At 40.0% G+C, this 143,182-nt stretch overlaps 9 protein-coding genes across 9 annotated transcripts in view; 5 read left to right on the top strand and 4 right to left on the bottom strand.

Moving 5' to 3' along the window:
- The window catches only part of atp10a (ATPase phospholipid transporting 10A), a 33,505-nt gene extending 2,456 nt beyond the window's left edge, over window positions 1-31,049 (top strand). The window contains exons 2-21 of the mRNA XM_062424968.1: window positions 1,516-1,720; window positions 2,898-2,983; window positions 5,583-5,689; window positions 5,771-5,902; window positions 6,106-6,236; window positions 8,001-8,253; window positions 8,371-8,588; window positions 8,672-8,866; window positions 10,992-11,547; window positions 16,707-16,810; window positions 17,251-17,377; window positions 17,551-17,735; window positions 18,860-19,214; window positions 22,213-22,289; window positions 23,203-23,328; window positions 23,471-23,671; window positions 24,919-24,999; window positions 25,113-25,217; window positions 27,241-27,428; window positions 27,614-31,049. Coding sequence (XP_062280952.1) covers window positions 1,516-1,720; window positions 2,898-2,983; window positions 5,583-5,689; window positions 5,771-5,902; window positions 6,106-6,236; window positions 8,001-8,253; window positions 8,371-8,588; window positions 8,672-8,866; window positions 10,992-11,547; window positions 16,707-16,810; window positions 17,251-17,377; window positions 17,551-17,735; window positions 18,860-19,214; window positions 22,213-22,289; window positions 23,203-23,328; window positions 23,471-23,671; window positions 24,919-24,999; window positions 25,113-25,217; window positions 27,241-27,428; window positions 27,614-28,256 — 4,075 coding nt within the window. The 3' untranslated portion in view covers window positions 28,257-31,049. The remainder of the gene's footprint in view (window positions 1-1,515; window positions 1,721-2,897; window positions 2,984-5,582; window positions 5,690-5,770; window positions 5,903-6,105; window positions 6,237-8,000; window positions 8,254-8,370; window positions 8,589-8,671; window positions 8,867-10,991; window positions 11,548-16,706; window positions 16,811-17,250; window positions 17,378-17,550; window positions 17,736-18,859; window positions 19,215-22,212; window positions 22,290-23,202; window positions 23,329-23,470; window positions 23,672-24,918; window positions 25,000-25,112; window positions 25,218-27,240; window positions 27,429-27,613) is intronic.
- Window positions 31,050-37,954: 6,905 nt separating this feature from the next.
- ube3a (ubiquitin protein ligase E3A) lies at window positions 37,955-45,221 on the top strand. The gene is made up of 11 exons (XM_062423839.1): window positions 37,955-38,178; window positions 39,473-39,520; window positions 39,828-40,120; window positions 40,212-41,422; window positions 41,526-41,670; window positions 42,307-42,512; window positions 42,727-42,891; window positions 43,310-43,465; window positions 43,554-43,627; window positions 43,760-43,903; window positions 44,128-45,221. Coding segments are annotated over exons 2-11 (2,517 nt in total). The 5' UTR covers window positions 37,955-38,178; window positions 39,473-39,518; the 3' UTR covers window positions 44,249-45,221.
- A 1,426-nt stretch (window positions 45,222-46,647) lies between these two features.
- cnga3a (cyclic nucleotide gated channel subunit alpha 3a) lies at window positions 46,648-50,431 on the bottom strand. Its single transcript, XM_062424346.1, has 8 exons — window positions 50,331-50,431; window positions 49,854-49,943; window positions 49,578-49,751; window positions 49,246-49,296; window positions 48,599-48,787; window positions 48,353-48,454; window positions 48,165-48,271; window positions 46,648-48,044 (listed from the first exon to the last, which is right to left on the bottom strand). Exons 1-8 carry the CDS (start codon window positions 50,429-50,431, stop codon window positions 46,648-46,650), a joined length of 2,211 nt encoding a protein of 736 aa, XP_062280330.1.
- Window positions 50,432-67,697: 17,266 nt separating this feature from the next.
- tmem131 (transmembrane protein 131) lies at window positions 67,698-92,800 on the top strand. The gene is made up of 41 exons (XM_062423789.1): window positions 67,698-67,990; window positions 70,519-70,580; window positions 70,787-70,827; window positions 73,891-73,959; window positions 75,417-75,537; window positions 77,071-77,187; window positions 77,313-77,435; window positions 77,530-77,610; window positions 77,725-77,875; window positions 77,992-78,048; window positions 78,150-78,211; window positions 78,301-78,409; window positions 78,997-79,105; window positions 79,239-79,392; window positions 79,514-79,684; window positions 79,877-79,987; window positions 80,350-80,484; window positions 82,399-82,503; window positions 82,604-82,690; window positions 82,927-83,079; window positions 83,167-83,242; window positions 83,326-83,440; window positions 83,559-83,697; window positions 83,833-83,942; window positions 84,044-84,116; window positions 84,276-84,427; window positions 84,512-84,654; window positions 85,143-85,329; window positions 87,526-87,711; window positions 87,829-87,984; window positions 88,917-89,344; window positions 89,441-89,625; window positions 89,787-89,917; window positions 90,022-90,140; window positions 90,234-90,386; window positions 90,511-90,661; window positions 90,965-91,077; window positions 91,172-91,253; window positions 91,353-91,456; window positions 91,571-91,716; window positions 91,806-92,800. The coding sequence occupies exons 1-41, from the start codon at window positions 67,819-67,821 to the stop codon at window positions 92,070-92,072; spliced, it is 5,406 nt and encodes a 1,801-aa protein (XP_062279773.1). The 5' UTR covers window positions 67,698-67,818; the 3' UTR covers window positions 92,073-92,800.
- A 2,431-nt stretch (window positions 92,801-95,231) lies between these two features.
- si:ch211-201h21.5 (uncharacterized protein LOC555526 homolog) lies at window positions 95,232-99,008 on the bottom strand. Its single transcript, XM_062423964.1, has 6 exons — window positions 98,913-99,008; window positions 97,692-97,880; window positions 96,461-96,643; window positions 96,279-96,390; window positions 96,071-96,207; window positions 95,232-95,988 (listed from the first exon to the last, which is right to left on the bottom strand). Exons 2-6 carry the CDS (start codon window positions 97,872-97,874, stop codon window positions 95,617-95,619), a joined length of 987 nt encoding a protein of 328 aa, XP_062279948.1. The 5' UTR covers window positions 97,875-97,880; window positions 98,913-99,008; the 3' UTR covers window positions 95,232-95,616.
- A 228-nt stretch (window positions 99,009-99,236) lies between these two features.
- On the top strand, window positions 99,237-103,597 carry LOC133984555 (basic immunoglobulin-like variable motif-containing protein). The gene is made up of 10 exons (XM_062423960.1): window positions 99,237-99,368; window positions 100,711-101,200; window positions 101,360-101,489; window positions 101,634-101,729; window positions 102,233-102,337; window positions 102,421-102,515; window positions 102,612-102,744; window positions 102,832-102,915; window positions 102,989-103,085; window positions 103,189-103,597. The coding sequence occupies exons 2-10, from the start codon at window positions 100,759-100,761 to the stop codon at window positions 103,489-103,491; spliced, it is 1,485 nt and encodes a 494-aa protein (XP_062279944.1). The 5' UTR covers window positions 99,237-99,368; window positions 100,711-100,758; the 3' UTR covers window positions 103,492-103,597.
- A 175-nt stretch (window positions 103,598-103,772) lies between these two features.
- On the bottom strand, window positions 103,773-109,241 carry zgc:172121 (uncharacterized protein LOC337599 homolog). Its single transcript, XM_062423502.1, has 9 exons — window positions 109,205-109,241; window positions 108,596-108,732; window positions 108,057-108,124; window positions 107,794-107,966; window positions 107,559-107,662; window positions 107,219-107,380; window positions 106,917-107,122; window positions 105,813-105,892; window positions 103,773-105,728 (listed from the first exon to the last, which is right to left on the bottom strand). Exons 1-9 carry the CDS (start codon window positions 109,239-109,241, stop codon window positions 105,640-105,642), a joined length of 1,056 nt encoding a protein of 351 aa, XP_062279486.1. The 3' UTR covers window positions 103,773-105,639.
- Window positions 109,242-109,256: 15 nt separating this feature from the next.
- nme7 (NME/NM23 family member 7) lies at window positions 109,257-129,144 on the top strand. Its single transcript, XM_062424050.1, has 12 exons — window positions 109,257-109,353; window positions 111,242-111,343; window positions 111,586-111,752; window positions 112,153-112,263; window positions 113,825-113,875; window positions 114,074-114,281; window positions 114,388-114,493; window positions 119,734-119,798; window positions 120,434-120,502; window positions 120,876-120,977; window positions 127,765-127,872; window positions 128,505-129,144. Exons 1-12 carry the CDS (start codon window positions 109,342-109,344, stop codon window positions 128,535-128,537), a joined length of 1,134 nt encoding a protein of 377 aa, XP_062280034.1. The 5' UTR covers window positions 109,257-109,341; the 3' UTR covers window positions 128,538-129,144.
- atp1b1a (ATPase Na+/K+ transporting subunit beta 1a) lies at window positions 128,582-137,234 on the bottom strand. The gene is made up of 6 exons (XM_062424052.1): window positions 136,982-137,234; window positions 133,056-133,184; window positions 131,365-131,520; window positions 130,959-131,143; window positions 130,076-130,153; window positions 128,582-129,947 (listed from the first exon to the last, which is right to left on the bottom strand). The coding sequence occupies exons 1-6, from the start codon at window positions 137,073-137,075 to the stop codon at window positions 129,690-129,692; spliced, it is 900 nt and encodes a 299-aa protein (XP_062280036.1). The 5' UTR covers window positions 137,076-137,234; the 3' UTR covers window positions 128,582-129,689.
- Between the last annotated feature and the right edge of the window lie 5,948 nt (window positions 137,235-143,182).

Below are 143,182 nucleotides of genomic sequence, written 5' to 3'. Positions count from 1 at the left end.
TCTGAGTTTAAGACGTGTACATACAGGCAGGATTATTGACATCACAACTACTTGGGTGCCAGTTATGGTCAAACATGCAATTTAGGGGTGATGCATACATTTAATGGACTTCACAGTGAAGTAGAAGACGTCTTGTGTCCAGCAGTTAAACTTTAGAAATGAATGTTTGTGTATTCGTCAATTCTGGGTGTTTCAATAAGAGAGAAGGTTTTTTGAGGGATTTTAATGATGTAAATGGAGTTTATTTTGTGGGGGGAAAAAACATATCAGACATATATTATTCCAAGCAAATGTCCAGAGGGGTCTTTAAGCTGATTTTTAAAAATAGAGCCTCTATTAAACTGCTTGCAAAGCAGCAGTTCTAGACTCACAATGAGACCATTTTAACACAAACTATATACTTCAGAGGCTTTCATGGCCAGTCCCACCCTGCAGACGAAATTCTTGTCATTGTATTGTTTTTGGCCTCGGCAGTGGTAAGCTTGTATAGACCCTTCACAGTTTGCATTGAAGCGACTTCTTATGTAACAGCAAACTTCAAGCACTTACTTGGCAGGTTTGTTCTTTGTCCTCCAGGATATTGATTCATTTTCAGGCTATGGAAAAATAGGAAATGTTACCAAGATGTTTTTATTTCAGTCCAGCGGTGTTATCTGTTGCCCCCGTCGATGTTTTAATGTTTGTTCCGCTCACCATCGGAATATAACGTGCATGGAAAAATTCAAATTTTCATGCTGACACCACGTGCATTTTTACTGACAAAATTCAAGGAAAGAAATGTTTTTATGTACTCCGATGCCAGTCATTAACGTCACTAAGGGGGTTGTTATGAATAAATAACTGAGTGTTTTTCCTTACACTTCAGGACTGTTGTTTATAGCGTGCGAGATATGCATTATTTAGCATATTTGCTACCAGGAATATCAAATTGGTCCGAAATGAACCACTGTTACCATTAGCAAAGTCTCCAAATTATTATCCATCCGTGAGTGTTTTTGCACCTTAATGGCTGAGAGTGCTGCACACAATAGTGACATCATGTACGGTATCCTACCCTCACACCATTGACTCATTTTGTGGTGAGAAGAGTTACTCTGTTGACTAAAAATAGAAAATCCTGGTGAGACTTTCGTCAGCGTCAGACTTGTAACTTAGATAATGTTGTGTCATATGAGTGGAATTCTTCATCAGGTGCTTAATCCTCCGAAACAGACTTTAGCTGGGCAGGTTGTGCTCGATATGTTGCTCTATGCCTGGAGATTGTTGGATTTTGACGGGCATACAGTATTGAGTAGGGTGTCAAGAGGAATATGTTCAGCCAGGCAGAATTCAGGAGTTGGTTTAGCTTCAGCATCAACAAACAGGCTGTGCTCTCTTATGCATGACATATTTGCTGTCCCGTACAGATTTATGGAAGCGGAGCTGACGTGTCTGTTTATAGAACTACTAATTATTGAAAACAATAGCTCTGTGTCTCTTATCCCACCGCTGTTCGCTCTCTCATTGTTCTGACAGGGCCGAGAGACGCTATGTGGAGAAGTACTGGAAGGAGGTGCGGGTGGGAGACTTCATCAGGCTGCGATGTAACGAGATCCTCCCGGCCGATGTTCTGCTGCTGAGCTCCAGTGACCCGGACCGCCTGTGCCATATTGAGACCGCCACACTGGACGGAGAGACCAACCTCAAGCAGAGGCAGGTCGTCCGCAGCTTCTTCGACCTGGTGAGATGACCGCTCCACAACTACAAAGTTTGATAGCAAAAAAAAACCAGAAATGAAACACCTTTCTCCCAAAAGTGTGAGTGGCAACTGTGCTCGCTGTGGTTACAGCCTGTTACCATGGTTACACAAGTTACCTAGAAACTCTCTAACCAGTGTATGAACCATGTCCCCAGCCTTCCACCAATCAGAAACAAGTATATACCTAAATAAGGATTATTACTGATATTGTAACAGTTATGGTGAAGGCAAATTGTTTGATTAATTGATTGTTGAAATTTGGATAATTTGCTAATCATTTGATCATTTATCAAGTGAAAAGCTGAAACATTTGCTGGTTATTGTGTAAAAAGTTGATGATCTGGTTGCTTTTATCAGTTCATTTAACGGTAGATTGAAGATATCCTCCCATCAAAATACCCTGGGTGTGGTTTAAAGTAGTACAATACCAGTACCCTTAAAGTGATATAGATAACAACAGAATACTTCTGTCCATTTCCTTCCTTACTTCCTTCCTTACTTTTCTACCTCATTCAATACCATGTGAATGTAAGCATTCAGTTGGATAAAATGCCACCACTCCTCCTTATCCACATACAATACATTTGTATTGTACAAGTGTTCAAATAATTAAAATAGTTATTTAGTAACTGGACTGTACAGTGAAGTATTATCACCATAGACTGTATGGGTTGTAGCAGCTGCAATAGTGGGCCAATCATACGTCACATTAAAACGAACAAAGAATTAAACAAATTCTAGATCTGGGTACAAAAATGATTAAATGCAGGTGATTGGAGAAGTTCTGATACCTCTTGGTAGCTCTAGTACTCAATACAATTTTGATGCTATAGAGTAGTTTACGATTGGTTTTGTTTGTCTTGTGCACGCGTAAAATGACTTGCATGTCAATGTATGCCCGGGAGGCTACACACATTCATACTAATGGTTTCACACAATTCTACTGACCTACAGGTGGCAGTAATGTGCCAATATACACATCAACACACCAGCAAAAGTAGAGTAGAAGAAGAGTGCAAACTTGTAGACATGGATTTAAACAATGCAGGGATTTAAAATATTCAAAAATCAGTGTTGCAAATGATTTATGAGTAATGAAATGAATACCATGAGGACCTTTCACTGTCTGAATGATGTGCTGTTTGTTGTCTGTTTGCAGGACTGTGATTTTGACCCCTTGAAGTACAACAGCATAATTGAATGTGAAAAGCCCAACAATGACCTGAACAGATTCAGAGGCTACATGTGAGTATTATCTTGTTTGGTCACTTCTGTATGGTACATGGTGGTGATCAGATGGTCGGCTTTCTCATTTGTTAATTCATGATAATTATCTCGCATTGCTTTTTTTAAGTCTCTGAAGGTTTATTAACTGCAGTGATATTCTGAGTAATGTTTAACTCCAAAATGGAAATGATGCGATTATGCGGTTTGTTTATAAGCCAGGATTTTCCAACTTATAATTATGACTTGAACAGTTTTTCCTAGTCAGGATTACAATTTGCGGTCATACTGAAGCTGTAGTTCCTTGGCCTGCACCACAACTTGGGTATTTACCATCAACAGACTGACTCTCTTCTGTTACACCTTACTTCCCTTTTTGTAAGTGTTCACAGTAGAAAAGCTGCAGGTTGCAAAATACCTTTTCTCAAGATAGACAGACACGATTGGTGGGTCCAGTGATTCCTTCATTGACCTAATGGCTGTTTGGTTTGTGGATATTGTTGTTCTTACTGGTGACTAACCAGTATGTCACCAGTGACGTGTTCATCCACATGTAGTACTTTATACTGGTCTAACAGCATTAAACATACATGGATAATAACCGTAATGATGTCATCAGACATATTTCACCATGGATTTAGGATACAGATGTTTCTCTAAGGGGATATATCTTGTTTTTTTATGATTTATTGTTATTTTGATACTATTATAATGTTGGATGTCTATGTTAAACTTAAAACTTAAGGTCCTGAAAGTCCAATGTGAGGTCTACTCTAAATGCTTGGTTTGCAATGTGACCTATACTTCCTCCTCATGATGACATCAGATTGTTCACTAATGCCCATAAGGGTTGTTCACATTGTCCAATCGCATGTTTCGGATTAGATTCAGGCGCAAATATGTATGGATGCATTTGAGAAGTTTATATTTGATGTAAAGAACGGAAAAAAGAAGTGAGGTCCTACTACTACTGTTTGTTTACATAGCCTCTGCAACCAATCAGAACAGAGTGGGCTTGTCAGGAGGGGAGCCTTAAAGAGACAGGAGCTAAAACTGCCTGTTTCAGACAGAGGCTGAACTGAGGGGCTGCATAAAGAACCAGTGTAAGATAAGTGTAAATCATGCAAAGATATTCTAGAAAAATATCAGAAAATAAATTTAGACCTGAATATTTACCTCAACAGAAAGCCTTACAAATTGGGAGATGAGGTGTGAAGGATGGGGAAGGTGTTTATTAGGAGTGCAAGATCTGACAAATAAAACTATACAGTTACATTATGGGAAATGCAGGATTCAAGGTTTGACCCACTTCCCACTTTAGGGACTAAATCACTGGTGTACTCCTTTAACATATTTATGCTCACGACTCACGTTGATAAGTGATATGCACCGTGTTTACATTACCCACCTTTCAGCTGCTGCCAGTTTTACAGTAAACTGGATTTGTTCCAAGTGTGTCTGCACAGCCTTTTCATTGAGTCTCCACAGGGAAACATGTTGGATAAGTTTGTGTGAGGTAAAAGAGGAGAAACGCCCTCTGAGCTTTCGGTAAAGCGGGCTGACTGACCTGCACTCACATGATTATGACATTTATTCTTTGCTCAGAAGGAGACCAGATGCTGCAGGTATTCAGTTGCCAGGCTACGGCGGAGCACTGGGCACAGTGGCGGAGGTGAGGGTGGAGGGTAGAAGGGGGGGGGGGGACTTGTCTCAGTAGTGTTTTATTACATTATGGCCAATGGCACTGAGTCTAATCTCTCTACCTTCCAGAGAGAGAAAGCACTCTGCGTCTCAGAGTGTTATCAATTTCTCGAACAGCGTGAGCTATGAACTAGGACGAGCTGTGTGTGAACTACGGCCGCCCGGAGCTCAGGGACACTGTTATTAATCTATAATGGTGGTGACGTGTCAGCCTGCCTGCTGTCAGAGGCCAAAGGATGAACATTCCTGTTGGTAAACATGCTGACAGTTGCGTGACTTTGAAAGAAGCTACAACAGAAATGATTAAGCGCCGCTCCCAGCTAAAGGTTGCGAGCTGTTTAACTAATACACTTGTAATCCTTGATTTAGTAATGGGATTATGGCTGATGTTTAAAGCTCTTCTCTCCCCCACAACAGGCGCTTTTGCCCGTCATTTAATACAGCTCAACATACATCTCACTTTAGTTAAAAGGCTTTTCTTCTGAAAGGGGTTTGAACTTCCTCAGAAGGCTGGCTAAGCGCTGAATGCAGTCTTTGTATGACATCTACACCTCTAGATGAGCCTGACAAGCTTTAAACGTAAGAGTCTGAAGTCTGAGGGTCCGCGATGAAGCAGTGAATTGCCTGATTGACTCTAAACCCGAGGGGTTTGTGTGGAGCGGTAGCACGGTCAGTACTTCTATATCAGAGGGAAATTTGTGCTGAGATAAGGGCTCCTGGTGAGGGAAGACCATGATGCTTTAGAGCGTGATCGATTGAGGTGCTCAGCAGAATAAACTGATGTTGTCTTCAGTGGGACACTGCTATCAGGGGATACTATATTTCTTTCAGTGCTATCAGTATTTTATTTATGTTTTATTTTGCCTCGGACCAACGCTTCCAGTAATGTTTCAAGCATTTTGTAACCTGCTTTTGACAGAATCCATCGAAGTGGCAGAAGAGATGCACTTTACAAAGAAAACCTGCTGCTGAGAGGCTGCACCATCCGCAACACAGAGGAGGCTGTGGGAATAGTCATTTACGCAGGTTGGTCTCTAAAATAAGCATGTTTTCAGCTGCCAAATTTGACCCCTTAACAGCTGCTGCTAATACTGTGTGTCTTTGCAGGTCATGAGACCAAAGCCATGCTGAACAACAACGGCCCGCGCTACAAGCGCAGTAAACTGGAGAGACAGATGAATGTAGATGTGTTCTGGTGTGTCATCATCCTGCTGGTCATGTGCCTGTTTACTGCTGTTGGTGCGTAGCATTTTCAGACTTAAACAGTTAATGTGAGAAATTCTTGTGGTCCAGTGGAGAAATTTCAATTTTCTCTCAATTTCTTTAGATTTTTTTTGAGGAAAAAGAAAAAGAAATCTCCTTTTGGTTTGAGTTTGCTGTTGTATTTCTATCTTCTCCTTCTAGTGTTTATATGAGTTGACCTTGTGGTGTTGCTGTTCCAGGTCATGGGCTGTGGATGTTACAGTACGGAGATAAGAGGCCTGTGTTTGACGTTCTCAGTCCAGAGGGGACAGACTTATCGCCCATCATGTCAGCTATTTATCTCTTCCTCACTATGATCATCGTCTTTCAGGTAAGAAACAGAGGGAAGCTGAAAGATGCAAAGACAGTGACTTAAAGATATGAACAAGACATATAGCTTAGTTTAAAATGCTTCATGCCACTGTATACAAGCATTGCTATGAATCAAATTGACTATAGTAATTGCTGCCTTCAAGGTGTGACCTCTAGATTTTTATCATCACATTATATGTGGAACAGCAATGAGGAAGGAAATGGTTCATGCTGCAAAATCATCTTTTTCATTTTAATCAAAATCAGAAAAAGTTACTGAGAACTGACATTGATTGTTTCTTCTTCTTCTTTTTTTTGCTTGCATGCAAAAATGTCAAAGATAATGTCGCCCTGTCCTGTGTCAGATGTTGCAACTAGTTCCCCCGATATCAGGTCATATTTGAAATAAATGGAAAGTTAGTCAAGATAGCAGTTTAGTTTCACTGTACAAATAGTAACTGTTTGTGGTTGGAGACCATCCAGGATTGCCAGACATTGCCTGATACACTTTCAAATAAACACATGACTCTATTGGCTCCCAGGCACAGAGAGTGTGCGGGCTGAATTGTCCTCCCAAAAGCTATGACTCATTTCTCCAGTACCACTTTCCAGAAATGTTGCTTGTAAATGTCCCACTGGAGGATACACCAACATTTTTTAAACAATCAAACATATACCCAGTACACTTATATATTATTACTTTTACTGTGAAGATTTTGACCTTGAAAAAGTGAATGAAAAGCTTTAAAACCTGAAAACAGTGGTTCCCGACCTTTTTTATTAGATGTACCGCCATACCCCTGTCAGAAGGAAGTTGGAAATAAATGGTGGTATAGATGAAGAGGTACTTGAGCCTTCAACACTACCATTTATTTCAACTGTTTATCCATTACTTTTAGACAAGTATTCCATCTGTTTCTCCATTCATTTGAGCTATTTTAACCATTTATCTATTATGTTTAGCTATTGTAATGTAACCATTTATCATTACATTTATCTAACTAGTTTAACAATTTATCCATTACTTTGAACTATTTTAACAATTTATCCATTACTTTTATCTAACTAGTTTAAACCATTTATCCATTACTTTTAGCTAACTAGTTTAAACCATTTATCCATTACTTTTAGCTAACTATTTTAACCATTTATCCATTATTTAGCTAACTAGTTTAACCATTTATTCATTACTTTTAGCTAACTGTCTTAACCATGTATCCATTACTTTTAGCTAACTAGTTTAACCATTTATTCATTACTTTAAGCTAACTGTCTTAACCATGTATCCATTACTTTTAGCTAACTATTTATCCATTAGGCTACTTTTAGATATCTGTTTAAATGGTTTGTATATACATGTTAGCTATCGTTAGTTGCAGGTTAGCTATCAATTTTAACTGTTTCTCCACTTTAGTTAACAATTTAAACTGTCTACCCATCACTTGTTTAGCTAACGGTTTCCACATCTCTGTTTGCTAGCTAGTTGTCACACACTGGCAACACATGATGTTCAGGTTTTACAGCTGACTCAATATGTGAGTTTATTTATTTATTTAGTTAGTCAATTAAAATCATAATTTCTGTTTTTCAAGATTAGGGGAGTTTCTCAACCATCCTTTCATGCACCCCCAAGCAACAGCAGAAGTACCCCAAAAGGGAACGAGGGGGTACAAGGGGAATTGCTGCTGTAAAATGTATTTACTGCAAACAACTCACATAGCAGGCCTAGAAAACCCATAACTGGCTGTACCTCTTTTCTAATAAAGACCCTGTCCTCCCCTAGGTCCTGATACCCATCTCCCTCTTTGTGTCGATTGAGATTGTAAAGATCTGCCAAGTGTACTTCATCCATCAGGACATGGATCTGTACGACGAGGAGACAGACTCTCACCTGCAGTGCAGAGCTCTTAATATCACTGAGGATCTCGGCCAGATGCAATACATCTTTTCTGACAAGACAGGCACGCTGACGGAGAATAAGATGGTGTTTCGGCGCTGTACTGTGGCGGGAGTGGAGTACTCCCATGATGCCAATGGTGAGACAAGCCAGCATCACTGTACAGCATAAACACCTTTCATCCCAACACAAAAACAGTTAGCAGTCATTGCCTTTTTAAGTCACTCTCAATGATGTGTTCCTGTGTGTTTTCCAGCTCGAAGACTTGCTATGTACCAAGAGATGGATTCTGAGGAAGAAGAGTGTACCTCCCACGGTGGCACCCTTCCCAGAAGGGACAGTGTGGCTAGCCACCAAAGCGCCCGGGTGGTGCTGCGCTCCCAGAGCACTAAGTCCCACCGCAGGACGGGGAGTAGGGCGGAGGCAAAGCGAGCCAGCATCCTGTCTAAACACACAGCCTTTAGCAGCCCTATGGTCAGTGCTCTTCACTATCCCGATGTCCTTGTGATCGTTCTGCTTGTCTGCTCTCTTCTGATAAACCCTCCTCTGTCCTGCAGGAGAAAGATATCACCCCCGACCCTCAGCTCCTAGACAAAGTCAATGAATGCAGCAGTCAGATGGACTTCATGCGCTTCCACAGCCAGCCCATGTCCCAGCTGCCCTCTGAACTCTCTGACATCATTGATTTCTTCATCGCTCTAACCATCTGCAACACGGTGGTGGTGTCCTCCCCCAACCAGCCCAGGCAGAAGGTGAGAGTCACCTCTACAACATCTCACACTTCCTTCAAGTCAATATGGGACGACTTTGTCCCAATTTAGAAGTTAATGAGATAGTTGATTTGGTCAGAGAGGTGTTTTTTGTTATTTTACACTGAATGTAACGGTAATAGTTGGCAGGGAAATGTTCAGGTTTTTGTATGTTTTTTCACTGGTTCTGGTTTGACTCTTACCCATGTGTGTCTGTGTGTGTGTGTCAAAGTAGACTGTCATGTCTAACTAGCAGGTGAAGCAGGCCTTGTGTTTAATCACTATAATAGTCATGTCTCTTGGGTCAGTGAAGCGGCTAAAATTATATTATTCTGCCGACAACATATCAGTGTATCGGGGCTCTTTTGCTTAAATAAACTGAGCTCACGGAGTCTATTTACATCATTACATCATTTTATCAGAGACTATATCCACTAGGTTCAAATACAACTCCATAGGGACTCCATGCTGGAAAATAATGAATTCAGAATAAATGAAAATGATACTTAGAAATGTTGTCAGAATTTTGACAATCTTGTCTGAAAATATGCTTTAAAAAAATTAGATATGAACCTGGATGACCTCGACTTAGACCACAAGCTCAAGTTCATTCGTTTCACAATGAAATTTTTCTTTTTAATTCAAGTGTTGGAGGCGACCTCTTCCAACTATGTGCAATGAAGTTGTGCCAGAAATCCCTGCTCTGCTTTATTAGAGAGTAGTGATGTGACAGAAACCAAGGAAACAGAAAGACGGGGAGGATGACATGCAACAAAGGTCCACTGCCGTAATGGAACATTGCAATTTTATCTGTTTGCAAAGAGCCCCTAACTGGCTCTGTCGCTTTTTCTGATGAGAGTAGTTGATTGTAGTTGTTGATGACCTTCGCCAGCTTGCTACTGAATATACTGCTCAGGTTGCCGTACTGTGCAGAGATATTGTATGACAGGATGTTTTCATTGGTTCATTTTAATGAGTCACAAGCAAAAACAAAAGTTTGGAACAGCTGCCCCCAAGCATCCAGGACACCCTTTACTTCTCATTTATGATTGAATTATGTGAGAAAAATAAAGTGTCATATCTTTTAAGGATTCCTACATCACAGTTATAAGTTTAGTGAATGTTTTAAGCCTATAATTTACTTGTTATTGTTTTTTTACTGTTCATTTGCAGTCTTTGAACCACCTTCTTCGTGTCAGCATGCTCCTGACATTGGCTGGTAAACAAGATGTCTAGAAAGCTGGGAGGTATGATAGGGAGCATCAGTGGGAGATCCAACAGGGGCTAATTCTACTGATATCCCTCCAAAAGACACTAATGCCTCTCTAATCTTGCACGTATTTTTGTTTTTCTTTTATTGAACCACACAGATGTAGTTTTCATCTTTTGCCAAAAAAACAATTAAGCGTGTCGCAGCTTTTTTTTTTACTAGTTCTCCAAGAAAAACACTATCTCAATAGCTCAAAAACCTTTCAAAATTCTCACACAGTCTCCCTCTGCACGTAGTGTTCGCTGTTTTGTTGCCTGCATCTTTGATGTGTGTATCCGTGTTTTGTTTTTTGTGTGAGCCTGGGTGTGGTTGTCCTGTTCAGATGTGATATCCTCTCTTCGCCACACTGTGCACTGGCTCGCTTCTCCTGCCAGTCAGATGCACAAATCAGTGCAGATCACGCTTTATGCTGTGACACATTATTTATGTTCTTTGTGTTTCTGTTTGGAGGTTATCTGATAAGACAAAATCTGCACAGAACTGTTTTTTCCCTTTTTTTTTAATGATTTTGCCTTTTTTGTTCTTTGTGCCAGTGTAATTGTTCACGTTTTTATTATGATGCCCTTGTGGCTAACCTAGCACCTGAATGATTTATACATATATATACATGTGAGAATTGTGGCTCCTGCTGCCAGGAGACCTCACAGTGAGTCACTCTCTCTGCTATTGTGCTGCACCACCTTGGGATAAAGGATTTGGCTAGGGTTGAAGCCAGGAGGTGCATTTTCATCAGAACGGAAGTCTTCCGTGCCACAGGAACTGACTTGTATAATGTTCACAATTTGCAGAATGTAATAATGAATTAGTATGATTGACTCAATTGCCATCTGTTCATTAGCGTCTCTTCCTGTCCTCCAGGTTCGGATGAGGTTTGAGCTGAAGTCCCCAGTCAAGACCATCGAAGACTTCATCAAACGCTTCACCCCCAGCCGTCTGACCTCAGGCTCCAACAACAGCAGTTCCTCCAGCCTCATCACCAACCGCTCCTCAAACAAGGGATGCTCAAGCATGCTGTCCTCTCCCTCGGCGGAGAGCACGCTTACCAAGCTGAACGAGGAGTGTACCAGAGGCCTGGAACACACCTTTAGTCCTGTGCCGCCTTGCTACGACGGGAAGGCCTGGACCCTGGAGGAGGGCGAGCTGCGCTACGAGGCAGAGTCGCCGGACGAGGCGGCGCTGGTGTACGCCGCCCGGGCCTACAAGTGCTCTCTCGTCGGACGCCTCCCCGACCAGGTGACGGTGGAGCTGCCCCACCTGGGGAAGTTGAGCTTTGAGCTGCTGCACACGCTGGGCTTTGACTCCACCAGGAAACGCATGTCTGTGGTGGTGAGACACCCTCTGACCGACCAGATCACCGTATACACCAAAGGAGCAGACTCTGTCATCATGGACCTCATCAAACCTCCTGACGCAGGTAGGAAAAGCCTCATTTATACTTTGGCCGTAGTTTGTCAGGTTGCGGTTTCCAGTTAGGAATTCATCACAGTGTTACGGTGGAATTTAGAGGTGGTGCACTCTTCATAAATGATTACACAGCTGTTGGTTTGAAGTGCTGTGTGGCTGGCGCTGTATCACGTCCGTAGACGTCACCGCCAGAATTGATGAATCGTGGCTTTGAACCGGAGATTGGCCACAAATCATTTGATGTAATCTTCACTTGGCACATGGGCTTACTGGACATGTCAACAAATTAAGAATATTTTCACTAGACGCTGGTAAATCCCAGATGATTGATTGCCCTGTGTTGTAGCTGCTTCGGGTTTTGTGAAAAACTGTGATTACACGATGAAAACACATTTTTTTGAGACGGCTCTTTTCCTGAGTGCTTCCAGTGTCTGTGGACTAACATGCCTGCTCAGGGTGTTAGTCTTTGTCCTTTATAGAACTACCTACTTCACACCCCAAACCTTCATGCTTTCCACTGATGTAAAGTTGTAAACTAGCGTGTTATGTAAGTAGTAGTATTTTTAGAGGAAGTCACTGCTGCAGAACTCAATGCCTACCTTAACTGGCCCTTTTTAAAGAAGAAAAAAAGACTTCCGGACTTCTGTGTGTATTTGTTCCTCTGTGATCTTCCGAGTTCTTTAATGTCTTAATGGGAAAGGTGTACCAGCTTGTTAGTATTCCAGGCACACTAAGAGCTACACAGGCACTTTTCACTAATGCTCTGTACACAATCTGTCCAGTGGTGCTTAGAAATAACTGTTTCAGCACACCCACTGAACACTTAACACAACACACAGTTGTGTAGGGCTGCAAGTAATGACTATTTTCATTGTTTGTTGTTTTGGTGGGTTTTTTTAATCACATGATTAGTGGGTTTAGTCTATAAAACAGTGAAACATGCCATAAAAATTTTCCACAATCTATTATGACATCAAATTGCTCATTTTGTCCGACCAACAACAAGATCCACATATATTCAGTTTACAATGGTATAAAACAGAGAGAAGCAGCAGATAGTCACATTTCAGAATCAATTGATAAACTATTATTTACTTCTTTTTTCTTTTCTTTTTTTTGGAAAAGCTGCAAAAGAGTTTGGACTAACTTACTGAACCATGACTGCACATTAAAAGGAGTAAAATCCATCAATTATCCTAGCACTCAGCCTGTGAGACTGTTTTGTTGTCTGTGGTGGTGACGGATCTGTTTAAAGTCTGAAAAATAACCCTGATGATGTCATCAAGGCTTGAGACTTCAAATTTTTAACAGAAAGTCTTTGTTATGAAGTGGGCACGTGGAGTTTAAAGGTGCCGGTTGGGTTTTCAATGAACTCTAGTGCAGTCGCTGGCTGGTTTGTTTTATGCTGGTGTGAAAACTGACAATCTTTCTTTGTAAATATTTCTATGTAATATTTCTGTCTTTTAATAAATATGTAGTTTTAGAATTTAGTAATCGTGAGTTCAAAAGATAAACTACTGTTAAATCTGTCTTAATGATTAGTCAAGAATGAAATCTACTCAATTTTCCAAGTGACATATAGCTGTACTTTGTGGTAACCATGGTAACATGTATGTGCATCAGCGTGCGAGTGCAGAGATGTTCTGTTTCGTCAGAATGTGAAAGGCAGTGAAAACCAAGGCGTTGACCTTGTTTCCTGCTCTTTATTTTTTTATCATTTCCCTAACAGGAAGTAAGTCTCTGCTAATAATACTCTTTATCACTGAGGCCTTATTCTTCATGAGCTTTTATTTATCACCAGAGAAGATAAGAGTTTGAACAGTCTGATTTCCCTTTGTGGGTCCTTTATAGTGCTGATGGTGTGGGGTGATTGTCATTAGAGCCTGACCCATATTGACCTATCACAGATATATAGGTATCGGTGTATATGTAGTCTGATATGTGCCGATTTTTTATAAATATTTTTTTATATAGGCTACATTTAATGTATATTTGATCCTTTTTCTTAATGTTAATGTTTTTGTAATATGTTATATTGGTATTTAGTTAGTTATAGTTATTTATAATAATTAATTATTTCATAATTATTTTGTTCTGTGTGTGTTTTTTTATTTATAGCTAATTATAATTAGTGTATAAAATTATATCAGTGCAATGAAACAGTAATCACCAGTGGGCCTTTTAATAATTGTTAAACTGTGCCTCCATTACATATCTTTGTCACAAGTGTTTGATAACCACATTTAAGGGATCATTGCAAAAAAAAAAGTTTGATTATGTATACATTCTGTACATAACATTATTGGCCAATATATCGATATCAGAATTGTTTTACCCCATAATATCACTATCGGCATCAGCCCCAAAAATCCAGTATCGTTCGGGCCCTAATTGTTGTCACCACACTGTCCTATCAGTGAGTTACCTGTCACTTAGTATGACTTCATGCTTACAGACATTGGTTCATTCATAATAAGCCAGTGTACATTTATGAAAGTGTAATACTAAATCAACCAGAGAGCTCCTTTAAGATAACTGAACGTGTTTTTTCTTCGCACGCCACCCATGATTCAGTAAGATCTGGACTTATTTTCAGAATGTGATGAAGTACCGGGTGTAAAAGCTCCATAAATAGTCTATATATATATTCCACATATTTATATTCTGATGGGCCGGAAACAACCTGCGCAGCGACTCGTCTCAACTTCCTTGCAGTAAAAGCATGCCGTCATGTGGTGTGGGTAATTCATTTATTTCAGATGCCTGGTTAGTGGCTCCCCCCTGCTCATTAGAGGCAGGCATTTCATCTCAACAAGGCATCTCGTCTACGCGGAAAAAAGGTTTCCAACTAAATTACCTCCTTACGCTGAATCAAGACTGCAACACATCAATGGAGGAAAAGCACTCCCATCTTGTTTTGGCATGTTTTCCAGCTGACGCACAGTGCTATTCTTTGGAAAAATTCTGAATTACAATATGATTTATTGTATCGATTTTCCATTGTGAGGATTACGTGGATCCTTTTTGCATTGGGGTACCGCGGGAGTGCTGATTGTTCATCATTTTTATAGCCCTCTATAGAGCGATGCATGAGCTGGCACACTATGCCATTTTCAGAAGTTTTTCACTTACTTAAAATTCACAGAGCGGCGCTGATCACAAGAGGAGAGGCTTCATCGGGACAGTTCTCACCCCACCCCTCCTCCTCCACATCCTCCTCCTCTTCCTCCTCCTCCTCCATGTGTCTCAGCTCAGCAGCTGTAATGGCTTACAGGGTGTGTCCTCGCAGAGACAGCTCACCGCTTTGTTTTACCATTGGGTAAAACCAGCCAATTAGAGCTCAGAATGAGTTGGGCCTCCTCATAACACAGACCCTCCATAATGGCTCCATTCAAGGCGACCAGGGAGTTGTCCAGTGTCACTCTAATAACAGTGCACATGGAGGTGTTGGAGGTGGACTGTAGACCCTTGAGGGCTTAGAAGTTAGCAGTACTGTGGGCCATGACGTAACTGCAGTCTCGCTCCTGCTGAGGACTTTTAAAGCAAATTCCACCTTAAAACAGAATTTTAATCTTCTTTAACCTAGTTTTCCATTTTCAGATATTAGATTTCAAAGCAGACCTTTAGATTTAAATCTTGGATCTGTGTGCTTATCATTCTTGCATTTACAACTTTACAATTTCATACTTTTAAAGCTGCCATAATCAATATTTTCACAATAAGAGCAGATCTAATGACACTCACTCATAGTGACAAACTCAAGTAAAAATGATCAGACTCTGAAGTTGTCCTAAGTTCTTAAGAGCTTTTTAGCGTCTTCCAGCTCATGTTTTGCTCTCCAGCCCAATCTCATGCTGTCATTTTTAACTACAACAGGCAGCTGTTAACAGAAGAAAAACCCATTGTGCACTACTGGCCTATAACAAACAACAAGCAAGCAAAGTTAAGAGCAAGTAGGTGAACACAGTGGAGCATTTAGAAGCTGCTGAGGCACATATTTCCCTCAGGAGTTGGTGGAAAGCAAAGCAGAACTAAAAAGAGTGTAAATATTGGGTTTGCATTCATCAGCTGGCCAGAAACACAACTCCAAATGAATGCTATTGTTCCTCCAGGTCTGCTGGATGTTCAAATAAGCAACCATGTTACTTAAAAGTTGATAATATGTTAGTGTTTTCTTCACAGCTTGTTTATGCTGCCCCGAAGCGCCCCAAAGCAATTGGTGAATACAGCTTTTTACATCCAGGACATAAATGCTATTTTAGGTGGATTTTCCCTTTTTCATGGGTAGGGAAAAATAAACATTGTGTGTAGTTCCACCTGTGTCTGTGAGGCTGTCTGGTCCTAGCAGCTATTTGTCAAAAAGGGGGAACACTCCTGCTTTCCTTGGAAATGTTTTTTTTCCCTCCCCTGTGAGCCAAAGAAAAAATAGAGTTTCTGTCACAAACAACAAAAATCACACTTGAACAAGTTGTCAGATGGAATCATTAGTGAGCAAAATTGAACGTTTTACTTTCATACAAGACACCTGCCTCAGATGTGTATAAAAATATATTTGACTGTCTTTCATCACGGTGAAGACAACATCCTTTTTCCCTTGCTTGAAATTCTTCAGGATTACTGACAGTTTTGTGTTAATTTGCTTCCTTTCAGTAGAAATGATTTTGCGTGGCGGTGCATGTGTAGAGCTGTCTGCCAAGCTGTTGTGTTATTAGTGAGATTACAAGGCTGGCAATCCGAGTGTTGGCTGGTGCATCTGTGTCAGGAGACTGATAAGGCCAATCTGTTTGTGTACTGTCCCGCTGCCAGAAAGATGCCAAAGATACGACACCAGAGACGCACTTAAGTAAGACGCATGATACTTCAACAAACAGTAAAATACATCACTTTATGTTTAAATATATTTCCTCCATGAGCTTTAAAGTCTGATTATCACATTTTTGCTCTGTGTTGTCCAGTCTCAGCTCGATGAGTAATATGAAGACGTGCTGATATATACTGAGGCGCAGCATACATGGTTAATTTAGGCGTGAAGACAGATGGCTTTCATGTGCCTCTTGGAAGAAGCCCTTGGCAATCTGGAACCAAAACGCTAAACCACTTATGCCAGTTCCATGAAAAACAAGGATATTTAATCTTTATTCTTTTGTCCTCTTCTATTTTTTTCCCCAGGTAACTCCAAAGGGAAACGCCAGAAAAAGATTGTCTACAGGACCCAGAACTACCTAAACTTGTACGCCGCCGATGGCCTTCGCACACTGTGCATTGCAAAAAAGGTAACAGGGATCTGTGCTGAACAAATGCCCTCTCTCATTAAAGTGCTTAAGAAGAGTGGAGCTGACGTGTCTCAGTGGCTATTTGGCAGCTTGTGTTTGTAGTCCGCCGCAGATGATCACATGGACCGGCCTTTCCAAAGTGACATTCTTCGTGACTCAGCTGCAATCTGTGCCACTTTCCCAGGCTGTTAATTTATGCTCTCACAAGCCAGGCTCATTATATCCCTGCTTGTGCAAAAAGCCCGTCACCAAAGCGATGTGATAAAACACCTTCTCAAGGTCTCACATTCTCTCATGGATCCTCTGTCATGTAGGCAGAGAAGGAGAAGGCTGCTCCGCTGTTACTGTTACATTTCCCCTCATGTTTTAACAAATGATGCTGTGTATGGATGTGTGTGTGTGTTGGTGTGTTAGTATAAACTTTTATGTGTTTGTTGCAGATTCTGAGCAAGGAGGAATATGCCTGTTGGCTGCAGCGTCACCTGGAGGCTGAGACGTCCATCCAGGGAAGAGAAGAGCTGCTTTATGAGTCGGCCCTGCGTCTGGAGACAAACCTCCAGCTTTTAGGTAATATTTAAATACGTATTTATTTTTAGGCCTCACAAAAAGATGTAATATCAATGCCACATTTGAAGCTGGGATTAAACACTAATATCCATTCTAATTTGTGTAGAATATTAATGTTGGCCCATGTTGCGGATGTTGGTGGGTTTGTCACAGTCGTGCATCTTCACCCACAGGAGCGACGGGCATTGAGGACCGGCTGCAGGACGGCGTTCCCGAAACCATAGCCTCTCTGCGGAAGGCCGGCCTGCAGGTATGGGTGCTGACGGGCGACAAACAGGAAACTGCTGTCAATATCGCGTACGCCTGCAAACTGCTGGACCCCGAGGAGGAGATCCTGACACTGAATGCTGACTCTCAGGTGAGTGGCGGCTGCTAGCATTATGAAGACAGACTTGCTTTACTGAGGAGATGAATAGAGAATAATAGCTTCACAAAAGAAACATAAAACAAACACAAAAAAAAATCTTTTGTTGTTTTAATGTTTTTATTCTTAAAATAATAGTTTGACATTTTGGGGAATAGCCTATGTGTACTCCATTTTTTTTGCTAAGTCATGTCCATTGACCAAGAAGCTACAGAGATATATCCTTATATCTTGTTTTATTAAATCCATACAAAAAAGTGTAGTCTTGGAAATGACGACAACACTCCAGGAATGTTTTGTGTCACTTAAGCAGAAGACATATGACATGTTTTAATAGTGAGCTTTAGAGGTGTAGAAGCTTTTTCAACTAGCTTACAGTTATAATGCTAAAGCTAAGCTAAGCTAAGAGGCTTCTGGCGCTAGCTTCATATTAGGATAACTCTTCTCATGCTGTATAGCACTCAGCAAGAAGGCAAAACAACAAAAAACACATTTCCCAAAAGTATTCCTTTAACATTATTTAGTTTGTGCTCATTGAAAACCACATTTATTAAAAAAATTAGGTTAGTTTATTTTTCGAACATGTAAAAAATTTTTTTTTAAAAACAAGAACAAACAATAAAATGCAATCAACAATAAATCTATACAACAGTCTCCATAAACAAATTCTCATAAACAACACAAATTAAATATTACAAGTTTAAAATAAAAGCAGGAAGAAGTATACTTATTTATTCCTCCCTCTTTCTCAACTGCTCATCCATGATCTCATATAAACAAGTTATAAACAACTATCTCAATTTTATATACAACCCAAAAAAAATCCACCTGTTATCAATAAAACACAACTAAAAGACAGTTAACACAACCCTTCCTCATTCACATACATACTAAAAATGATTCTTTTGTGTATCGTCTTGAACTGATTTACGTTTGTACTTTGTTTTAGCTCCTCACCCAGACCATTCCACAAATTCTAATCATTTTAGGACTGACAATGTTTAATTCTGTGCTGTTGTCACATCTGGTTGCCAGATGTGTAAGCAGGCCAGGCAGTTTAATATTAAGCAAGTTAGTGTCCTGAACTCCAACCCACTCTGTGCCTGTCTCTGAACCAGGAGGCGTGTGCGTTGTTGCTGGAGGAGAGTTTACACTACATCCAGGCCAAATTCCTCTGCAGCTCTGCCGACCAGGCTGCCAAGGCCTTCCACACTAACTTTGCACCGTGCGAGATCTATCCCTCTTCATCTCCGTCCTCATCCTCCCACACCTCCCCCTTCATGGTGCACCGGTTGGGCCTGGTGATTGACGGGCGCACCTTGGCGTACGCCCTGGATAAGAGCTTGGAGGATAAGTTTCTGGCTGTTGCGCGGAGCTGCCGCTCAGTACTCTGCTGCCGCTCCACGCCGCTGCAGAAGAGCATGGTGGTCAAACTGGTGCGGAACAAGCTGAAGGTCATGACGCTGGCAATAGGTAAGTCACAGGTCAACATAATCCACTTTGACACATGTAACACCCCTTTTTCTTTGAGCTCTAAGTGAGATTTCAGCTAGACTTATGCAATTAATACTCACATTTTAGTATATTTGTCAAAAAAAGGAAGTCAAAATGTCCCTTTAGTGAACAAATAACCAGACCTAGAAGTGTAAATAAATTCCAGTCTTGTTCTTGGAGGCTATTCAGAGCTGAATTGGGGATTCCTTATCATCTTATTGATTAAACTATAAGCTGTACTCTTGCACCTTTAGGCACCTATCAGCACGTGGTAATGCGAGACACACACACACACACACACACACAGACACAGATATCCAGTAACGTACAGACAGATCAAAACACGCCTGAGCAAACAGCTGCTGACAGGTGAAAAGATAAGTGTGAAGAAAAGCTCACAACTCGATTCAAATTTAGATAATAAGAGATTATTAACTTAAGTAGACTCATTTAGTTGCAAAAATAGTTTGTCATGAAATTGAATTATTTTCCTCTTATATTAGTAACAGGTTTTAGTATGGATTTGTACACTGGTGTTCAAATGTGAAAAGTTCATATTATTCTATACACCCTTGGATATATTTAAGTAGCAGTTGATCTGTTTAATGTATTAGAAGTCAGTAGTGTGTCTACAAAACTCACATTTAGTGTTTGGGGATTGTGGAAAAACTGATGACCTGACAGGTTTTGAGTCTCCATCACCACTTCTTCAGCTAGTGTACTGCCTTACCACTACGAGTATTAAGCGTTCTGCTCTTGGGTTCCTGCAGATTGGGCCTGAGACTCTATATTAGGATTTGCCCCACAAATTTCAGGCTGCTAAGTGAGTGTGGAGCTACTGTAAGACCTACAGTAAGACTACATGTCATCTACCAACCTTGACTAAAGCCTGCACTGGCACGTATCATTCCTACACGTATGTCCTGAAGGCGTTTCACTTTTTGCACTTCATTTTTTCCTCAAACACATTTATATCTTCTCCACGGAGCCTGAAACTAAGTGACCAATAAAAAAAACAATAGAGCGCAGTGTGTTCTTCCTGCTGTGGGTCAATATAAGTTGACTTTGAAATGTAGGTTAAAAGAGGAATGAGCTCTCAAACCTTCTGCATCCTTGCTGTGACCACTGAGACAAAACAATGTCATTTTAAAGCACCTTTAGTACTAACACATTTGGCTTAATGAAGCTGCAGCATAATAGAGGTGATAAGAGAATGTGACTTATGACTCTCTTTTTTTTTTCTTTTTTTTTTACTGTTTGTCATTTATTTGTTCCTGCTGCACTCAGGAGGATCCTGTTTTTGCCAGGCAAGCGCTTTCCTGTCATTGCTATGTTAGCAGTAATGTGGAGGAAACACTCAGGCTCCCCACACACTCTTTGATTTTACATCTGTGTGAGGACAGCAGGTGATGGTGAAGCTACATCAACCATCAGAACATCATGTTAGTGTTACAACAGCAGCTTATTAGACCTCATCTGTCCTCCCACAGTCTATATGTTGATTATATTTGACTTTATGTAAGACACTTCACAGTGTGTAATTTCTTTCTATTACAGCAATTGAAATAGTTTGCAATTAGCAAGTGGTAGTAATTATTTAATAGCAGGCAATTATGTTGATGCAGGTCAGAAGTGCTGAGATACTTAGTTGATTTGTCAGTGGGCAGAAAATTAATTACATAAATTTTCAACTTTATGTAATGCCATTTATTAAGTAAAAATACCAACTTCTGTTGTCTCCAGCTTCTCAGATGTGAGGATTTTCTGATTTGAAATTGAATATTTTTACTAGCTGATTATCCCTTACATACTGTTCAAATTCTGACTCATAATTAGTGTCTATATCAATTGACATTCATAAATTTCCCATCAGTCATTAATAAATGTCAAATGCCGAATATGACCTTGTTCCAGCTTCTTGATAATAAAGACTTTCTGCTTTTTCTTTGTCAGATATGACTAAACGGTCTTGGGAGGTTGGTCAGACAAAACAAGCAATATGATGATATCACCTCTGGAAGTTAGGATTGGTGTTTTTCACAGTTTTACACATTTTGTTAACAAAATAATTAATTAATTTGAGAAAATAATCCTCAGATTAATTGATAATGAAAAGAATAGTTTGCTCCAGTCTTATTGGTAAGACAAAACAGGCATTGATTCGCTCCTTGCATCAGCACCATGACGTCGCTCGTTTAACCCTGCATAAAACCACAGTGTGACATTTTTACATTTTGCTTTTTTCACAGTCATCGTGCTAAACTAAGCTAACTGGCTAGCTAGTTTTACATTTATCACATGAATATGAAAGTGGTATAATTCTTCTCAGCTAAGCAAGACAACAAATATAATCACATTACCCTTAATATCAATCTATTCTTTCATTTAATTAATTATCAGTACCCAGTTACTTTCCGTTCTGTAGATATTTTGTAATAGATGGTCTGAGTCTGAGTCTGAGTCCATATTGTAAATCTATTGTGAAGCTGTTTACCTGCCAGTTTAACACTGCTGCATTTGGATAGATTTTGGTGCACTGCAACAATTCAACACCTACGTCTCATATTCAACCTGTGCTGCCACTCCAGTGTTGTTTACTATCACATCAACAAAAACCCTCTCCTCCACCCACCAACACTTCACCTCCTACTTTCACCACCCGTGGTGACGAAAAAAATATCCGCAGCCCGCAAAGTGTAGCAGAAAAAAACAAAAAAATCCAGCAGGTCTGGCAGCTTTGCACAGGGACAGTGGAGCTGGTGAAGGGCAACTGGGGAACAGCGGAGGATAATAAACTCACACAGCCAATATACAGTAACAGCTGATGGATCTGACAGTTATATGAATTCTTGACGTTCCTCCCACATATAAAGCAATGCAGCACATGTCTCGCCATCGCTACGCTTAATAACGTTCCCCCCTTTTTTTTCTTTTTTGTCATTTGTATTCTCTCTCCGTCTTACTACATTAATCTCAGGTGATGGGGCGAATGATGTCAGTATGATCCAGGTCGCTGATGTGGGCGTGGGGATTTCTGGACAGGAAGGCATGCAGGTAAGGAGAAGTCTGGGCGGGACTGACCGGGAACATGAGTGACAGATGAAAAGGGGATTGAATGAGGCTTTGAGGGAGCATCCTTAATTAAAAAAAAAAAAAAAAAAAAAAAAGAAGGGTGAAAGGAGCTAAGGGATTAAAGATAAAGGGATAAGGGCATTCTTTTGCATAGTTAATGGCTTTTAATTACTGTTAAGTGTGTGTTTTAGTCAAGCAAACACATCTTCTAAATAGGATCGACTGTGTGTTGCTGAGTCAGGCAACTTGCTCTGTGTCCTGCAGAGAAGCAGCACACTTTATCCAATCCATCCACCCCTGCCTCTCTCTCCCTGCTCTGAGGTCATGGCCAATGCAACAGCCAAGGTAGATTCTTTGGAAATGACAGTGGAAGGGGGAAAAAAAAGCACTCCAACAACCCTCCCCCCCTCGTTCATTTCACTCGAGCACCCCTGTTCGCACATTTCCGCACTAAGGCCAGCACACTCTGCATTATGATTAACAGACCTTTCTTCTATGAGGAGAGCGCTCCCCATGTAGTCATTTAGAGGCCCGTTATTAGAGCGCAGCAGAACCTAAGCAGCCGCGCAACGAGGCGCCCGCTGTTATTTTTCTTGTTGACGGGTAATGTTGACGGTTGAGACGTGTTGTAAAAGGTTAGCACGCCGTTTTTAAAAAGGAAGTTATAAACCCCAGACTTCACTTCAGGGAGGGTTTTGTTTTTGATGTTGATGGATGAGACTGATATATTCTCGCTGCTGTAACGATGAAATCCCCAAAAGCCGAACAACCCAATTAGAGGTTATTGCTTTAGAAAGATTATTTTATTATTTCCTGCTAAAGATTCTTTAAAAAAGTGCAGAAGGAGGTGGAGGATGGAGGAGATTGAATGTTGGATCTTTCATGTGTTTCGCAGGCGGTGATGGCTAGCGACTTTGCTCTCCCACGTTTCCGGTATCTCCAGAAGCTCCTGCTGGTCCACGGACACTGGTGCTACTCCCGCCTGGCTAACATGATTCTGTATTTCTTCTACAAGAACGCTGTAAGCTGCTTTTTATATACTGTAATCCAACTCTGCATTTAGACCAAAGTTGACCGATTAGGAAACAATTTCCCAGTAATGATTTGTTTTCTATTTTCTGCCCGCTCCTCCTCCTCCATCCTGTTATCTTTTGCTCCCACAGATGTTTGTAGCGCTCATCTTCTGGTATCAGTTCTACTGTGGATTCTCAGGTTCAGCCATGATTGACCAGTGGTATCTTATATTCTTCAACCTGATGTTCTCCGCCTTCCCACAACTCATCACTGCCACGCTGGACAAAGACGTGTCAGAAGAGACTCTCCAACAACTACCTCAGCTCTATGTGAACGGCCAGAACTCTGAGGTCCGCTTTATGTGGTGTACTTGTCCCTTTTTCTTTGTCCCTCTGTTTTTAGTGATTAAATATGTTTTAATGAAGCGAGAGGTGTAAAAAAAATATGTATTTTCTCCTCAATTGATGCAGCATGTCCTGTATCTTTAAAACTAAATGCTAACATCCACATTGTACACCTGCTGACTTGACATTTACGTTCATCTCAACAAGTTTGAAAATGTTACGATACAATTTAACATTGAAGTTTAACATGTAGTGGACTGTTTGCATTTTAACTTGAGACGTATTGACTAAACTATACACTGTATACAAACCAAAATTTGCAAAACCTTTTCTCTTATTAGATTTTGAGAAGGTTTTTTTATTGTTTGTTTGTCCAAAAAAAAGTCTGAATTCAAGGTCCTTTTTAATAAATTACTTCCGGACCTTTCAGCCACTACATGTGAATATCATCAGCAGATGGATTTTGAAGCAACACATCTTTCTGCCAATGAAGGCCATGAGATGTGGCTGATAGCTCCAGAGGAAATCTAATATGCAGATCTTGAGTTAAGAACTTGTTTTGTTGAAACTACTTTTTCCAACCCTCAAGCTCAGCATTTCTTTCTTTTTTTTTTTTCTTTTTTTTTTTTGTACGTTTTATAAGATTTGTGGATCTTTTGAGCAAATGAGGTATGCTTAAAGGAAAGGTGTCTTTGGTTCAGACTGAAATATCTCCTCAATAACTACTGAATAGATTACCATGAAATGTTCTACAGACCTTCTTGATTCCCAGAGGATGTTTTATAATGACATTGGTGACCCTCTGACTTTTCTAGCACCACCAGGAGGTTCACATTTGGGATTTGCAGTGAAATATAGTACCAGTTAAAAGTTAGGACACACTATCTCATTCAAACTTTTGACTGGTACTATATCTAAACAGCTATTGTATGGATTGCCATTACATGATCCCCTCGACTGTTCTTTGTGTTCAACGCTAATTAGAAAATGTTAACATGCTAACACGCTTCACAAAGATGGGAACATGGTGAATGTTATGGCCGTGAATGAATTGGGAAAACCTTGAATGTTGCGGAATCATTCTATCTCAGATATGTTATTAATCATTAATAATTACTATACAGAGCTCCAAAAGCTTTAACTATGGTTTTACAACACATGTTCTATATCGTACTGTGACTGATGTGATTTCAACTCCTGTTCAGTCATATTGATGAGTTGCATGACTGTGAATCTCTGCTTTTGTCTTGCAGGAATATAAGCCATACATGTTTTGGATGAACATGATTGATGCCTTCTACCAAAGTCTGATCTGCTTCTTCATTCCTTACTTTGTGAGTCTGGTTTTAATTTCCATCAGCTTGTCTTTGCTCAGTAATTCCAAGTCACTTACTCATCATTTCCCGTCTTTCCGTGCTGTCTCCTCCCGTTCTTCTTCTTCCTCCAGGCTTACGCTGACTCTGACGTGGATCTGTTTACATGGGGAACTCCCATCACCACCCTTGCCTTATTTACCATTCTGCTGCACTTGGGCATTGAGACCAAAACATGGGTAAGAGCCTTAATTATAGGTTTGTTGATGACAATGCATACGATTTCTTCACTTCAGCCCAATACAAAGAAACGCCTCCTCTCTCTCAGTGCTGCTCTTTCTCACTCAAATCAGCGTCTTGGCTTTGCGAGGGCACTGGTGTGAAGGCTGAGGGGCACATGGATGTTTAACTCAGGCTGATTAGATTGAACTAGAAAGCATTGCAGAATCAGGGCCTATATATCAGCTTGACAGTGTGTCTGCCTCCGTCCAGGCCCTCTGCAAACTGTCTGCACTACATTACAGCACACACATACAAATACCCGTTTATCCCACCGCCCCCCTAACCCCTTTACCCCTACCCCCGTCACCACCTTGGTTTTATTTTCAGGTAATCTACGTATGGTTCTCGTAAACGGCGCAGCAGTCTTGGTCATGAGCCATTTTAAATTTATGACCCTGCATTGAATCAGAGTCTTTTCCATTATGCCGAGGCTGTAAATTTAGCCTGACAAGTTTTGTACATGAAAAATGTCCTTTTCACTAACTACCTTCCTGGACATGATGGGCCCTCGTGCAGAGAAGTATTCACACTGAGTAACATCGACGGAAGGTAAACATTTCCAAATGTTCAGCTGGCAGGTGCTTCATTCTCTAGCTGCTCGGGAGCATAATGCATGCAGGATTGGTAAACGGCTGTGAAAGTCAGTTAAAGGTATTTGAAATGACAGCAAGCAGCGCTCCTTTTCTTACCCCATACAGAAGCTGTGAGGCTGTAATTAATTATGTGCTTCTGTATGTGTGTCTGTGTGTCAGGAGGGGATAAATATTTAATATTAATCATTCATTAAATGACTGCAAGTAATGGGAAAGATGTCAGTCGTTGTGGCAAATACACTGAGGAATATCACCTGACTTAGCAGTTTCTCTCAGCTTGGAGTATTTTAGTGTCTTTCAGCTCATTGTTTTGGTTTTATAGCTGCAACTTCAATTTTGGGTATCTAGCTGCAACAGACAACCCATTGTACACTACTAGTGCTTAATGAGTTAGCAACTAGCTGGCAGATATTCCCTTCAGGAGTTTGTGGAGACCAAAACAGAGCTAACAGTAGAGGAAATACTAGACATGCATGTATCAAGAGACTATGCCTGTCACAATTAATAATTTATCGACTTATTATACAACAACGTAATTATCAACATCATCATGTCTATATATGGACTTATCGTGACCTTGATCATTTTTTTACCTCAATATTGCCACACTTCACATTAGCAGTTAAGAGGCTATTCATGTCACATTGGCTAAGTAAGTAGTGTCCTCCATTCCTGTGCACACCCTGAGTGGAGACTGCAGAAGGGAGCAGCACTGCTTATATGGAATTAAAGGTAAATAACTCTGTCCCAGCCCATAATGGCAGTCTGTGTTTATACAGAAGTGCAGTGCCCACTCTCCAATCCTACCCTCTGCCCCCCTTGCATTATTATGCTATTATATTATCATTATATCAGTGGTATAAAATGATCTTCAAATGACAGTAATATCTTTTATCGCGATTATTTTTCGTAAGATAATATATCGTCCAACTAAAGTAGTTATTGTGACAGTGTCTGATGTCACTCTGTGTCTGCTGGATGTTTAAATAGGCACCTGTTTGATTACATGTTTACCATGGCAGCTTTATGATGTAATCCTGTTTTAACTTTAAAATTATATTATCTGTAGTTTGTACTTTAAACACATGCTGTTAAGCAACAGTGCTAACCGCAGCACCACTGTGCTGCCAATACAGATGTTGTACATAATGTACAAGAGTTTGTGTCTATTGTGAACACAGATGGTTCTCAATCATGTCAGCCTTCACCCATTGGAATCTTAAATATGAGAACTATGTTTTCTTCCTCACAAATCTTTTTTTCTTCTTTTTTATGATTTAGATCTTTACAGAATGATTTGAACGTTCATCTTGTTCTGTTCTACTTATTTTAGAAAACTGAAGGAAATAAAACAATCCTAACTTCTATTTTTCTTCTTTCCCTGTAGACCTGGATGAACTGGCTGTCTATCACCTTCAGTATAGCTTTATTCTTCATGGTGGCACTTTGCTACAACGCCTCCTGCCCCACCTGCTACTCCCCATCTAACCCCTACTGGACTATGCAGCGGCTGCTTCAGGACCCCCTGTTCTACCTGCTCTGTGTCATCACACCTGTTGCAGCGCTGCTGCCCAGGTACACTGCTTGATTTGTGGTTGACTGAATACACAAGCCCCTTTCACAAATTTTTATGATCCGTGTCATGAATTATATGTGTTATTGAGACCAGATGTCTTTCATGTTTATCCCAAGAGCCTGGCATTCATTTCTGGAATAGTGCTGAAGTGTGTCCTGATGTCTGGCTTTGCTTTCCTTTCCAGATATTTCTACAGGGCGTGTCAAGGCACGCTGTTTCCCAGTCCAGTCCAAGTTGGAAGGCAGTTAGATAAACTCCCCGCTGAAACCCGCAGGAACATCCTCAGTCTGAGCAGGGTCAAGTTGGGGTCACCGCTCAGCCCCAAGCCTCCCTTCCTGTCCCTCACAAAGTCCTCCCCCAAAGGTTGCAATAAAAAAGACCAGAGGAGCTTCCCCAGCTCCAAGACATCACAGGGGCCCGTCTTACAAACAGATGAAATGAGAGGCCAGAGAAGCCCCCTGGGGCCAATAGACAGTGAGAAGAGTCTCTCAGATCTCTGCACATTAGTTCGTACAGAAATGGACACTCTCCCTTACACAAAAGACACTCCTCCACTCACAGGGGAGCAACAGCCTCCTCCCACCAAAGACTCCGGGTGTCTCGATAAGACTTTAGAGCGGTCAGATCTGAGTCTGTCCAGCTGGATCACCTCCACGCCTCTGCTCACACAGACAGACAGCATTGAGCTGAACCTGCCCCCTGACGGAGGCTCGCAGTGTGTTAAATACACAAGAAACTCAGAGGAAGTACTCAAGTCTGACCAAAGCGCTCATCCAGCACACAGGATGGAGCAGGTGGCAGAACAGCCGCTGCATGCCAGCCTGTGACGAGTTCCAGTCTTAAAGTATGTTACTTAAACTCCAATTTGCACGATAGTTTTTTAAAAATCTAATTTTATTCTATTTTTCAAGGAGATTCTTTTATAAAAGATACAAATAGGTACTTTATATTATGGATGTATAAAGCTAAAGTTATTTTTGAGGTTTGGGACATGGAAGAACTGGAAAGTCTCCTGTTTGTTTGTTTTGTAATCCTGGGAAACATATTTTCACAAAGATGCATCTCAGTACTTGATCAGGTTTTTAATGTAAGAGCAGAGTAGAGACATTCCACTGCTGGGTTATATGGGAGTATGTTTTCTCTCTGATATGGTACCCTGCCCGTTCTGTCAGCATCGCCTGTAAGTGACCTGTATCAGATGCCGCTGTGGCCTTGTATCAGTGTTGGTTATTCCTAAGAAGAGATGTTTTATATATGTTTTAAGTCCCGACGGATATAATGTTTTATTTTGTGTATGCGGATTTCCCAAAGTTTTGTATTTACATGAATCAGCAAATAGTGGCATTGGTTCATTGCATATTTCAGTCTCTGTGCTGGATTTGCAGACACTTCTTTCTTTCTTGAGGCTGTTTATAGCCGCTCTGTAAAAGATTACATTCCACTGAGTAATGTTGAGAGCTATTGACTTTATGTATAATCACGTATTAGGAGCACACACCAAGAAGTTTCAATTCTGTCATCTTTTTTTTAGCAAGAATTTACCAGAAATTATGCTGTCTGTGTGTGTCCGTGTGTGTTGTGTGTGTTGTGTGTTGTGTGTGTGTGTTGTGTGTGTGTGTCTCCACTGACTCATTGGATCAGTTTTTAAAAGAACAGTTACAGATTTTGGGAAATAAGCATGTTTTTTGCCCTGGCGAGAGTTAAATAAGAAGATTGATACCACTTTCATGTTTTTTTCCATTCAATATTAAACTGCAGTTAGCAGATAGCTAGCTTAGCTTAGTGTAATGACTGAAAACATGATAAAAGACCTGCGTGGCTCTGTCCAAAACTTTAAATTCTGCCTGTCAGCCTCTAAAGTTCACTGACAAAAATGTTATATCTCAATTTTTCATATAAAGTCTCGAGTGTCAAAAGGCAAGTTGTAGTGTTACGGGGAGTTACTTATTTGTATGACTTTCAGACAGAGCCAAGCTAACAGCCTCCCTGTTTTTTGTCGTTATGCTAACCTAAGCTAACTGTCTCCTGGCTGTAGCTTCTTATTTATTCTTCTTTACTCATTTCTTATTTCGTGGAGACTGCTGGTTGCCTGGCAACCTCACATTACCCCATGTTATTTTTATCACTTTCGGACAGAGCCAAGCTAACAGCCTCGCCCATTTCCCATCTTTATGCTAAGCTAAGCTAACTGTCCCCTGGCTGTAGCTTCTTATTTACATGGGAGTGGTATCAATCTGAACCATTCAACTCTGTAAGAAGGCAAATTATTTCCCAAAATATCAAAGCATTCCTTGAAGCACTGTACAGTAGGTTGACAACAAGCTACCATCATGTGTTTCTCAGTTTTACTTGAAGGTCTTTTTTTTTTTTTCTTTCTTTTTCTTTTTTTTTTTTTTACAGATCATGTATTTCATTTGTTGAGCTTATTTTGCCGCAGTCCAGTTATTTGTTTTATTTTTTCTCTGCTGATGTTCAGCTGTAAACCAAAAGCTCAGTGCTGAAAGAAGGTCTTTCCCAAAGTAAAAGAGGATTCTTTTAGATTTAACTTTGCACTTTGAAAGTTGAGAACTGCAGATGAGTGCTGTTGGTGCTGATGACATCTTAATTGTTCAGTATAAAGAAGATTGGAAAGTGTTGCATAATAATGAATAATGTTCTTTTTCATCATGCACAAACTCACTACAATAGTATAGAAAATTGGACAGATGCTACAGTTTGATTTATTGTTCAGCATTTAAAGCAGCAGCACCTTGAATATGTTGATTGTTCTTCTTGTTCATCTTATGTCTCACTGCAGTGCATTTTTTTTGTAAAGTGTATCATTTACCAAAGATCATTTATATTTCTGAATTTTCTAAGCAATAGTATGTGCCTTAACACTGGATGAGAAATTACAAATCTAAGAGCAGTCGCTCTCGATGCTGTTATTTGTTTAAAGATGACGGTGCGTCTTTGTTCAGTGAGGAGCATTATATGTTCATGTCGATGATATTTATGAGGCTACATGCTATATGCTATGTGGTTTCTTTTCCTCTTGTCTGTTTTTGCACACAGTGCTTTTTTTCTCTGACATGTTGTTCAGATTCTGACTGAACAGTCTGTCCACTTTGTTTTATAGGTTTTGTCTGTTCTGTGCTTTTTGGCGTCGCACTTTGTGTGCCAGAACGAAGCTCGAGCGTATTCACTCATTGCATTCCAACATAGCCACTTTCAAAAATTCCTTACAGGAACATTCGCTATGTCTGCACGTGGCCTTGAGCATATCCTGAGCTCTGTTTGTGGGCTTTTTCATTTGTATTTTGGTCACAGGGTAGATAGTAGATAGTTTCGTATGTTGTAACACTCAAAAGAGGGATTTTTTGAGTTCAGTTATCATTTGAGGTATTCATCTATATCTAATAGATCCAAAAATCACACAGTTCTAGTTCAGTCCAGCCTCTCAGAGGAGATGGTTGTAGCAAACTGGATACACTGCAAAGCTCCTGCCCACATCATCGAACGCCATCAGCAATTTGGGAAAAAACATGTTCAGATTTACAATTTGAGATTATTTCTTTGTGATTTGAGTGAAAGGAAAACTCAGATATCCATGGCTTCTTGTGAACAAAATAAAAATGTTAATTAAGTAAATTGTCTCTTTTTAATATTGTATTTGAGTTGCATTCCTTTCACAATGATTTTAAAAGCAGTTGTGTATCCCAAATAAAAAGGAAAGCTAACTTATTTGAGTGAAAATAAAGAACAAGGGAAAGATGTCAAATGTCAAGTCCTCTTTAAATCACTGCCATCTTAAAAGTATTTGACCTCTGAACTTCAACATAAATCTCTAGTAAGTGCTTTAATGGTGGAAGTAGCACCATACATGAGTAACATGGAAAAACACCTTCAAATTAGTTTGAAAGTTAATATCACAGTTCTGTGTAGCCCAGTGGATCAGGAGATCAGCACCAGGGTTAAGGGCTTTATTCCCACAGGATCCACCACGCATGCTAAAATGTAATTACTCATCATGCTGACAGGTGCTAAAAAAAAAATAAAAAAAAGCAACGAGGCAGGTGGAGGATGAGATGGTTTGAAACTGAAAAACAGAAATGCAGCAGATAATATTGATAATACAGCATATCACAGTGTTAAATCAGCAGCAGATATGCATTAAAATATGCAGGATCATGACATTTAACACAGATGAAGTGTATTAAACATGTATTTAATTTGAAGTCCATCTGTATGCTCACACAGCTTGACCCTTCACCTCACTTCACCTCAGTTAGTGGTGCTTCGTCTCAGTAATATGCGGTTTATCTGCATGAATTCAGTCTCCGTCCTCATCTGCGCACACATCTGCACAAAGGTGTGAGATGAGAGGCCTCGGGAAGATGGATGATCTTTAGCCTGGTGTTGCAGCAGTTTGTGTTTGCCTGGTGTGTGCAGCATCTGTGGCTGGGGCGTTATTAACGTTTCTCTTAAGGTACGATGAGGGAAAAGGGACAAACGAGCTTCTGCTGATGCTGCCTTTACTCTGCAGCAGGACGGCCAAATTACTGACCGCAGCTGCACTTTGCAGGAGCAGGTTCCTTGTCTGAACATGGAGATAATGATGACTCCTCTACCTTTGCCATCCTGCTCTCTCCATCTCTTTCAAAGCCAGAGTGAACACCAACCGGATTGATCAGCTGTTTTTTTTTTTTTACTGTGTGTAAGTGTGGAACTTTTGTGCCATTGTGCAAATCTCCAAGCACTCTTTTTTTTCTTTTTTTCTTTTTTTAAAGCTGCACATACAATAAAATGATTTTTTTTTTTGTCACAAGTGTGAGAATTCATGTAAAAGATTGATAATATAATTAAACAGGCTCCACTCTGGAAATGAAGGATCCCTCACAGCCTTCTTTCATTTTCTCTAATTACTTTTCTGATAACCTGCAGCCCGCAGACAGTCAGGAGACTAATTCTGCAGAAGCTAATGGAGTTTAATTTGCATTTTATCATAGAGGAGCTCCATTGATTCTGGTCATTAAAGTCGCCTTGACCCGCCTCATGACCCATTGTTTTAACAAGCTTAAATCAGGACATTTTCAATTTCCTAAGCTGCCTCATAAATAATCTGGTCCAATGAAGCCGTCAGAAAGCTGGATTATGGGAGTAGTTATGCTTTAAAAGCCTTGCAGCCTCTCCTCTCCACTCTCCCAAGTGTTCCTGAGAGGACTCTAAGACTCGTTCATTTACACCAGTGGAGATTTGCCCTGCGTCGCTTTTGATTCCAAAAACAAATGAAGGCTTCTTGCGAGCCAGGGCCATCTGTCTTCCAGTTGGTGGAGTCATTGTGAGACTCCATCCTGCACTATCACGTAGGAGTGGCTTTAGACGAAGCATTATTGCTCTTTTCAAGCCTAACTTCCCACTGACACACAAATCCATCCAACAGAGACACAGACAGGGACACACTGAACAAATAGCACAAAGATACATCTTCACACCTACGATTAATTTAGTCTTCGGCTCACCTGACCTCTGTGTCTTTGGGCTTCGGGAGGAAACTAGAGAGTAAATATACAACGCCTACATAGAAAAGGAGCAGGAACATACCACCAAAGTATTCAGTTTGCTACACATATTTGGGGCACAATTGAATCCTTTTTCGACCACTTGAAAATTTATAATAATAGTCAAAAAAAATCCCTCCAAGACACCGAGACCTTGAGGAACACCATAAGAAAATTCATGCTGTGATTTGGTATTCAAAATGTTGAGAATCAGCTTTGTTGTGGAAATTGCTCAGAAACGTCCTTATTGTCACTATACCTATGAATACATACATCCTCTGAATGTCCTCTGTCTCAGTAGTTTGTAGTTGTAGAGTTTCACAGGACTGTGATTATCCCAGAGGTCACAATAGGTAATTTACACATTCAGGTCAAGTTTCCAAAAATGGTCTCACTACAATAAAATGGCTACTATGAAGACTAACATCATCACACATGAATACATTCGGGTTCATTGAATTCGCAAGAGTCTTCTAGTCATACCCATTGTTCAATTAACTAAACTGAATCCATTACAGCTTCTAAAAGATAGTATTGTCAGCCGAAAAGGTCTCTGCAGGTCTCGCTTCACAGGTTTTATCCAACTAATAATGACTAAACACACTAAATAAACATTAATGTAAATTCTACCTTCAGTGGGGAGCTCAAAGAAATACAGGTACATTTATTTTGGTCTTTGCTCACATACAAAACAAATGTGGAGTCAATTGTCATGATTTTTTGCTGATCAGAGATGTGGCCTTCATGTCTGTAGTTCACATAACAAAACATCCACAGTTCACATCACAACCGAGTCTACAGTAGCCTACAGTAGCACAGGGAATTAGCAGGTCCTCCCAAAAGTAATACAAGCTTGTACACAAAACAGAGAGCAAAAAATGAATTTAAAAACTACATGTTTAAAACTGCCAAGGACATTAAGATAGCAGATATTACATTACTAGGTCTCTCATATTTAAATTTTAGTATAGGATACTATACTGTATCAAATACATTGATTAGATAAATAAAAGTTGAAGTGGCTTTTAAAAAAAGTAGCTGGCTGACTTGATTCAAATGGTGTAATGAACCTTGGAACATGGAGGCATTGTTTATTGTCGTGGCAGTTATCAGACAATAAAAACTGCATTTGGATGGAAGTCAGGCTGGTTTTCTGACAAACTGAATGCTTCTGTAATTCACTGCTTGCAAGATTACATTATATTTCTTATTGTGGGTATTTTTAATAAGATGCAGTCAGTGTGACTTACAGTAAGAGTCCGTGTGGGATTTGATGTTATTTATTCAGAAACTAGAATGTTTTGGTTGATTTCACAATTAAATATAATGTGTTTTTGGTACATAACAGGGGTTTTACTGCCACCTTGGCAACCTTCCCAATTGAAGTATAACACACATACAACACATAAACCAATAATAAGCCTTATTCGCATGGTTTTTGCCTCATAAACATTAAGGTCAACAGTTTTACTGCTTGTTGTGATAACATCAGCGTTCCCAATCTGAAGTACTGAAAATCCCCTGTGCATCTGATGAGCTTGAATTATGAACCAGAATTGATATGGCTGATCAGAGACGTGTCCTTCATGTCTCTAGTTCACATGTCCTGATCACAGAAGACACCAGTACTGTCCTCATTACCTCAGTGAACCCAGTCTCTGTTCGCTGTATGAAACACTTCCAAGAATCAATTAACAGTCACGATAAAATAATCCCACACTCCACACTACAGTCGTGCAACCTTGAGTGTCCTCTCCTGAACTCTGTACCACCCAGCAGGCGCATTCCTAAACTGCCAGCACTACAATTGAGGTTAATTGATATGTTCCAGGAAAAGAGACGTGCCGTGATGATGTCAATTTTAGGCACTCTTAATCCGTACCAAATGGCTGGGAAGGGAATGATATAACCACAGTTTATCACACATAAAGAGCAACAGCCACAAGTATCAGCTAATGTTCACTGTTAGCTCTTTGCATGAGTCAGTGGCTGCTTAACCCATATTCCCTCCATGTGAAACATTAAACATAACAACCTGAGCAGAAAGGTTACATGGAAATGATGAAACTAGTTCCTATATGCACCAGAGTGTAAAGTTCTGGCTATACAGCAGATTAATAGAGATGCCTCCATTTCTTTTTCTGTGCTACATGGAGCTGTGGTGCAATACATGCATCAGAGTATAGACAGAAATTATTGTTTTGTTTGTTTTTCTGAAAATACACACCTTAAAACGGAGACAATCAAAACATTTATTCATTTGTTAGAAAAGGGAATTCTTTGCAAATAATTAGACAATTAGAATCATATATTTTAAATTAAAAATGTGTCACTTTACATTCAAAAAGGTCTTATTGGCAACAAAAATCCTGTAATATAGACCAGTGGTTCCCAATCTGGGGGTCAGGACCCCACCAAGGGGTCACAAGGTAAATTTAAAGGGTGGTGAAATGATTAGAAAAACAGAAAGAAAAAAATCTATCTATCAAAATTTTGGTTTATTTTTTAAGAGTTTTTAAAGAATCTTTGTTTTTTGGACTCAAGTAAATAAACCAAATAAAACAACAACAAAGAAAGCAGCTCATGAGCAGAAACGCCTGATGCTTTGTGTGCTCACAGAGACCTCCGGTGTTCATACTAAGAACTGCAGCAGTCTGCTAATGTAAAATCTTTATGCTCAGAGAGAAACAAAAGAATGGTGACTAATGCTGTGCATGCTATACTTTTATTCAACTTATCTCAGTCTCCTTTTCTCATACAATCTTAGAACTTCAGCATGAATGTATTAACATTATGAAAAGTAGCATAAGTGCTTTCAGGTACATGCTCTTGATAATCTATGAATGCATTTGGTTATTGTAAAAAATATTCACTTATTTACATTTTGGGATCTCCTTCTGAATTAATTTCCATTAGTATTTGCATGCATCACCTTTATATTTACTTTATTTTGACCTCCATGCACCACAGGGTTTAAGATGAAGCGTCTTCAGTGTGCCGCGTGACACGGAGGACTGACAGGTACAGAAACCAAATGTCACACCAAGTGTAAAAGTCTACAGTACATCGAGCTGGAACACTGGCAGAATAATAAACATCTCTTCTGCTTAGATAATGCATCATTTACAGGGGCCTATTGCAGAATGAGATGGCAGCTCTATAGGCCAGCTTTGATTTATGGTTTATGAATATGATTTAGAGGTTATGAATAAGATTGCCCCGTTTCTTGGCCTCCATCAACACATTTTGCACGTGACATTTGCACACTTCATACTGAAGGTGTGCTCAGTCCTGTTCAGCATGCAGCAGGGACTAATCCATGGAGCAATAGCTTTAGGATTTATACTTTAGTCAACAGGCCTTGGACAAAATAATCTCACTTTCATATATTTCCATACATGCACTTTGATATAAAAATAGCAAAGTGTATTATAGTGTATGTACTGCTACACATGCACTTTTTCAATGGAGGTATGTAACTACTATCTGCTATTCGTAGTTTACTTGAGTCTTTCAATTGTATTCTACTTTCATTTCATTCTACTTCATAACATTTAGAGGGAAATATTGTAGAGTTAAGGATTAAGAATTTATACATATAAAAGATGATTATATATAAAATATGATGCATTGTTCTGGATTACACCACTCAACAGTATATAAATACATAAGATTAACTCAGTTTGAACTAAATGCAACATTCAAATTCTGCTTACACATTTATGCATCAGTATTAACATCCAATGATTTATACAGTGTACAATAACACTCACAAGGAACATTAGTGAGAACTTTTACCTTCAATACTAATTCACATTACACATAGGTCTTTGCAAGCTAGTGACAGTCAATTAGTGTAGCAAGTGTCTGTTTTTATCTTACATCAGGCATACATTTAAATTTGTGTGTACGTATACATACATTTAGTTTCTTATTATCCTTTAAAGCACTGAATCAGAAAACATATAGTACATGTGATGATGTATTTAAGTTTTTATATCAGGATTACCTCTAAATATGTGTGTATACTGGTAATATTTCTGTGTCTTTACCTTCTGCTGCTGCTTTACTGATGTAAATGGTCTGAATACCATTGCACACACCAAGCTAGTGACAGTCAATTAGCGGAGCAAGTGTCTAAATTAACAGCCTATTCACTTTTTACACTTAATGTTTTTATCTTACATCAGGCATACATTTAAATTTGTGTAGCCTATGTATGCATATATTTAGTTCTTTTTATAAAAAAAAGTGTGAATATGTATACATACATTTGATTGTCTACTATCTTTTGTCATCCTGATAATTTCTGCTATTTTATTTCATCCTTTAATAAAAAAGGTTGACTCTTTTTCAAGCTAGAGTTCACACATACAAATAGATAAATAGACAATAAATAAGACATACATTTACACATTAAGAGAAACATGTGCGAGCAAGAAGCCTTATTAACCAAGTTATTATACATCTGCAGATGTACCTGACATTATAGGTGTTGTGTGTTTGAATGTAATTAATGCACAAAGGTAAGTGGACAGTTTTCCAATAAGGCTTTATAGATAAAACCATACAATGTTATCTGAAGCTTTGAGAAATTAGTGTCTTTTTTAAGTTAAAGAGTATTTATAGCACTTTAAAAATGTCTTAAAGTATAAAATGTGGAAAATAACCCTTTCTTTAATGCAACTCTACATTCAAATGAAATGAAAATTAAATCACAGAAAGCATGATGATGAACATGTAGAGGAGAGAATAAACCCTGCAGTATAATCTCTGCTTTATGGGAATTTTATTTATGGCTGCTGTGTGTGTGTGTGCTGTGGTTGTTGGAGGGCAGGGTGGGAGAGGAGGAGGAGGAGGAGGAGGAGGGGGAGGAGGAGGAAGAGGAGGGGGAGGGGTGGTTGGGGGGGGTCGTGATGTTTGACAGCCTCGCGCTGCATGCCGGGATATATCGCTCTTGTTTACAAGATGGTAGAGGAGGAGATTTTACGCTGACCTGCAAACTAAAAGTATCAGGACTTCCTAACGCCGTCGCACTTCAGCTTTATTTAGGTGCTTTGCAATAAAGTGAAGTGATTTGACCCGGAGCGACGGAAAGTTGTCCGGACTGCACGTCGCTGCTGCAGCTCTCTGACTGACTGAGTGACTGACTGAGGAGTTTTTGCAGTGTCACTGACAGACTGACAGACACAGCACTGTTCAATCACAGGTTGGTACATGAAGCTGCCGCACACATGGCATGACGCTGGAATAAAACGCCTCTATAACTAATAAAAAACTGTTGTTTGACAGCTCGACGCCCGGTTGTAATCCTATCATTTAACAAGGCTTTAATATAATGGAAAGTAATGCTGATTTGTTTTGTCGTTGTTTGTTGTCAGCTGTGGCTAAATGTATCAACATAACAACATGATCTGAATGTCCAGGCCTTTAATGACATCAGAACTAACACTAACCCAACACTAAACTAAGTGCACCTTCTCTGGTTTGATGTGTCTGTTGTTGTTTCCATATTTGATCTTAAACCAATGCATTAGTACATTAAACATCTGTCTAGTTGTTTCTTCAGTATTATTGTCCCTCCGCAGATGAACACAGACAAGAAGGATGATTTCTTTCAAATCTAGGGCTCATTAATCACCAAATAAACCACACTGGGAAGATATTGACTAGTGCTGCAACAATTAGTCAATTAGTTGATCCACAGAAAAGTTATAGGCAACTATTTTGATACTAGTCATAGTTCCAATCATTTTTCCAAAGCAAAAGTGCTTAAAATGTGTTGTTTTCAACTTCTCAAAGGTGACAATTGAATATTTGATTGCTTTATTTCTTTTCCATTACTCGACTGTAAACTAAATGTCTAATTTAGTGTTCTTTTTCATTTGAAGATGGCACCTTTGACTCTGGGACTCAGACCAAATGATTCATTGATTTATCAAGAAAGTAATCATCAGATTTATCGATGATAAAAATAATTGTTAGTTGCTAAGAAAATTCTATACTGAAATCAGGGCTCAAAGCTCTCAGGCACTATACCTGATTTCAGGCATAGAGTATTAAATTCATATAAAACTTAACTCAACACATTGTACACTTTTCCCTCTGGGCAAATTTTCAAGCTCACAAATCTTTTCCCACTTTAATCCCTGCAAAATGCTAAATATACAGTGTGTTATGTGTAAGTCATTTAGAAACAGTGACATCATCAGAGAGCTCTGACAAGTTAAATTTTTAACTGTGAAAAGTTGTATCTTGGTATCAGTCCTTTAAAAAACAAATGTTCTCCTAATAAAAAAAATGTTTTGTTGTGTTAATGTAAAAAAAGAAAGAAGGAAAGAAAGAAAACTGGCCTATGTATCTACTGGGGTATACCTGATACATATATTATGACTGACATGTGACAACCATTTTCCCAACATGATTATTAGTTCTGGACGAATGGCTAACAATAATATGCCACACATTTACAGTTGGGCTCTATTACTATATTTTTCTTTCAGAGGACTGTCCACTGGGCCTGCAGGAAAGGACTTTTAATCCAGCCGAATGTAAGTCACTTAATGTGGACTTGCACTCAACTAGTTAAACTAGCGACACTAATATAAAAGCATTTAGTTAAACTAATGTCTTTTCTTAGAGTTGCACCCGTGTTTTTTATCTATTTGTCATTATGTTGTAGCCTTTGAAAACAAGAATAGTATAATAATGCTTGTTTGATGTTTAGTCCTGTACAGTAGTGAGGTTCATTGCATATATTTTAGTATTTGCATCGCAAGTATGTGTTTATGCTTTCTGTTCTAACCAGAGATGATGCTGAATCATCAGTCTGACATCCTGTTTGAATATTTTGCACAGGAACAGAACGACTGCAAAGCATCTAATTGAGCGCTACTTTCGGCAGTTAACTGAGGGCTGTGGAAATGGCAACTGCACGAATGAGTTTTGCGCATCATGCTGTGATTTTCAACCTTTGGATAAAAATACGGCAGCCGTCAAAGCACTTGAGCTGTTTAAGATTAATGCCAAACTATGTGATCCTCACCCCTACAAGAGAGAATTGGATCCAGACTCCGGCACCAACAGAAGTGCTCTGCTGGACAGTAAGATGAGCGATATGGATCTCTCTCCCACCAAAGACAACTTCTCAGGTATTGTAGAACTGACTCTGACTCTTATGGGCACTGATTTTGAAGTGTTTCACACGGTTAATTCAGTTTTTATTTTGCTGTTTTGGTCTAGATGTTCATTACCTCACAGAGAACACTGTTTGTACGATCCTGAGTTCCTGCGAGGAGAAAGGGGACTACTCTGCTCTCATCCACGTCATTGGCAGGGTTTTCTCAAGTGCAGACGCCCTGGTAAAGAGTTTTAGAAAGGATGAACCCAACACTACAGAAAAACCTGACTCATTAAAACCAACAGACGTCAAGAAGCATGAAAAGAAGAGTGAGCGAACTTCAGAGAAGATGGGAGCTTCCTCTGCGGCCGCTTTACCAGATGAGCCTCCAAATAATGTGTCCGACCCTTGTGAGGTCACAGTCGACGTTGACGCCGTGAGGAGAGTCTATGACAAACTTTTAAGCATCGACCAGGTTGACACAGCTCTCGTGAATGCGTTAGTTTACCTTACTCCGAATACGGAACTTGACCTGGAATACCTCGATGTGTACGAGACAAACCCAGACTACTTGAATATCTTCATCATTGTGATGGAGAACAATAACCTTCACAGCCCTGAGTACCTTGAATTTGCTTTGCCGCAGTTCTGCAAGGCAATGAGCAAGCTGCCAGTGCCTGCACTCGCCAGGCTTTCAAAGCTGTGGTCCCAGTACGATCTACCACATATCCGTCGTATGATGGAGACGTTCCAGCAGCTCATCACTTTCACAGTTGTCTGCAATGAATATGACGGTGATAATCTGGTAAATGATGACGAGACTGTAGTGGCTGCTACCAAGTGTTTAAAAGTTGTCTTCTACGCAAGCATCCTGGGTGGCGACGTGGATATCGAACACAACGAGGACGATGATGAAGACTCGGATTCAGATGAGCTTACATTACATGAGCTGCTAGGGGAGGAGCGGCTCTATAAAAAGGGTCCTCGGGTCGATCCGCTGGAGAAAGAACTGGGCATCAGACCCGTAGACAGCAGGAAGCCCCTCATCCCCTATGAAGATTTTATCAACGAGTCACTGAACGACGTGGTGGAGATGGACAAGGATTTCACCTTCTTCAAGGTTGATGCAGAAACCAAGTTTTCTTTCCAGAGCTGCCCCTTCATCTTGAACATCATCACCAAAAATCAAGGGCTGTACTACGACAACAGGATCAGGATGTACAGCGAGAGACGCCTCACGGCACTCTACAGCATGGTGCAGGGCCAGCAGCCGAACCCCTATCTCAAACTCAAAGTACGAAGAGATCACATCATCGACGACGCCCTCGTCAGAGTGAGTCACAGTTTGATATGTTACATTTTGTTATGTTACTGCTGAGGTTACTGAGGCTCAGTGCTGCTGTTTTGCAACTAACTTGAGTCATTCTGTGTTGCAGCTGGAGATGATCTCCATGGAGAACCCGTCTGACCTGAAGAAACAGCTGTTTGTTGAATTTGAGGGGGAACAAGGTGTAGACGAGGGAGGGGTTTCAAAGGAGTTCTTTCAGTTGGTCCTGGAGGAAATTTTCAACATCGACATAGGTGAGAGAGGAAATCACAATTTTACTATGTATACATTTGCATCTATTGCATCCCTGTTATTATATTTAAGTATTTTGGAGAATTTGCTTCTTGTCCTTCTTTCTGGGAGTTACTTCCTGATACCTTAACTTTATGCTAGTTTATCTTAGCATAACGACTGGTAGCATGGGGTTACCAGGGTTATGTCCAGCGGTAAAAACAAAACAACACATATCTCTAAGACTCACAAATAATACATCTTATCTTGTTTGTTAAAATTTTTTTCAACTACAAGGGTATAAAAGACGTGTTGCAGGGGGTTATTACAGGAAGTCACTGCTTAGTTCAAGAGTTCAAATAACCTCTCGTAAAATCACAACTTGTCAGTTTTACAATTTTTGCAAAGATTAAACAAACAAGATATCATTTGCTAATTACTCAGCCTTTACAGGTGCTATTTTTTCCTCAGAACAGAGCCAGGCTACATGTTTCCTATTTCAACTCTTTATTTTAAGCTAAGCTAGTCGGCTACTGGCTTTATATTTAGCACATAGCCACTAAAATGGTGCCAATTTTCTTATCTCCCTTTAACTATTCCTTTAAGTATTAACATTTTTTCTTCTGTTTGTATTTCTCTCTCTTTAACCTTCTGAACAGGAATGTTCACCTATGATGACGACACAAAACTGTTCTGGTTTAATTCGTCCTCACTGGAGAATGAAGCGCAGTACTCTCTCATTGGAATCGTCTTGGGGCTTGCCATTTACAACAACTGCATCCTAGATGTGCATTTCCCAATGGTCGTCTACAGGAAACTCATGGGCAAGAAAGGAACCTATCTGGATCTGTCAGATTCACATCCGGTACGGTGACTTTCTCTGAAGTTAATGAACAGTGAAAGACAATGCATCAGTTTGACAGACATCTGTGATGTGCATGGTGTTATAATACTGTATTTTACAGGTAAAATCAGAAAAAAATCACAAAACAGTTTCTTTGCTGGAAAGAAACCACAAACATAAAGCTAACTGTTTTATTGCTATAGCAGATTAAAATCTGTTGTTTCTCCTTTTGCAGGATCTCTACCACAGTCTGAAGCAGCTACTTGAATATACTGGCAATGTGGAGAAAGACATGGCACTCACTTTCCAGATATCACACACAGACCTTTTTGGAAACCCAGTCTTACATGATTTGAAGGAGGAAGGAGACCAAATCCCTGTTACTACGGAGAATAGACAGGTGAAATGTCTAAAGAAAACATTGTTTTCAAAAGCACAATAGTCAAAGATGATTAGAATTACATTCATTTGAAGTCGGTGCACCAGACAGGTCGCTTCACCACATTTCATTAAAAAGTTATTACACTGTGCTTACTCTGACTTACATAACTATCAGAATCAATAACAGACATGTTTGTCTTGATCCTCTTCTCATTGAAACAAGCACGGTAACAGGAACTCTACACTATGTACTCGAAAGCAACTGATAAATGCAATACAACTGCCTCTTCCTTTACAATATATACTGTTGGCTGTCTTTCCTAATGGGAGAAAGTGTACAAAATAATCACTGTAAATGCACAGAATGAAATGAAATATTGAATAATTGTTTTGCTATATATTTTATGTTTTTTGTCATTTCCATCTGTAATTCACAGGAGTTTGTGGATATGTATGCTGAGTACATACTGAACAAGAGCGTGGACAGACAGTTCAGGGCCTTCAAAAAGGGTTTCTTGATGGTTACAAATGAGTCCCCAATGAAATATTTGTTCAGACCTGAGGAAGTAGAGCTGCTTATCTGTGGAAGCAGGGTGAGGAAACAAGCCAGAGGTCAGATTTGTGTTGCTTTATTGCAGTCAGTGTTTGACTTAGAGTTTCACCCTTTTATGATTTTCGCAGAAACTCGACTTTGAGGCTCTTGAAAAGACAACAGAATATGATGGTGGTTATAGCAAAGACAGCCAAATTATCAAGTAAGTATTTTTTTTTAACCATCCAGAGCACACTAGTTTAATTATAATGTGAAAATGTGTTATAACCAGCTGGACCAGCTTATCATTCAGGTCATTCTTACTTAAAAGTTTTCTTTTGTTTTCTGTGCACAGAGATTTCTGGGAAACAATTAACTCATTTGGAGAGGAGCAGAAAAGGTTGTTTCTTCAGTTTACCACAGGCACAGACAGAGCACCAGTTGGCGGGCTTGGCAAGTTAAAAATGATCATCACCAAAAATGGCTCTGACTCAGACAGGTACAATGCAGCTAACTTTTCACTTCCGTTTTATTTAGATATATCCAGCCACACAATCCCCTTTGCCACTGTTTTATCATCCCAAAATACCAGAAAATGTGCCACAACTGACAATTATGTGAGCTTAAAGATTTAGTACATTCACCTGATGCTTAAACACACCGGATAAACTATTCTCAGTTCAGATCTGTTTCACTATTCTTACTTTCTATCCTTTCTTGTAGGCTACCAACCTCTCACACCTGCTTCAATGCGCTGTTGCTTCCTGAGTACTCCTCCAAGGAAAAGCTGAGAGAAAGACTCCTGAAGGCCATCACTTACTCCAAAGGATTTGGGATGCTGTGACAGAGCCATAAAGAACGTTTTCTGACTGCATTTGATTTTTTTTTTAACCTCAACAAAAAAGGGAGTGTCACAAAAATACTGAGGGAAATGCCATGATAACAAAATGCTGCAATAACCCTGTGCCTAACCAACCTCTACCAGTCAAACTCCACAGTCGGCCTTTCACTCTGAGGCAGTGTTTCCTTTGAGAGTCGGTTTCATATACATTAAGTTTCCCAAAGAGTTTAACAAGGCACTTAATTTTTTTTTTTCACGTGTGTTTTGTTTTTGAGTAAACATGAACAGTATTTGTTTTGTGAAACTGTGAAAGTGCACTTACACACAGCATTTATGTGAATGTCGGCACATATATTTATTGACTTTGTTTGACTTTTGTCTTTTATTTAAGTTTTTCATAATGTGGCAGTATATTCAGTCCTCAGACTCTCTTCTCACATGTCACTGTACTGGGCCTAATGGTGCTTCTAGGGTACAATTGTCATTGTATATTGAGGTGAATCCCTGTATATTACTGCTAATCCAAATCTCCTCATGACAAGTTTATTTATTACTACACAACTATTTTTCCTGTCAGTGTGACAAACTCACCACTAACAAGAAGGATATTTTAAAGTGTTTCTGTGTTGTGCCTCTTGTATTACATTTAAAATGAATACTGTACTTTGTGTTGTGAAACAGTAAATCTGACCAGATAGTGTGGTTTCAATAGCTCGTAGGGTTTCAGAGAACTGACTGGTCAGTCCAGAATTTCACATCCTGAAAAAAAGCTTTTCTTTTCTCCAGGTTTGTTTGCTATGACGTGTCACTGATTGTAAGTGCGTCGCCAAAATGTGCAATGCCTATGTACGGGGAAAAAAAGTCACATCTACTGTTTTATTTGGCCAAATATCTCAGGTACATTAAGAATATGCAGATAATGTGAAACTCTAATGTAAAGCAACTATTATGCAAAGTAAATAAAGGTGAAATGATCTATAAACTTGGTCATAAATATGCACTGAAGGAATTCCCACTAACCACATATGACATAGATATTATGACTACTAACTGTGGGCCACGTTTTTCATCACCTGACTGCAGTTTCCTATAGCTCAACAGAGATTTATAACATCTTTATGCTCATTGTTTATATTTTCCAGCCTGCAACTTTATTGTAGTTTTAGTCACATTGCATCATAGTGATATTTTGGTTTCAGCAGACAGCTGTTTTCAGTGAAAACCTCTAAAAACCTAGTGTACACTACCTGTCGAGCACCAAATAGCAGACAAAGTTAGCAGCTAGCTAGTGAACATAGTGCAGCAGTTAGCAGCTTAAGCACTAGATACTTCCTTCAGGAGTTGGTTGAGACCGAAAGCAGAGCAGAGACATGATGCCAAATAAATGCTAATGTTGCTCTGGGCAAGCCCAATGTACAGTGTATTTGCACATTTTTGCCATACAAATGTAAAAGGTAATATGTACGTGTTCAGCATGTTTCTGCTGCCACCATCTGGCAAAAAAATTTTTTGGTTCCTTACAATGACACATGGGGTCATACATGAACACAAACTTTTCTGCCAGTGTTAGAACAGTAGGCTACAGGTTGGCTTCAGAGATATCTGTATTTCTGTTTTTCTCAGTGGTTTGAGGTGGATGGGGCTTGGTTTGAAAAAGGTGATGCCACATACTTCAGGCCCCACTCAGGATTTAGACACATCTGAATCAAAAGCTGTCGGTGGATATTTTGATAAACCCCCACCCACTCACACACACACCTGATAAAAAGTTATAGTTGCATTTGAAGCTAGGTCACAAAGACTCAGACCTCAGAAAAAAACTGTAATGTTCACACCTCTGCAGAAAAGATCGTAAAACATTTTCTTTTAGCCATAAAATGACAATTTAGACAAATGCAGTGTATGTTATATGAACATTTAATGTTTATTCACATATAATTTCGCAGATTTACAAGTCATAGTGTATGCTGATAATACCTTATAAACAGAACTGTTGTACATTCATATTTACAGTATCAAATGGATATTCAGTTGTATTATTGTGTGTGAGTTGTAGTATATACTCTACAGATGGATTGAGATATTTTCTGTGAAAAAATCTCAATACTGCTCTGAAAAAAAATCCTTTTTCATTACTCTAAGGCTATGAAAAGCCTCTTTTTGCATACACAAGAACTTCTGATCAACATCCTCAGGTAGTTTCATGACAACATGAAAGTGAATGTCAATCATATATATATACACAAAAATATATGTTTCCTGCATGCACTGTACACAATTTGACACATGATGATAAAGTGTATAAATAGATATAAACATGGGCCTTTAAAAATTGTCACTCTACTATTCTAAATGAAAAATCCCTTCATTTCCTGTAAAGTCCTCGGGTATCATATCTCATATTACTGCACTTTTTTGTCCTTGTCAGCCACCACTTCAGATAGGTCCTCTGGCTTCATGGATTTCACTTTGGCCTCCATATCAGTGACCCTCTGCTTCATCCTTGTCTGGTTGGAGGTGAACTCTGCCATCAGCTGGGCAAACTTGTTCCGCATGACATCCAGATTGGTTTGCAGTTTGGTAATTTTCTCCTCTAGGTCTTTGGGGTCGGCGCCAGCGTTAGCAACCGCTTCATCAATCAGGTTGTCTTTCATTAGGATGGCTTTCCCTTTCTCCTCCAGAGCCTTCTTAGCATCTGGATACTCAGTGAGCGCTTCCATCAAGTCGTCTTTGGACAGGGCAAAGAGATCAGAGTAACCTACACTTCTAATATTGGCGGTTCTCCTGTTGCCTGCTTTACTGCCCTTTATGCCCAATATACTGATTTCCCCAAAGTATGCGCCATCACTGAGCACTACAAACTGAGTGACTCCATCATCGGCCACCACAGCTAACTTCCCCTCCTTGATGATGTACATCTCCCTGCCAATATCCCCCTTCTTACAGATGTAATCTCCAGGACTGAACACTTGTGGCTGCAGCTTGAGCACCAATTCAATCAGCAGACCAGCTTCACAATCCTGGAAAATACGCACTTTTTTTAGTGTGTCCAGATGCACGTTGATGGCAATCTCAGCCTTGAGCTTATCTGGAAGGTTCTTTAAAACTTCCTTCTCATCACAGGTCTTCTTCTCCGTCCACAGGTAGTCGAACCACTTGATGACCCTGGCCTCCAGATCTTTAGTGACCTTTCGAAACTGCATATACTGCTTTATGGAGTCGATCTTTGCCTGGAACTCAGCACGAGAGGCGTTCATGTTGGAGATCATGGCACCGACATTACCAACGATACTAGCAAAGATCAGGACACCGGTGAGGAAATCAGCAATCACAAAGAGGTATTCAACATCCCTAACTGGTGGAGGTGTCTCTCCGATAGTGGTAAGGGTCAGCGTGGACCAGTACAAGGAGTATATGTACTTTCTGGCCAATCTGCCATGCTCTGGGTGGCTTATATTGGGATACACCCAAGTGTCTGTTCCGAAACCAATGGTTTTTGAAATGGCAAAGAACATGCAAGCATTCCAATGGATAATAACAAGGATATAAAGTACGAGATTGCTGATTCGAAACATGTTCGGGAAGCTGGTTCTAGTTTCTGTCCGCTCGAAGAACTCAAAAAGCCTAGATATTTTACAAAGACGGTTAAATCTGAACTCCGGATTGTCGAATCCATATCTCAGAAACAGTAGATCAGTGGGTATCATTGAAATCATATCGTACTTGAACTGAGATGTTGTTCTGTATTTATCTCTCAGTTTCTTGCTATCTTTTACCAGCAGCCCTTGTTCCAGATAACCTGAGGAATAAAGACAAAATTAGTAGCCAAAACTACAACGGAAACAAGATAAGATAAATAATTCTACATACAAATTGTGCCTTTATCATATCTTCAAATAAACATTTTCAAGAATCACACCTGTCCTTGCTCTCACAAATGTGTCTCCGTAGTAGATGACATCTGAGGTGTAATCCAAGACTAACCAGAGTTTTGAATAATTTTCCTGGAGGTCGTTAAAACAGGATCTAGAACACAAGAAGAAGATATTTTAAATTTTGCATCACTGAGTGAAGAATAAGTTGTGAAGCCTGTGATGTGGACAATACCTTGTTACAATCATCATCAGATTGTAAAATACTGGACCAGCAATGACGGTCAGCCACCTGTAGTACTGGTCTGTAGCTGGATCCATAATCCAGATTTCTTTCCTAAAAACAAGTCAGTGAATTTTATTATTATTTAAGATTTTATTAATTTTCTTAAACATAAGTGTGAAACAGACAGACATGTTTGTTTTCTGTAATTAACTTTCCAGGTCCCAGTAGACTCATTGTATCTAATGGAGTACTTACGGGGGCTCCTCTTTCTTTTTATCGTCTTTCTTATCATCTTTCTTCTCATCCTTTTTCTCATCCTTCTTCTCGTCTTTCTTCTCATCCTTTTTCTCCTCCTCCTTCTTGTCCCCGTCTTTCTTCTCGTCTTTTTTCTCCTCCTCCTTTTTCTCGTCTTTTTTAATCTCGTCTTTTTTGTCCTCTTTTTTGCTATAGATCACAAGTTCAGTTTTTATGTTGGTAAAAAAAAGGGACTGAGGCAGTCTATGAGGGACTGTCGGGAGTCTACCAAACTACATGATGAGGAGGTCTAGTGGAGGCCTCATGGTTTTGGATTTTTGTTGGAAGATCTGGTGCAGGTCTTACATTTTTCCAGCAGATGGAACCAAAACACGTATGATTTTCATGTCTTGAGAACTTGAAAACTTGCAGCAAAACATTCCCACAAGCAACCAAAAGGACTGAATAGGCATTAAGGATATATTAAAAAGGAACTGAAAATGGGAAACATGTTTCTGTGCTATTATCTATGCTATTACTTGCAGAATATACCACAGTTGTTACAACAAAGTGAGCTACTAATGTCCAGCATGATCCACGACTCATTTAAAAAAAAAAAAACTACTTCTATTTACTTAATCTACTTCTATGGATTTTTACACACTTACTCATCTGTGTTGTTGCAGTTATTCATGTTGTAAGCAGCCAGTGGCCATATACTGGCAAGAGTTTGGAAAGAAATGAAGGACAACATTTTTGCACAGCGAACCTTCACAGTGTCTCACATTGGCTTTTTTAACATCCTTTTGTAGTTCCTTCAGTCTGGTTTGGCTCATCAAAGCTTTGAAGAACCATATGACATGTAGCTTTATCGCTTGGTTTGCCGAGCATATTTGAAATATTGCAAACAAAATCGACCTGAAAGATTGTCATTGGGAGTGACAATTAAACCTTTACACACTGACCATGATTAGTGCTGCTACATGTGTACAGTACTTACTTTCTTTTGCGGAGTGCGTCATTGTTACCAACAGACTGGGCATTGCTCTCTCGACTGGAGAAGTCTTTGAGCTCAGGGCCTCTAAAGCGCTCCAGAAAGGAGTCATGCCTCTCTGTTTCGGGGTTCATTCTGTGAGACGCCCAGTTGCGCAGCATGAAGAAGAAGTAAGAGAGCCTAGAGGGTCAGCAAGAGGGAAAAGAAATACAGAGTGACACCCATCTAAGCTAGGAGGGGACTGATTCAGAACACATGGATATTCACTAGGATCTGCTTTACCTGGCCATTGCCCCGGCACCGGTAAATGAATCTCTATGGGACTCTGTAGACAGCATTCTCTCACAGTTGTCTTCACAAAGAGAGTGAGCTCTGGGAGACAGCAGGTGGGAAAAAATGTGAAATTGACATGATCATGTTGGGGAAGTGTTCAGAGTTCATAGCTGGAATCTAAACCTGCAAAGCCGCACATGATTAAAGATGCACTATGTGAAATTTGACAAGAACTTTAGTTTAAAACATTCAAAAATTAACTAAAACTATCAACAGAATGTGAAGAAATAACAGTTTTGACATTATGTTTAAGATGTCTAGGTATTGTGTTGCAGAAATATCTACTAAAGTTAACCAGCTAGCCCTGTGCTTTCTGCTGAGATGTTGCCACCTATTTGTTTGGTGCAGGTGGCCAAACCTTACGTATTGTATCGTTAATGTTTTTAATATTACTTGAATTTTAAGAATTGCGTGGTGATATCAGACCTGCTGTCCCCATTTTCGATGACGGCTAGCTCATCATCAGGTATGTGGCTGGACAACCGCTGTCTGGCTGAAAAGGAGTTTTCGCAGCCGACTTTCGCCATGTTGTCGTGTCCGGCTCTGCTGGCCTGGAACACCAAAGAACAGAGAAACATATGTCGTAAGAGACAGCCATGTTGTGGCACAAACATAAGATTTCACAAGCCAGAAATCTCACAAGGACACAGCTGAGTGTCCATTTCAACATGTGTATGTGCTTGTTGTGCTTTTTAGAAACCGGTGATGTACTTGGAAAAAGACTGCAAAACACGAAACTATGCTACATTTAATCAAAGCTTATCATTGCCATCAACTGTCCCACATTTGTCTCCTGAGAGACATGTTGTTGATTTGTTTACTGACCACCACTCTTCACTCTCTGTCAAAGAGTAGCAACTAAAAATACATCCTTATTATGTCCTTAACACTAAACAGGATCAGTGCCCTCTCTCTGTGAACGGTCAGTGATCTCTGGTAATAGCACACTGTGATCAGCTGGTTTTTAAAATAACTAAGCTATGGCTTATAGAGTAGAGTGAAGTTGCTATGTTCAGCCATGTATACATCAGGTAAGTCCATTAGGGCACCACTTAAAGACTAGGTACAAATATACGTGACTGAGGGCAGTAACTTGCTTCACTTCTAGGTATAGTGTGTAGAAATGGTCAGTTCCACCTTATCGTATGATGCTGTGAAGGAACTGCATTTAGAAAAATCCTTTTTTATGTTTTATTCAGTTCATAGTGTGGGAATATTCTTACTTATTAAGATTTAAGTTTGTTTAAGTTTTCAAAGGCTTAATGGATTGTTTTGCTGCAAACAATATATTACTTTGTTCAGCAATTTGCTGGTAAATAATGACTCACTGATCTCTGGGGAGCACTGATGGTTGTAACACGTGCAGACATGTAGATTAGTGCTAATACCAAGGAGTTAACCAACCCCCACTAAATTAAATCACACTGAAGCTGAGTGTTTGAAGGGTGACTAAAGGTACACCCAACGCTGCTCTGTACATTAAATATAAATTACATCATCATCATCTCTGAACTACACTGCAGTTTTGTTCATCCAGAGAATCAATATAAACACTGAACAGCTTGGAGACCAAGAAATGATTAGAAATCAACATTATGGTGAGGAACCACAACTGCACTTAATCACATACTGAGAGTCATAGCACAGTTGTTCTGAGAATCTTGAAATGCCAATGCCCAATGCCAGCTGTCTGGCATTAGGGTGGCACTATCTGCCATTTGAGAGGTTCAATTATACCACAAATTCATAAAAACAATGTCTTTATAATATGTTCTTTTGTTCAGTGACTATTTACAGGAACTGAATTTAATGATGCACAAAACCTGAGCCTGACTAATATCTGATATTGGAATTTGATCTCAACATTTCTGAGCAAAATAACAGTTTATGAATGATCTGGTAATGATTCAAATTTATTGTGTGTAATGTGTAAAGGTGTTTGATAAACAGCTCTTTAACATGAGAACAAATGTTTAAATCACTGCTTTTTTGTTCTTGGAGATTAGTCGTCATGCTGCTCTCTAGTGTCAAGACCTACTAAGAGGCTTGAGACTTGAGGCAAGGTTGTGCATTAATTAGCTTTCTCTGGTTTTCTAGAAGAAATAGCTCAATATTCTTTTTAAAGCCAATTACACATGTAAAATGATGTGGTGATTTGATGCTGATCTTCAATAGACAGACAGTTTCTCCATCATCTCCTACATATGAACAAATAAAATAATAATAATAATAATAAAAGCTTATCTAGCATCACTAATAATCCCCCTGTTGCTGTGATAAACTGCAGAATATCTAAAACTCACAAACAAAACTTTGCAAATGCTGGTTTAAATCTCTATAAGAATATTTAAGGGAGGTTCTAGTGATGCATATTTTTCTAGGATCTAAAATTCAAACTATTTCAAAGTCTTTAATGGTAGAATAAACCCACCTGGATGAAGCCTTCTTACAATGAGTTTTGTAAGCTGATAAAACAAATGGTTCCCCTCTGGTTGTTTCTGTATAAATCCATATTCCAAACACAAATGTGATAGATTACTCCAGCGAAATATTCCCGATCCCTTTTGTCCACGCACAGCGTCACCAGAAAGTAGGGTTATCGGCTGTCCATGATTGGCAGCAGTGGCTGTGCTGGATGAGCAGAGGCGAGGCTGAGCTGACAGGTCCCACAGCAGACAAGGGGAGGAGTCCTGTCATCACTGTCCTCAACTCACAGCACACACAAACATGACTAGTATATCTCATAATACATATCAGGGTGATATCTACCCATCAAAAGGCTTAAAATGTAGAGATGATAAATAGTAATAATGGCAAATACGCTCTCAACTGACAAAATTGCAGGTCTATGCATGTATATGGTGATATTACATGAATAAAGCAAATAAGCAAATGATCTGTTCAGCGTGTGCAGTTAATGGCTAAATATTAGTGAATCAGTATAATATAGACAAATCATAAATCTGACTCAAAATATGTCTTATGTAGAAAAATATAATGCCATGAAATCATGAAGCATTAATGAAGTACAGCATATTAATTCAGTTGAGTTAAATCTAAAGTTTGTCATAAAGAAAATATCTTTTTTCTCCCTATATTGTAAGTCCATCTTTACTTTATTAAAATATGCTTCTAACAGCTGGTCAAAGTTAAGGCCAGTTGTTTTTCTCCTTTGCATAATACAAGTTCTCATACGAAAGGAACTTTCTTGTTAATGACCTAATCAGCTGCTGTATTGATGTACCAAGATTACTGTTTATTGTATGTCAGCATGAGATGTGACAGATGATGTATCCACACATCATATAGCTTTTGAATGGCAGTATCAACTGGACGCCAATCAGTTGATGAGCAGTAATGTGAGTTAGGTGTAGTCAGAGAAAAGCATCCTATACAGGACATTGCTTCTCCAGTCACCATCAGCTCAGTGTCAGTGCCCCCCCCCCAGCCCACCCTACCCCCATAAAGGCATAAGGTTAAAAGAGAAATCCCTTGGCAATACACAGAGCTGCACCGCTAATCCCAGATTAGACTTGAGTACCTATTTCAGCCATCTAATGCCCCCTCATGGCTAGGGTCACTTGAAGCAAAGTGCCGTTTTTTGCAGAACATTTTCCCTTTTGTGTCAATATTAACACAAATACTTGACCAGTCAGACACTGAGATATACCTGCTCTGAGATATATCTATGATCATCACTTTGGAATATGTTTTTTAACTTTCCTATATTCACTGAGATATTTGTAAGAATCTGGTTTAAAAATCAACTTTGTAATTCATATATGGACAAATCCACTGAAGATTGATGATATTGCTTTTTTTTGGTTTATCTGTAGTCATCTCAAACTGGAGGGAATTAGCACTGTAATAGACTTTAGGATTGTCCTCACTGAGAGTGGGTTTAGGCAATCCATTAATAGAAACAGTGTACTGGATATACAGAAAAGGTGCTTATCTACTATACAGAGTCTCTGTGAACACTAATAGTCACATTTCCTTTAAGATTGTCCACACACTGTTTCTGAATTAAATATAGTCCTAAATTTAACTTTGAATGAACAAAAATCTGAATACATGACTTGGATCTTTTTCTTTTTGGGTAAAGTTCTGAAAATTATATAAAAACATTACAAACCTAATCTAATTGATCTATTTATACATTCAACTACCTCAAATCCATTTTTAGCCATGAAGCAGCATAAAGTTAATACCATTAATGTTCTTTGAATGCCTTATTTTAACTGAATGCTGCAGTGGTGAAAGAAAATCAAGAAGCAGCCAACCAATCACTCTCCCCTTCTCCCAACCTCATTAGGTTTAGGACTGTTTCCAGGTGCACAGAGATATATTGAAAGCCTCTTTACATGTGTGGCAGAAGGCACATGGTAATTACCGCATCCTAAACCCTTGCTTTCCCAGAGTGCACCATTACACAGTGCAACAATTGTCTCCTGCATCATGGCTTCCTCATGCATTATTTCCAAGTCAATCAGACTCTGCATCCCCCTTCATTTGCACCCCTCAGCCATTCAACAATGAGCCGTGTCCAAACTGATGTGATGAGTCTCTAATCAGGAACGTTTACCAGCTGGCAGCACACTCACTGTGAGCTCAACTTTAAATGCACAGTGTATAATGTATAGTAAATGTAGTAAATTCATAAAGCACCCTATCTTATGCCTGGATTCACCTGGTCTGTCTGCTTTTGTATACTTACTGTAAATTAAGTATGGACTTGATATTGTTATTGATCATGCAGAAGATGCAGAGGACCACAGGACAACAAGGCAAAGCTATCCCGAGGCATGAGGCCAGGATGTAGTCTTAATCAGAGAGCAGGTGAACAACAACAGTGGACAGCAGGAGAGGAGCAAGGCTGTGTTTGTGTGAAGTAGCTGGATTACCTAAACACACAACAGAATGAGCCTGATAATCACAGTGAATTGCTTATTATTAGAATTACTATTCAAGTATCTGAATGCTGAAGATTTAGGCAGCAATTCAGAGGTCCATTACAGAATGATAATGTTTGTTTTTCATGTTGTTAGCCAAATAAGTCAGGTGAAACTGTATCCACCTTTCTGGCATGTATGACTACGAGCTCACAGGCTCAGTCAAATCCCTTCAGATATGTATTTTCTATGCAAAATTCTGAGTTGTAATGGATGTAATGGCTGGAGACTGACCACTGATGGATGGGACAAGATTTTTCCAATTTGCAGGTGTTGGTCTATTGATGATTTGAATTATTTAAACCTGCTGTCACATCCTGTCTGAGCTTTCTGTGTGTGTTTGAGTTCCTGTTTTATTTTGAAATGTGTTTCCCTTATATTTCTGTTATTTTTACATCCTGTGTTTTCCCGCCTTTGTTGATTTGACTTGTTTTACTCACCTGTGTCCTGTTTGCAATCACCCCCTTGTGTATTTAAGTCTTGGTTTTCTGTTCTGTCGCTGTTGGATCATCTGTTTGATTTCGGTCTGTTCTGTTGAGTTGGTCCCAGTCTTGTCCTGCATTTGCTTTGTTCGGCTCTAGAATAAAGTAATTTTTTTCAGTCTTAATCATCCTTCAGTCTCTTGCTCTGCTACACATGACACTTGCAATCATTTATTTTTTTGTAAATGTATTTGTTTCTGTCACTTGGTGCCAAAGGAAAGAAGCTCTAAGCACAACATTGCCATATTTGATATAGCTAACGTGTTAGCTTACAGTTTCCTCCTACATTTACACATCCAGCAGACACAAAGCAACAAACAGTACAGTTAATTTTGATTTTTGGCAAGCTGTTCAATGTGAGTCCAATATTCAATCTCTTTTTAGCTTTTCATTCGGCCTCCACCGACTCCTGAGGCAACTTTAGCTGCTTAATGCTCCACTCTGTTCACTAGCTAGTTACTAACTTAGCCGTTTTGTGCTGGGCAGGAATATGGAGTTTTTCTACTGAAAACAGCGGCCTAATTTTGTGTGGGGTCATCACCATAAACTACACCTTTCATGTCTAAGTTTTAATGTGATCTATTGGTAATATATATAATATGATATATTGGTAATAGCTGCTTCAAATGATACATTTGGTGATAATCTGTGGCACTCAACCCCAAGCAGATTGGTTCCTACTGAAGAGGTGAACAGATGGAAAACTGGTCATGAATATACTTGATGATAAAAGTTCAAATTTAAAAATCTAAATAGTTGCCTGAAACAACTGGGAGTAAAATGCATTTTAACTAATTTTACGCTTTGGTACACAAGCACATATTTACAGCAGCAGGACAGTGTGTATGGGACTGTGGGGAAGCCTGATGAGAATGGCTAGGAAGGTGGTAGAAGGCAGACTCAGAGACGTGTTGAATTACTAAAAAACGTCTGTCAGTCTATAGGTACAGGCAGAACCATAGGGGTGTTTCAGTCTCAGGACTTAAATCACTGAAAAATAAGTGAATTTAAATGTGTGTACTCTTGATTAAACCAGAAATACAGCTGTGATGGTATATGAAAGCAATGCTATATAAACTGGCTAAACAGACAAATGACAAATATGAATAAACAAATGACAGGTGTACCGGAGACAAATGGTGGGGTCTCACACACTTTGTCACTGGGACTGTTTTTAATAGTTTTTGAACAACAATGATCCATAGATCATTGCAGCCAAGATGAATCAGGCTTTGAAAACACAGGATATATGTTTATAGGATGAGTTTATTGCTGTTTTTAGTCTTTTCATGGGGTTTGTTGACACTAAAACACATAAAGAATTTCAAGTATCCTTTTACTATGTTGAATAGTCACTCATTGGACACCCAAGTGGAAATGCTATACCTTTGTATGTGACTCTGGCCAGTGGATGTTGAAGGATGTGGAGAGCAAACACATCACTGTGCGCTGTTGCTGGGCAGACTGTTACGTCCTTGAAATCTGCCAGGAGATCCAGAGTGTGTAAAAGTGTTGGTTTCTTGGTGATTCAGTGATTTTAAAGCAGTGTCAGAGCACCAAAAAACAAACAAAAAGAGGCTCCAGAAATGTATAAAATCTATGTATCCTAAATGAAAGTGGAACCCAAAAAAAATATAAAGAATAATTTTATATTTTTAATGAAATAAATTGAGTGAATTATGCAATGCATGCATGCAATGTGATACTGAGACACAGGCTACATGATAAGTAGGCAGTCAGGTGTGTCTTGGCTGCCAGAATCATTTTAAGTGGCTGTGGCAGTGCTTTAAGTCCTCTTGTGCTGATGAGTTGTGCTCTGTTCATCAGATGCTAGAGATGATTACTTGTACCTTGTCATTCTTTTATTCCAAACAGAGATGATTTATCCCCTGCCAAACACTTACACAGGGTTGCTATAACAACCTCAAGGACAAAAGTGGTCATTTGTGAGCCTTTACTAGACGCCATGCCAAACATGAGGAACATCTGAAACTCTCCTCTCACTGCATGTATGAAGCTGTACAGAAATAATATAACATTTAAAAAAGTGTTGCAAAAGAAGCACCTCTCTTCATTATTGTTTTGTTTGTATAATCCTGTAATAGTTCAGTAATCTGTACATGTGCTGTAATCAGCTACGCTCGTGCTGTTTGTTCCTGTTCCTTTGTGCAATCATCAGTAGTATTCATGTGTGTCCATGTGTGATTACCTTTACATTCAACCTTCTTCACAATTACATATACTTGACATGATTTCATGAGTATGTCATTGGCTGGCTGGCCCTTCTGTTGAGTGTCCGTTTGCTTGAAATTCAGAGTGAAATTTCCACAGCACCACATAAGACTGCTGATAAACTCTGAAGAATGAACAGAGGGTCTGGTCAGAGTGAAATGTGAATGGGTGAGCTCGCATCAATCGAGGTCAGGCAATACAAGCACATTCACAAATATGTGATGTTTGCAGTATCAGCATGTTGCATTACAGATGTAAAGAAAGAGCTGCATGGAGAATTGGACAGAAAAAACTGTTTTCATCTTGTAAACTATTATCATTATAATACATTGCGCTGATGAAATTTAAGTTTCCCACAGTCAAGATGTGACTGTTTGCCTGAGAATGATTTGGTGTAATTAGTCTGTGTTTTAGTTGAAATTAACCCTTTTCACAGAGGACATTTTGATATGTCACAGTAGGAAAATCACAGGTGTAAATGATTCAATTAACAATGGCTGAATACCAATTAGTTACTTCTAATTCTGTCTTGATGTTGTGCATGCTGGCTCACACTATCAGGGCTTACTGAGACACTGGAACAGAGCCATCATAATTGTTGTAAGTAGCACCTGTGCTATTTATGCAATGACAAGTCTGCTGTTTAAAAAGGCCATATGTGTTTGTTAGTCCTATCACATTTACACATAATTTATTGTGTGTAAATGGATACATGGGAGGCGGAAGTGTCAATTTGTGTGTATAATCTACTATTAACTACACATGTAAAGTTTTCAAAATGTTTGTGTAAATGTGATTTGAGTAAAGACTTTCTAACTTGGATTTGAACTCATGATCCTCTCAGTAATATTAGCTCATATACACCTGTGTAGTAGAGTATGCGAGTATGGCATTTAACTAAAACATCCAATGCTTTGTAACTTTTAATCAGATTTTGTCCATAATTAAGTCATATCAAGCTATTAATGCCTCCTTGTCATAAGAAAAATCCCACGTTCTGTGTCTCAATTTAAAATATAGATAATCCTTCTCCCATATTCAAATGTACATTAGTTTTCTGACAAAATGCTTGTGAAACTACCATGGAAATAATGTGACCATTTTGTTATCAGTTCACAGAGTAGGCCTTTGTGAACGTTTCATCAATCAACAGTGAGGATTTCATCACACCTCTGCCCTCTGCAGGAAGTTTCAGATATTGCTCTCACCAGTCTGGAAGTGAGTCCATATGGATGTGCCTTTCATGTATGGATAATATACTTTTCCTACAGTGACATTTTGACTTGTCATAGCATTAAAAGCACTGGAAAAAAATTAACAACAGCTAAATTTCATTGAGTTGTGCCGGCAAGCCAACTTGCAAATGTAGGGCAGTGAAACCGGCACGACTGCTGTTGTAATGCAGTTGTTGCGATTAGTGACACTAGTATGACAACTCAAAATGTCAGCCAAAAGGTCTGATAACCCTTAAGGGTATCTTTTGAACACATACGCAAAGATAGCAATGTCATTGTCTGTTTACATGTGAGTGTACTTACAGGTGCAATCATTCATTCAGCAATCATTTTTGTTATCATGCAAATTTAAGAATATGATCTCTACAACATTAAAGCACATTATAAGGAATGTTTGTATAATCTCTGCTATGTCACAGATGCTGCTCTGTTATTTTTAAATATTACATCAGGGAACATTCTGTCAAAGCCTGTTGATTTTTCTTGGAAGGCTGTCTCAAACGTGTGATTAATCTTTTTTTTTTTTTTATCCCAATCAAAAACAACCAAACAGTCTGTCCATGAGTAACTTGAACACAGTAATATCAGGTTGTCCTCTACAGTGTGTGAATCATTGTTAGACTCAGCAGACAAAAAGTGCCTTTCAATCAAATACATTACATCTTTTAATATAAACACCCTTGTCCAAACAGCCCGGTGTTTGATAAGCATTTATGGTTGCAAAACCAGTCTATCTGCTTATTGTAAAGCAATTAAGTAAAGCTTGTTGGTGACAGACTAATAATGAACTCACATGTTGTTCTGGGGCATTCTGCTAGCTGGATGCCTGCTTACCACAAACTTGACTGAGAACATTCTTCTGTGCTGTAACATGATCTGTCCCACCTCGAATGTTTGCATGCATCAAAGTTAGTACATGGTGCACTTTGACAGTTTTTCTCTTTATGTTACAGCCCTCCAGTGATGTACGTCTGTACTGTCAATCAAAGCTTCTGCCCTCCAGCTTCCCCTAAGGCCTCACCCATCAGTCCAACACATGCAGCTCAAAATCTGTGAGAATTAGTAATAGGGCAGCAACAGTATAAACAAGACTCCAAACTAAAGCAAGTCCTCCTCTGTCTTTGTAGAAGCATGTTGAAGTTATTACGAGAAAGAGAAGAGATGTTGCACTAATCCAACCTTTGTCTCCTTTGTAATTATCAAAGAAGTAATACGTTTTGTAGTCCATGCCAAAAGAAGACTGCCAAACTACATTGTTGTTAATATTGTACTAATTCTGCTTATATGTAGACATTAACAGGGTGTCATGGCTCTCAGTCAAGAATAAATCATGCTTCATTTGCTCTTCTTAAGCAATGTTCTTGCAGACACCGAAAGCTCTTGTTTTGTTTTGTTTTATTCTGTTTGGGGTGCCAGCCAGGCATTTCACATGAGTCAGCCTTTTAGTGAGTTTACAATGTATTTTAAATCCAACTGCACACAAGGACAAAAACCTTTTTCAGTAAATACCCTTTTTTTTGTTGAACAACCATGAATACACATATAACACAAACCCACTGCAGTATAAGTCAAGCAATTATTTATATTTGAAGATTACCTGCCTTGATGAAAAATGTGTAAAATGAGTAAGGGAGGCGGATTGTCCAAAATATTGTTAAAATGAGTAAGGGAGGCGAGTAAAATGAGTGACCCCTGGTGTTACCCGAAAAGTGGGTGAAATGAGTAAGTGTTACGGACCCCCTAACATACAGGCTAGCAGAGAGGGCGTAACATATTTAAAAGGACACTCAGACACAAAGTTCTAAATTAAACAAAAGTTTATTTAAATCAAACAGTAGAACTCAAACAAAGTGTCAACAAAAAGACGATGGAGATCCCAGCTGAAATAAACAAAAGAAGGGGAAATCACTGGGCCAGCCACACAGTGGGTCGTCGCACCCAGCTATTCCCTCTAAACTATCAAAATGGAAAAGAAAAGTAATCTAATCCTATAGGAACTAAAGAAAACCGAAAACTAGACTACCGGTAATCTCCAACCCCAAACTAAAATAACAAACCAGCAAAACAAAACCCCAGCACTAAAAAAAACATGCAGGGAAAAGAAAACAAGGGGAAACAGGAAAAAACGTCCCCCTTGCAGTTGTGAGCTGGGCAGTGGCTCGAGAGGGAGTGAGGCTTCCACTCAATCCTCCTCAATTGCTGTCACCAGGTAATTTGAAAACCCCGGGACAGGTGTGTCTTCCTGGAAGACAAAAACAGACAAAAGAAGAGAGAGAGAGACAGAGAGAGAGAGAGAGAGAGAGAGAGAGAGAGAGAGAGAGAGAGAGAGAGAGAGAGAGAGAGAGAGAGAGAGAGACAGAGAGACAGAGAGAGAGAGAGAGAGAGAGAGAGAGAGAGAGAGAGAGAGACTGACCAGCCGGGCGCAACAGCGCCCCTACAGGTCCACAAGTAACACCCCCACCCTAAGATGGTAATTTTCTCTCCCTTTCACATGCCTCACTTCCACATTAAAAGCCTGAAGAAACAAAGAGAGCAAGAGCCTTCTTCTCAATGGTGGAGTACACCTGTTGATGTTAAACTTCTTTGAGAAGTACGAAACGGGATGCTCCACCATATCATCTCCTTCCTGAAGAAGGACAGCGCCTGCTCCTGCATCACTTGCGTCAACACAAAGTTTAAACGGCCGATCAGACAATGGTGCAGCGAGTATGGGAGCATTGGTCAGCAAAGCTTTCAGACAGTCAAATGCACGCTCAGAGTCCGGAGACCAATGAAAACGGACTTTTGGACTCAACAAGTCAGTGAGCGGCGCCACAACAGCAGAGAAGTTTTTATAAAAATGTCTGTAAGTACCCCGCCATCCCCAAAATTGAAGACACAGATGAGATATCCAGGTTCATCAATGCCAGGACAATTGATGCTCATGATGCTCATCGGAGAAGAATGGAATACAAGGTCCAGGACAGGTTTCCTGCAGTAATCAATCTCGCTATCCAAGGCCAGCAAAACATTGTCTTCAGAGAAGGTCATACACAGGAGGCCCTGGCTGCAGCCAAATCCACCACATTACTAGGCTTCAACCTCAATAGGAGTGACACTGAGGTAAGACAATATCTTTACATGGAGATTCCAGAACACTACACTTAGAATGAGCAAAAGAAAGAGTGGAAAAAAAGACTGAGGCAGCCAGAGGAAGGAGAAATTCCCAGGATGATAGGGTTAGGATGTGCAACGTGTCAGTGGTCCAGGGCAAGAGATTCTATTTGAAGTTGCGCCTAGCTCATATCAGGGGCCCACAAAACTATGAGGACCTCAAGATGTACGAGGGCACAAAGTATAATACTTTCAAAGAAACAGCTCTGTCCTTAGGCTTGCTTGAAGACGACGGAAAGTGGATTGCTGCTATGAATGACGTATCAAGCTACTGTATGCATCCTCAAAGAAAGTCAGAGAAACCTTCTCCTCCACTACTGCCAACCCTCAGAACCCAAGGAACTCTTTGAGAGATTCTTGGACCAACTCAGTGATGACTTTGTCCATGAAGCGGCCAATTCACAAATTTGTCCAAGAAATAATAGACATAGACCATATCAAAAATCAGGTGCTGCTTGCCATTGACAATGAACTTTCACAAATGGGAGGTAGTCTGTCAAGCTACAAGGACATGCCACAACCAAGAGAACTCACAGAGGAAGAAAAGCTGACAAGTCTTCTGGTTCGAAAGATTCAACAAAGAAGAACAAAGACAAATTGTACAGTTACTGAGTCCTAAGCTGAATGATACACAGATGGAACTCTGTGAGGCCATCTATCAGGCTGTGCATACACCAAAAGAGGATAACATCACAAGTCAGTTCATTCTAACCTCACCTGATGGATACGGACAGACCTTTGCTTTTAAGGTAATCGCAGCTAAGATCAGGGCAGAGGACGGCATTGTGCTGTGTGTTGGCAGCACAGGCCTGGCTGCTCAAAACCATGAGGGTGTAAGGACTGCTCACTCAAGGTTTAAAATCCCAATCCCAGTCTTTGAAAACTCAATCTGTGCCATCAAAGCCGAGTCTTCCCTAGCTAAGCTGATCAAAGTGAGCAAGTTGATCATCTGGGATGAAATCTTCAGTGTACATCGGCTTAATGTTGAGTGCATTGAAAGAACTCTGAGGGACCTAATGATGTCAGAGCACCCGTGGGGCGGCAAAGCTATCCTGCTTGGTGGAGACCCTAGACAGACACTCCCAGCTGTCAAAAGAGAAGGCAGGGCTCAAATAGTCAAAGCCTGCATCCAGTTGTCACCCCTCTATCCTCTCTTGCAGGAACACAAGCTGCAAGTGAACATGAGGACTGATGAGGCTGAAAAAGAGTTCTACAACTATCTCCTTGATTTGGGGGAAAGGCAAAATGACACATGGAGAGCATGAAGTTCAGATACAGATACCGCCACAGTACTTGGGGCAAGATCTCAACACTCTCATTTCTGAGACCTTCCCTAACCGCCAAAATGGATGTGGTGACAAAGACAACATTCTTAAAAGGCACTGTATACACTCCTCTGAACAAAGATATCAGAGCTATCAATGAAATGTGTTTGTCTGTGTTCCCTTGAGAAGAGAGAGTCTACTTTTCAGCTGATTCAGTCCTGGAGGACAATCACAAGGATGCACTGCCTGTTGAGTTTCTAAACTCATTGACACCTTCTGGGATGCCTGACCATAAAATGAAACTGAAATTAGGCACTCCAGTCATGCTGCTTAGGAACATGCAAGCAGGTCCTGACCGGACTCTCAAAAACTGCACCAGGATGGTGGTTTTACAGATGATGGACAAGGTGGTTGTTTGTGAGATTGCTGTAGGGACAAAAAAGGGTCAAAGAGTCTTCCTACCAAGGATCCCTCACCATAACAGAAATGATGAGCATCCCTTCACCTTTGTCAGACGACAGTTCCCTGTCAGGTTGGCATTCTCAGTTACCACAAAGGTCAGGGACAAGAAAATGAACGAGTTGGCATCTACCTCCCTCAGCCATTGTTTGCTCATGGCCAGCTCTACACAGCATTCTCCAGGGGAAAAAGGGCCACCAATGTGAAAGTTTTTATTTAAGGAAATGAGGAGGGAATCACAGACAACATTGTGTAAAAGGAGCTACTATAATTCTGTGTAAGTAGCTGTCATTTGGTATCCTACACTGCCCTCTATAATTGCATGTATTAAACATTCTATATAAAGATGTACATATCTTCTGTCAACAATCCCTAAAGCTTTGTATGCCAAATTCTCCTTTTGGTTTCTTTTTTACTCTTTAAATTATATGTTGTTTCATACATTTCTATCCTTCACCTTCTACTTTTTATTTTGGACTCCGGAACTACTGCCACCTGGGACTATTTGTTCAGCCTGTGACATATAGGCATAGAGAGGAAAAGACGACAACAAAGGGAGAGGCGACATTGTTTCACGGTCACGGACATGAGGTCTCCAATGATGTTAAGGTGAAGTTTAGGTTTATAAACAACTTCTTCAACAGAGAGCCAGCAACAAAGGTCACCATTTCTGACGGTCACAGATTGTGGTGTTACACCGGTTACAAGGGAAAATATATTTTTTCAGACAATACTTGCATAAACTATTCAATTTTTCTGATGTAATGAGTATTTTTACATTTTCCTCTATCATTACCCATCCTTACCAAGATATAGAAATTTCTTAGATTTTTGTTTTAACATATGACTGTTTTCATTAGCAACTAGATCATACTTCACAATGTGATTATGCATGTAAAACCTAACCTTTTCAAGCATTGTGTCCACTATATTACAATTTAGTCTGTGTGTCATAGCCTATATAAACATTTTTCAGAAGTCCCATTATCAATATATATTGACTCCGTTAATGAATGATCAAACAACTATCTGACTCAACTACACTCATGGATTATAATTTACTCAACTGCATAAAAAACACAATTTACATATTTACTTTTCAGCTGAGCACTGTGAGGACAGTCAGCAGCAAATTAGACTGATGAGATCATTGGAGACACCTGCAGCTACAGGTACTCTGAATGGACCCGGTCTGGTTTGGATGCTTATAAAGTATAAATTCTCACCCAATTCTGTTTTAGACAACTTTTTAGCCAACTTCATTACAACTTACTTCCACAGCTTTTACTCATATGTTTGGAAATTATGGTCAATAGGCCTCATTTAAATGAAACTATACCTCATTTTTGAGTTAATGCCAGTTGTCATCCCAGGTCAAAAATGACCCAAGGACAACAGGAGGGTTAAGTATTTCAAATTCATCAGGAGCACATGAACATCATAGTATGAAGTCTTCCTGTTTTTCTTCACAACAGGAAAGTCTTCCTTTTTAACTATAATAGTCATGTATATGTATATGTGAGAGTGTTTCAGTTGTGTGTATGAGAGCGGTCCAGTTGTATATGTGAGAGCGTTCCAGTTGTGTGTATGAGAACATTGCAGTTGTATATGTGAGTGTCTCAGTTGTATATGTGAGAGTGTCTCAGTTGTATATGTGAGAGCGTTTCAGCTTTATATGTGAGAGCATTTCAGTTGTTGTAGGTCTGAATATTCCGATATTTGTGTTTATGGGGGCATAATTAATGATACAGCATTTTAAAACAAAACATGACAGTCTGATGAGGTGAATACACACTTGAGGAAAAAACATGGAACAAAAAAATGAGTAATGTACTTAGTCAGAATCCCATTGACTTTAGACCTATCCAGGACTGTTTTCCCTTCTGGCACCTTTCGTTGTTTCCCAAATGCCACTGCATTTTGACACGCTTATGAAATAAGCATCTCCATGAATTTCAGCCAGGCAGGTAGATGACAGGTAAATGGCACTTTCTGGATATAGCTATATGGTTCCTTTCATTATATTTCCTACGTTGTTACAGCAATTTCTGGATTAATATAATTTGTTACAAAGATTTGGTGCTAAATGTAACCTTTTAGACAACACAGAAAAATCCCTACTTTCTGAGCAAAACTACCTAATGGCAATTCACCGGGAAAGACATACACCCCCTCCCCCTGAATGCCCTCAGTCTCTAGTTGAACGTTAAGGGTTCAAAAGGCTGGTATTGTTGTAGAGAAATTGTCAAAATGGTCTCACTAAAATGAAATGGCTACTACTGAGACCTAAGATCAACATAGATGAATAAAATGATGCTCTTTGGATCCACACAAGTCACAGCTTTCCATTCATACCCAATTTATGCAACACCAAGACAGTTTAGGGCACACAGTATGCACAAATAGTCAAATAGAAAAGGTGAAAATAACACAATTGCACTGCATGCAGAAGACTGGGGCTGGGTATCGTTTAGAAAATTACGATACCAGTACCAATCCAAGTACCCTTAAAATGATAGATACCAATTGAGTACACTTAATTCGATACCCATCATGTGGATAGAAGCATTAAATTGCATAAAATAGCACCACCCCTCCATATCTAAATTATTTCATTTTTACACAAACGCATTTTGAAAGTGTTCAAATTATTGACTAATTGACTTAACTCAGAGATTAAGGTGGTGAACACTAAACTAAGTTAATTTTGACAAATGGGGAAATCAATGGAGGTGTTTCACAGGAGGCAGGAGCAGCTGGAGCAGCTGGAGCCAGGTAGGTGAGTGTAATGCCGGTGGCAGTACTGAGCAGAGATTCTGGGATCTGTGGAGTCGTCAGGAAACAGGTGAGTCTTGCTGGAGTACAAGGCAGAGCGGAGTTCAGGAAACCAGGGAGCAGTGGGAAAATTGTAGCTGGCAACCTGAGAGCTGCACATAGAATGATACTTTAGAATGACATGAACAGGCAACAACCATGAGAGTGAGCCAGAGCACTGTAGCCTACCACACAGGCAAAACAATCTGGCAATCGTCTGAAGAATGGAGTGCAGGACCGGTCCTTAAATACTGTGAGTAGTAAATGGCTTGATGACTGATTGACGGCAGGTGTGCAGGTTGCAGTGAGGAGCACTCCAACTTCGCCCAGCTCCAGACCAACCTCCAACAGAGGACAAACCACAAGACACACCCACAAAAGGGAAGGAGGGAAAAGGGGAAACAAAGGGAAAAACACTGGGATCCTGACAATCTTGAGTTGATGTTAGAGACTCCTTTGAAAATAGTGTGATGGCATATTGTGATTTGTTTGGAATGGTATTTGTTTTGGATATTTTTTAAACATCTAATTTACAACATTTAATATAAATAAATACACTTGTATCTGGTGTTTTTCCATTAGTATTTGTATACTAAACATAATGTCAAATAATGGTAATTGGAAATTGTTACATCTACTATAATTACACTGTATCACTTATGTGATATATGTGCACACATACCAATCATAGGGGAAAAATGTTAAATTTGGCTGAATTAAAAAGCCAGAAGTAGAAACGAATGAAGAACCGTTTGGGAGTCGGAAAGAGTCGGATCTCCTTGCTGAACTGAGCCAAATGATGTGGCTCACTCAAAAGAGCCGGAATTCCCATAACTGGAGTCCAAGTTGAGATGTTATTGCTCCGGAGGGGGAAATAAAATGAGAAAGAGGAGAAAAAAGGCATAGTATTATTTTGGTTTGACATAGATCTCATAGTTGTCTAGGAGTAATACATGAAACACTACTGAGATATCTTCCCTAATTTACTTTAGTGCATTTCAGAGATATGGTGACAACAGACTGCATTAATATGAAGCAGACAAAGAGTAAGGCAGCATTAAGGGACAAAATGTATTTACGGATTTAAGCGGTGGTCTGCAGTGTGAGCAGTGACCGCAGGGCAGCCACAGCCACGCTCACTCCGCTGCAGCAGGCTGCAGTACACACCGCTGCGTGCACGTCACACAACAAACGGAAGAGGAAGAGAGGGGGCAGAGGAAGAAGAGAGGCTAACGTCCTGCACAGTAGTTAGCTGCTCGCTGGAGTTGGAGTTTTTCCCTTCACGGCTATGATTGACAGAGTCAGCGGAGGTTTATACGGGCATGTCCGCACACTCGCTCCGTGGTTATCTTAACGGCAAGAGCTGCGGCATGGCGAGCCACGAAAGAGCACAGAGTCTTCGCCACTCGCACACAAGAGCAACAACATCATGTGTCGGATTATTGAGGATGTTATTTATTGCTTTTATTCACACGACGAGGGCGAATAAACAAGGTTTGTAACTTAGCTACGTCCGCATTAGCTCCAGCGCTAACTTCCGCAGACACTAAGGTTACCTATTCGGGCTAACTTTACCACAGCTAACATTAACTCTTGTCTAACAATGTTAAATGTGCTTATCTCTCCGTGACATTAACGAATTTCTACTAAAAGCTGGAGCGCGCTTGTTTGAAAAAAAATGTTTCACATAATAACATTAGCTTAAACTGCAAGAGTCGCCGTCAGTTATGTTAGCTGTATGTGGCCTTTTAACGTTACTGTAAACGTTAGCTGCGGCTGTAGCTTGTTGTCATGTTGTCAGCCCTCCATATATGGTGAAGTAAAGCAAACATACCAAATTATACCATGCATTGCGGAAATGGGAGCTTGTTAGCATCTCGCCTACTACTTATGTTACACCAGCTACTGTATGACTGTATATAGTGTCAACATTAACCTCACATTGGACTCAGTTGTGAAGTCAATGCTTGGACACAGGCAGATGACTGTTATCTGTAAACGTGGCCGAGCGTTTTGATTTTGACCCTGAGTTATTTTCCAGCTTGGCACCGATCAGTCCAAATGATCAGTCCGCATTTTATTCATCCAGCTGTCAGGTCATATAAGTCTCCCAGTCCATATCCAAGATAAGTTGTGCCAACTTAGAATAAACGTGCCCGGTGCTTATAAATTAACACTGGTACAAAAACAGTTGCAGCACAACTCTAACCTTTCTTCTTATTAGAAATACACTTGAGTTTTAAAGCCGTGAAAATACGATGTCCCACTACAAGCCAACGTCAACACTGCAAGTTTTTAAAAAGGGAGCCAATGTTAACTTTGACATAGATAGCTGCTGGTTGCATTGCTTCGTTGTTGAAACCATCTGTACAGATTTACACAGGCCCACGTTAGAAGAAGTGGCATGTGATTTAAATGGAGAGAAAGGATACAACTTCTGCTTCTGCTTTAGTTTGGCAATCCGAATGAAATCTACAGTGGACCAATCCAATAGCTGTACTGTCATTATATGTTTTCAACAGCTCAATCACCAAAGGAGCAGACATGTAGAGTTTTAACATATCTGTTGTTTTGAATAGTGACTTTAAAAAAAAACTCTTAACCATATTTTTTTAGTTAACAGTGTTTTCCGTTCACACACTACTCTGTTAACATGGCTACCTTGCTGCTTGTCTTTTACAATTATCACATCTGTTTCTATTTGCTTTTATTGATGAATTTAAAAATAGTATTTGAGTATTGAGCACATTTTAAATCTTGAGTTGGTGAAAAAGAAAGATAAAGGGGAAATACTTTCACTTTGTGAAGTCTCACTCTAGCTCATTATGGCTATTTAAACTATTTTCATTTCACTTCATACTGACAAACAAACACAACAAATTTGCAAATAAATCTTGACCCTTGGAAGAACAGCACTAATATTAGTTGTGTGGTATACCTGCAGCGAAATCTGTAAAGATAATGTATCTGTAACGTGTTGCATTACGTGATAAGATCATCTGGATCTGCTGAGGAGGTTCGGTCTATTACAAAGTTCACAGACAGCAGGAGTAAATTAATTAGCCAGTGCATGTCTAACATAATAACACATCTCCCTGTTTAAAGTGGGCTGTGAACATGATCTGTGAAGGTCGAGCTGTGGGACTTCAGTGGCGGTGTCAGGTGAAAAGCTTCTCATTAGAGTGAAAGCAGTCATAAATGCTGAGTGTTGAGTTGAACTTAAGTTTATAGATTCATCTCCCGAGTGAGTAACATGAGAGTCAACGCAAAGATGCATCCTGAAAATCCTGTTGATAATAAGTGCGATTACTTAGGATTTACTCCCCTTTCCACACATGACTAAAGAATATTAGGAGGCACTGACTTAGGTTCATCCTTTTTCATCCTTTTCAAGTCAGTTGTAACATGCAGAAACACATGAGTGTGTCCTGTGTTGACAGTTGTACATAAATGATCCTCGTTGGTATGCTTTGGATGAGATGTCAAACTTAAACACTTAACAGAGCAGAGAGTGATCTCAGATCTCAAGCCTGCTCTTACTCATGTGTCTTGTCTGCTCTGAAAGTACAAGAGATTAAAGTTCAAGTCGGGAGTTATCTTTACTAATACTGCTTTGTGGTTCAGGAAGATATATCGACCTGCTAACAGTCGAGTTGCTCACAGAAAGGTATTTTTATTTCTTTCTGCAACAGTTTTCCTCATACGTCTTCGCCACACTGCAGCTCAGTTATGATACATGTGGCTGCTTTTGTCCGAACTGAATGTCAGCAGTGAAATTGGTTTCTGCTTTGCTATGTTAATCAATTTAGATGTATCACATTTTGGTAGCCTTGCTCAGTGATAGGTAAACAGTTAAAAATGTCAACGTATTTAGTTCGTTGTTCTCCCTTTCAGTATTCATAATCGTAAAATTTCCCAAACTGCTGAAATTAGAAGCAGAGTCTTTTCTTTTGAGGTGATAATTTTAAAGTTAAGTTTATAGTTTGTGATACTTATAGTAGTCTTCCTGTTTTTCTTCACAGCATTCATTCAGTCAGACACAATACTAGAAGTTCTACATTTTGGTGAGGGAGGCCTTTTACAGGTAAGCGCCACTGCTTTTCTTTCCTCTTTCTTGTTCATCTTGAAAAAATGCACCACCACTAACCATAGATAGTAACATTTATAGAGCAAGGGGTTAAAATAACGTAATTTACTTGATTTACAAGTCATCCTTCCTCTAAATGTAATAATGTAATGTCTAGTTACATCACATTTAAATGATTGCATATCTCTCTTTTCTTTTTGCAGGCAGACTCTGACATTGATTTTAGTTTATATCATCAACAAAGGTAAGTCATTCCAGAAATATCCCCCTCAGTACAACCCTCATCAGATACATGTTTGTGTGCCTAAATGCCACTTTGCAAACGTGGGTGTAGTCAGGAATGCAGGTGCTACTGTTTTACATCTTATTACACTGAGCATATACAGTACGCTGTATGCTTGGGGTGGCCATAATTTAGCACAATCTGATAAAATAAGCCGTACAGTAGGTAGTACTGTTTTAAAGCTTATGCTCAAGTTTTATTGACACTGTAACAGCTGATCCAGTCGGTGGAATTTGAGGGTGTATTGTGCGCTGCTCTGCTGGCATTATTCTGTAAACTGTTGCTACTATATAAACTTTAAGTGAAGCGCGTAAGCATAGCCTGAGGACTTCTTGAACTGAAATGACAGGGTGAAACAATACCAAGTCTTCTATAGCACAGGTCGCTGCACTTCCAGCTTTTTAACCTTCACAAACAAACAAACGCTGCGCTGAAATCGCACTGTAACACATTTTTGCAAATGCATCACCAGTCACCGGGGTCATGTGAACAAGAAAGTACAAAAAGGTTATTTTGTCAGGGATAATGAATCTAAGCAGGCGTTTTATTACATTTGGCAGGCTACAAAGTATCCACCAAAAATAAATAGCTCGAGCATCATAATCACAAGCTGCCAGAGCCTACGAGGCAAGAACTTGAAACCGTACAAACTACTGCCACAAGGTTGGTTAAGTAGCATGAAATCCGTCAGAGACAGAGAGAACCAGCAAGTCGTTTTCATCCTGCAGTCACACACACACACACACACGTATGCACCAAGTCTCCCCTCAGCTCTGTCAATCATGAGCCGTTAGTGACATTAGTTGTCAGGCAAAGCGCTCGGTCAGTTTCATTGTTGTTCGACCAGACCACAGCACATTTCACACCTACGTACTTGGAAGTGTCTAGTGTGGCAGGCCTTGAAAGATAGTTGATGTGAGTTTAACAGCAGATAGTTTGTACCCACACAGACAAAGCTAAGAGGAGCAGACTGGCACATTGTTGTGTTTTTGTTTTTTTGTTTTTTTAATTACGTTGACCAAGACCTCCAAGGAGGCTTAGTTGTGGTGCTAGTGTCCCTGGTTAGTTAGACCACATGACCTCACAGTCGGTGAATGCATAGACACAAGAGTGGCTGACAGAAGAGCACTTTAGGGAAGTTACCATTAGACAAACATTGTTATCTTAAGTCCCAGTGCTCTGAAAACTACAATAACTTTCTAAGAACTGTGCAACCTTGACCAATAAAAACATAACAGGAAACAATCTGTAAGCATGTGATTGGCTGTCGATTAGTCCAACAGGTGGAAGCGCTGTTTCCACGTCAGTAAAACAAAGCTGGAAGCATGTAAAAATTCAATCAGGTCACGTCATGTTTTTATGAGGCAGCCTCCACATAAACACAGCGACTCCTGTCCTAACTTTTCTCATGTGTGTTTTGTCTGGGCGCAGCATACAGCGAGCCTTTACTCTTTGTACAGTGTGTTCTAATCCATAAAAGGGTTATCTTGCACGGGCATAGCATGACCACTCCCTCAACAGAGTTGTGGGGGAAGGGGGGAGGCGGGGGTTTGGTTTGCTGCTCGACTGTTGTTTCAGAGAGTGTTCAAATGTTGAACTTCCCCCTTTTTTTTTCTTTTCTTTTTTTTATTCCCTCGATCATTCAGGGTTTGTCATCTGTGTGCAGTTCTTCATCTTGGAACTGCTCATCTTTTTGTTGTTAATTATTATCTCCCCTTCTATTACTCGGTGTACTCTGCTTTTGGGAGGAAGGTTGTCAACATGCTTGTCACTTGCACAGGAATGAAAACGTTTTTCACTCTCTGTTAGTTGGGGGTTTTTTTGTTTTGTTTTTTAATACACTCGCCCTAAGGTTAGCCTGACATGTACATCTGAGGCCAAGACGCAGAGCCTCAATGTTCCCCCCTCCTCCCCTTCCCAGCTACTCCAATTACACTCTGACATTCAACACATTAGCTGTGAAGCGCTGAGCAAAAGGCCACACAGAATTCACAGCCAGGACACATTTGAATCCTTAATCCCACAAGAATTTTGTCAGTAGTTGTTATATTAATGAGTGAAGTGAGGACAGGCTGTAGATGACAGATTATCTCGGCGGAACCCTGAACAGTCCGGGTCTCCGTGTGGATTTCTGCTGCACCTCAGGGGATGGAAATCCATCCCCGTCTCCAGTGAGCCCAGCTATTGGAGCACACTGCCATGGCCATTGTCTGCTCCCTTACACATAGACTTGGTAGTAAATAGGTGAAATTGATCTCTGGTTAATTGTATGACTCTAGGATGATGTTGGAGTAATTACATTTGAGTGGTGTGTATTAGGGGAGGGTGTTCGGTACCGTTACATTAATATTGGTGCAAAAGAAGGGTGGATAAACAAATATGAAGATGTAATTTTTCCTTTCTTGCCAGCTTAACTTTTCCATGAATAGTTCTGTATATTTGTAAATTTTGTCATTCAGGCGTTGTTTTTCAACCATCAAATGACTTAAAAAGCGCTAACGTGCCACACCTGCATCACTGACGAACTTCTGATTTCAGGTAGAAATAAAATTCCTAATGACACTGTTCTGTTGTGTGTTACCTCTACCAAAGAAGATTTGCTTCTTTCTGGGGAAGGCCCTCCCTATTGTTAAGATCCACCTGTTGTTAAACAGGTTTGGTGAGTCAGCGCCTGTGTCCTACAACCAGGCGGGCCCAACCGATGCTCCAAAGCGTCGCCTGCCTTAAATAGGAACAGCTCTGAAGGTGTCAGGAAGAGACACGTCTTTCTCTCTCTGTCTGGTTCCTTTTTGTTTTTGTCAATGCGGCTCCCGTCTATGGATTTTCGTGAAGATTTTACACATGGAAATAGTAGGCCGCACATGGGAGTGGTCCCGTGGCCCTCTTAGTTAAAAAAAGCCTGGATGCACACCGTGGTGTCTTGCTTGTGTGTTTAGCGTGTCATTTGTTTGAAATGCACACAAAGATGGATACTATTTTTCCATGCTTGATGTTCCTCCTATCACATCTCCCTGTTTCTCACAGCACTTCCCCGCACCGTGGGAACTGCCGACCTATACGCTTTGAGCCTCCAATGTTGGACTTTCACGAACAGTGAGTGTCTCTTAATACATTCTTACATAAACTGATCATTTTGTATTGTTTGATCTATGTTTCTATTATATTTCACATTACATTTCACATTCTTTTTTTCTGTTATGGATGAATAACTATTCTTTTTCTTAAATATAATCAAAAGCATAGTCTAATATGTTATTAAACAACATGTCCAGAGGATAATAAACACACAGCCGCTCACTCAATATGTTCTATTGCTACCTAAAATAAGCTAAACATAAGTTTCAGCCAGACCTGAGCTTGTCAAAAATAAATGGATCACTGAAGAAACATTATAGCAATCTGTGGAATGCACTTTACAAAACCACATATTCTTAACCCCACCGCCAGCACCTTATTTCACCTAGGCCAGGCTTATTGCATCACATTCCTTTCTGTCAGCGGGTTTAGACCCATGCAGTACGACCCAGCCTCAAGTGTAGCCTACCAGGGTACAGTGCACATGATTCAGTTGCACTCAGAGGGGCTGATACCTCTACACTAGCTCACAGCGAGAGGCTCATCTGTCTCGGCCCGTCCTCCCCTGTCCTACTTCCTCAATAAAGAATCCACTTATCAGTTGTAAATGTTTTGAGAGCACGAGACCTTGAAAATTCTCAACCTGTGCTTACCACACTGGAAGTGAAGGCAAGATTGGTTAAGTCTCGATAAAGAAGCTCATAAAAGCTCAAATGTCGAAGCAGTGTAGTTTATCTTTACTCGCTTTGCTTAAATGGCACGACAGGTGCTTTTCAGATTTCAACCTACCAAACACGTTGACAGTTGAAAGACTCCCTCACTGTAAATATTTTAATGGGCGTCATTCTGCAGCCAGAGTAACTTCATCATAACATAATTATGCACTTGCGAGCAGGGAGTATCATTAAAAACTCCCCAAGTTCCAAGTCTCCACGAGTTGATTTTCATACCACAGTGAAATGATAGAAACCACAAGCTGGCCGGAAGGTAGGAAATCAAAGGGTTTATGGTACGCCGCTTTGGAAGTTTATTAGCAGTGATGTGAAGTGCAGTATGTGCAGTTAACAGGTCAAAACTTGCAAAAACCCCACTAGTATGATCCTTTACAGAAAATGAACAATTTGCAGTTGGTAACTTTGAGGAATGTCAAAGCCATCATTAGTCATATTGTGGATAAACAGGAAGGTTCTGGCTGTCATTTTACCAACTAGTGCAATGTTTCATCTTGTTGTGAGTTGTGTCAGAGCTTCTGTACACATGTTTCAGCGGTTATGGCTCTCCTTTTAATTACTTTTCAATTTCTTGAAATAACCCAAGCCTAAAGGAAAGGCAAGTATTTATAGAACTTACAGGAATTTGCATTAAAGTGATGGGTAAAGAGATTTATACCGTTAAGAAATATGTAAATTTGTATGTTGTTGTGTTGTTCAGTGTATCTCTACTTGCTCATAAATGCTTCTTTTCTTCATTCACAGGCCTGTTGGAATGCCAAAAATGGAGAAAGTTTATTTACATAATCCTAGCTCAGAAGAAATTAGTTTGATATCAATATCAGCAACAACAGCACACTTTCATGCATCATTTTTCCAGAATAGGGTAAGTAGTTATTATCACCTTCATTTCTTTTTGATTGACTGATCTTTGTCTAATAAGAACTTTGGGTTAGGGTTAGGGTTAGGCTTAGATTGTCGTATTTTTACAGAAAAAAACTGATGATCTTTAGTCACATGGTGGTATTGATTTTACCATGTTATATCATTAGCATTGGTTCTTCCATTTGCTTTGAAAAGTGAGGCATTTATAAAGATAGATCAGTGCTTTGGCATAAACATAAACTATTGGCATAAACTATTGTAAACAAAAGAGGCTGCAATCAGTTAACACAATTCATCCTGTCTCTTAGGTACCATTTGCTGAGTTTTACTGAGCTTTACTACAGTAGATATTTTCAGTCTAAGACTTTCTTCGGGCATCAACAACAAAGCAAGCGAACAACAGCATACAGTAACACTGGAAGTCCCAATGCAAATCACATGTGCCACTGAAACATGTGATCTCCAACTATTGTTGACTCATATGTATTTAGATAACGTGAGTAAAGATAAAGAGTCATAAACACACAGTGAAACAAAGCCAGGCAAAGTAAACCACTGTAGTATCAAGTTATGTGAAGCATCCAGCAACACATACTGCACACTGTATGTTTGACTTTTGTTTTTTGGAAAAAAAACAAAACAGTGAAATCAAGCTCACAGGATGCATTGTCTCAGGAGGATTCGTCCGAAATAACTCTGACATACTCCAACCTATGATAACAGTCACTGAAGTGAAGAGCTATAGGAGGAGTAATGAGTTGTTGTCTTCTGTCTCCAAACTGACACATTGGTCTTACTGCTAGTTTTTATGAGAGAATGAAGCACTGCAGCAGAGACTGGATTGTCGTCCTCTGCATATGACCAAATGCACAAAAGCCGTAATTTTAAAGTAACTATTTGATGTTTTTTAATCATAGCAAAGAGATCGCCAAAGACTGGAGCAAAAGCAAGGCCATTGATGTGCTTTTCCATGTAAAATGTATATATATATCTTAACTTGAGGACATGAGAGTCTAGATCACAGAGACGTGGAGAGGGAGGGAAGTCGCTTCGGTTTTGAAGATAACAACCTATGGCCTTCAGTCCTCCATCATGAGACATTTGTCTATAAAGGCGTTCTATAACTAGTGTAGACAAAATAACTTCTCCAGTGTTACCCTTAATTTCACACACTTTAGTCTTCAATTAAAAAGTGAAATTGAAGACTAAAATCTATCAGTATGTAACATCTCATAATGTCCTGTTGATAGAAATAAACAAGACCTTTCTTTTAGTCGTTTCTGTACATCGTTCATGTCGCTATAAACCGACAGGAAATGATTCAGCCGATTATGATGCAAAAAACCACAGCACAGTCGCATATGACAACCACGGGCTGCACCGAAATGTGAGTGTAGCTGTAATGTTTTCATAGCGCTTGACCATGTTAAAGTTAGTGTTACGATCTCAAAGATTTTAAACTCATCTGTTTGTTTGTCAGTGCGTGCAAGTAACTCTGAGAAGCTGTAATCTTTCTTATCTGTTTCTTCAACAGATAATTCCACCTGGAGGAAACACGTCATTTGATGTCGTGTTTCTCGCTCGAGTAGTTGGGAATGTAGAAAACACTTTATTTATTAATACGTCACATCATGGAGTGTTTACATACCAGGTATGAACCAAAATAAACAACGCTTTAAAAAAAAAAAGACTTGCATGTCTCGTGCCACTAGAAGTGTGTCTGTGTTTGTGTATGTGTGTGTGTGAGACTTGTTGTTTTCTGTCCCTTTTCTGAAGGTTTTTGGGGTTGGCATCCCAAACCCCTACAGACTCCGTCCCTTCATAGGGGCTCGAGTCCCAGTAAACAGCAGCTTCTCGCCGCTAATAAACATCCACAACCCATACAGTGAACCACTGCAGGTAATTTAGAGCAATATGAATGGTTAACTTTGCATGTTTGATTTTTATTTCGGTGTATTGAGTTAACATGTTGCTTTTTCCGGGTCTACTCCAGGTTGTTGAGATGTACTCCAGTGGCGGGGATCTACATCTCGAACTTCCCACAGGTCAACAAGGAGGCACTGGAAAATTATGGGTTAGTTTTTGTTGTTCCAGTGTGTGTATTGTATTGATAGAACTTTTAAAGATGTATGATAATTGAACTCGGAGTCGAGACGCAGCGACTCATGCTGATCTTTCCCCCCTCCAGGAAATTCCTCCATTCGAAACAAAAGGGGTAATGAGAGCCAGCTTCTCATCCAGAGATGTGGATAACCACACGGCTTTCATCAGAATCAAAACCAACGCCCCCAACGAGGATCAGTTCATCATCCTGCCTGTAGAAGTGGAGGTCACATCAGGTGCGTTTATCCAACCTTTGTGCATTTTCATTAGCTGCAGGTTGTCTTTCAGTTTCACAGCTCAGTATTTGTCTTGGTCAGCTTCTGTAAGGTGTTTTTTTGTTCTCTCTGTGCAGCCCCTGGTATATACTCCTCCACAGAGATGCTAGACTTTGGTACGCTGCGTTCACAAGGTATGGATTCTTTCAAAAGAGGCTACATCTTTCATGTTTTCCTCTTTAGTAATCTTTTCACAGTCTTTGCTCACTCTCCTTCCAACTTATTTGTTTGACAGATCGCCCAAAACTGCTGAATCTACACCTTTTAAATTCAGGCGCAAAAGACGTTCCAATTACGGTAGGTATCCTTTCGCATTTTAATCCTACATACAGTCAACTGTCATCTTAACCTTTATGTAATCATCCTTTTTTATGAATGCTTTACAGAGTGTACGCACGACACCATCCAACGAAGCAGTCACAGTAGATTTCAAAGCGGTCACACTGAAAGCTGGAGAAAGCAGATACACCAAAGTTGCAAGTATTAGTTTCGATGGTAAGTTTTTCTCTTCTGAAGGATGTTGTTCGAACTTTTAAGCCAAATACGTTGAACCACACACAGTCTTTTTTTCGTTGTAAAGTGAAGGTTTCCGTTTTTCAGTTAAAAATAAAAATAGAACCATCCAAAACTACCTTATGTGGTCACCATGACCCCCATAATGTAATACCATATGAGCATACATGAATCGAAAATATATTCAGGAAGTGCTGCTAAATGCACCAATGCACTTAACTGCACTGGCAACTTCCTCCCTTCTTCCTCTTGACTGGCTGGCAAAGATAAATAACTATATATAAACTCATCTTAGTAAAAAAGTCAGTAGCTATTTACTATGTTTTGTATTAACTTCCTTTTAAAATTCTTGCACAAGGTCATTCATACATCCTGGTGAAAATAAAAAAGGATTAAACTAGTATTAGGTATCTTTTCACCGTAGTATCTGCTTTGTGTTTTACATCATGCCCATATCTTAGCAACTTGTTACCCTCTTTTAGTTTAGCGTTGCCTAACTTCCTCTTGTGAGGCCTTGTATCCTTTTTCATTGCTCTTATCCGCTCTTTCGATCTTGTTTTTCATTACAGCCTCAAAAGCAAGAAGACCATATCAATTCTCTGGTAAAATAACTGTAAAAGCGAAAGAAAAGAGCTACTCCAAGCTTGAAATCCCATACCAGGCGGAAGTTTTAGAAGGGTGAGTTGTTTTTGTGATCTATTATGCTTGCATGTATTATACAAGATTTTTATTTATTTATTTTTTTTTTTTTCATAGAGGAGTTACAGCTTTATTTAAATAAGTTTCTCTGCCCTGTCATCTCCTCTTTCAGTTACCTGGGCTTCGACCACACGGCGACCTTGTTCCATATCAGGGACAGCCCTGTCGACCCAGTGGACAGACCCATATTTCTGACAAATGCCTTCCACTTTGCGATCCGACTACACAATGTGTCCCTGCCCGAAGAGGCCAAAACCATGTTTAATGTGAGTGTCGTCAGAGCGGGTTAACAAAAGTCCTTCTGATTACCAGGTGTTGTTTTTGTGTGTGTGTGTGTATATATGTGTAGATAACAAAATGACCTCACCTTTTCGCTTTCTATTTTAGGTGCAGAACTTCAGCGCACCCATCCTCATTCCCCCACACGAGTCACGTTACATCTTCTCCCTTCTCTTCCGGCCAGTCCGACCCTCCATTCACATAGACAGCAATATCCTTCTCATCACAAACGCATCAAAGTTTCACCTGCCTGTCCGGGCCTACACAGGCTTCTTGGAGGTAAACAAATGGACACACAGTTAGTTTAGGAAAAATTACCCGCTGTAGTCGACTACTTATTATTAAAGTGATACTGAACTGAGAGCTAGTTCAATTTATCAGATTATGTTCTCATCCAGTTTGTACTACATGTACACATGAATATGCGTCTGTGAAACGCAGTGTTTGTTTTTTGTGGCCTTGTGTGAATAGCCGCTGGTCCTGCCTCCCAGTCTGAAGGAGAACATCCTGGACTTCGGTGTTCGCAGTGCAACAGACACCAGCAGCATCACATTTGTGGTGGTGAACAGTAACCCTATAGAGGTGAGATATTGCAGGAACTGACTATGAAATAGTTGTTAGGTTTTCCTAGAAGAAAGTAAATTACAATGTGAGAAACTTCCTCCACATAGGCCACAATAATGTGATTGTCTGTCTTGTATTGCTCAATACAGTGACATTGTGTAAGTCATGTTTACACAATCTTCCTGATTATGCTTTTCAAATATTTTAGTGAACCGTTATCATGTTGCAACATAAGCTTTTGTCCTAATAACGTGGACAAAGTGTTTTAGCTTGAGCGCTTTAAAGTACATTCACATATTGTTTATCAGAAGGATAAAACTCCCTGTGCAAAGGGAATTATCTACTTTGTTTGTCTTTTCAAACTACTTTCTGTCCTCCAGCTGGAGATCAAGTCCTGGCTGGTCACAGGAGACAGTCTTACCATGGAGCTTCTGAAGACAGAGAAGGGAAACACAACAGTAGCCCTGAGTCGCCTGAGAGAGCTGCAGAACACTTCAGCCTCGCATCACAAAACAGTGAGATGTTCATGGCGTCACTCCAAACATGCTTGTGGTTTTATGTTGTGATCACGATGACACTAAATTTCATGGAATGGACAAAGAGTCCTTTTTTTCCTGAATGAGCAAAGGAATATTATTACATCATTGTTCAAAGCAACATTTAGTTTGGTGTAAATCTACCAGGATGTTAGGGAAATATTTCTATGTTGAGACATGAGCAGTGGATACCTCAAATTATATGTTAGGTAGCAATCATAAAGACTTGTTGATACTGTGTCACACAGGTCTTGTTGCAGGAAAGTAAACCAGAGTCTGAGGCAAAGAGTCGTGTTAATTACGCTGCAGCAGAAGTAAACCACACAGTGGACAATGCAGATGATTTCACCACACTACATCAGTATAGTTAGACTCGTGGGTTACATCAACATGATGAGAGGCTTTTAGCACAGGTTCAAATGAAGGGCAAGGCATGGGTTGAAGGGAATGTCGAAGCACATCAGAGAGAACCAGGGAGTACATCTTAAAGCAGTTTATCATATGTATAAAGGAGTGAGCGCATGAACAAAGTAGTGAGCACATAATATTTCATAGCTATATACCATAGCAAGAGATTTCTCCCACAGGTCTCAATTCAACATCATGCTCATTTTAGACGTTGTAGTGTTTTTGTTTTGATGAAATAGCAATACAAACACGCACATGTATGTATACTTTTGTATACTACAAATGGTTAAGGTATCAACCTGCCACTGTTCTCAGTAACATTTTGAGTCCATTATTTTTTACTTTTATGTGTTAATGCCTCTATAGTTTGAAAAAGGTTCTATCCCCAAAGTCATTTCCTAATATCTAAAGCCTGCTAAACCTGCTAAAGCCAATTACTGCTCAGAATGAACACAGGAGAACCAATCAAGTTCCACTTCTTCAGAGCATCGCCTCACTGAGGTAAACTGAGGTTAACTAACTGAGGTTTAAAGAGCTGGACAAAAAGCATAAAGGCATGTTTTGAAACCTCAAATTTAATATATTCTTTCCCAAAGATTCTGCAAACACAATGAATGACTCTGTTACAATGCCAACTAAGTTGGGTCAGCTTAATGTTTACTAATAGTTATTTATAGTTACTATGACAATGTTTAGAGATGACTAAAGCTAAGACCAATATTTTATAGGTAGGAATTTTGAGCGGAACATTTGAGTAATGAGCCTGCTCCTAACTTTGTGGTTCTGTGTCTGTTTATAACTTTTGTAATGCAGCAGATAAACAGAAGCTCAGACACTGACAGTGATGACTCAGAACAAAAGAACTCTGTATAGAGGGGAAGTAGAAAAAACGATAAAATGTAGAACAAGGAGACATAGTATTTTTGTGTTGCATTTGTAGTAAAACTTTTGTCAGCTCAGATTTATCAACTCGAATTTCTCAATTTAGTGTCTAAACTAAAAAACAGGTTTCTTTATTGCCATATATCTTATATCAACATGCTTCAGTGACTAATACATAGTAAAACAAATGAAGACCTACCTAAAGAAATGTCCTGCTTTTTGTTGAAAAGGCCTGGTAGAGCTTTATTATTCAAAGTGAAGATGAGTATTTTAAGTTTCTAAAACCACATTTCAAAATGTACCGTTTGTATTAGACTGTATACTTTAAGTACATTGAAGGTGCCTTTGAGTCCGACCAATAAAAGTGAACTGCACTCTGTGCCAGTTTTGCTATATTCAGCAGGATGTGAAAACTTTGAACCACAATATCTCAAAACCACTCAAATGGCAGATAGAGCCTTATAGTTCCAGACATGAAATGATGATGAATGCAAAAAAACAAGGTGCTGAACCGCTGCTTCATGTAGACAATCTACAGACGACTAACAAGATGTGTTTTGCTTTTTTTTTTAAACAAATTAACATATTGTTGTCTCTACAAAGGTGATATTAGCATCTGGCTATTACGCAGCATTCAGAGTGACACTAGTGGCCAAAGCCCTGGAGGGCACATATGATGGAGCCATACACATAACCACAGACTATGAAGTAAGTGGCCTGTTAGATATGGTTGGGTTTTTTTATATGCAAAGGAAAGCACAACCAGCTTTCAATCTTATGTTGACAACAAATTGTTCTTCTCTTTCAGATATTAACCATCCCGGTGAAAGCTCTCATTGCAGTGGGCACATTAAACAGCTCTCCCAAGCACATCATTTTACCACCTTCATTTCCAGTAAGTAACTTACAAATATATTCATGAGAAATGACGGGAATTCAAATACAAACAGCACTTGCGCCTGATATTCTAATTTCAGTAAAGGGTGAGATTTCACACTTGAGCTGCACAGACGGCGAGCACATGACGAGGAAAAGTGTTAAAAACGGCAGAAGCTACCTTCCTGTTGGACGCTTGTGGTGTAACTGCTCTTAACGTGTCTGTATATGTTGTGTTTTTTTCTTTTTCTATAGGGGAAAGTTGTCCATCAAAGCTTCAGCATACAGAGTTCTTTCACACAGAAAGTGAGGCTACAGCAGATCCGCTCCCTGACAGAAGATATACGTTTCTATTACAAACAGCTCCGCAACAACAAAGATGAGCTCGAGCCCAGACGTAAATCGAAGGTATCCCGTCATATCGCGGCGCACGACTAGCGAGCTCTATCTGTACTTGCAAACATAAACATATTTTCTTTCCTCCATTTCTTTCAGGTGGCAAATATTTATTTTGATGCCAGCTTGCAGTGTGGTGATCACTGTTATGTGGGGCTGCCATTTGTGCTTAAATGTAAGTGTTGCTGACATTGTAGCTTTTTGAGCCTTTGTGACAGAATAATAGATCATTTTTTAAAAAGGGTCTTTTGTTCACAGCTGAGTCAAAGCCTCATGGGCTAGCATTACAGGAGGATATTTGGGATGCAGATGTGGATCTCCACCAGAAACTTCTCAGACGATGGAAAGAGCTGAAAGAGCAGTCAAGCCACAAGTAAGCATATTAGGGTACTTTATTAGGCCTCAGTGATATTCACGCTGTGGTTGTCAGGTTTAACTCTAGGGTTATTTACAGAACGTCACAAGGTTTTTTTTTCCGTGTCTTCCTGAAGGATCGAAGCCGTCTTTGAAGTCAACACAGATCTTCAGAAAAACGTGCAAGCGAAAATAACAGCACAGCTGACCTGGCCCTCTCTGGTCAACTCGTCACAGCGCATTACATTCCCTCTGACCAACACAAACAGCTCCTCTGTGAGTAGAAACAATCCGCCTCTTGTTGGCACACGAATGCACATGTGCGCAAACACATGAGGGAATGTTTTATGTTGTTGTTAAAAAGTAGTGTGTTTGGAATTGAGAGCGGGACGTGTCTTTTTGTCTCTGTAGGACGAGGAGGTGATTCTGCAGAATCCTGCCGACGTCCCCGTCTTTGTCCAAGTTCTCCCTTTGGCGCTGTTGCCCAACCCCTCAGTGTTTTCTGGAAAGCTGGCTGACAGGTGGGAAGTCTCAACAACTCCAGCATGCTCTTACTCTTCATCCCTTGCTTTTCTCTAGAAAGAAAAAGATACAGTGATCTCTCTTGGATTTTGATTTCCAGGTTGCCATTAGGAAATTTGTCCAACATCAACATTGACACGAACACCTTAGAGTTCCAAGTTCATAGAAATCACGTGAGTACTACAAGAGTGATAGATTTCACCATTATTCGGGAATTTAGAGAATCAGCTGGTTGGCATGTAGCTGCACCGTTAATCACAGTCCTTTTGTCCATGGTCGAGGAAGCATGTGGAAGCTGTTTGGCTCTAACAGGCTTTTTGTTTGTTTGTCAGACATCCGTAATGAAGAGCAGTACAGGGTTTGTAGAGGGATCAACCAGACCCTTTGTGTACAACCTCCTCCTGCTGCCCGGAGAAGTCAAGTCGTTCAGCGTGAGGTTCACTCCCATCAGCAACCACAGTGTCTCCTCCCTCCTCATAGTCAGGTAATGTCACTTTTGAATGTATCAAACAGAGCTGTACGTTCAGTTTGTTTTACCTCTTCTAAAGTTGCATTCCAATCTGTTTAGAAATAATCTGACGGTGATCGACACAATCATACTTCACGGAAGAGGGACAACAGAGAGCCTGAAGGTTGCAGGGAAGCCTCCGGGACAAGGCAGCTCTCTGAGGTTTAAAATGACGGAGGCCCTGCTCAAAGACTGCACAGAGAGTGAGTGTGTGTTGCAGAGGTCCGGGCTCAGTGTCAACATGGAAGCCAATTTCTTTACTTAATCACCCATTGCTACCTAGAATAAGTTTAATATATAAGTCTGATCATTTGAACAGACAGTAAAACACAATCTCTACATTAATTAACTGCTAACATCAGTATATTAAATAAGGTGGATCATTTTTTCAATCCACTATAAAAAACTAAACAATAAACTAGAAGGGAATTAAAGCTTGGGCCTGTTTTAGACGCAGTAATAAACTTCTATATTATTGTTAACAATTTTCCAAGAGCATGCACTTGTGTGTTCTCACATTGGATACATAGTGACAAAATAAAAACCTTCAGATTATTGCAGGAATCTCTATAATGATACTTTTTCCCTACAAAATTGTGCATCTCCTCTGAAAGATGTGTAATAAAATATATTCTTTCTCATTTGCGACCAATTCAAGGTGCATTTATTCCTGTCTCCGTGTTTATTTCAGAGACAAAAGTCAAGGAGCCAAACTTCACTCTCAAAAGAACGTTCAGAGTGGAGAACACAGGCTTGCTCCCGATCACCATCAGATCAGCAGAAATCAACGGGCAAGCTTGTGAAGGATACGGATTCAAAGTTCTCAACTGTCAAGAATTTGCACTTAAACCAAATGCTTCAAAAGACCTCATCATACTGTAAGTGAACAGTCTGCTACACATCATGCTTTTCTTTCTCCTATAGTTTGATGAGTCTAATTTGATCCTGTAGATGGAGAATCAGGTTGGCATAAGAATATGGGTGATCTTCTGTGTGTGTGTGCGCGCGCTCTATTAATACTTGTCTTCAACCCTCTCTGTCTGAGTAAGCCTTTAGTAAGAGGATTGGTTCTCTCGCTCCCCTGCAGCTTCTGTTTGCTCCTCACAGGTCTCATTTTTCCTTCATCACTTGAAGTTTGCAGTCATCCTCAAAATGCATTTTGTCCTAATTTATAATAATATTTTTACACCAGAGCTGGAAATCCCCACATAATCAAGGCAGGGCATTTTTCTTTTTATTCATTGTTTCACTCTTTCATAGTTCGATAGTTCCCCATTTAAAATTTTCATCTGTTGTTTTCTTGTGACAAAATTCATGAAAATTCTTTGGTTATTAACAAAGGCATAGTGTTTTAAAATTAAGACACTCCCGTGGCCCAACCCCACAGTATTCCCAGTACAGTATTTTTTAACAGCAGATGAAACTAATGATCATGAACATTATATATTGACTTTCAGTGTCCCAGTGCGTCAGCGTGTACAGCACCAAGGCCGTGGAACTGTTGCAACAAAATCCAAATGCAGCAATCGTTAATGTTATCAGTCACACCTGTTGCTTTTCTGCTGCCACATTTTAAAAGAGTTGGTTGTGAAAGGGTCCCGACTTCAGCCTAAGCAGAGGTCTAATCAGCTGATGTCTCTGGAAAAAAACCTGCGTATTTGCACAAGGCCTTTAATATGTAAACTATGTCAAACATAAAGCCACGCCCACCTCAGACTCACAGGTCAGTCTCTAAACATTTCCCTCATACAGACTGAGGAAATACTCCCAGGGACTGTTGTTGAAACTGAGAGAGAATAATTTGAAACCCTGCATTGCAGAAATAGTTTTTAGGGCGGCCCTTCATATTTTGGCGATGACCTGCACATCACTGCAGAGAAGAATGAAGGGATCACGTCATTCCCAGTCAGGTGTGTCTTTGACTAAAATGTAAGGCGCAGAGGTTTGTCTAGCAGCCATTCCTGCTGCCATTCAAGGAACTACCGTGCATTTAGAAATCCCCAGATGTTTAGTAGGAAGAGATCTCCACTTGATTGGCGTTGCGAGACTACACCCACCTACAGTGAGTTTACTGAGTACTGTAAACTTGTAAATTTAGCCAAAAAAATACCCTTTTTTTACTAGTCATTCGATTTCAAGTTAATAGCATGTTTAATCTCATTAGACTTTTGTCAAAGCTGACAGTGAGACTAATATCTTAAAGAGCTTTTTAACATATCTATTTACAAGACAACTACACACTAAATCATGTTTTTATAGACACAATCACACAGGCTTATGTTGGCATATAAATGCCATAAAGGGGGTTTCCACTAACGGTTCACACTGCTCACAGTTAGTTCAGTAGTGTCTGCTTGGATTTGAGTCGTCTGCTTCCACATTTCACATTTGAACCGTCGCTGATCTCACTGCAGTTGAGAGGCTTGTCGGAGAATTATCTGTAGGTATTCTTTTTATTAGAGCTATATATACAACTTTAGTGGAATTTAGTTGATCAGAATCTTAATTAGCTTTTTTAAACTTTTGTTCTCTCTGTGTGTATGTTTACTTGAGTATTACAGTAATGTACTTCCTCTGAAGGCTCAACAACGATCCTAACTGATGATACTTTGTTTACTTTGGCATGATCAGGGTAGTTACCTTATTCGACAGTTCACTCACACTTTTGTGAATCAATCAAGTCTGCTGTGTAATCACTGTGACGCTGTCATCAGACCAGAGACAGAAAGGGTGGACATGCTCAGTTTGTGAGTAATGTATGAAAATGACACCCCTCCCAAACAGGTTTGCTGTATGCATCACCTCAGGCGTGTTCATTGTAACCGATAACAATGGACAGTCATGTAAGGATATTTCCCGTTTTCACTGAGACAAAGGATGTTTGAATTGGACACACACACACACACACATGAATTTCCTTGATGTATACAGATGTCACATAGATTCCCAGATCTTCCGCCATCACTCAAGTCCTCTGACCTCTGGCTATAAGTTTTATTACTACTCAGTGGTCACATGATGCAGATTAATGAGCAATCTTTTAAACTTTGACATTTCCCTCTGTTTCTTCGCAGGTTTACACCCGACTTCACTTCATCTCGAGTGATCCGGGAGCTGAAATTGGTGACGTGCGGGGGCTCTGAGTTTGTGTTTGTCCTGAACGCCTCCCTGCCCTACCACGTGTTAGCTGCATGTGCAGAGACCCTGCCCAGACCGAGCTGGGAGCTGGAGCTCTACATCATTGTGTCTCTCATTATGAGGTGAGTGTAACATTAGGAGAGGTAGAAAGAATGAAGCCACGGTGTCACAATGCACTACTACATTACCATTCTGCTGTATTTTCTAAAACTTAACGTGTTTTGTTCATGTTCTTTCAGTTCCATGTTTCTGTTGGTGATTGCCACAGCTTACCTGGAGGCTCAAAGCATATGGGAGCCTTTCAAGAAACGTGTGTCTGTGGAATCCAACTCAACCATGGAGACTGGGAGACCGTTTAATCTCAGGGACATTGTGCAACTTCACAGTGATTCAAAGTAAGTTTAACGTGGAAAAGTGTGAAAGGACAGCAATCGATCAAGCGACTTGGTGATCAGCTGACCGAACATACACACAACATCTTACCTAATGAACCTGTCCCATGAATAATGTGACATTTACATCTCATTCTAATTTGGGGCTCTGATCATGAGAGAACACTGTAAAATGGCTGCTGGGCTGCAGCTAACCACAGGTGTTTTCAATGTCTGGCACTGTTACCAATAGTTCCCCCTCATCAGTTTCCATTCCGACAGCTTAACATGTTCATCAGAGGCAGTCTGTATGAAAGCTGTCTGACAGGCCAGTCACTTCATGTCGCCCCTTTTCTAGATGCAAAAGTACAAATGCTGAGACTACAGCACGTAGATCATCTTTGTAACAGTTCAAAATGTTTAACAGTTATAGGAAATCACCATATGTCTAACAATTATTTTCCTTATTGACTTGTCTCGTCGATAAATTGATAAATCATTTGGTCTATAAACATCAAAAAACAACAACATTGCCCTTTACAGGTGCAGATAGACCAAGGGTAGGTTTTTTGTGACCAACAGCAAAAATATTGAGTTAACTGTAAATATAAGTCAAGAAAATGCAGGAAACTCTCACATTTGAGAAGGTGGAACAACCAAATGGTTTCATTTTTGCCAAACATTTGCGTTAAACCATTAATCAATTGTCAAAATAGTTTCAGAGTGATTTTTATGAGACTTCATGCCGTGATGCACTCTGAAGCTGTTTTTTGTATTTTAATGCAGTGTTAGCAATTGTTACAATTGTTTCACTTCACTAATGTCACAGTAAAGTAAGAGGCAAAAAGAACTGAGCAGTTATCTTTACAGCATTAACATAACCTACCTAAAATGTAACTGCAGAGGGAGAATGCAGCATTTACAGGATAACTGAACACTTTTCTGTGTCCATCCAGGTTGAACGATTACAGTGACTCATCCCAGAACTCCAGAGTATTATATGCGTCCAGCAACGGAGCAGCACGGGTCGGAGGCCGTCAGGGCAACAGCCGTACCTTATCAGACTCAGACAGCCAAGACAAGAGGTCCAGAATCGGCACCAGCCGCCCATCTATGCAAGCTACTTCCCAGCTGACCAAAGGAAGTACAACCTCAGGCCAAGAGGGCCCTCTAGCTGGCTGCCAGCTAACCAACCGGAAGGTTCGGAGCACCAAACTGGACCTCCAGAGTTTAGCCGGGTCGTCGCTGCCTCACAGAGGCCTCTGCTCTGAGGACACAGAATATGCCAACCTGCTCGGAGCCATGGACAACGACCTCGACCGTCCAGAGCCACTTAATGCAGAGCCTCTGCAGGAGCAGAGCTCGCAGTCGATACAAAACAAAGGTACACACTTTTATTTCTACCAGGAGAGAGAAGGAGGGCAACGGGTTTTTGAAATCATTCACAGATTTTGAAAGTGTGTGTTTATATTGATTGCAGTGTTGGAATCCAAAGGGAAGCTGAGGGGTAAAACAAAAGCCCAAAGGAAGAAGGAAGAGAAAGAGAAAAAATCAACAGTAAAGACTCAGGGAGACGAGCTTAAAGATAACCTGGCTGACAACGATGACAGCTCCTCAACTACTACAGAGACCTCCAATCCAGATGTGGAGACAAACATCAAAGAGGTACAGAGAGGAGGCTTAAGAAGCAGACATAACTTAAATAACACTGTTGTCTTGAATCTCTTTCCATCGTCACTACTATTGAAAAGAGAAAAATAATAATTGTGAAAGTATGCACTGCGCTGAGATGTCACTATAACAAATGTTCCCCACATTTCTGCCAGGAGCCAGTGAAAAAGAAAGGAAGGACAGTAACCACGGGAAAAGTGAAAGAAGAAACTTCAAATTTTCTTATTAAACCCAAACCCAAGAAACAAGGAACCATAAAGAAGGAGAACCAAGCAGAAAAATCCAGGTTTGTTTATTTTACTGAAGCTGACCGCAGTTACCCTTTTTTGTTTGTTCCTTTTTTCTTTTCTTTTTTATCTCCCTTTTTGACAATCCTTCCATTGTTCTCAGTTCTCTGGAGCTGCCATATGTCACCCCGCTAGAGAACAAACAACGCAAGAGCTTCCCATCCAAAGCTCTGCACCCTCTCACCAACATCCAAAAGACCAGACCCCTGCAGAAACAGAGATGTGAGTTGCTTTACTTAAACGTTGTCGCGTTCCCCCTTTTTTTCCCTGCAGCAGCACCAGATGTGTTTGTGACGCGTTTTGTGTTTTCAACAGTGGACGGGAAGCTGGAAGACGGGCGCCCCTCTCTGCTGGCCAAGCTGTTGTCCAGCAGCTCAGTGCCTGAGCTGGGCCACAGCAGCAGCTCTGAGGGCGAGAAGGAGTTCGCGTCTCCAGAGTGGGACGTTCCTCTTTCCAAAAACAGCGTCCGTAAGTCCAGACCCGAAACCAACATCTTGCCTCTAGTACCTCTCCTCCTCCTGCCTGTTTTAAAACACCCAATAATCAGTTTTACAAAGTGCCTTTTCCTTTTTTTCTTGTTTTCCACATGCAGAAGCAGATAGCCTTCAGCAGATCTCCCTCCAGACAATAAACGCAGACCCTTTCCTGAAAAGATCAGTAACAGCCGGGACCTGCTCCCCTCCACCCACCTCTCCCAGCCTACTGTCCAAAGGCACCTACAGCAGCGTCCTCAACAGTAACAGGTACGGGCGCGCAGGTGGTCGAGTGGTTTAGAGCGCATGCCATGTACGCAGCGGACCCCGGTTCGATTCCCGGCCGGCGGACCTTTCTGCATGTCACACCCCCCTCTCTCTCCCGTAATTTCCTGTCTCTCTACTTTCAAATAAACGGTGTCTATGCCAGAGAAAATCTTTTAAAAAATCAACAAAAAAAAAACAGTAACAGGTACTAACTTCACATGAAGTATTGAGGTATGCTGTATTTTGAACTCAACAAATCCAGATCCTCACTGATTTTTTTTTTTTTTTTTTTTACATCTTTTGCAGTGAGGGAAACCAGAAGAAGGCCCCAGGAAATAAAGCGTCTACAGCTCCACTCCCAGGCAAAAATGGCAACCCCACCTTTGCCGCAGTGGCTGCTGGTTATGACAAAAGCCCAGGTAAAGATGTAGCAATGAACTAACACCTGGTCAAAGTGTGTCTTTATGATAGTTTTATGTATAAGAGAACTGAAATGTTTTGTCTTCCTGTCAGGTGGTTCTGGCCCAGGTAAAAGTGACAGTCAGGGAAAGCCTCTGGCTCACATGACCTCAGTGGAAAGTGACAGCTCTGACAGGTAATGTGGGAATTAAGATTACATTTAATGACATTTAAATCAAGGTTTGACATCAAGATTCAATCCCAATTTTAATTTTCCCAAATTTTAATGCGACAGCTCTGGATTATGGAGTCCCATTGACACAGCCAGCAGTCCAAACTACCACTCTGCCAACTCCTTCTCTGCTTTCGGACCCAACAATTCCTTCAACCTGACAGGAGGTAAGCTGCAAGGCTCAATACAAACAAACAAACAAAAGAATGTAGAGTACCTTGTGGAGCAATGTCAGTATGACTTGCTGGATTCCAATTGAAATGTGTGTGTGTTGTTTTTAGTTTTCACTGGAATGAAGGCTTCTGAGCCTCAGCAGAGCTGGCCCGAGTTCACCAATGTTCCCTCTTCCTCGATATGGGACATACCGAGCAGCGACCCTCTGCACTCCTGGCCCAGCAGCTCCAGCTCACCGACTGCCCCAACCGCAGTAAGATCCATTATTTTGTGCTAATGCAGCGTATAGATACTCCACCTGTTCTACTACTATGTCAAGCTTTCTGATCTTTTGTTTTTTAGTCACTCCTGGGAAACACCCGTAATCCCTGGTCTGCAGCCACACCCTTCGGCAGCTCCATTTGGTCAACAAGCGCAGATTCAGCCTTACACCCTTTTGCTCCACCAACCAACTCAACAACTCTGACTGATCTGGTCACCACCCCCACCCCGTCGCCACCAGCCTCCACCGAGATGAGTCGGACCTACAACCCGTGGAGCATGTGGCGCCCAACCCTGAGCAGGCGGAGCTCCGAGCCCTGGCCCAGCTCTCCCGAAAATGGCAATTAATGAGCAGATGACGGCACTTAACGGAAGCACGTCATGGATTTGATGTACTCTGTACACTAAAATCATTTATTTTTTAAATCCCAACAGAAAGCAATGTTACCTGAAGTGTAACGCGGTTGGTAACGCTCCATGCTGGAGGTTACCAACCTCGCCATTTAGTTCTCTGCAGCTTTTTATTCATGGGGGCAGAAATGCTAACTTTTATTTGGAATTGTTTTAACAGGTGCCCCTAAATTTAAAAAAAAAATAAAAATGTTAGCATTAGCATTGGTGCCAATGCGGACATTTTTGCTGTTATAGAAAGGCTGGCATTCCTTCTTGAAAGTTTATTACATGGCGCAGAATCTAAAGTTCAGTATTAATGTTGGAACAGACGTGTTATTTGAAGCCATGTCTTGTTTTCGTAATCATTTTGGTTTAATTGTTTTATGAAATTGGTTTGAAACATCAAATTTACATACTGCAGCTGGTTTGAGAATCATTGCACAAGGCTTTTATTTGACAGCAGGGATCTCTCTTTATATGAAATGGGATTTTTTTTTCACAATGTTCAAAGGTTTCATTAAAGTTCATGTTCCCCATTTTTAAAAGTGGGCTCTGCCCTAAAAATATCAAAGCCTTCTGTGAGAATCAATTGGTCAAATGATCACACAAAACATAAGTTTGAGGTTTGTGTTGTACATTGCCTCTATTTGTCAGCACATTTAAAATAAAGGATTTCAGCAGAACTTTTTGTTGTATGTTATTTTTATTCCATCTAAACATGAAGATGTGATTTCAGGGTGAAATGATCTTTATGCTGTGCTGAGGCAGCTCAGGAGCAAATTCAGCCACTAACTCATTTAGTCACGTGCCTCAAAGTGCTTGAGGGTTCATTTCATACCATCAGCCATTATTTTATTTCATTTCATTTATTTTATCACTTTCACCATCACGCGGCTACTGTTGTGTCAGTTTTTGAATTCTCTCCCTAGGGGGATCAATAAAGATACCTTACCTTAATCATTAAGTGGGAATTAGATTGCCTTTGTTTAACTTAACTTGCCATGAATTTTAATACATCATCTCCCTGTTAATGTAGTAGATGGTCACACGGTGAGAGGTATATCAGAAGTGATTTTCAGGTAAAATGTGATGTATTCAGAGAAACTGAGAAAAACAAATGCACAGACATCTTGCATATCTTTTTCTCCAACACTGTAGATTGTGTTTAATGCTGTGAATAAGATCAGTGTAGTGAAACATAGAACTCTGGGGGACAAAATATACTATTTAAGGCCCTTAATGTGGAGTGGAGATGGTGAGCTCATCTGGAAGATCTGGATTAACCTGTTCCATACAGATTCCTGTCCATGTTCTGCCATCTGTTGCTGGAGATGAACACTTCTGTCTTCTAGGTGATCGCTGGAAGTTTCCTGTTGTTCTTTTTTCCCACTCTTGCGCAGTTTTCGGGTCCTTCTGTCCATTCTTCTCTTTTTCAAGATCATCTTCCAGCCTTCGGTGCTCTCCCCGTCTGTTATCTGGAGCTGGGAGAGCTTGATCCTCGTCCCATTCTCAGCATTCAGAGCTGCTTGCATTTCTTCCAGATGTTCCACCTCACTGTGCAAACCCACCTGCTCTGTTTTGGGTCTTGTGATGTTATCCGCTTGTCCCAAGAGCACCTCGCACCTCCACAGCATGGTGTGTTTTCGTAGGGGTCGCCCTGTCCTGTGGTTCTTCAGTTACAGGTAGAGGAAACCGTATTGGATGTCGACTGTGACTTTCCAAATAAAGAAACATCTCTGCCTCGTCCTCAGTGAGCCACCAAAACATGTCATCTGGTTTCACTGGCTGCTCTCTCTCACTCACATCCTGCTTCCTCTCTTTATCAGTGTGCTCTGTGAGACAGCTCCAGTTTACAAATGATGCATCTCGGTCCGCTGCAGCTCTGTCCCAGAAACATGCTGGTTGCAGGTTCTGCTGGAGGATGTTGGTTTTAAACTTGTTCCTTCGTTTGTGCTTTCTGGCAGTTTTCTCCATCCCAAAATTGTTTCTGGACACTTTTGTGTTTGTATCTGTGAAAATCTTAAAGTTACTGATTTGAATAATGCACTAGAATGACTTAATTCTATGATGATTTAATTTTCAGTTAACTTTAATACAGTTTGTGATCGGTGGGTTTGTAAAGATGGTGAGTTTGGAGTCAGTGGTGGCCCTAAAGGTTAGAGAAGCAAGCTGGTGACCTAAAGGTTATCAGTTCAACCCCTTCATTACCAACTCTGAGATTCCCTTGAGCAAAACACTTAGTCACAACTGCTCCAGTGGCTGGCTTAATCAAGTAAATCTTCTCATACATCATCAGATCTAACAGATAACTAACCCAAGTGTTTCTTTTATCTGCTACATTGTGAGTTTATAGCTTCTCTTATAGGACTTGAATTGAATTGATGTATGATTTGTATAAGCCTTGTATGAAGACAAAAAGCAGCTTAATGCACTCATCTTGTCATGATTAAGACCTCCCATTATTCATTCCACTCCCATTCATTGTATCCAATACTGCGTATGCTTTAATATGTTTGGCATGTAAGGGACAAGTTTATATAAAATATGTCAACTATAGTTATGTTGACAATATTTGGAATGTTACCATATTATTCATAAAAGTTGAATTAAAAGAGGTTATTATTAGTTAAAGAAGGATATAAGGAACATTCAAGTACTCATCTGCAGAGATCTGACAAAGTGTTGCTGGTTCAATCTCAAAAGAACAATTCCATTAAAAGGTTACCAGCAGGAGTGTATATTTAGAATAGTTTTACACGTTATAATTAATAAAGATGTGTTACATGTGAACATTAGGAAGGATCACACTAATGTGCAAACATTTCATCGTATTCACACTGAATCCATCATGTTGTGAATGTGTTCATGTTGTACAAATGGTGCAGGCTTTCTGTGTTCAACTTATTATCACATATTTTCAGGTGACTGCTGACAGACTAAACAGACCTGTAGAGCTGTCTTACAACATTTTGTGGGAAAGACTATATACATCTTTCTTAGAATTTAACACATTCACACTTAAATACCACTTTCTTTTTTTGGAACCAGCTATACATACCTACCAAGTTCCAGAGAGCATATTGTAATACCACACATTGATTTTCCTCTGTTATATTCAAAGTGAAATTTTATTGTTTTTAATCTTGTGAAAAATAGAAAATACATATGATTTAACACATTATAGGGCTTTTTTTTTTTGTTGCCTCGAGTACTGGCATCAGTCATCTACAGTGTAAATAAGTTGTCTACAGCCATTCCAGGAAAGACAATAGAAATACAGTATATCAGAGTCTGACAGTATGTTACAGTAAACTGGTCTTTGTATCGTACATCACTTCAATTTGTTAGCAAATTTAAGTAAAGGATTAAAGGAAAATATCACATTTTAATTCAATGTATTACATTTTTTTTTTTACACATTATATTATTCTTATTCTTATTCTTATTCTTTTTACTTGGATGTACAATCACACATTTGATAGCAACATATAAAAGTCCATTAAGGCGACTTTTTACATGGTTGTCTGAGAGACTCCATGAGTAACTGACTGAACTTGGCAACATTACATTTAGTCATTACAAATATAGTGTGGCTCTTTTTCAGGCTGTTTGTGCGATCAAGCGCCATCATGCCACGACAGATGGACCCCTGCAGCTCCACGCGGACGGGACACTCGATGCTCTCCGTCACCACGCTGCCGTCGATGCACGCCGCCATGGCGTACGCATCGTAAGAGACGAAGCCGGGTCCAAAATACACATCTCTCTTATTCACCATGGCTTCTTTAGAGTAGGCCCAACATTTAGAGGTTATTGTCTTCATAAAGCGAGCAGCTGGTGCATCCTGATTGATCAACTCGTCAAAGAACTCCTGTAGAGACAGATTGAACAGTTTTGAGTGGGATGGTTATTATGTAGGGTTACGTATTTCTCTATATAAGTACACATCCTACCCATTTTAACGCATTTCTGCATGAATACTCCCACGATGCGAGGTGTGTGGTGCAGAGGAATTCTTCCAGCACAATGTAGGCAGACTCTGGATCCATTGCAAAGTTAAACTCTGCACATAGCGTCACATTTCCTTTTCCTGTAAAGAAAAGACAGAGTTATACAGATCACGTTTCAAATACAACCTGTAATCATGTTGTGGTATATTACCTTCCATGTTGCCACCCATAATGTACAGATCTTTTAGCTTTTCGGGGAAACATGGATCCAGCCTGACAGCCAGTGCCAGATTAGTGAGCGGGCCAAGAGCCACCAAGGAGACCTGTGGAGAGCTTGTGTTAGTATCAGGAGGTAGTAACACACAACAGATAGACTTCATGGAGGTTTCTCACCTGCTTCTGGTTTTCAGACACCAGTCTGATCATTGCATTGACCGCGTGCTCTCTCTGGATTTTATCCTCCCATTGTGGATCTCTGTCTTCAAGCACATCCCCAAGTCCATCAGTTCCAAAGTGGTCACTGATAGTGTTACTGGCTCCTACCAGAGGACCACCAGAGCCTTTAAACACTGGAATCTGCAGAAGTAAACTCTTCTTAGTGAAATATCACTCACAATGCTGACCAATAAAACCCTTTCTACTTTCTCAGGTTATACATTTATCTCCTAAGAGTTTATAAGTACAATTGTTATATGTAATACATTATCAATTTGTGCTGAAGAGAATTGCATAGGGTCACATGGTTAGTGTGAACGATCACATGACCACAGCAGCTAACTTCCTGAGTGCACTGAAGTGAGAATGAAGTCATCAAAGATCAACGACAAGATAACTTCAATATAAAGCAGGTGTGTAGTTTTGCTTGTAGTATAGAGGCACATTTTAGTTGGCATATGCACATTTTTTTTCTCTATTCATTCCTTTATTTGTTAACTTACTTCACAATTCACTTGCTGAAATGTGTGGTTTTTATAGACCAGGTAGTGATATAGTCATTTTCTTCACCTGCTGCTGCTTAAGACTACACACAGACAATACAACTCTACTCCAAGCTCTCACAGTGAAGCTACAATCTAATCTCCGGCTCTTGGGCAAACATGATGTCAAAATGAAGTCAGTTCATCCACTAAGACAACAAAGATCCAGAAACCTAAACTGCTATCTCACACAGGTGACTCACAATACCTTTCTGAACTGTCATTCCCTGGCCACATGGCACTATGACATTATGAATCATAGTTTAAGATGGCTGGATGGCTTTCTGGATTTCCTTTTTGTTGAGCAAAAAGTGAGTAACTGTTTCTTAAAAAAAAACAACTAATGCATTCGTCATATGTTAAAATGTTGGAAATTACCTACAACTCAGTATGTTTAGATTTTCCTGAGAAGTGTCCATGCAAATATGATTCTGTTGAAGTGAGGTGGAAGTAATGTAGAACAGTAGAATAGTCAAAGTCGGTTGCTTCTTTTAACAATGACAAGACAACAACATGTTGACAAGTCGATCCTATCTAGTCAAAACAGCGTGGCATCATGGTGATTGACATTCTATACGGTACAGCTTTACGAAGAATGTGTTCAGGTATAATATATGGTTGTTTAAATACAGCTTCAGGGAACGTACTTGCTCACGCTCACAGACGGAGAGCACCCTCAAAACATTCTGACACACATTCTTAACCGCTGCGTTCCCAAACACGCAGGTGACACCCAAGATCTCAATGTTAGGCGCCGCCAAGGCCATCATTATAGCCTGAGCGTCGTCTATGCCGCAGTCTGTGTCGATGATCACCAGCTTCTTTGCCATGGTCTTCTGTAAAATACAAAGGTCCAAAATCACTATTAAAATAACACACTCATGTCCCCTTGATTGATTTTATAGAAGGTATCAGATATGCTGTTTATTCCACACACTTCTTGTTCCTTCAGTTGAATGTTTGAGCTTCACTGTGCAGAATGATGCATGTGCAGAGTTTAACACTAAAAGCTGTTTTCACTTTCATGTGCTGAAAGTGGAAAGTTTATCTGAGCTCACTGAAAAGCTGATTTAAAGGCTTGTAAACATGATTTGTGATATCAGTTCTAGTTTGGAAGCCAATCCTGATCCAATTATCAATTCACATAAAGTGTGATGTGGAAACTTGAAGCCCCCAAAGCACAAACACTGAGAATGGACTTTGCAAGTGAAGTAAGAGACATCTGGTGTCTTGCATATTCATAGATTCTAATGAGAAAGAAGGAGTGGGTGTAATTTGAAGAGTTTTCAAAGGGAGTTCTTCCCGTTAAAAGCGACTTTTTCCTCGCCACTGTCGCCAAGTGCTTGTTCATGTGGGAATGTTGGGTCTCTCCAAATTAAATTAAAGAGTATGGTATAAACCTACTCCATGTGTAAGGTGCCTTGAAGTGACTTTTGTTGTGATTTGGCACCATATAAATAAAGATTGATTGATTTTATAGTGATAGTATTGTTTTTTGTTTGTTTGTCAGACAAACATTATTGTTCCAAGCAGAGTATTTTTATGTCTTAATATGTGTCTTAATAATGTTATTATTTCCCAGCACTGCTTTTCCTGCTTTAAAAAGTCGACATACCTGCTCTTAATTAACTCTTTTATGACATAATGGTATCTTTTAATATGACGTTAGCTTTCAGAGTAAAAGTTGCAGTTTGCATTGACAGCTAAGAAGTAATGTCACTCGACTACGTCACTGTTGCAAAGTCTAGGTCACTGCTTTTAGTATTTTTGTTAATGTAAAAGTTATTATAAAACAGTCACGTGTAAAGTTTTGCTCTTTTTAAAAGGATTAGAGTGAGCTGATCAGATCAGTGAAAATGAACACTTACCTTCACTTTGTGCAGAGAGGGCAGCTTCCACAGTCGCTCCTGTGATTGGTTTAAACTTTAGGACTAATTCACTATTTACTAACACGGGTTGTACGCTGTAAGAAAATTACATGTATATTAAAAGAATATTTCAAATACTATGATAAAATAATGTTTTTAATACATAGAATTACATTTGTATTAGATCATGTCGTTCACGTGAGTGTTTTAGTGATATTAACCAGCTTTAATTATTTTTCTTCTGCTCGCACACCCCTTTACGCCTCGAAATGGTACAATCTGTTAGAACCTGCACAGGAAGAAGATGCATGTTAGGAGGACGACGTTTCTGAATCATTACACTTCATTTTTTGACATGTTTTAAGCTAATGTGCACCAAGGTTTGGTAATATGTCGCTAGTTTGAAGGTCTGCAAACTCGTAGTCGCCTCTATTTTGTCCCAAGTTATTACTTAAGGTAAGACAAATAAGGATAACGTCACCGCTGGGCGTGTTTACGTCTGCTAGTTACAAACCAGTACAGCTGCAGCTGTGTTAGTGTTAGTACAGAGGTTTCTACAGTTGTAGATGTGTAATTTAGTGCACAGGTTACTACAGATGTAGTTGTACTTGTACAGAGGTTAGGACGGATGTAGCTGTGTTAGTACAGAGGTTAGGACAGATGTAGCTGTGTTGGTACAGAGGTTAGGACAGATGCAGCTGTGTAATTTAGTGCACAGGTTACTACAGATGTAGTTGTACTTGTACAGAGGTTAGGACGGATGTAGCTGTGTTAGTACAGAGGTTAGGACAGATGTAGCTGTGTTGGTACAGAGGTTAGGACCGATGCAGCTGTGTTATTTAGTGCAGAGGTTACTAGAGATGTAGTTGTATTAGTACAGAGGTTAAGACAGATGTTAGTATACATGCAGCTGGGTTAGTATAAAGGTTAGTACAGATGTAGCTGTGTTAGTACAGAGGTTAGGACATATTCAGCTATGTTAGAGCAGGTGTTAGGACAGATGTTGCTGTGTTAGTATAGAAGTTAGTACAGATGTAGGTATGTTAGTGCAGGTATTAGTACAGATGTAGCTTTGTTAGTATAGAGGTAAGTACAGATGCAGCTGTGTTAGTACAGATGTTGCTGCGTTAATATAGATGTTAGTACAGATTTAGCTATGTTAGTACAGATCTAGCTATGTTAGTTAGGTCAGAGGTTAGAGCAGATGCAGCAGTGTTAGTACAGATGTTGCTGCGTTAGTGTAGAGGTTAGTACAGATGTAGCTATGTTAGTACAGATGTGGCTATGTTAGTACAGATCTAGCTATGTTAGTTAGGTCAGAGGTTAGAGCAGATGCAGCTGTGTTAGTACAAATGTTGCTGCGTCACTGTAGTGGTTAGTACGGATGCAGCTAATGTTAGATAGGTCAGAGGTTCGGACAGAAGCAGCTGTTTTAGTACAGATGTAGCTATGTTAGTACAGAGGTTAGTATAGATGTAGCTATGTTAGTTAGGTCAGAGGTTAGTACAGATGGAGCTTCACATGTGAAATGTTAATGTTCAATAACCCCACAGCTAACTACAGGCTACTGCAGAATAATAGGTGTCTCATTTCAGGTTAGAGGTGCTAGTGCATACTACTGTATGACTAACTGTGTAAGTTAAAACAATGACATTCAGGGTTATGAGCCATAGTTAAGTGATTGCTCGTGTTATCTGATTGTCTCAGAGGTTACAGTGTTGTGCCTCTATCACTGCAAATTCTTTTTATATCTCCAGTGTCTCTAAAAATAAATAAAAGCCTGTCCTTTCCTCCCCAGAAGGGACATCTCATCACATCACCATCACACTCTGTAAGTGGCTGTTCAATGCCGAACACATCAGAAGGCCAAGGAGCAAATCTCTCTGGGCCAGCAGAACCATCAGGTACGCAAAGGCTTACCGATGGGGAGGAGAACCACAGTCTGCTCAGCTCCCTCGCCCGTGACGCTGCAAGAGTAAGGCGGGCATCCAGTGCTGAGCTGCACCTGCCATGGACCTGCCCGGTCACACACTCCAGGGAGAAGTTCTACACCGTCTGCTCCGATTATGCTCTGCTCAACCAGGCTGCCTCTGTTTACCGTCCCCCAAACAAGCAGGATGACGGGTCCCCGCTCGTGAAGCCCAAATCTGCAGCTGGAGGGGCCCACGTGGGATCAGATGGGGACTGTGACATGGAAGAAATGTCATCTGGGAACACTAAGCCTATTTTGGCCTGGGAGATTGATACGACAGACTTCAATGCCGTGCTCACCAGAAAAACAATAACAAGTAAGAAAACATGTTGTTCTTGAAGTCTGTGATTCACCCTCGCTTCACAACAATTCTGCCAAACATCAGTTATTATTTAAAATATTGCATCATGTATCTGCTCTACAGTGAGTGAAAGATTGAAATCCCTGCGTGGTTTACACTCATTGTTTTTTTCAGGTAATGTGAAGAAATGCAGCACCAAGAAGATGAAATCATCAGACAGACCGAGCCGAAATCTGCAAGACGTCTCGCCTCATGCCTCGCTGGAGGAGATCAAACAGAGAAAAGTGCTCGACCTCAGACGATGGTAAAGTTATATTTAGTGCATCAACAGTTTTAGATAAAAACACAGTGCGGCAAGCTTCAAATGAGGCCATAGCAGTGATGTTGATTCCAAAACATTTTCAATATACAATGACTTATTCTCTGGATTTTGTATATTCTGCTGCAGGTACTGTATCAGTCGGCCACAATACAAGACTTCTTGTGGGATCTCTTCTTTGGTGTCCTGCTGGAACTTCTTGTACAGCACTGTGGGTGCAGGGAGGTGAGCAGCACGTTGTATTTGCTCTCAGACTTCATGTACAGTTCACTAAACTTGATATTATTCTTTATAAATGTGTAGAGCCCGACCGATATATATCGATCAGCCAATATTGACTTATTGCAGATATATCGGTATCTGTGTTTATGCCATCTGATATTTGCCGATATATTTTGTTTAAAGATATATAGGCTGTAGTTTATGTGTACTTGATCCTTTTTTAAATTCAAGTTTAATATATACATTTTAAATTCACAGTGAAGTTTCAGTGCACTGATGTAATTTTATAAAAATTACATTTATTCTTACACTGAATAATATCATGCCTTATATCAAGTGTTTGGTAACCACATTTGAGGGACCTTTGCAATAAATGTGTATTTATGTAGATAATCTGTATATATCGATATAATAATTTTTTTACTCTCTAATATCAGTATTGCAATCTGACCAAAAAATCCGGTATCAGTCAGGCTCTATAAATGGGTATTTATTTCCATTGCTAGTCTTCCACCCATCTCTCAAGAGGAGGCGCTGCATATTCTGGGGTTTCAGCCGCCTTTTGAAGAAATCAAGTTTGGTCCTTTCACTGGCAACGCTACACTGATGCGGTACACAGAACTGTCTTATAATCTTCTCAAATAATCACTTTAGAATATTTAGCTCAATTAAATGTAATATCTTTTTCTTGCAGATGGTTCAGACAAATTAATGACAATTTCAGAGTACGAGGTTGCTCCTACATTCTGTACAAACCACATGGAAAGCACAAGACGGCAGGAGAAACAGGTGAGTCCCCCAGCTGGCAAACTCAACTCAACTCAGCCGTCAAGTCTCCTCATTAAGACATAAAGCGAAGTGATAACCGCTCTGGTCTGTTTTTAGCTGAAGGAGCGTTAACGAAGCTGACACAAGGGCTGAAGGATGAGTCTATGGCCTACATTTACCACTGCCAGAACCACTACTTCTGCCCAGTGGGCTTTGAAGGGACGCCTCTCAAAGCAGCAAAGGCATATAGGTAGGTCACATCTCTGCAGTATAACTCATCATGCCTGTGAAAGAGTTTAGAAACTGATTTAAGTCATTTTTCTCTTTTTGTGTAAAGGGGCCCTCTACCCACAAATGAAATGGAATACTGGATCTTAATCGGTGAACCCAGTAGGAAACACCCAGCTATTCACTGTAAAAAGTAAGCCTCAGTTTCTGCTGCATTTTATCAGGCATTGTTGTTGAGCTGTTTAACATGAAAACTCTCTTTCCAGATGGATGGACATTGTGACTGACCTCAACACACAGAATCCAGAATACTTGGACATCCGTCACACAGAGAGGGGGATTCAACGGCGCAAAACCAAAAAGGTTCCCCTTCTCAGATCTCTTCTTTGTTTTTAAAATTTGTCTCTTTTCTTATAAAACATTTCTAAGTCAGAGCTGAACTAAAAGAACATTCCCTGGCTCACAGGTGGGTGGAAACCTGCACTGCATCATGGCCTTCCAGAGGGTCAACTGGCAGAAGCTCGGCCCCTGGGCTCTGAATCTGGAAAACTTGCGCCACGACTTCCACCACTCCAGCGGGGAGCGGGCCCACGGAAGCGCCGCGGAGGAAGCGGAGGAGAGGACGTCGGCCAAGCGCCTGGCCCACCTGGGACGCTCACACAGTATGGGAAGTCAGAAAGACACCAGCTGGAAACACATGTCCAACACAACAGAGAACAGACAGCGGAGCTCCCCGGACAGCGATCTTGAAGAAGACATCACAGACTGAAAAGGTTTACTGGGACGTACAGGGAGAGGACTAAATAACAGAAATGACAACACACAACAATAGTCTTAAGATACATTTTACAGGATAAGTCTGGTGTTGTTGTGTATTTGTCTTATTGTCAACAAATCCCATGAAAGGACCGACAATGTGTGAGTACATCTCTCAGTACTTGGACTTCCCCAGCTGGCCTGTAGCTCTCAGTTCCAAGCTCATTTGCTACTTATAACATCAATCACAAATGCATAATTGGTTAATTAATTTCCTTAAACAGCTGGGCACTGTCATTTTTAGTAAATGTTACTCAAACTGAAGCAAATAGTGCTTTTGTTAGGGACTATTTTTAGTGGAGGATGAATACACATTTGGTGCTCTAGTGGGTATTTCCAGCAGCAGGATTATGTGTGTGTGTTTTCGAGGCAGTTGGATTCACAATATCATGAAATCACAAGATAACACAAGAATCCATCTTGTCTTGGTTATAGAAAATCATAGACAGGTAGTCCATCCAATCACCTGCCAAGCTTTTGGGTTTTTTTTTAAAGTCCCTGCCATTTTCCAAACAGTTACCAAGGACGACCTCTCAGATGGTCCTGTGTCCAAAGTACAGTGTGTGTCTGTGTGATAATGAAGGAACATCACTACACCGGAGCTCACTGATGTTTGTTATTAATAGTTTTTTGGACAACAAAGGAGCTCTACAGAGAAATAAGCCATTCTAGGCTTTGGCTGCACATAATCTATGTTAGAAAGATAAAGTCATTGTTGGTTTTGGTCTTTTAATGGGATTTGTTGACAAAAAAGACAATATATATGATGTCACCAAGATGTTAATTCAATGCACCTATCATTTTTGAGGCTGTATTGTAGTTTGTAGTCTTTTTAATCAAATAATGACTTTTATGACTTTTATGTCATATCGCAATATCTGCAGATGACACACCAACAACTACTTGACGTCAATCACATCAGTAGCTACGCAAGTGAACCACATTATCATTCAGCTGTGTGTGTTAGCCTCAATAGAACTCTATCACCGCTTTTATAAATTGGCTTTCGATGCTGCACATTAAGGCGGAAAACTTCTCGGCACACAGATTGCTGCTGAGTTTCTACATTAGTTCTAAAAGTAAGGGGGAAAAGTCCCACTGGTCATGATGACGAACAGCAAGGCAAAAAAAATATGCACTGACAAAGAGGAACAGTTTCTTGACAGGGTATTTCCTTAACAGCACATCAAATTATGGCGCCTCAAAAATGAGCATTGAGTTGAAGCAGAAGCTCTTAGTTTTAAAACTGACACAAGCTTTATTAGTCTGGGCGGTATTAACTTTAACGTAACTGCATTGTAAGGTGTTTCTGTTATTTTGTCCACCCCTGTATTTAAAGATAAGGTGTTCTTACATGTTATAGTCACACTACAGGATTGTTTTCCCTTCATTCCGGTGTTAATCATGTGCACATTTTTTCCGAATTTAACTATGGTTATATTATATATCTCATCTCCTCAAACACGCTGCGGAGACACTGCAGGCGTGTGCATTATACTCAACTAGTGAATGCTAGCAGACACACTACATTGACACATTTGCTGTAAATTCTGTTGAAAGTTGACACAGTTCCATCTTTCATTGTACAGGTTGAGTGGGCTCGACGTTCAAGTGGTTTAGTTCAGTGGAAATGCCGTCCAGTGAAAAGTGTTGTGAATGCAGCTGACGTTTTGTTGTGCTTTGTGAATCCTAAGACCCAGGCGTAGACGATCCAAGTTCTTTTTCTTTCTTTAAAAAAACAGGAGCTGTACAGAAGTGATAGTGGAATCCCTCAATTGCTGAAAAAACATTCAAAATGTGAACCACAGACAGTGAAGACTGCATGTTTTATTTTCATGTTTTTTTATGTAGAGCCATTTATTTGTTCTTACACTTTTTTTCATTCGCATCCCCGCGGTGCCGTTCTTCTCGGACGCGACACAACGTCATTGTGTACTCACGTGGATTTGATGTAATGGGCTAATTATTTATTTATTTTCCAATAAATTAAGATTTTTTTAATAAAGTCCTGGAACAGACGTCATTTTCTTTGTAGGAATTTATGATTTCTTTTCTCGTGTTTCTTTTATGCAGACAGCCTTAATTGTCATCGTCAGCTCAGTCACACTGTAGATGCTGGAGAGGTGCAGCTTCTTTTTAACTGCTGTTTTAACTCTGCTATTTGAGCGGGACCAATACGGCAGCAACCACCTAACAGACAAAGAGAGACTGATCAGAGGGAAAAAAACAGAAGATACAGAAAATATGAACAGAGTAGAAAATAGTTCACTTTACCTATCAAAGCAGCTCCTTGCTTTTTCCATGTGTGACTCAGTTGAGGAATTGAAACTGAAGTTTCCCCTGATGTTTGCCACCTTTGTATGAAAAAGAGAACATGAATCAGCAGAGATAGAGGAAGTATTCATTTTTAAGTGGTAATACCACAGTGTAAAAATATACAAGTTTACAGTCCTGCCTTTAAAAACAAAACAGCTATTATAAAACCTTAATCCACAAAGTAACATGTAACTAAAGTTTTTTATTAATTTTTAGTGACTAGCAGTAAAAAGTCGTATGAAATAGAAAAACACAAGTGAAGTACCTCAAAAACGGTACTAAAGTGGACTATTTGAGCAAATGTACTTTCGATCACTGAGAGTCAGATACATATATGCAAGATTAGAAAAAGCTTAAACTTTAAGCTTGCATATTTTAAAAAGTGTATGTACACTCATGGATAAATTACTGAATGTCAAAAAGCAAGAATGTCCTAATAAGTTTTTTGCTCCTGATCATTTAAATATGTTTTGATACCGAGTCTGATCTGATGTTTATTTTTATTGAGTTTTTCCTCACATAACACAGCTGCACAGTACACACTTGAGTCAAGTTAAAATGATTTAATTTGTCTGACAGCAGAATAGCTTTGTTGTAAGATTATATAACTTGCATCACAAGTTTCCTTTGATGGTTTTCTATCATAGTTTGTATAGTACGCGACAGTACTTCATGTTATATCTGTGGAGAGCTTGTGTTAGCATCATCCGTTGTGGCAGGAACCTTTATGAAAGATTTATAAAGCCTCTGTTTATCTCCAGGAGGAACAAAACACTTAAATTCGGGATCCAAAGTGTCTGTAAAGGCCAAATGTTCTCACAATCTGTCCATGTGCATACAGTAATTAAAAGTTATTCTTCTCTTAACAGCAACACCTCTGAACAGGAGCAGGGTAAGTGGAATCAGGTTTTTTTAGTTGTCATGTGAAGTTGTTGCATTGTTGCAGTTAGTTGCATGGTGAAAGTGTGTTGTTCCTGTGTTTGGCATGTCACGTCTGCTGATGAAAACAGTGGCTGTTGAAGCCGTCACCGTGTCATTATAACTACTAGACTACAGACTCACCCTTGCTCAGTGTCCCACTCCTCTCCACTGTTTGGGTAGACCACCCAGCACATGTCTGGACTCAGCAGTGACCTGGCAGAGTCCAGCAGTGGCTCAACCAATGTTGGAGGACAGCAGTTGACTCCTACAGCGACCAGCTGCTTGGATCTATTAGCAATCTGGACTGCATCCGTGAATGAGCTGCCGTCTGATATACACTTCCCATCCTGATAGTGTTTTGGCACAAAAAAAATGAGAGTTGTGAGTTATTTTTATACACTAATGGATCGACATTAATCATTCTGTCCATTAGCAATCAATACCTTACAAGAAAAGGAGAGCCAGGCTTTACAGTTTGGGAATTCTCTGAGCAGCTCCACCAGAGCCTCAGCCTCTTTGATACTTGGGATTGTCTCAAAAGCAATGAGATCAGCTCCTGCTGCTGCCAAGCAGTCGACCTGCGGCCGATGCCAAACTTTTAACTCCTTGGAACAGACAAAAAGAAAAGACACATGGGATCAATTATCAGTTGATTCTAACAAATAAGTCAAGGCTTAGGTCATCAATATGATGAGTAGCAGGAGAAATGCAATGTTTTTATCATCATACAGCATAAAAAATAGCTTTTTATGTAGCCAGTGTGATCAGCTGAGAGCCACTCACCTCAATACTCATCTGCTCTGCATAAGCCCCCGTGTACTCTGAACCGTTCTGCAGAGAGGCGCCATACGGGCCAACAGAGCCTGCCACCATGGGATACCTTTGCCCTTAAGACATTAACAAACAACACAATAAAACTGAATATTAGTTTACAGAGACAAAGTGTCTACTCAGCTTCAAAAATATTTGAATAATTCCCTCAAGGTGCTATAGTATACACAGTGGATTGTTACTCTACCTGTTGAGTGACTGTCACAGATAAATCTCTCAACAGTCTCTTTGGCTACATGAACTCCAGACATCAGCAGCTCTCTGGCACATTCAGAGCTCACGTCCAGGTGATTGATGAATCCTGAAATGCTCGCTTGGTATGTGGCTGTGGTGATAACATCAGCACCACTGAGGAGAAACCTGTCAATAGATCACATCTATGAACTATGGTGAAAAAATAAATAAAGTTGTTTATCATTTATTTGAGTTCAATATACTGCATTGACATACCTGTAATGAGCATCTCTTATGAACTGGGGATTAGTATGTAAAAGCCTGGCGCTCCACAAAGGATCTCCCTTGATATGTGAAACAAACAAACTCATGTATTTATTCTCACTTTTTTGTTTGCACTAATGTTAAGAAATATTCACATAAAATAAAACTGGTATGTAGGTATTACACAAGGAAGCTAATGACAGAGTAATAAAAGGCAAACTAAGTTAGTTAGATGAACAGAGGTCCAATGGCTCCACTCAGTGGATTTACTGAGGCAGTAATCACATCAACTGCCAGCTGCAAAAGCATGGATCTGCACACTCCGCAATATTACTGCCACACCACAAATTAATGTTTCCTTTTCTGTCAATTGTTAACAGCTGTAATTGATTGTTAACATGGAACCACAGCTATATTAATGTTACATTTGAGTCACAACGTTGTAGTTATCACTGTCGACACATAATTATGATTGGTTGTAATTACATAATAAAAAACAATCGGATATGTTTAAACTTCATTATTTTCCCTTTAAAAAAAAAAAAAAAAACCTGTAATTTGGCTCCTTGCGCCTCCAGCTCAGTTGCAAGTCCGCCATCCAATATCAGAGGGCCATTATCATTCATGTAATGTCGTAGTGTAGCAGAGGAATACATTGAAACCAACTCTTGCCAGTCCCTATTCGCCACTGTTAACACCAAGCATGTGTCAGCCGTTTGTTGTTGTTCCGGGTAAACGAGAAGGTTCAAACGATGCGTTTAAAGGCGCTCGAAACTTTAAAAATGCAGATGATTCAGTCCTCCACAACAACACTAGATGGCGCATGGCACAATAACTTTGCAATAAGGTAGATACTACGTGTGTAGTTGTATGTAAACGAATCCCAACTCATGAATCAGTCCGTTAATGTGTATTTCTACCCTGGAATGTAAAGTCACCACTTGAGCAAAGCCAAGAGTGTCATGTCATGTATATCATTTTCCCTACTCACCAACTGTATTTATATTCATTTATGTACATTAAGTTAATAGCGTGGTGCTTCTGATGTGTACAGGCTACCTACTGTCGTGTACTTATACTGTATGTTTATATTTCATGTTACATTTTTCGTCACTTGTAAAGGCTGAAGTTCGTTTTCTTTCTATAGCAATAACATGTACTCCCATGTACGTGTATGTGAATGCACCATGAAGGCATCTCGGCTTGCCAACACAGTTACTATAGAAACGAAGCATAGCCTGGGAGAGCTAGTGTTTGCTAACTGAAAACAGCGTTGGGGCATGTAGATTGTGTTAATATGTCAAAAATGGTAAGTTAAAAATGTCCCTGTGTAATAGCAATTATGCAAACACACTATTCATTAGTTTAACGAACCATACAGACAATTGTTTGCTAAGTGCTAGCATAACATACTAGTGCATGCTAGTGTTTGCTAAGCATAGCAGACACTAGCATGACAGTTAACGTTACCGACAAGCTGATATCGTTAATAAATTGGTTTTATTAATGTTGGCATTTTGTAGAAGCCAAGTAAAGTGATAGGTATGCTGAGACAGCTTTACAACAATAATTGTTAGTAGTTTAACTTTCTATCTCATGTGCAGTAGGTAGGCATTGACTAGCTAAAGCTGCTAACGTTAACTTTGTGTAGTGTTTGTAGTTTCTACGTTCCCATGCTAGCTTTCCGGTGACGACATTCATCAGTATAACGAGTTTCATCAACATTGTTGTAACATTCATGCCCTTTTTGCGTTGTATGTTAAGTTAAGATGGGTGGTAAATAGCTTCAGTTTGTACCTTATATGTATTAGCATCATGAGAGGGAGACACTGCGTTTAGACAGCCAATACATTTTGAGTTTTATTGTGAAGGAAACCACGTTTAAGAGTCTGTTAAATAACATTATTTTATTGTGAAGGAAAACACGTTTAAGAGCCTGTTAAATACCATTATCTTCAACACAAAAATAGCAATAGGCTGTTGTAGTAAAATAAACTGCCAAATGCAAAATAGTCTCTCCTGATAATGTGTTTGATAACATTATTTCAATAATTAGAGACTGTACATAGAGCAACACATAGGGGTTGTTTATTTTCTGTGCCTATTCAGTCAGCATCACAGGTGCTAGAGCTTTTGTTATGTTTGTTTGTTTTGGTCAAGTTAACATTGGGAGAAGACAGGTAAGCACTGTGACAATGGTGTTCCCTCTCTCTCTCTCTCTCTCTCTCTCTCTCTCTCTCTCTCTCTCTCTCTCTCTCTCTCTCTCTCTCTCTCTCTCTCTCTCTTTCTCTCTCTCTCTCACACACACACACACAAACACAAACACAAACATATACCTGGGGGAGGATGAAATCTTCCATTCATCTGGCATGAATGACTTTGGACTGTGTGGAGGAGACGAGTGCTCCCATGGTGACCGTCTGCACAGAAAGTGCTCGAAGCCAAACACAGGCTGTTGCTATGAGTGCAAATACATGAGCCGTCTCTACAGCAAACTCAACCAAAGTCTGAACTAAACTGACAAATTCACTTGTGTCAGTCATTTGTATTTATTGGTGTCCATCATCTTTTAAACCCTGGTGGCTATAATCGTTTTTTTGGTTGACAAGATGAACAAAATCATATCTGTCATCACTCATATTTTGATGCAAGCTGATAAGCCACCACTTTCAGTTTACCCTTACTTCTTACTTCTTACTTACCAGTCTACCATGCCCCAGTCACAGCTATCTAAACTTTCTTATATAAGTTACATTATTATTCTGTGATTGTGCAAAATAAACAACTTGCCATTCACTGTATTTCCTCACCTAACTCAGGCATGTTTCTCTACAAGTCTTTACATGTTGATTTTTATAGCCAAAACAATAACTCAGAGGAAGGTTTGGAAACCTGTTCAAAAATCTGTAGCACTAAAGCACACATTGAAATATGTTAACAGTTACATAAAGTGCGTGTGAGCTGTCATAAAATGGGTTGCAACATGCAAAACTGCAGGTGCGGCCCTTAACTTAAGGGACTGAGGCTTGTACTGCAACAAATAAGGAGCGGTGGACATGGAAACATTTTTTATTTAAACTTTAAACTTAAATTATTAGGACTCATACTAATCAGTGTTTTCCCTGTTCTCATTTAGTCTCAGTTTAAGTTATTGCCCCCTCATTACTCTGATTTGATCTGATCCTCTTCCTTATCAGGAGGATCGCTATGCCTTTCTTACTGAGTGGTATGACCCCACTGCAGCTCTCCTGCGCCGCTACCAACTGTTCTTCTATCCCAAAGATGGCTCAGTGGAAATGGTAAGCATTTACTCCTGCAGCTAAATATTCTTTGAATTTGACTGCTTCACCTTTCACAGTCCACTCATAGAGGCGCAGCCATTTTAAGTACATGATTATAAGCACTGTAGTACGAGCATTTGGAAAAATAAACCCTTCTATGGAAAGATCTGATTACATGTTGCTCTTTGTGATATATCTCACAGAAATCATAAACTGTACCACTAGTTCATTTTAATACAAGTATTTCTTTTCATTTGCAGTTTGATGTAAAGAACCAGCGGATATTTTTGAGAAGGACCAAATACGACAACCTTCACCAAGAGGACCTGTTTGTAGGGAATCGTGTGAATGTGTTCTCACGGCAGCTTAGTCTGATTGAATATGGAGATCAGTTCACAGCTAATAAACTTGGCAGCAAAAAAGAAAGGTATGACTGTGTAGGTTGTGCAATAAGTCCACATTATCCTCTCCAGTTTCATGCATCATGGCTCTACAGCACCTTGTAAACCTGTAATCATAGCTCCTTTTTTTTTTTTTTATTATTTGCAGATGAGTGTTATATTTTTTGTGCAGAACTGCTCACAGATAATATACACATACACTTTAATCATAATTTAATGGAATATTCAGTAAGAGGCTTTAGTATTTTCAGCAATTGTACACTGATCAAGCAGCATTTGCTGTAAGATAGCTGTCAAACTGATTTCTATTCCGGTCAACTGCAAGGATAGCTTTGACTAAGTGGGTGATAATAAGCAACTTGATACATCACAGGTTTTTTTTGTTACTGTTATTTATGTTTAATTTTTTTGTCTCTGTTTTTACAGGACTCTTGCTCTGATAAAGCCAGATGTAGTTACAAAGATCGGAGATGTCCTTGAACTGATATACTCCTCCAATCTCATTGTGACCAAAGCCAAAATGACAAAGCTTACATGGTAAGGTCAAAGCTTCACAGACAAGTGTCTAATAACAACGGCAGTCATACTGTCGTAATGTACCAGACAAACTGTGGCCAGAGAGGGAGACACAGGCTGTTCGGTGCCAGTATTCACATAAACAGATGGATGGCTCTGCTCTCTCACAGTTATTAGGAGCATATGGCATGCCAAGAGGCAGAGAAGGATGGCATTTAATTAACTACACAACAGTTTTATCAGGTGCTCCATCACGGTGCAGTTAAATGATCAAACAAATTTCAGGCTCAGATATAGCAAAATTATTTGAAAGCATACAAAGGATTGGATTTCTGGGCTGTAGGCAGGATTCAAAAATACAAGATTTCCCCAATGTACCCTCACCACTCTCAGAAAAGTTGACAAACATAGTGTCTTTTATTATTTCTTTATTTGTCATATTTTATTTATTCAGGTAACTATTTGGTTGTACTTTCTATGGTATCTTTTTTTCTAGTGGAGAAATGTATGTCTGTATTATTTAATTTGTTGGCTTAAAAGTAGTCAAATTTAAACATTTTGAGTCACACACTGAGTTACATGTATTGAGAAAAAAAGAAGAGGATTTGTTGTGATCCTTTAACCTCAACCCCTCCAAAAAAAGTCCCTAAAATGTTTGATTATTTGGATTTGTCGTATTTTACATGTTCTACTTACTAGATTAAGTTAGAAGTAGCAGTTCTGTCACAGAACTGAAAATCAGCAACTTCTTATAAACATACACAAATACAAATACAATATGAATAAAAACAAAAATAACATTTCTATATGAAATTTTATATTCTCTATAATTAGTGCCAGTTAACAAAGATCTTTCCAGAAACTTGGAAATTATTATGAAATTATGGATCCGTAAACTATGTACCCCAGTATGGATGTCTAACTGCTATATCAAAGCCACACTGTTACTTCCACAACTGGTGGAAAAATACTGGGTCTAAAAATACTAGAATCTGCCTTAAAATGTGTATGTTTTTAACTGCGGAAGGGAAACTCCCTCCAGATTTCAAAAACATAATAATCTCGCCCTAAATCTTGTGGCCATGACCTCAGTGTCCTCTGTGGCGTCTCCATGCCTGAGTATATTCTGCACTGGTGAGAGTTAGGAGATATATAGTAGTCAGTGGTGGAAGAACTGCTCCAATCCTTTACAGCAATGTGAAAATACTCGGTTAACTTGTTGAAATGAAACCTTGTCAGAAGTTTAGAGAGAAAAAACACTACTGGTTGAGCTGTTAACAACTAAGACATCTGAAATGTGATCCTGACTACACACTGCTTTTTGTAAGACGTCATTTAAATTTGAAACGCTTTCAACTCAGACATGTTGCCTTTTCCCCCAAAAGATCAAAGAAGCTAAAATCATACCATACACCCAGAAGCACCAATTCCACACAGTTCAACGTCGACTCTGGGAAGAGCTGACAGAAAAGTCGTTGACTTCTGTAAATTTCTTTGACAGTTCTTTGGAGTTCACACTGAATGTTTGAGATAATCTGGCCACTCATTAACTCCATATTTTTATGGTTTTCTTACATTACAGGAGCCAAGCGGCAGACTTTTATGTGGAACACCAGTCAAAGCCTTTCTTCAGGTGAGTGCCTGCAAATGATTTGTTGTGTGAGCCAACATAGAAGCTCTCTGATTGCCAGCAGCTGTCACTAACAAATCCTGTGACGATGATCCCCATGACATTGTGGTGACATTTGAAAAACATTAAGGCAGCTGACCCACTACTTGAAGCTATTCCATTTAAATGACTGTATTAATCGTGAGTTGCTCCATTTTGCAGCAACCTGGTGCAGTTCGTGTCCTCGGGCCCTGTGGTTGCCATGGAACTGATGGGTGATGAGGCCATGTCTATCTGGAGGAGGCTCCTGGGACCTGCAGACTCTGCTGTGGCGCGGAGGGAGGCACCGCAGTGTGTGCGTGCCCAGTTTGGAACAGATGGCATCAAAAATGTTGGGCATGGCTCTGACTCACTTGCTGCAGCAGCAAGAGTAAGACTAGCGTTATACATGCTCATATGTACCCCTTTGCCCCATGTTCCACATTCCCAGAGACGATCATCTACAGTGTTGTTTCCTATTTTTTTTGTCTTATTAGGAGCTCGAATTTTTTTTCCCCTCTACAATTGGCATTGGCCCCTCTAATACAGCCATCTATACAGACTGCACATGTTGCATCATCAAACCTCATGCCATATCAGAAGGTAAGAAACATGTAAACTTACATTTTCAAACTAAACAAACATTTTTCAGTTTAATTAATTTAGTTTAATTAAAAAAATGTTGTTTATAAAATGGTTAAAATCCTCTAAGTCTAATACTACAGTACTGAATCAGCAATAACTTTCTTGAAGGTTATAGTGTTGTTAACTTTTTGTTGAGACAGTCTCAGAGGAGTTGATTCAATTTTAAAGTCATGTTGGAGGGTGTAGTTTTGTTGTTCTGTTGAATTTTATTGTGCTTCTAATATTTATATAACACCTCTCTAAATTATACATACATAAATTATGTAGGTGCAGTGGCGGCTGTTATAAAAACAATACCACCAACCTCTATAGCGCCTGCTGTCCCTCCACCCCTGGCTGTAAACCTGTTTGTGTCACACAAAGGCACTACATGGTTACCACACTTGGCTTTGGATTTTTCCAAATCCCTGCACTGATCCCTGTTCATGGAGCATGCCACTAGAGCTCTGACCTGTGAAATGTGAAAGTCTCTGGACAGAGCTGAAGTATGCACACAATCAGTTGTTGACCGATGAGAGCTGGTTGTTCTGGCCATATAAGCCCAAACGCTGTTTATAAGAACAAGTTCATCGTGGTCTCTTATAAATGAATTTGATCAGATTGAATCTTTACAGCTTGTCCTCAGTGGTAATTTGTTTGGTTTATGATTTGGACACAGTGTTTGCTATTTTTAAAAACACTACGCCCTCTCATTTTTTCCAGACGAATAGCAGCAGAGACAAACTGTGAGGCTGAGATGACATTTTGATAAGAAGATGCGTAGTATAAAATATGTATACATCAGAAACAGCAGATAGTAAGTCATAATTAAACAGACTCTGCAGAATTGATATCATTAACAGCATTTGTATGTTTGAGCTCATAATATTCTACCCCCCAATGTCTCCTAACAAGATTAATAATCCACAGCCACGCTAGCAGCTCTGAGAGGCTTTATAAAAAGAAAAACAAACTGTCAGCCAGATAAACATAAGTACTGGACAAATTCAAATTTTCACCTGATGATGGTGCTAAATGTAAAGACAGAGAATCACCAAAATTCACAAAGACCATGAATGTCTGCACCATACTGCGTGGTAATCCATCCAATAGTTGTCCAGAGATTTCAGTCTGACTCATGAATATCAACCCAATTTCTAAAGAAAATCAGTGTCTGTGTAAATGTCACAAGGAAAATGTTACATGAAAAATTGTCTTTCAAACATAGTAAAAATAGTAGTTACTTGTAGCTTTATTGCACAGTGACATCTGAACACTTTTTTTTTTTTTTTTTTAAATCTGTAAAGAAAATTCAAATAATTGCAGTTACCTGTTCATGCAGCTATTAATTCAAAGCAATAGCCACAAACTTTCAGCATTTATTTTTTTGACATACAGAGCTGTTCATGATATAGCTTCTCTTCTTTGTGGTAAAACAAATGTATGTAAACATTTCTGCTGCACACCTGTTTCAGTGGGGGAGTAGTGGCCTGGCACCATAATAGGTATTTGCTTGCGACAGGCGTCATTTCATGCAGGCTGTGCTGTTTATTGACTGTTCAGTCACTGAGACATAATATGAAACCCTCCTGAACACATAACTTACAGTACACCTGGTGACTAATCAAATAGGTTGCCAGTGTCGGCCTAAACTACCCAACATAATCAATTTGTGAGTACATTTGAGGCAGGAAACTTTCTGTCACTTATATCTACGATACCTTGTTTGAACAGTTATTTCCGAGTGTTGCTGCTCCTTATAATTTGTTGATTGGTTTGGCTTCTGTCCACCAGACTCAGTTCATTTTCAGTCGATTTTCCATCAAAATAGTCTTGTATGCACGCTCAAAGCTGTAAATGACACAGCAGCATTTAAGACCCCTGCTTCCACCCGAGGAGCAGGTACTCTGTCTAGACTCAGCTTATGTGAGCAGGACCCTATCCAGAGTCAACCCACGCAAAGCTCCGGGCCCAGACAACATACCTGGCCAAGTGCTCAGGGACCGTGCTAACCAGCTGGCTGACGTCCTTGCGGATACCTTCAACACTTCTCTGAGTCAGGCTTTCGTCCCCGCAGGCTTCAAAAGGACCACCATCATCCCAGTGCCAAAGAAGACGACTGTGACACGTCTCAATGACTACCGCCCTGTGGCACTGACTCCTATCATGATGAAGTGCTTTTCGAGCAGCTAGTAATGAGACACATGAAATCCACCCTCCCCACCTCACTGGGCCCTCTCCAGTTTGCAAGCCGCTCCAACCAGTTCCACCAAAGACGCCATTTCCTACACCCTGTACTCATCCCTGTTTCCCCTGAATATTAGGGGCACTTATGTTAGAATGCTGTTCATTGACTTCAGTTAAGCATTCAACACAATCATCTCTCAGAAGCTGGCAGGGAAACTTTGCCTGCTGGGCTTCAACAGCTCCCTCTGTAATTGGATTTTAGACTTCTTGACAGAGAACGCTGAGAGAACACATTGGCGACAGAACATCAGTCTCAATCACACGAAGCACGGGCACACCCCAAGGCTGCATGCTCAATCCACTGCCGTTCACGCTGCTCACCCACAACTGTTCTGCCAAGTCCGAATTCAGTCACGTCATCAAGTTTGCTGATGATTAGTTACTTTTGTGTGATTGTCACTCTTTGTATTTATATAGGAATCCACATTTTTTATTATGTTCTTAATGTCCTTTTTATATTATCCTTAGTTATGACACACCTTGTAAAGTCGGTTTAGATATGAGAGCTACAAATTAATCATTGATAACATTTCTGAGATATCACTGCCGACAGGTTTACAGTCCATGTGATAAATGAACGATATTGGCGGCATAAAGAACCGTACAGCCATGCGTAATGGTTGTGTGCAATGACAGCTGTTCTGCTGTTGTAGAACCTCAACGGTGAAACACGTTTGGTGAAACAGCACTTCTTTCCTGTGTTTCATTGACAAGGGAGCAGGCTGTGAATTGATATGAAAACAGTCGGTACAGGGAGTGTCTTCTTCCATTTATGGCTAATTGTGGAAGTGGAAATGAGGCACATGCTTGTGCACCCATTTCCTCAATGACTGAGATTTATAAAGCAGAACCATGCGTACGCACAGATTTATAAATCTGATGAAAAGAATGTGTTTGCATATTTCTGGCTTTGCGCGCACTCACACAGTTTTAGTCATGAATCTACACAGTTTTTCCATCTGGACCCTGGTCTCTCAACATCAATTTTGCAAGGGAAGACACAGCAACGTCTGCACTTCCTGCAGAGACTGAAGAGAGCTGGTTTACCACCACCCATCATAACCATCTCCTACAGGGTCACCCTGGAGAGCGTCCCAATCGGCTGAATAACTGCTCGGTTTTGGAAATGCAAAGCATCGAAATGCAAAACCTGGTAAAGCAGAGTGAGAACAGCTGAGAAGATCGAAGGGATCTCTCTCCCCTACTCCACGCACTGCTCCCTCCCCACACCACTTGTTGGATCCCCCTAGGTGTAGGTATAGACTACGCCTCTCTGCTCCTGCATTGGGCACCTCATGACAACCCTACACTGACACCTTAGACCAGGCTATCATCAAAGCTGTGCCTCCTATACTATGTATAACTACCACTGATGTCACGGGTTAGGCATTATTTATATTATTGATGTTCTTATCATTTTTATAATTCAGTCATGTTTTTATAATCCATTTGTACTGCATTATTTATATTTATATTGTCATAATATTCACAGTTTTTATTCTGCTTCATTATCTGTTTTATTCTGTCAGTCATGGCAACACTTAAACCAAGCAGTCACACTATGCCACAGATCTGCCTTCATAATTAATGTTTCTGTTTTGTAATTGTTCTTCCTTTGTTGTATGAGGTTTCGTGACTATTTTGTTTTGGAGGGTTTTGCACCTTGGGCTTGTAAAGGACATTTCGTTCCTGTATGCTTTGTGTGTGGATGAAGGACAAAAAAACAAACTTGAACTTGAACTTGTAGAAACCCTTGAGTTATTATAGCAAAAACTAAGCTCATGACAATAATTCTGGCATTGTGAAGTGAAAATGTATGCTTTGCATCTTGTGCCGGTTTAGAATTGCATTGTTACAGTAAGACCTTAAACTGTTGTTTACCTTCGGACATGAGGTGACACCTATGGCCTCGGCCAAGAATAGTAACTCAATCTGAAGGGCTTGACCAGCTGTGCCCAAACTGGGACTGTCAGTCAGTTCAAAGACAAACGGTAACAAAAGCTTGCTTTGATTTCCCCTGAGGATTGCTTAAGAGGCTAATTTACGCTATGGCTACGTGTACAGGGGGCAGCCAATCACAGCGGTGACAAAGGAAGTTGTGACTGAACATGCACTCAGACATGACTGGAATAGAGAAGCTTCTGTTGCCAGGCACCCAGAATAGGATCTCCTAGCAACAGCACCAGCTGCTTTTGGGAGCAGCGATCATAGGCAAGCTGTTTGCTGCTGCCTGTGGAGGGCACAGAGGACTCAGGAGGTGGTTACTTACCTAGTACCCACGTAACTGGACTTTGACTGAGCGATTTCCCAAACGAGATGAAATTCATCATCACTCGGTGAAATACCTTGCCCAAACTGAGAGTTATGATTGCACTCAGTGGTATTGAGAATTAATGGAAAATGTAGACAAGTAGTATCCTGCCTGACGGGTACACAGGCTACTTTTTTATCAGGATGTCAGAGTGAGGCTGGCGCCCTCTTTCAATTATGTGTGTCTGCAGCAGTCTGACCTTCACTGTCAGTGTTGCACCTTTGTCACTGGCTGTACCATTTTTACAATAATGCACTCCCACTATGACAAAAGGCACAGCTCTTTATCTTGCTTTCCAAAGTGTTGACTGTCTGTACAAAAATAATATCTCCTCTTTTTTTGCATAGACAGGACATCTGTAAGACAATCTCATTGTACTTTGTCCAAAGGAGACACCACAATCTGAGGTCATTGCAACATAAGATAACATTTGTGTTTGAACGGTAGCATTATGATAGCTTTATAGCACATCCAATAATAGTAACTCAAGCTGTATGATAAGAATATGATGTGATCTAAATGGTTTCAGTTCTACTGCACTTGGCTTGGATCACATTTAAGAGTTTATTGTAGCACTAAACACCTTAGTTATCAATTTGTGCAAACTTCTGAAAAAGCTCATAAATGTGTACAGATATGAACAGCTTTAATTTGTTCACAGGCGTGACTGGGAAGATCCTGAACTCCATATGTGCAGCTGGATTTGAAATCTCAGCTCTTCAGATGGTAAAAACGAATTATTCTATCTGTGTGCTTTGGTATCGTAGAGTATGTCATACATTTTAAGTAATGGTTCGCTGTGGTAAAAAGGAAAACAGCCCCCATCTTCTTAGGTAATTTAATTTCGAACAAGCACCCATATATCTTGGCTTTACTCATGTAGCCAGTGTGTGTGCAGTATTGACTCTGTCTGATCCAGACTGACCCCATGATTGAACTCGGCGTCACTGCTGCAAACACTGACCTCTTACAGTCCATTCGTTTTGCCGCATCAGATGGGATGCATATTCTGGGCTGTAGGACAAAAATAAATCAATCAGGGTTTTATCGCTGTAACCACATGCTGAGCATGTTGTGCATGAATGGGAATAAAATATGTTTATATCACAAATTCATGCAGAGCCTTTTTTCTAAACATATGATTTCATATCTTTGATGTTTTTAGCACATTAGTTAGTGTAATTTTATGGGAATTACGATGATGGTGGAGCTGTTGTCACAAATCAAAGCATACACACTAAGCTTGATTTTTCATATTTCATTTCCTGGATTGCAGTCTCCATATTTTATGTTTTTGTTGTGAATTATTCATTTTCGTGCTTGTTTTCTTCAGTAACAATAATAATAAATTATTTTCACAGTTCAACATGGACCGGGCAAATGCAGAAGAATTCTTTGAAGTGTACAGAGGTGTTGTCACAGAATATCCTGTGAGTATACGCACTACATTGTTGTGCCATCATAGCAAATACCTGCACCGTAGCTGTATCACTCAATTATTACTTGTGTTTATCAAAGTACAAAGATTGTCTGATCTTTTGTAAGGATGTGGAGGAGCGAGAAAAAGATATCTCATTTGTCAGCAACCAAATGTATCAAAGATCATGTGCTGTAACAGTGAGGAGTTGTTGTGTATTAACATTGTCAGTGTATTTTCCATGAGAGTAAAAAATAGGTAAAATCAGTGCAGCTTTCTGATGAGTAGGTTTGGTAGTGCCTCTCATAGTTAATGTTCCCTGCTGATACACATATGTATTTGCTAGAGGCGTGATCTGGGTTTTAACTGTAAATCACTCACTGCAGAATATGGTGACTGAGCTCTGTTCTGGACCCTGCATGGTCCTAGAGATCCATGGCACAGACGCACCCAAGTCATTCAGAGAATTCTGTGGACCTGCTGATCCGGTGAGTCAAAGGATATTAAAATGATTTCTTATTTTGTCATAATACTCTATAGAGAGGAGGGTCCTGGTGGCTGCAACAAGGACTACAACCCATCAAATGGCACCCATTAAAAGACTACAAAACCCATAGTCAGCAGGGCAGTGGTTGCTAGGGCTGAATGATATTGAAAAAATATATAATTCCTATTATTTTGACTGATATTGCAATTACGGTATGATTTATGATACTAAAGTGAATGATCATTTTACATTATTATTACCATTCTCTTTGAAAAAGATATTAAATGGTTAAATACAGGCTTTAATATATAATGTGTAGGCCTGGTCATCTCTGCAGCACAACAATACTTAATTTCAAATGGTATTTTGACACATTTCAAATTTAATAAATATTGTGCCTCGGCCATATTGGGATTTTAATAAACAATTTTGATAAATTGTTCAGTCGTTGTGGCTGCTGCCCAGATGAACCAGATAAGCTGTGGAATGACCCGTTACGATAAGACCGAATATACTGAATTTAAGTTGGAAAACAAGGATTGCTGTCTTCATTTCCTGCACCCACTCCTCAAAAGCTCCCGACCCTTCAAGACATCACAAATAGATTATTTGGCAAAATAAAATGTCAAAACTTGTGGCAGTCAGTACATTGTCTGTAAATGATTATCCATCCATCATCCTCCTACTACTCCTCCTCTTACTCCTCCTCCTCCTCCTCTGGAGTTTTTCAAATGCCCTTGTTGTCAAAGGCAGGCAGCAGAAAACGTGATCACATTACTGTGTGATGTTAGTCTGCTGAGAAATTGTTAACCTCGGCAGCTGAAAGCTAAAGCCGTATGTGAATGAGGAGCCCAATATTTTAAATTTGAAGGGAGCCTAATATTTAATTTAAAAAAATTAATCACCTGAACAGTAAAATAATCCCACTGGCTTTGAAGAATCTTAAATCTGACACACTGATGAATACAAGAGTGTTTTTTTTTGGCCTTTGTTTGGTGTACATTGCAAAGAATTTGTGGCTCATGTGATTAGATAAAAGACTTGGCCATTGAAATAAACTTGCGTGTGTGTGTGTGTGTGTGTGTGTGTGTGTGTGTGTGTGTGTGTGTGTGTGTGTGTGTGTGTGTGTGTGTGTGTGTGTGTGTGTGTGTGTGTGTGAGAGAGAGAGAGAGAGAGAGAGAGAGAGAGAGAGAGAGAGAGAGTTTGAACACCTGCATGTATGTGTTTGTGTGTTCCTGGATACTGTGAATCAGTGCTGCAGGGCTGTGCCAGTGCGTGATGTGAAATCTAATGATAAGACGCTCTGCTTGTTTACCACAAAAACCAAACAACTACACACCTGCACAATTTCATCACCAGTCCCGCAGCGGCCCATGACTCAGCTGTGCTTCCTCCAGTTCAGCTTGTTTATATCATTTTCATCCGCTTCAGTTTTTCAAATTGAATGAATTTAACTCGTCTGTTTCGTATGCAGTCCTCCAGGCATGTTACCGACATTACAGCCATAGAGCAGGAAAGGAGTTAGTTAATTGGCTAATGATTTCCAGGTCACATGATGCTACACTCCTGCTCAGTGATGCTGAAATAATTAAGCCTTTGCAACAGTCCTTTGTTATTTTATTAGTTATCATCTACACATCTGACTCTGATTTGGTTTGATATTATAACATTTAAAAGCCTTAAATCATCTGCTAAATGACCCGAAAGCAACACATGTTTATAGTAGAAAAATGAATCAATCAAACTATACTGGTGCAGTCTGTTAGTGTTGTTTTCAGCCCAGTTGATCTATGAGGGGGAGGAGGGAGGCAGCAGCGTGCTTCACAGTGTCTGTTTAAATACACTGGGGGCAAATTGTACACACACTGGTGGCTTTAACAATGGGCTAATTCATGCTTTTTGAAAGCTGTGAGACTGGACAGGATTTTCACAAAATATGTTTTTCTTCTCATTCCTACAGTTGAATGTTTGAGCATGAGTTTGTTTTCACATTCATCTGCTGAAAGTGGAAAGTTTCTCTGAGCTCATTAAAAAAAATCTGATTTAAAGGGGACGGACCAATTAGCGGGATTTGTGACATCACAAACCATTTGGAAGCCAATCCTGGTCCAAGGGCTTTAATAGAAATAGAAGATAATTTACCTTTTTTGTGTGTAATATCTACTGTTAGGTTCTCAAATATATTAGATGCAGCTGAGGCTCATGCTGCTTCAGCTGCTATCATTTGTCTTTAACCATCGTTCTCCACTAAGGACTCTGTAACTTCTTTGATTGCCTCAGGCTCTGAAGACTAACAAGGACATCAACCAGTTTCATCAGTCCACGACCTCAGGCTAACCTCAGTATTATCTGACAAATAACCTAAACATCACCACTCCTATTCCTCAGTGGAGTTCGGTCATCTGATACATGAGATAAGTAGAGAGTCACAGCAGCGTGGAGATCTGGGAGAAGAAACATTGTAGACTGGATCGGTCTGTTAGAGGCCAGCTGATGGGGTCACCAACAGGGCATGTGTAGCTTAATGTGACATTATTCCGCTAAGTACCAATGTATGGTACATTTTCTTGTCAAATACAGCCTGTGAAGACATTCCAGACGTCATTATCAGGCCCACAGGTTTGACTGGTCAAACACTGACACTCCAGACTGTATGAAGAGGTCAGAGTGTCTGTGAATAGTTAATATTGAGTTGTGTGTGGTAAGAATAGGCTATTGATTTATTCCAGTTGACTAATCAACAACACAAGTCTTGTGTGAATAAACACATGACCGTGTACAGCTGAATTAATGACCTCTAACACACTTTATCACATTAGAGCTAGCACACAGATCAGTTTAATTACGGTATTTCTTTACAGAACGCAGCAAAACATGCACTGAAATATATGATGCAACACTTGTGAAGGCTTTCACTATGTGTTATATATCTTCCTCAAAAGGATCCTCATGTGTCTAACACCTCCACACCCTTAGCTGCCTTGCATTGCACTCACTCAGTCATGAGATTGTGCTCTGTCTTGTGATGTGTCCTGATATCAGAGTGGACAGACACAACGGTCCTCTGTTAGCCAGTCCTGACCCAGTCTGTACTCTCTGGCCTCTGTCATAGTGTTTCGTTTTGTCTCAGTCTCTAAATATACACTTCTCTTTTTTTTTCTTTTTCTTTTTAAATCAGCAACTTCATACAAGATTAGCGCACTCTACCACACATCAGTAATGCACAGTGGAGGGCGAGGCCATGTCATCATGCTTTGTCCTGTAGTAGACGATGAGTGTAAAAGATGATCCAATAGGCCTATAAATATCCTGTTACATGAAGCTAAAGAGACTAGCTCTACATTATATTTGGTAAAAATACAAGCTTTGCCTATTGATTTTTTAACTTGCCTATGTAATGCTTCAGTGAAAATTATATTAGCTGTCCCCGGTGGCAACTATAGCAGATTAACTGCTTTATTATAGCAGAAAAATGAAACTGAAATGGGCAATAATGAGATTTTCTTTTTTAACAAATAGTATGTTATTGATTAAAGGGTGAAAAATCGTAATTGGATAATGAAAACACTCTTTCCAAGCTAACACTGGGTGAGATTACAGAGGAGATAAATGGACAGACTTCCATAGTTATTCTGACATGTGGATAGTTTCCACAGAGCTGTAACTTTTGCATCATCGGGAGGTTTTTGTCTTCAGAGCAAGGCCGGCTCCACGCTTAATATTATGGCAACAGGCTCAGGATCTTCTTTTTTTTCCCTTATCGGGTCAAGTGTGTGGGAAAAAAGAAAATAAAGGAGGATAGTGGCAGTGGTTGTTGTAGTAATAACAAAAAGAAACAAGGGAAGATGACGAAGTAGAAACACAGAGAGTAAGATGCCAACAAAGAAGCATTAATGATAAGATCAAACACCATGAGCCAGAAGCTACAAGTGGTTTTAGGTTTGTTTCTTTTGTGTCATTTAAATGAAGCTCTGTGAACATACAAACAAGTGTGTCCGCTCTTGATTCTCACTTATACTTTTAAGTTTTAAATGTAATGGAAAGTCCCAATTTATCACAAGCTATGATTCTGAAATTTAATTACAAAATGTGTGAAAGTCACCTACTACAGTAGTTCAAAAAAGCAACATCTGTCAGAGGATTATTCTGCTGTTTAATGTTCCAATGACTGATGTGAACCCTGTGATGTCTTCCTTTGTTAAGTGTGGTGATGTGATCACATGGGAAAGTCAGTTGTTTTCATTAAGCTGTAGTTAAAAATAGGAGTGCGTGGTAGCATTTTAAATGTCCCCAGCTGCTGCTAGATGTCAAGTAGTGATAAGAGAGTTTGAGGAAAAAGCAGTTTTACATATTGTTCTAACTATTATTGTCACTATTATACTATACTGCTTCACAGTAGGACTAACCACTGTTGCAGCGTTGTGTGTGGTGTGACAGAATCGTGTCCAGCGTCTCGGTCTCTTAACTCCCTTCAGCTGGGTCGGGACGGTCAGCGGCGCGTGAAGGATCAGACGTGAGACTTTTTCGATTTCTGGACACCCATGTAACCGCCGGGTCACCCTAGCCCCCGCCACGAATGTCCACAAAAGCCAGCAGCCATTACGTGAACATCAATCTAGCGCACTATGGGACTCATTAAAATCAAATTAAACACAGACAGTAGGTCACTCATGGGTAACTAACGCAATTACAGAGAGCGGCCTTTTTTGCGAAAGAATTATTTTATCACTAAGTAAATCTTCCCCCCCCTTCCTTTTACCGTCTTTGTGTGCAGCATCATGTGGCATGGGACACAAAAACAACAAGGTAGATAGTTATACACAAGGATATACTATATTTACTTACCTTACACACAATTCTACTTGTATCATTATCCCTTGAAAGTGTCCAGCCACATTCGGAGTCCTGTTGGTCTTACTTCTTCCTGAAAAGTAGAATTTCAGACTTCGACCACTTAGAATTACACTTATTAGACAGATGATGGAAATACAGTCATCCAACAGCCGACTAAATTCTCAATTAGAGCAGAGTTGGTAGGCGGCGTCACTGGACTGTGGTGACATTTGGTATATTTAATGGTTTAGCCAGTGTAGGAAAGACAGTTTTACAATGTAGATAATATTTGAGTAGATAGAGCCATAACAACCTCACCTCACATCATTAATAATTACACCAATTATATTACCACTATTATAGATTTACTTTTCTATCATTTTTAGTTAGTTAGTTAGTGTCAAAATCTTTCTACAGTTTTCTGCATTTAAGTGTTGAAAGCTCTTCAGCAGCAGAATGACTAATACCCTATTTGACTAATATAACTGTTAACTTGAGAATCCAAAACCCACCACAGGTGCAACAGCGATGATTAAATGCTCTATAAACATTTTCTGGAAGATTAAATGTTAAATAACTGTGTAAAGTCAAACTGTGAAACACTTAATGTACCGTACTCCAGGACTAAAATAGATCCCAGCTGGCCCGTCCATTCCCAGGTGATGTACAGGTTCCCATGGTCCTTGAACATTTCCAGTTGTCGCTTCCAACATATTCTTCCCGTCGTAGTCACTTTAGTGTTTTGTAGTGGCGCGTAATCATTTTAACTGGAGGACGTGTTTTTGGTCCAGGTTTTTGTTTTAAAAGACAATGAACAGCTTCGGGAAGAAGGCTAGGTTGATTTACGACCTGAAGCTTGTTTCCTGCCTTTCCTGCGCGCTCTCATAAACCATTAGAGGGTAAAGAACCTGTCAAAAGGAAATGTCTCCCTGTCATAACACAGTATTATTCTTTTCTCCACAAAATCTGAGATAAAACAAACCTTAGCTGGTGTCACGTGAATGTATTTGTATCTGGTTATTCATTTGAATCTGTGATGACTGGGGAACATTTTAAGCAACAATGTCCTTATAAAAATGTCCCTGATTTGCTTTTTCCAAAGTATCAAGTTCTACATGAGAACTGCATGTTACATAATGTTTTCTTTCCATTTAGACTTAAAAGGCATCATGGCAAATTAATAATTCACATATTATCCTTCCCCTGATAGCGGACCCTGTGGGAGGGTTACATTTCCTTGAGGCACAAAGTAGCAAAGGGCAAGTGAGCCTGCTCTGACCTTGTGAGTGTCTGATGTTGAAAGAAAACAGATTCAAACTCAAGATTAAGCTGCTGCATGTAAAAAACTGTGGAAGTAAAGATGTAGAGGAGAACATAAAAATGTCTTCTTCTCCTATTTGTGAAGTGATAAAACATTTAAGGGGATGAATCTTATTTGATTAGTTTAAGAAATGTACTAAACTGAATGTGGAAATTCAGTGGGAATGTACTTGCTGGTGTCTGGAATAAATAATATCGACTCATCTTAATAGAACAGAGGGGAAAGTATCAATATTGTAATATTATTGCAAAAAAAGTGGGTGTATTCATTTTTTCTACATTATGAAACAGGCAATAACATTCTAATATATTTCACGCTATGTGGTGTGTATAAAGTTTGCTGACTGGCAGTGTTTTGTCACTTCCTCTACTGGATCACATGTGTAATTGCTGACTAACCACTCTGTCTGAGTAACATACAACAGTACAGGATGTGCAGTTAAAGAACTACACCCTATCATCAGCACAAAGACCTGATAATTGGACAGAAAGTTGCTGTTTTAGGTCCCATGTCATTTAAGGTTGAACTCAGTCTGAGTTTAATACTGATAAGATGATTTGTCTGTTTCATTCGTGAATGAATCAAAATCAGTTGTTTTCACTTTCAATAAAAACTTGATGTTTTCTTCTAACAGGAAATTGCTCAGCACCTCCGTCCCTCCACCCTGCGTGCCCTTTATGGTAAAGACAAAGTGAAAAACGCAGTTCACTGTACAGACCTCCCTGAAGACGGTGTCCTGGAGGTGGGTGTTACTTCACTGACACACACACACACACACACAAACACATTGTACTCTGCATATACTGTTCTGTCAAATACTCCCACATTATTCATTAGTGCAGTTCCTCTGATCCTACACACAGGTTTGCTCATTGTCTTCCCAGCACTTGCATAAATAACTACCTCGCGTTCAGCCAAGAACAAAACCCCCGACTCTGTGAAGCCGTGTCTTTAGACGAGTCTCATGACTCCGCTCTGTGGGCCGGGGCAACCTTAGATCACACTGGTTTTGAGGAGAACAAGACTGGCAGCGGAATTTGAAACAAAACCATTGTTTTGTAGGGAGTGGGTCTGACCCATCGAGCGTCATTGTTCAGGAAAACTCCTGATCTGCGGCCTGGACAAATGCCTCCTTGTTAACCATTAGCTGGTGACTGACTGAGCTGCCATTTCCCCAAGACTGGGAGAGAAGTAGCCAATAAAAAGGCTTGTGCAGAGGAGCATTTGCTCTGTGAACTTTCACAATGTCATTATTCTGATATCAGAGACGGTGGACCGGCTGACACCTTAAACGTGACATTTAAATTCAGGATATTTTGTATGTATTTCAGGAGTCTTTTTTCATGGGTATTTACTTTATGCTTTCTTTCACAGGTGCAGTATTTCTTCAAGATTTTGGACGGGTGAATGCAAACGAGAAGACACATTTAACCAAATTCAAAGACTTCACAGTTGTTCCATTTTTTTTGTTTATTGTTTCAGCCTTATGCAGATTAAATAAAGTGACAAGAGCAGACTCCTGACAAGTGTTTTGATCTTCAACATTGAATTAAGTATGTTCACACCAACTAAACATCTTATTACACGGGATACTGCATTGCCTCTGATATTCTAACTTTTGACCAGCGACTTTGGTATTGGATTCATACATTACACTTTGAAAAAAAATGTACAACTGCATAAATATAAAATTCTTCCACCATGAAAATGGCTAAAACATTCAATAGTAAGTTGCATCACGTCATGTGATGTCTCCAGCAAAACAGATTTCAAAGCACTGAGTTGCCACTGTTTCCATGGAGGTGACAGACTTCTAGGCTGGACCCACAAAGCTCTACTCTACGAATTAAGAATGAACAGATGTAAGAGTATCAAACAGAAATGTCATCAAACCATATTCTACAGCTAAGGTGAACAACAAAGAAAAAGTGTACAAATGTATCCTTCCACAGTCAACTTGAACATCTCGGTAAAGTAACACGAAAAAAAAAAAAAAAGATTCCATGGAGCGCAGTCATTTACTCATACATGGGCCTTAAAGGTTCAGAGTACCATGCTAGTATTTCAGTTAGTCAGAGCACATTAACGCAAACTCCACACACTCACATAAACTAATACACCTGCACACAGACACGAGCGCGCGCTCCACACACCTTGGACCACTAAAGCTGACATAAGACAGAAGAAATTACGAGACTAGACTACAGCACTGGACACTCCAAAAATATATAGAAACCACGTTAGGATGAAGTACTTTGGGGACAGAAACACAACTCGCTACACATCAGTAGTGGAATAGCAGTTTTACAGTAATAGATGAACACATCCCATGGCTCAAGGAATATTTTCATTTACAGTAGAATAAATATTTGCTATTGCTACTCTTCTATTTTACATTCTAACCCTCGACAGACACACAGAAAAGCTAGTGTAAAGCACACGGATTAAGTGTAGGTCCTGTATATGAATGTTCAAAGACTAGTGGTGTTTTATCTGAACTCTTTTATTCTCTCTACATTTGACTTGTTTTCAAAATGAGAGTGCTCGTCATGGCTGAGGTCACGAGGTGATGGTGAGTTTAACATCAAAACGTCCTTGATAGCGATCTTTCTCGCTGTAATCGATGTTATCTCCGAATACTTTGCACTCAATGCGCACCTCTTCATTAAGGGTGATGTTGGCGAACTGGATGGCCACCAGAGGCTGCAGGTACTGGGGCTGCAACACTTTGCCGTAGTATGGGTAGTACTGAAGGGGGAAGCCGCCGTCGATGCCAAAGTACTTAATATCTGAGATCTTGGCTTGGTCCTCATCTCTCTGCAACGAGAACGGTTGAATTTGACTTAAAGTCGAACCTTTTTATACAGCACTGATACTACGACAAATAATCCAATAGTATATTTTACCAATACACAGCTGACAGGTAGCAAACATATTAAACTCACCTTATGTTTGCAGAAAACCGGGATCACGTGGGGCTTGACCTTCAGGGTATCTGGGAGTGAGTCATTGCTTGATGGAGGCTGAAAAGAGAGGGACTAGTTGATGAACAACATCCTGAGCAGGTGATTATGTTGTGTTTGATTGTTCGCTGCCTTTATAAATATTTTACCTCCATACGACTCACCACAACATGTTTTATTTGACTTAAATGTAACAATACTGGAGCCTGTTTAACTGCTCAGTTCATAATAGCAAATATCAATCAGGAATTCAGGACATGAAACTATTTGGGACAATATTGACCGTACTGTGTGTAAAGATGCCACTATTAGTTGTGCTAACAGAAATGGAGCATAGATCATAGCGGTAACACTTTACCCAAACCCCCCAAATGTAACTTTTATATTTTATGTGCTGCGTTCATTTGACTTTATGTTATGAAAAACAATAACATCCAACATGTCATCTGCAGCTGAGTGCGTGAAAATGACTGAAAGCCAAAGTCAGTCAAATATGCGCTATTTACAAATGCAGAATGTGCTACCAACACATTCTGCATTTGTGAGAAAAATACCTGATTTACTGCTGCCGGATGAGCCTGGTTTACATTCCCTGTCACATTTTTGTGCTGCTCATTTTTACAAGGAGTGCTAGCAGTTCAAATATCTCACTCAACAAAGAAGTAGTTCCTTTCATTTATCCACGCTGAGTCATCATCAGACTGGTAAGTAACATTACTTAACAGTTTGAGTTGCACTGTACGTCACATGGCTGACAAAATAATAATTTATCTTTTTCTATACTCTTATAATTCATTACACAATTATTGATTTAACTACTCATTTAATCATAATGGTGTTATTTGTAATTGGGCAGTAAACCTACCCTTGGTCTGAAGTTGACAATCCTGTTTAGCTTGACAAGAAGGCAAGGCTTTCCTTCTTTGAAGCCGAAAGTGTCATCATATATCCCTGAGCAGCTATCAAGCCAACTCCTGCTGAAGCGGCAAGCTTTCCTCTGGCCTGCATCACTCTCCACACTTCCACGGTCCTTGTATGTCGAAGCAGTGCCTGCAAAAAAAACCCAAAGACGTGTAAATGTCAGTGAAACATCAGTCCTACTTGTATTTAATGTAATTAGGAGAACACATAACTTTAGGCTATGATGTTTCTCATGAAACAAACGACGAATAGACGTAAACACAATTGACAAATATTGATTGAGGATAGTTCACTACCCATCAGGGATCAGCCTGAGTATGACAGTCCCTGTATGATAAGCTTATACTTGCCTCCACAATCTTCAAATTTCTGTGTCTCGGTCTGATTGTCGTCACTGTATGGTTCAAGTAATTTCAGCATGGTGGCGACGTACTTATTATATGTTTCTGGTTTGCTCATGGTGAAAGAAATTTCAGACTTCTCTGAGCGTGGGGTGTGTGACAGACCTGAAAAACAGAAGCATGTTTGGATAAGAAAGGAGAAATGTGGTCATCAAAGGGTTAAATACAAAACAGAATTTTTTTTGGTTTTGTTTGTGGAAATCAGTGAAATTTCTGACAAAGTCTACAATGAATTTAATGCAAGTTATTATTTGTAGAGCCCAGAGAGACAAAGAGAGAGAGAAAGACAGAGAGAGGGAGAGTGTGTGTGTGTGTGTAGTGTGTGTGTGTGTGTCTATTATCTAAGGACAACACACAATGTAGGGTCTTGGGGATTTCCTCAGATGGTCTCTGTCAGCTCTTTATAGCAGTAATTTTCCACAGACCTTGTGCACAAGGCCTCTGAGGCGTGGCATCAAGAGAATGAGAGATGGGTAAGATGAGTGAAAGGAAATGTCATATTTATTTACCCTTTTTTACCCAGCAACTAGATTTGCTTATTTGTTGCTGTAAATGAGAGCGGCAGTGGAGTTATTTGTGTGAACATTGACTGAACGCTAACATTTAGCCATTTAGTGGAGGCTTGTGAAAGTTCACCGATCCCCTGCCCCCACCCTTCCAGTCTCACGTGTGACTCTCTCACAATGGAAACTTTTAGCCCCAGAGTGAGAGAGGCGGGCTCAAGCTCTGAGAGAAAAAAAAAAAAAAATCTAACTAGTTTCTGCTTCCTTTAATCGTGCCACTACTGAAAACTCACTTGAAGCTCAGAGTGCAACCCCGCTCTGCTTTGCCTGCTTTGCTCTTTTGATAGTCAACAGTGGTGGAAGGGTGACAGGACCAAAACGGCAGGCAAACTCAGGGTTGAGTGCATGAAGCCAGTCATTTACAATGGCTGCTAAAAATACCGCCAAGGCTACAGCGTGTGCTGTGCAAACAAGTACTGGCACAACAAGACAAGGCTGGGCACTTAAAAATCTACACCGTCTCCTGAGCTCACAGGGAAATATTTTTGAAACGCCCCTCTGTGTGCGTGTGTGACTGTGGCGGTGTTTCAACGGCGTTGATCTCACAAGATTACAGATTATAGGAGAGAATTTTTCTTCCTGGCAAAACAAGCTTAGAGGCCTCGCTTTAGCTGCGAGGAAAAAACTACTCGTGTGTTGTTGTTTTTTTAATTTTCAAAAGAACCGGCTCCAAACTCTGCATGTTTTCATGTGAGGACGTCGCCTGTGACGCATAATCACGGCACACATGAATCGATTTAGTCACAATGAGTGTAAAAAAGCTACAACAGTTCCCCAGTAGCCTGAGGGGGGGAATCATTGGCTGGCTGAGAGGAGTGAAGGACAAAATGGCTGAACCTATCTAAGGTCAGAAAAGGCTTCTGATAGACTGGCTGCTTTAAAAAAAAGAAAAGAAAAAGGCACACCCTGACATTCATTTACAACACAAATCCACACAAACACACACATACACAGCAACATCATTAGCCAACGCTGCCATCTGGATTACACAGATTACTGTTGTTTGCTTTTGCTCTCGAACCTTTAAAACTATAAAATGAGTGAGAGTAGAAAAGGGTGGAGGGTGTTGTTGTTTACCTGGGGGAGCAACTCGATCCTGATAGGTGGGTTTGTACTTGCTTAACGTGAGCATCATTGCCTGAATGGTCCCGATGAAGATTCCAGCCAAACATCCGTAGAATATCAGGTAGAACATCAAGATTTTAACTGTGGAGGGAGGAGGGAAAAGAAAACGTCAGTCGTCATGTTAAAAAGGTTTTTAATGGAGCAGCAGAGACATGAGTTTAAGAAGAAATGAATGTGTCAGATGATGTGAGAAACCTTGGGAGTTTAATTGAATAAGTACAAACACTTTCTCTTCTCATTATGGAAGCCATTTTAAAAACACGCAGTCTCCTTTTATTATTTAACATTTTCTCACATTATGGAACAGCAGGAGGGCTTCATTTCCAGTACAACAGGATGAGTCATATAGCAGCCTCTCTCACAGACCCTTCCCCTGCTGTGTCACCACTTACAAATGGGTTCGGCTTTTTTTTTTTATTAAAACAACAAAAAACCCTCGTTTAACTGAGCAACAAAGCCTCGCTTTGCCTATTCTCTCCCTAACTTGTGATTAGCATTTCTTGTTTGGCTGCTTTCAGTCAAGTGAAGATGGATACTTAACGCGTCTAGGCTACACGGTTGAAATGTAGCGCTGCAGTCTTTGATTGGTGTGAAAATGTTTTTGTGGTGATCTCAGAGCGGCTTCAGAAAAGTCATGTGACTCCGGTTTAAAAAAGAATTCCTCTTCACTTCTGAAGCTCACATCAAACTTAAAAAAGTACATCTTTGTAACCAAACAAGCCCACAAATAAAATTTAATTCCCTCTTTTTGCAGTAATAGTCAATCTGATTTTGAAGATATTTGAATGAATATTTTTACATATTTTTTGCATTTAGAAAAGTGTGATGTTTAAAATCTGCATATTTATAACCTTCAAATCCTCAGAGTCTAACTTGTTTTCTTCTACCTGCTTGCCATGAATCATTCAAATCAACTCTCATTCAACATTTAACGCCACATATATATGCAAAGTGAGCTATGACGTCATGTGTAATTCAGGGTTCCCTGAGGACTCTTTAAGATCTTCCTCAACGATCCCATTCCTGGTGTGTTTGCTGTCGTTATGGCACCCTCCCAAATGTCATGTCGCTGCGGGTAATCAGTCAAAAAAATCAACCCCCTATGAAAAACCAGTTTGGCAGGTCTGTAAGGTGTTCAGCCCAACAGCCTTATCTCCCACTACAGACCGTTGATTGTAGGAGGTTCAGTTGGCTCTCTGGGCCCTCGCCCTTTATTGCGTTACTCTGATACTGTGAGTTTTTCACACTTAGAACAAGTGAACAGTGTTTCCCCGCACATGTGAAAAGGAGCAACACCCCATTTATCTTCCATACAGATGTTCTGAGACAGTTTGACTCAAGCCACAATCTAAAGAAAAACCCTTCTCTCTGTTTATAAATGAGTGATTAAATGTGAAATGTGAGAAACAGGCAGCCTTGATATTATGTTCCAGCGTGGCTACAGGTTGTCATAACACCTGCTACCAATGTAAATGCTTGCCGAGCTATTTGCTAATGAGCATGTATGCGGCTGTAGCAGGGATAGCTCAGTGATGCACCTGTTGAGAGGGAAACTATAGACTGGCTGCCATGTCGGGCTGCAGTGCTAGTGCCTGACGAGTTGCGTAAGATCAGTTTGCAAGCAGTGATTTTTTTTTTCCACAATAGACCACCTCACACACACACAAATAAAACTCAGTCCTGTGAGAGTGATCTTTCAGATTCAGGTGAAATTGAAGAGAAGAGGGATATCAGAGCATGTGAAGTGTAGCCAGGGCAATTAGGGATTATGTTCGCTTAAATTTATGTGACATGTCTGTACATTGTATCCATCTGATGGATTATATTGATAGATAATTACTGGAGATTTACAGAAGACACAAGAGATCAGTTTGGCGCTGCAGTCCGAAGTCAACACTGTTGCCTAGACATGCAAATAACACAGAAACCGTCCTAGTGGTTGTGAGAGGCAGTTTGAATGGAGAGCACCTCCCCCACCAGACTGCTGCAGCGTGTGGAGGGGACCTTCACCACATGCATGCCACACGGATGCCCCCCCCCCCCCCCCCCCCCTCTCTCCTTCTCTTTCTTTTTTTTCCTTTCCTGAGTGTGTCTTCTATACAGACATTTCAGTCGTAGTCTCTGCTTTTGCTGCCTCCTTGGTGCAGTTTATGACTCATTCAGCACATGTCGAAATCAACACACGGAGGCAGACACCGACTGACAGCGACGCTCCTCATTCACCAAACACCCCCTCACCCACCCCCTGCTTTAAAAACTACCCAAATTGAAACTGCCTTATTTCAAACAGCTCCTAGCCTCGTTGCTTAACATTGCTTTAAAACGAGCAGCCTGGTAGAAAGCCACAGTATCATCAATACGGGGGCGCAGACACAGACATACCTGTTGCTTTTTAGTGTTAGCACTGCTGACTTTTAGTTAGTGCGACATCACTGTACATCACGACGAGGCACTACTAACACTGTAATATATGCATACTACCACTGTGACTACAAGAATATCAATATTACTACACTAATAGCGGTGGGTTTAAAACAGTATATATAAAACGTTAAATTAGCTCCATTAAGTTCGCTATCAACTCGCCATTGCCCAGCTATGAGGCGACAACACGACAAAAAAAAAACACCACCGTGTTTTGTCGCCTTTTCTTGGAAATGAACAATTACTTGAGTTTTCATTAAATAAGGAATGAGTGCTTGTATACTGGTATAGAGAAGCCGGTTTATGCCCCCTTTCTTTCCTTATTTCAGGTAAGGGGGCGAAACGCTCGGAGATGGAGAAGACACAGAGAGACATAAAAAGAGAGAGAGAGGCGACCCAGGAGACATGTGAGTCGTGATGCGTTTCACACCGGGGGAAAGAAATTGCCACTTCTAACGTGTAAAAAAAACGGGTTAGTGAGTTTATTGGGCAGTCTAATACTGTGTAGTTATCCTATCCAATCAACAGCCAACACTGCTGAGCCTCTAAGCCAGCATCCTATCGTCTTAAAGTATTGAAAACAGTGGTAAAAACGATTAAAGCTGGATCCATAATCTCGGGTTTGAGTGAAAGGGGAGAGGGAGGGGGTGGGGGAGGAGGAGAAGGGGGGGCTGTGTAGTTAACCGGGCCTGCACATAGGAGTCAAAAGACTAGCTATCCAGCTTATTAATAAGAGGAATAAAATGTCGTCTGCTTCTCCTCTACTCTCTGCATGGTGTGCCAAAAAATATAAGAGGGTGAACCGGCATGGCACGCAGAAACCCAACCCAACTTTCCCCGGTTGGGCTTAGTGGAAAAGTCCTGGCCCACCACACTGTCCTTCAAGATGACCTTTTCATAAAGGACGTTTCATTATTAAATGTCCCCACTCGGGCTACGCCTTGACTCAACATTTCCTATTTCAATGCATTACCCAGAAAAAAAACAGTTATCCACTTTTAATCTTGGCTAAAACACGCGAGCAAAGGGGAACAAATGAGTCAATCACAGTGCGAGTTAATTGATTCTTTGATATACAATTAGCCAGTTTTTTTATATATATATATCATTACAGTCGACCTGTGGCGTGTGTGGTGGACTTATAGACGCTCTGTGAGATTCAAGCCACTTCGGTGAGTTGAATCGTGATTTTTAACAGCGCCAACTTCACAGCACACAGCCTCCATTGAAAACACGGAGTCACGACGCAGCGTGTCAGAGGCTAACACAGCTCTAACAGGTGCTGTCTGTACAGTCAAGAAACGGGGAGAAAGACAAGAAATATCTCTGTTGAGCGCCAACACTTTCACCCTTTCTCCCCTCCGTCGTTCACTTCACACAGTAATGTCTTCCCTCAAGCAGCAGCTAGTTAGCTCTTTACTTCAGTAAAAATACAGGAAAAAGGCAGTACTTACACCAACTGACTCCTGTTCGTCCTAGGAACTCCCTCTTCTCTGAATTCCACACAAAATTCTTCCACCCGCCATCGCTGTCTTTATTTCCAGACATTTTAAACTCTCCGGTAATATCCCCCTTTTCTTTCTTTCTTCGACTTGTCTGCTTTTTGACAGTGTAGTTCGGGTAGCTTTAGCTCAACTGTTAACCGTCCCTCCACAGGAAACGCAAAAGGACAGTTTCGTACCCGACTCCTCCAATTGTAGCACACACAATTTATCTGTCAGGGAAACCGGCTCCGCCCGCAAACTCCTGTAATAAGTTACCCCCCCCAGAGGAGGGAGGGCTGAGGCTAGCAAATCACAAGCTTCTGCTGCTTTTTGCGTAAGCTGCAAATGAAAAAAAGGGGGGCTTGTGACCAGCAACAGGCGAGCACACTCATGGACGTAACGTTACAGAGACTGTGGGGCCCGACAGAAAAAAACGTCCAACCGTTGCCGCAAACGTTTTAAATGATGCTTGTGGTGTCATGGCAACAAGGCGGTATGGTTCATATCTCTCAGGTGTCTGAAGTGTAATGTGGGAAAAAAACTGTAATGTGATGACAAAGCTAAACATGTGCTGTCACTGTCAGTGATGAGCAAAAAGTGTTGTTAATAAAGTATATTTAACTATATTAGCCTAATTTTACTAACCCCACAGTTTCTTATTAATCAGACCCACCTGTCTTTACTAATGGACAAAATAACTTAGTGACTTTAAAGAACAGGTTCATACATTTTCAAATATGTCTTAAAACAACAGTCAGGTTGTTTTTGACACGTTTTTCTTGCTGCAACAAGCATCAACCTCTGGAGCTAAAGAATTAAACCAGATGTGCCAAAACCTGCAGTTCCTCTAATGACCACTTGAAGCTGGATCCAAAAGCCAGTCATGTTAAAATGCCCAAACGTGTTTACTTCCTGGTACAAAAACTGGTTTTGGTCTCTATAGCTACTTCCCCAGTTTGATTCCATTTATGAACGTTAATTGTAACATTTTGGTCACCTAAAAAGTTTTTTCTGGTAAACATTTTGCTTTAATTGCAATTAGCATTATCACAGTTAACCATAGATTGTAAATGCATTGTGCTAACCAAGCTAGCAGCATTAGCATCAGTTCCACTATCTTGTCCAAATATGGTCACTTCTGGCTCCAAAAATCCAAGTTGGAAATGGTCGAAGTTCCAACTCAAGGTTTCAGAACGGAACTCTATAAAACAATGGGTGACATTATGGTAGCTTTGTCCATTAGTTTTGCAGTCTATGTGCTGTAATCCCTTCTTCTCTTCATACTAGCCATTAAAAGACTCCATCATAATGCACTTACAATGTAAGTGATGGTGGCCAAACTCCACAGCCCTCATTCTGTGCAAAAATGTATTTAAAAGTTTATCTGGAGCTAGTAAAAAGTTTTCAAACGAGCTGTCCAAGGGAATGAAATAGATATCTTCCAAAGTTGCAGTCTTTTTAGTGCCAAAGTCTCTGTTTTTGCTACTACACCAAAGCTCAACAGGGAAACTCTGTTCAAGGAAACAGAAAGAGGGAATCTGATGCTATTAAGATTGTAAATGTGGCAGATATCCAATTGATATGACTACCTCAGACTTCTATAAGCTTTGGCACAGAATGACTGTGTGGAAACACTGTGGATTTTGGCCCTCATCACTTACATTGAAAAACACATTTGAAGAGGATCTTTAATAGCCAGTATGAACAGGAAGAATGATTACAGCAAATAAAACCTCTTTAAGTGTTCATATGGACACCTGACTGTTATCCTTTAACTCTGGGAATGTATTATGAGCTGCTGCAAATGTGTGTAATATCAGTTACCAACATCTCAGCTAACAATTGCTCTGAGCACTTTTCATAATGTTTTTAAGGAAACATAAGATACTCAAACTTGATATAATGTTGCCAAATGATAGTTTTAGCAGCTGAAAAAAACCTGAAAATGTGATTAATATGTCAAGGGGAATAAACTGGAAGATACTGATAAACCAAACAGGAACACACTGCACTGAATAGGAATAACTGGCTACAAGCCCTCTGTAGTTAGCCTGTAAGACAGTCTTTTTCACCATTGCCTTTGTCTTTCTAAAGAGTGTAAACATGATAAACAGGTTCTCTGTCCATAACATTACTTGTTTTTTTTTGCAAGTAAACGGCTCCCTTACTTATCATCTTGCACATTCTCATTTAGTTAACAATATAGACAGAAACCACTAGTGTCACATTCCAGCTTTTCAGGAAGGCTGATGAAACTAACTTGCATATGGAAAAATAAACAGAGAACTGAAAGTTTGGTGGGACAGAGACTGAACAGGAAGGGAGGTGGAAATTCAAAGTTGACAAATACTATGAAGTGTGAAGGGTTCAACCTGCATTTTAAACTGTATAGGTCTCCTTAATCATTAACATTTATCTGATGTTCCGAAAAATCTCAAAAGTCTTTGGAGACAACATTTGATTAGGTGTACTTTACTCTTTTTCTCCAAAGATTTGTCAGTGTCACTTGGTCATGAGTCACAAGCCGGTGACGCTGTGCTCAGAAGTCAAAGTTTGACCGCAGAATTGTGCAAGGAGAGGTGCTCACTACTGATCATGTTCATCAGTGAATATTTCATGTTGAATATTAAACATTCTGCCAATTTCCATATTCGTGATAATAAACAAACCTATGAGTCACTGGTAATGACTCATTACCTATCTATCCTGTTAGTTTCTTGTTTCTTATTTAATTATTATATGGTGAGTTAAATCAGTTCATCAGTCATGGTAAGTGTTCCCATATCTGATTTATGATGCTGAAACTTTAAAAAAATACATCAATATAAGCTGAGTAACTGATTGAAGATTATGTTTTTACTGAGCTGCACTAGCAAATAAACAAGTTCCCTATACAAGTTATTATCTGTCAGATTTCCACATGACATGACATGTATGTTTTACATCCCGACTGTGTGGGGGAGGTTGAATCAGATCATCAGGCATCATAGGAAAATAACTATCATCCTATTTTGATTCAAATATTTGCTAAATCTTGATTGGTGCACAAAAAGGTGTGACATCACCTTTCTGCAACTAATCCCATACATTGTAAACCAATGAGAAGAGCACAGGAGAAAACAAAAATTACAGAAACTCCCTCATGTAAAATAACCAAACCTCTTCTAACTATGGCAGAATGTTATGTGTTTATGTTGGAAACCATCACTCATAGTAAGAAGCTAATAGAGAAAATAGGTTTTCAGGGCCTTTACTTTTGCTATGCCTGAAGCTGTCATGGCTTTCATGAAAGATGGCAGAGCTTATCTCACCTTACCATCATTGTACTTACTCTATAGTGCTAATCCTTAAAGCAACAACTGTCTGAACATACAGCCTCTTGTACAAGCTTCTACACCCTCTGGCACACCACAAATGCTTTACATTACTGGCAACTAAAGAAAGAACAGCCTTAGCTAGTAGTTCACTTGCTAGAGAATATGGAAAAACAAGCTGTTTAGCAGCAATCTAGCCCACGGGGATGCAATGAGACAAAAACAACACTTTCAATTATATCAGTTTCATAAATGCAAATTCAGGAAAAAGGTGTGACAGAAAATGAGATTGTTAAATTGCCCAATTTTCTCTATGAATCAGAGGCACAGCAATTAATCTCATAGCTTGTTAATAAGCGTGTTTAACAAAAGACGGAATGTTTGATAGTAAAAGAGACAGATTTAAGTGTTAGTTAATATCAAATTCTATAAACCAGATTTGCTTCTGTAAAAAAGGGTCGTCTCTCGTCTAAATCCCTCCTTTATTTTCAACTGTCAAAACCAGAACGTACTCCCTTGATCTGACTATAGTCAGTAATTCTGTTTGGTCCTGAGTAAAGCAGCCAGTGTTATGTGCTGGTCTGTTTTTACACCATTAAAAGTAAACAATGTAATAGACTCCTTTGTAAGACTATTGATTCTGCAGTGATAACATGGCAGCCCACTGTTTGCACAGATCAAGGGTTTGCCAAGATTACCAGGAGGTGCAGCATTCTGAGATAGGTTGTGGATGGAATCTGGTATGCAGCGTGTGAGCTGGGCTTGAGCTCATCAACAATAGCGTGTCTATGTAGCGGGCCAGAGAAACGATGGCCTCCTGGACAGGCTCTTTGACAAGCGCAGCGGATTCATACCGACACAGAGCAAAACACCTCAGTTCAAAATAATCGTACTCGGCCAGACGAGAATTGGCGTATAAATACTGATCTCTTCTCCACAGAGTTGAGAATCGAGGTGATTCAGGAAAACCACAGCAGGCCGGATTTGCCCTAAAGCTAACAACCACTGTGCAGACTGTGTTGTGCTGCAAAGATTTGGGCTCCACTCTACATGATTTGCACTTTTAAGTTATTTTTTGCCTGTCGTAGATACTTCAGAGCTTTCAACCACAGGAAACATGGGAGGAAAAAGAATGACTGGAATGAAACTGGGGGATGTAATGACATGATATGTGACCTCATGTCAAGTCTTATGATATTCTGATTTTCTTTTTATTTGCCGATAAATCCCATTAAGACACCAAATAGACTTGACATGGCTTTCTTTTCCTCTGCCTCTCTATTCACTGTCCAAAAACTATTAAAAACACATCAGTTAGCCACAGTGCAATAAACATGAGCACTGTAGTTTATTTTTAGTCTGTATTGATTTACACCATCCTGCTGCTGTAAATACTCACGAGCGCACCAGATTCACTGCTGGTAAATGCAACATTTACTCCTGTTTGAGTACTTTTGCTATTTGTGACTATGTGCTAAAAACTACCGTGCCCAGCTGTAAACTATGGAAACTATGTATTTGTGACCTATTTGTAAAGATTTACATCTATATCTTTTGGTGTTTTCACAGGGTTTTTTTTCCTGTTTTCCCTCTGTGATAAGATGGTAGCAAACATAATGGGATGGCCTCATGATGAACAACATTTTTTTCTTTTCTTCATTCTGATAAAAAGTGTAAAAGTTGTACATGAAAATGCACATAAGCAGTACCACCAGTTCCTTAGTGCACATTTACAGTGTCAGGAATGTAAATCCTTCAGCCACGTACAAGCAGATTTACATCATGCCCCCTCTACAATTTCCTGAGCGTGCTATTTTGAAGAAAGGGGAAAGACAGAATTGCAGTCATATAGAGCATGAGGTGTGTTGGTGAAAGAGAGGTAGTCCTAGATTAGACATTTTAAAGTAGGAAGTGGAGGTGGTGACATTCCTATTCACTACATTCACTACACTATGAAAGAAACCTGACTGGAAATGATAGTTTTCCTGTTTATAGCCTCATGTATGTATGGCAGGTGTACAAGATGCCAACTGTACAACGTTTCACACTGACTGTGGTTTAGTGTTGGCGGTGTGCGCGGGAGTGTCAGACTTTCACTGACTGCACATTCCACTGTAGCAGCTGCACGTGTTTCTGGATAGGTGGGTATACTGTGGCTTTGAATGAATGTCCTCTACCAGCTTCTAGTGGAAGAAACGTCATTTTCCGGTTCTGTATTCTCACACAAACTCGTCTTTGTTTTCAGCTTTCGAATTAAGTACTTTGTGGTTATTGCCAGGAAAAACCTGATGTGCACTTTTCATTTTAAGCAGTGTTCCAGGAAGGGCCTGCACATCCTTTTCTCCTTAACTTCCCAAACAACATATGGTCCAAATTGTTTGACCTTTGCATCTATGGGGCGGCCCTCTCCCTGTGTTCTGCTCGGCCCGTTATGCTGTGTCACAGGTGTATAAGCAGGCCTTACCACGCCATCACACTGTGTGCAAAACAAGACACTGGAGATCACCATAATAACAGAACTGATCACAGCTGAACATTTTCTGACATTTGACTGCCTGCATCAGATATTTATTCAATATTTTGATGCCACACAAGATCCCACCACGCCACTACATAATGTCAGAGACTTCCTCAGCAAGTTGCCAAGTGAAAAAGTAAAAAAAAAAGACAAAGTGAACTGAATAGGTGTATTCTCTTAGCCAGACTTTTCCTAATTTGACCCAAAAAAATGGAAATAAAATGTATAATTTTTAAACATTTTGTGCAGCTGATACACATTTTTATATATGCAAATGTAAAAGTTTAGCCTGTGTTTATTTAAAAAACAAACATAATATTCTATAAAATGATTACCTGG

The sequence above is a fragment of the Scomber scombrus genome, chromosome 8 (assembly GCF_963691925.1).
Source record: "Scomber scombrus chromosome 8, fScoSco1.1, whole genome shotgun sequence".
NCBI lineage: Eukaryota > Metazoa > Chordata > Actinopteri > Scombriformes > Scombridae > Scomber > Scomber scombrus.
This window is presented reverse-complemented; position numbering and strand designations above follow the sequence as displayed.

Coding starts and splice junctions, on each gene's coding strand:
- nme7 (XM_062424050.1), top strand. Junction 113,876..114,073: donor CAGTCAAAGCCTTTCTTCAG/GTGAGTGCCTGC, acceptor TCCATTTTGCAG/CAACCTGGTGCAGTTCGTGT. Junction 114,494..119,733: donor ACCTCATGCCATATCAGAAG/GTAAGAAACATG, acceptor ATTTGTTCACAG/GCGTGACTGGGAAGATCCTG.
- atp1b1a (XM_062424052.1), bottom strand. CDS start 137,075: ATGTCTGGAAATAAAGACAGCGATGGCGGGTGGAAGAATTTTGTGTGG. Junction 131,144..131,364: donor GAAATTTGAAGATTGTGGAG/GCAAGTATAAGC, acceptor TTTTTTTTGCAG/GCACTGCTTCGACATACAAG. Junction 129,948..130,075: donor CGGTTTTCTGCAAACATAAG/GTGAGTTTAATA, acceptor TTCTCGTTGCAG/AGAGATGAGGACCAAGCCAA.
- zgc:172121 (XM_062423502.1), bottom strand. CDS start 109,241: ATGCCTTCATGGTGCATTCACATACACGTACATGGGA. Junction 107,123..107,218: donor GGCTCTCCTTTTCTTGTAAG/GTATTGATTGCT, acceptor AAACACTATCAG/GATGGGAAGTGTATATCAGA. Junction 105,893..106,916: donor GAGTGGGACACTGAGCAAGG/GTGAGTCTGTAG, acceptor TTTCATACAAAG/GTGGCAAACATCAGGGGAAA.
- si:ch211-201h21.5 (XM_062423964.1), bottom strand. CDS start 97,874: ATGGCAAAGAAGCTGGTGATCATCGACACAGACTGCGGCATAGACGAC. Junction 96,644..97,691: donor CCGTCTGTGAGCGTGAGCAA/GTACGTTCCCTG, acceptor TTACTTCTGCAG/ATTCCAGTGTTTAAAGGCTC. Junction 96,391..96,460: donor TGTCTGAAAACCAGAAGCAG/GTGAGAAACCTC, acceptor AGCTCTCCACAG/GTCTCCTTGGTGGCTCTTGG.
- cnga3a (XM_062424346.1), bottom strand. CDS start 50,431: ATGGCGAAAGTCGGCTGCGAAAACTCCTTTTCAGCCAGACAGCGGTTG. Junction 49,297..49,577: donor GACGCACTCCGCAAAAGAAA/GTAAGTACTGTA, acceptor AACTCTTGCCAG/TATATGGCCACTGGCTGCTT. Junction 48,788..49,245: donor AACTGCAACAACACAGATGA/GTAAGTGTGTAA, acceptor TGTGATCTATAG/CAAAAAAGAGGACAAAAAAG.
- tmem131 (XM_062423789.1), top strand. CDS start 67,819: ATGTCCGCACACTCGCTCCGTGGTTATCTTAACGGCAAGAGCTGCGGC. Junction 67,991..70,518: donor GACGAGGGCGAATAAACAAG/GTTTGTAACTTA, acceptor TTTTCTTCACAG/CATTCATTCAGTCAGACACA. Junction 73,960..75,416: donor ATGTTGGACTTTCACGAACA/GTGAGTGTCTCT, acceptor CTTCATTCACAG/GCCTGTTGGAATGCCAAAAA.
- ube3a (XM_062423839.1), top strand. Junction 42,513..42,726: donor ATCTGTCAGATTCACATCCG/GTACGGTGACTT, acceptor CTCCTTTTGCAG/GATCTCTACCACAGTCTGAA. Junction 43,628..43,759: donor AAAGACAGCCAAATTATCAA/GTAAGTATTTTT, acceptor TTCTGTGCACAG/AGATTTCTGGGAAACAATTA.
- LOC133984555 (XM_062423960.1), top strand. CDS start 100,759: ATGCCGAACACATCAGAAGGCCAAGGAGCAAATCTCTCTGGGCCAGCA. Junction 101,201..101,359: donor CACCAGAAAAACAATAACAA/GTAAGAAAACAT, acceptor TGTTTTTTTCAG/GTAATGTGAAGAAATGCAGC. Junction 101,730..102,232: donor AGCACTGTGGGTGCAGGGAG/GTGAGCAGCACG, acceptor TTCCATTGCTAG/TCTTCCACCCATCTCTCAAG.